Source organism: Salminus brasiliensis, chromosome 14 (assembly GCF_030463535.1).
Source record: "Salminus brasiliensis chromosome 14, fSalBra1.hap2, whole genome shotgun sequence".
NCBI lineage: Eukaryota > Metazoa > Chordata > Actinopteri > Characiformes > Bryconidae > Salminus > Salminus brasiliensis.
Window position 1 is genome coordinate 10,298,994 of NC_132891.1, and position 144,179 is coordinate 10,443,172.

General features: G+C 40.8%; 6 protein-coding genes across 11 annotated transcripts in view; 3 read left to right on the forward strand and 3 right to left on the reverse strand.

Moving 5' to 3' along the window:
• The window catches only part of plekhm2 (pleckstrin homology domain containing, family M (with RUN domain) member 2), a 19,433-nt gene extending 15,717 nt beyond the window's left edge, over positions 1-3,716 (forward strand). For both annotated transcript variants that reach the window (XM_072696995.1, XM_072696996.1), the window contains 2 exons: positions 227-343; positions 1,071-3,716. In XM_072696995.1, coding sequence (XP_072553096.1) covers positions 227-343; positions 1,071-1,208 — 255 coding nt within the window. In that variant the 3' untranslated portion in view covers positions 1,209-3,716. The remainder of the gene's footprint in view (positions 1-226; positions 344-1,070) is intronic.
• Positions 3,717-6,120: 2,404 nt separating this feature from the next.
• LOC140577448 (tripartite motif-containing protein 16-like) lies at positions 6,121-11,902 on the reverse strand. Its single transcript, XM_072697434.1, has 5 exons — positions 11,516-11,902; positions 10,888-10,983; positions 10,557-10,790; positions 8,792-8,948; positions 6,121-6,704 (listed from the first exon to the last, which is right to left on the reverse strand). Exons 1-5 carry the CDS (start codon positions 11,900-11,902, stop codon positions 6,121-6,123), a joined length of 1,458 nt encoding a protein of 485 aa, XP_072553535.1.
• A 3,686-nt stretch (positions 11,903-15,588) lies between these two features.
• On the forward strand, positions 15,589-37,073 carry ano11 (anoctamin 11). 5 transcript variants are annotated; one of them, XM_072697409.1, is made up of 23 exons: positions 15,589-16,002; positions 16,566-16,683; positions 18,329-18,525; positions 18,629-18,736; positions 18,906-19,042; positions 19,128-19,185; positions 19,561-19,671; positions 20,267-20,432; positions 20,619-20,709; positions 21,753-21,849; positions 21,986-22,129; positions 23,322-23,459; positions 23,559-23,657; positions 23,803-23,905; positions 25,169-25,280; positions 26,005-26,059; positions 28,544-28,641; positions 30,418-30,554; positions 31,114-31,319; positions 31,454-31,596; positions 32,420-32,510; positions 32,807-32,966; positions 35,395-37,073. In XM_072697409.1, exons 1-23 carry the CDS (start codon positions 15,871-15,873, stop codon positions 35,508-35,510), a joined length of 2,817 nt encoding a protein of 938 aa, XP_072553510.1. In that variant the 5' UTR covers positions 15,589-15,870; the 3' UTR covers positions 35,511-37,073. The 5 variants fall into 5 exon arrangements, with proteins under 5 accessions (XP_072553510.1, XP_072553512.1, XP_072553514.1 ...); XM_072697411.1 differs by having other exon boundaries at positions 16,569-16,683; XM_072697413.1 differs by having other exon boundaries at positions 32,807-32,938; positions 35,395-35,512.
• Positions 37,074-39,988: 2,915 nt separating this feature from the next.
• On the forward strand, positions 39,989-68,366 carry arhgef19 (Rho guanine nucleotide exchange factor (GEF) 19). Its single transcript, XM_072697272.1, has 16 exons — positions 39,989-40,613; positions 57,903-58,548; positions 59,452-59,991; positions 60,435-60,567; positions 60,680-60,759; positions 60,840-61,081; positions 62,114-62,274; positions 62,416-62,568; positions 62,750-62,879; positions 63,388-63,462; positions 63,542-63,631; positions 64,062-64,225; positions 64,498-64,656; positions 65,810-65,889; positions 65,984-66,088; positions 67,407-68,366. The coding sequence occupies exons 2-16, from the start codon at positions 57,924-57,926 to the stop codon at positions 67,562-67,564; spliced, it is 2,895 nt and encodes a 964-aa protein (XP_072553373.1). The 5' UTR covers positions 39,989-40,613; positions 57,903-57,923; the 3' UTR covers positions 67,565-68,366.
• Positions 68,367-69,211: 845 nt separating this feature from the next.
• LOC140577343 (probable pleckstrin homology domain-containing family N member 1) lies at positions 69,212-83,833 on the reverse strand. Its single transcript, XM_072697273.1, has 12 exons — positions 83,355-83,833; positions 79,710-79,809; positions 78,521-78,571; positions 78,163-78,306; positions 77,876-77,962; positions 77,675-77,756; positions 77,106-77,242; positions 75,853-75,999; positions 75,672-75,758; positions 74,423-74,498; positions 70,101-70,177; positions 69,212-69,946 (listed from the first exon to the last, which is right to left on the reverse strand). The coding sequence occupies exons 1-12, from the start codon at positions 83,441-83,443 to the stop codon at positions 69,875-69,877; spliced, it is 1,149 nt and encodes a 382-aa protein (XP_072553374.1). The 5' UTR covers positions 83,444-83,833; the 3' UTR covers positions 69,212-69,874.
• Positions 83,834-89,431: 5,598 nt separating this feature from the next.
• On the reverse strand, positions 89,432-101,265 carry ttll10 (tubulin tyrosine ligase-like family, member 10). The gene is made up of 11 exons (XM_072697435.1): positions 100,995-101,265; positions 100,202-100,379; positions 98,895-99,013; positions 98,686-98,803; positions 98,474-98,559; positions 97,861-98,044; positions 97,103-97,274; positions 96,884-97,024; positions 94,733-94,849; positions 91,088-91,181; positions 89,432-90,363 (listed from the first exon to the last, which is right to left on the reverse strand). Exons 1-11 carry the CDS (start codon positions 101,263-101,265, stop codon positions 89,432-89,434), a joined length of 2,412 nt encoding a protein of 803 aa, XP_072553536.1.
• Positions 101,266-144,179: the final 42,914 nt, after the last annotated feature.

Sequence of the window (144,179 nt, forward strand, 5' to 3'; positions counted from 1 at the left end):
GAAGAGAAGAATGATGCTAGACTACTTTGCTAAAATGTCTGCACTTTATTACTTTGTTTTTCATTTTGCATGTATAACCATCTGCAAATAAGTCTGCATTGATGGAGGTTTATCATGTATATATGAAAAATATCAGATTTCTGATTAAAATTCCCATGTCGATGCTAAACTCTTAACATTAAACGCTGTCTTGTGTCCTTTCACCCATCCACCTTTGTTTCCATAGGAGTTTGCAGCCGACCGGGCTCATTTCCTCCCTCCTTGGGTCATCTATTTTAGTGGTTGTGGGGAGAGGGATCGGCTCTTGGAGGAACTTGATATTGTGTGGACCGCTGTTTTCCAGGTAAGACCCAACAACCCAAACGTGTAAAGGACTTCTCATCAACTAATGCTGGCATCTTTAACTTCAGAATGGTCAATGTCAGCCTGACAATGACCCAAGTTTTAATACATGTAGAGGTTGAAGTTAGACCAATGTGAAGACAAAAATGCTTTTATCTCTGAGTCAATGTAAGTTTATTCCAAGTCATTTAGAGCATTTCTGTTGGTCTATTCATCCAGAATTACAGAGTGTACAGAGCAGCTACAGGGTTCAAACCATGGAGAAAACTAAAAATGGACAAAATGGAGATACATGTTCCTCATTGGACAGCAGCGTTATATTAGACATTTTATCATTAATACTGTACAGACTTCTGTTCACTGGTTATCTGTATAATGCAAAATTGATATTAAGATTCTATTGATGGTTTTTAAAGTGCTAAATTGCATCTCTCTGACCTACATCCAGACTTCCTGAGCCCATATTCAACCTCATGGTTTAAAATACTTGTCTGTTGCTGCTAGCCACTCAATTCAAATTTAAAGGTGTCCGCTCTTTCTCTGTAGCTGCCCCAGAACTGTGCGTACCATAGGTGATGTTTTTAAGTCCAACTTAAAAACTTATAGTTTTTAGTGTTATGTCCAGGTAATTATTTGTTTTAATCTAATTTTACTTCAATTTTACTAATGACCTGGTTGAACTAAATGCTTTATAATTAGGTTTTTTCTCTTTTTTTCTCATGACTCAGGTGTGTCTACCTCGTAAGACTGTGTCAGACGTGTCAGTACAAAAAAGGTGCAGGGAGGCGCTGGAGCTAATGAGGAGTGCCTGGCAGAGGAGTGACAGCCTGCACAGAGGCAGGTCCCAGAGAGAGCCCTGGTGCTGAGAGCCTGTCGCTCCCTCTGAAGAAGCAGAGGAAGCAAGGGCCTTCAGTAATTGTCCTGATATTAATGTAGGTACGAACCGCAGGCTGTGTGTTTGGGAGGAGCAGACTTTGCTCAACATATTGACAAATCCACAAGGAGGATTGAAATCAAATAGGAACGTTTGGGAGCATGGGGGAAAACCTTTATTACATTGTGCTAATTCTAAGGTGTAAATTTGTTTACACTTGCCTTGCCTTGTACAGACATTTAAGGACTTATGATACACTAAAACAGATGAAAAAAAAACAGAATAACACACACTGCACTGTCAACAATGTGCACAAAGTTACTGGCTCGAAAGAGAAAAATTCCAAAACCTCCATTACAAATGTACAGGATGTGTACAGTATAAATACACCCTTATTGAATGCCTAGATTGTTAATATTATTATTATTATTACTATTATGTACCTGTCTTTCTATTGATGAATACCTCACTAAAACCCTTATTGTGTATGCAGAGGCACTTGTTGCTGATGGACTTTAATGGAAGGTTTACTGTACTGACTGTTACTGCAACATTTTGACCCAATATGGCTCCTCTTCAGTTTTGTTTTAAGTTGTTTTCTGGCTGCTACAAGAAGATAACTGTTATTGAGGCTGAATGGATGAGTTAAGCTAGCTTGGAAAAATTATCCTGCACAGAGATAAAGAGCAGAGAGACAGAGCAGTTTATAGACTAAAGATGAGATTTGCAAGATTGCACAAAAACTTTTTGTTTGTTTTTTTTTTAAGTTAAGCTATACTGATTTCACTAATCTGACACATTTGATATCTATGGCAGAACGTCCATTATAATCAGACAGTTTGTAAGTTGTCTGACTGTCTGAATCTGTTGTTTTTAACACTATTTTTCAGCTGGTCATGGTATTCATCTGGATGCATACAACATAGTGCAAAAACATAAAATGTTCTGTATTTTAGAGTCCTTGGTCTTAAAACACTCCCCTTAAAGTCCCCTTAACTGATTTTAGTAATGCTGTAATCATTCACCCATCTTCAGTGTATTGGCATTAATGGAAAAACAACAATGTGAAGATTCTTTGCAGTAGTGCATACCTTTTTTATTTTTATTATAATGTTTTATTGTATTAAATTTTTATTTTACCTTCTTTTAGCCATTGCCATGTAGACACATCTTTTTGTTGTAAAGAGGAGCCAATCATATTATTTATATTTTTTTCTCGTTTCTGTTTCTGCCTTTGACACAACCAACAAATGGCATTCTAACAAACCCAGAACAATTCCTGTACTTAAGTCCAGCATTTTAGCATTAATCCCAAAATCAATGAACCTGCTTTTATGAACGGCGGATGTTCTTCTGCTATGAATGATGGTCATGTTGTGGAGGCCTTCTGTTTTATATATGTGGAATGAATGGCCTATGTTGGGCCACAGTGTACTGCTTGATTTTGCACTTGAAGACATGATGGTAAACTCTACACTACACAAGATAGAGGTGCTTCAAGGGATTGTTTGAGCATCGCCATAGAAGAACCACTGTTGGTTCCATAAATAACCATGTTTGGAATGGAGATGTGTGTGCGTATGAAGAGCATTTACATCAAGTGAAGGTTCATTGGACCTTTTAAAAGGGTCTTCACACACCCACATCTCTATTACAAACATGGCTCTTTATGGAACCCGAAGTGGTTCATCTATGGTGTCGCTAAATGAACCAGTTGCAGCCCCTTTATTTTTAAGAGTGTACATGCATACAGTATCTGTCTCAGCATTATCTCTTCATACTGATGGTATATCGATCTACTTGTTTTGTTGTTTTGATAGTTTTCAGCTTATCGTACCGTAAGAACAGTGTTTTGTTTTCCTTGAGTATGATGGTTTTTTTTTTTTTTTTTTTTTGAAAACATTGATTGTATTTTTTTAGCCTTTTCTTTTCTCCAAAGCGTAACCATTCCGTGATTCTAGCTAACGGTTAGAAGGGGTACACGCTGTAGTCAAAAGTTGAGTGGTATAAGAGCGAGTTTACTTGGGCACATGTTCTAGGATGTTTGCCAGGCTGTTATGACTCGATGTGATGGAAGCTGCAGAATCTCAGGTTTGTTAAAGTTTGTGAACCATGATGGGTCTGTGTATCTGGACATTGCTGGGCAATGGTGGATTGATTAACAATTGGCACATTTGAAAATTGTACGGAAGCATTTACGTGTGTGTGTGTGTGTGTGTGTGTGTGTGTGTGTGTGTGTGTGTGTGTGTGTGTGTGTGTGTGTGTGTGTGTGTGTGTGTGTGTGTGTGTGTGTGTGTGTGTGTGTTACATACAGTTGGTTTTGTATTTTAGTTGCTTTTTTTTTATTTCTCTCCTATAATGTCAAAATGTAAATAATGCAGTCTAATACCTTCTCCTCCCTGAATTACTGCATGTGCTGACTTTTTTTCTTTTTAATGTTTAATAAATTTTTTGTTGTTTGTTTTGTTTGTAAATAGGAAATAAACAAATCTCAAATATATCTACAGTCTTGTAATTGGAATTGACATGTTTAATATTTGTATTTTTGTCAGACACAGCCTTAATTATTTCCCTGCTGTGAGGTTTCTCAACTTAGTATCTGTTTGAGTCAAAGCCTGAACAAAGCCTGAAGAGAGACATTTTCTACTGCAACACTGAGCTACTTCTTAATAAGTGCAGAGAAAGCTTACCATCAGTGTTTCACAGCTACCAACCAGCTGAAACCTGTATTCAATCCTGAGCAAAGCCAGGTAAGTTTTTTTAAATGGCACATTCATACATTCACCCAATTCAATGTGTTTTATATTGAAATAAAAGCAGAATAAAAAGGAAACTTTAGACAGGTCACTTAAAAGACCTGTGAGGTCTAGACTGAACCAGCATGGGTGAATTGTCTTTAGTTTGCCCAGATATGTGGGATAGCTGGCAGCTTTGCCAAGACTAGCCGTAAGTATCCACTCTGTCATCTGAGAGGCCTGTAATATTTGTATTCCTTAAGTAGATCAGAGATGTATTTGGCTTATTTTTTGGACAAGCAAATGTGTAGCTGTAGCAGCCTGCGCTCAAACCTTCACCTGACCTTTCCTCAAAACATCTATAATTGAATGGTTAAGATGTGAATTAAAGTTCATTAGAGCTGTTTGATGTGAAATGCTCCATTCTTAAACATCAGTGTTACATCTGTACCCTCAGAAGACGTTTGATTGGATTGTGAATAGGATGTTGTAAATGCTGTGGTCGCTGGTTTCCATCACCCCCCCCCCCCCCAAACAAAACAAAGGGTTTGTATATTTGTGGTGCACCATTTCACATTAAACCTCACTGAATAACTCTCTATATCTGAAAGATGGAATAATGTTGATATTTTGATAAACTGGCAGAATTCCCTGTTTATTGGTTGGATAATATGGTTGTTGTTTATTTGCTGTAGCTGCTGTTGCTGTCTAATTGTCTTTTTGGGAAATTGACCAGTTTTAATCAGCTGCAATAAACTGACTTTCTGGGTAAGTTCAGAGTTCAGTATAGTTTAGATGCCATATTTCCATATCAAGGAACAGAGGAAGTAAGCAAACTTTTGAATGCGAATACTAGAAACCAACAGTTTATATGGATTCAATATAAAAAAAAACTTCAATAAGGTTTTTAAACATTTATTTATTTATTTATTTAACCCAATTTTAGCCAGATTCAATTAACCGCCTGAGCCACAATCTCTGCTCTAACTCCTGCCAATGCAGCCTCACTAAGATAAGATAAGAATCCTTTATTAGTCCCACAGTGGGGAAATTCTCAGTGTCACAGCAGAAAGGGATAGCAAGACACTCCGTTACAAAAAATGTAGATAAACAATTTACACTATATACACAATATAAATAAGAATTTAAAAAAGCAAAAACAATATTATTTACAGATTATTGCAAATGACTCTTAAAGACTCTTGAATCAAAGCGCCAATCAGCCAACAGACACCTGTGCCAGCCATTATTACAATGAGAATCATGAGGGGAGAGAGCATGGCCAATTGTGCTCTCCTGGGCTCCGGTTGCTGATGGTGAAGCAGCATTACCCGGGACTCCATTGCTCCTATGTAACCAAAAATGCTTCTTCTATGGCATTGCTCAAAGCACCTCTATTTATAAGAGCACATTGAAGCGCTGCATGAAGATGGTCACTAAGACCTCAGGTGTTCATCACCTTTTTGAAGAACGTTTTAGGATTACTTAGACATATGAGAGATGACCCCCCCCCCCCCCCCCAAAAAAAAAGCAAAAAAATAAAAAATAATAAAAACATGCTGTATGTCACAATATAATGCTGAGTCTGCAAGTAATTGTAGAGACAAATGCGGTTCATGCTTTAGGTAAGAGAGCACAGTGACTTGTCACTGTCTTTAACAACACTTGTTTATTTCGTAAAACAAAGGGAGTTAAGTTGGTGCACACTACATTAGGGGTGGGTCATCTGGCATATCACAAACATATCATGATCCGTAGACATGATGATATTATTATTATTATTATTATTATTATTATTATTATAGTAAAGAATCTTTACATCAAGAGCAAGCATTTAAAAGGTTATTCAAAGCAAAAGGCCTTTATTACTTTACAGAACGTTATCACAATAACTATTAAATGCCCACTCACATGCTCACATTACATTGCGCAACACTTAAGGTAAAAAGGCTTAATTAGCAGCTTTCTGTGTTTTCACATTGGCTGCGGGTCACAAGTAAGATAACATTAGGTAATACTTACAAAAGTAATACTTTGCTATATTAAGAAAAAAAAGGTCTACAGAAATCTTCATGCAATATAATTAACATGTTTAATTCAGGTCACAGTTTCAAATCACAGTTTATTTCCCCCTCATATTACCTGCTACGCTGTAGCAGATCTCCTGTTTTACCCAGTGTGTTGAAAGTATTTCTCATTTGCTTCTAACCTGCAGATTTTGATCCCTGACTGCAGCCCAAGGCTATTGCCAAGACCAAAACCGAAAGCTGGATACAACTGGCCAGAAATGTTTTCTAGGGTAAATCTGTGGAGGAAGGTCATTGTATGTGAGACGGTGTAGAATTCCAGACTACCTGCTTTGTAATCTAAATAGATTCCTAGTCTGGGTGAGAGGATGTTACCCGGAAGAATGGATGTGACACCGTTGTGCCAAGCAGAGTGAGTGGTACTGGAACAATGCAAGCACCAGGAGTTGACGTTATGTCCTAATCCACATTCCAGTCCCTTACCTTTCTTAGGAAAGTTTTCCAGAGCCACCCCAATGTAAACACCCTTTCCTGACCACTCAACCTCCCAGTAAAAACATCCTCCTTTGAGGCCTTCTTTGCACAGCACTTGTTCCCAGCTGTCAAATCTCTGAGGAGAAGATTTCTTTTTTATACGCTTGGTACAAATGGATACTTTTGCGTTGTCCTCCGAGATGCTCAGAATTGGATGTGCGGTGTCCGGATCCAGAGTCAGTGGACAGGTGTCTAGAAAGAAAAGGAAGATGGAATTTAAAGACCTAATTCTTTGGATTTAGGATACAGGTTGCGTGCTAGTCCTTGAACAGGACAGCAGAACTGTTATTTTTGCATTTTCCAATCAGAGCATAGGGTCAGTCATGCTGAAGGCCCATGACGTAAGGCCCTAACGGTGGCAGTTCAGCAGAAAACCCACTATTGAACCAGCAACCATGTGATCAAAAAGCCAGTGCTTTAACCCTGCACTAAAGCTTGTAATCGTCATCATTCAAGCCACTAACTTCAAAATATGATGTCAGTGAAAGGCAAGTAAAGACCTACATAAAAGGGGTTTTGTAGACAGTGGTGCCATATGGTAGGAAGAGTTAGGGTGAATCTAGGGTCCTGTGATTGACAGGAGCCCTAAAAATGCATTAATTGAGTATTTTGGCAGAATTGTTTGAAGAGTTGTGGGTCTCATGTTTGTAGTAAAAGCAGTGGTTAAAGTATGACAACTAATGGTCATACACAGAACTGCCTGGTTTTCTACAGTCCTCCAAAGACTTTTTCTAAAACCTACAGACTATTCCATTAGGTTGTATGTTGAATATGATGTTGACTAAAGGCTGGTACAGAAATGACTAAATTGCATTAAACCATTGGCACCCCAACTGACCATTGGATCCTAATTAGGACAAAATCCCTGGATTACTGTTTGTTTTTTTGTGTTCTGTGGAAGAACTTACGTTTCAGGAATTCGTGCCTTATCTTCTGTTTCTGATGCGCTAGTAATAGAGAAGAACAGTTAACAATAGTCTCTGCTCAAGTATTTTTTTATTATTATTTACAGGCCAAGTTTCTTCGAGTTATTCGATTACGCAAGTAATCTCATGGTTTGAGATCAGGTGACTGAGAAGGCCATAGCCATTTTCAATAGCTTCACACTCATCCTGGATGAGACTACATCCATTAGCATAGTAAAGTTTCATCATTGGGAAAAGGTGATCAGTCCGAATTACTCTTTATTCACTTGCAGCGACCCTTTGGCGTTTTTTTTTTTTTTTTTTTTTTTTTTTTTTTTTAAGACTGGTCATTGCAATGTTGACCTTCAGGACCAGTTTGGGAACCACTGTTCTAAAGAGACAAGCAGACCTAAAGCATGCCATCCTAGAGTCGCTGTAGGGACTGTAGCATTCAGGCCTGGACTGGTGAACGCCACATCAAAGTCAAATGCACCTGTTGAGGGCTAGCCCTATAATGGGGAGGTTGCAGGTTGCATCTATGGCCTGGGATCCCAGAAAACATAATTGGCTTCGCTCTGTTTGGGTAGGATGGTCCTCCCTCCCCCCTCATCACTGTGTTTGATGCTACTCATGGTAGGTGTATCTTTGTTGATGTAACAGAACTTCTCCTCCAAGCGTGTTCAGCTATCCAATGATGTTGCATTAGCAGCAGTTTGAAAGAATGTGGTGGCTGCCTCATGTGACTCGAAAATAAGCACATATTAACATTCCCCCTCACAGTGCTTGGTAGTGCTGTCCTAACTAGCGGTGAGAAATAAAAATTACGGCTAAATTTCAGAACTGATTTTTCCTTTAATTTGTCACCAGTTGATGTGTATAATACACAAGTCATATTTGGGGTTTTTTCTTTGTTTGGTGAAAAGCAGGTGATTTTATAAGGTGTTGTTGTTGTTGTTGTTGTTGTTGTCCTTTATCATTCAAAGTGATTAAACTCACATTCCATCAATGGTCTGACCCCAAAAGCAGAGGAACTTCGCTGCACTGCTAAAACAGAAAAACATGAATGATTTATGTTTCATTTATTCATTTATTCAACTCTCATTTATTTTCTTCACTGTTGCATCAGCAGAGGTTTACCTGGTGTAGGTGGCTTGACTGTAACCTTCTGCTTTTCCTCAGAAACTTCCTCAACAACCTTTACATTTCTTACTGCAAAAATAAAGTTGCTTTTGTTAGAAAACAAAAAACAGAGTGTGTTCATACTGCCTACTCAACAGGTCTAGCATGCTAGAAACATGTGGTCTTGCAGGTTTTGCAGCTTGCTTCCAGTAATCTAACACAAGAATTTTGGTTATTTGCGAAGTAGGAAGTTACCTTTTTTCTGAATGCTGTCAATTGCATCTTTGCAGCCATCCTCAACCATTAGTTTCACTTTACTTATAGCCATCTTCACAAAGTCAAAAGTCATATTTTCATTAGCGTAGCTTGTGACTGGATCGGCTTCCTGTTGACTTAATATTGCTTGAGATTTCTATGAAATTAGAAGAATGAAAGAGAAAGAAGAAAGCTTTACTGGTGTACCTTTGCATGAGTTTGGAGATCTTAACCCTTTGGCCTAAGTCCTAAGTGCTGTTTTCTGTTACCAATGAATAGCCCCACCAGTTTGTGCAGTCCCAGTAGTTAGTGAATAATACACTTTAGTTGAAGTCATTCAGTTAAAAAAAAGTCTTTTGATTATATACACCCTTCCTCAAGAGCTCTTTAGTAAAGCCAATATGTCTCTATAGCACCAAAAACTGTTTTCAAAGAACCCTTTCTTCAGTACTATATACTCTAATTCTTTCTATATATTATATACATTATACATACTATATATTTAATTCTTTCTAAAAGTGTAGAGTAGCCTTTAAAGATGCAAAAGAAAGCATTTCGTAAGTATTTACGTTGTTCTATGATGCATAAATAATAAATATGTGACTTTGGTTGGGGTGAAAAATGCTTAGATCAGGTGGACACGCCCATTTACTACCCTGTTAAATTACGCACTGATTTTCCTTTTACAGAGGGCTCATGGAAAAAGCTTTGATATTATTGGATGGTTTTTGACACCAACGATGGCTCACAGAACCCACATATTTCTAGCATAACAAAAACACTGTAATTATTCCCGAGTTTCTCAGCGTGATGTGGTGTTCGTAAGCTGAAGAGATTTTAGCCAAGTTAGCTTTCAGCCTTGCCCCCACTCGCTTCCCTGGCTTTATCTTTCTCAGATCTTGCAGATGGAAATAATAATTTAGAAGATTCTAATTTAAGTTTAGCTCGATTTGTTTGATGATGGAGAGGAGAGCGGATGAAAGCTAGAGTTAGCTTGTAGCCTAGCGCAGATCCCTGTTTGCTTTCCCCAGCTTTCGCTTTATCGCATGCTGAGTTTAAAAAATCCCTTTTGTGGACACTGGCACTGGAAAAGCGTCGGTCAGGAGGTCTGGTCTGTGTGGCAATCCATATTCCCAGAACTAGCAGAGTCGGTGGTGATGTGCTGCTTTCTAATTAACACGACACCACATTCTCCCGAAATCGAAATCACCATTGCGTTTTACCATTTCACCAGCTTGGACTATGGTGGACTGGGGGTTTTGCTAGTGGGCTGGGTGCATGTAAATGTATAAGTAGGTAAATAAGGTTACATAAATACAATCAGTCAAGACTGTTAGGGCTTAGGTTTGGGCTTTTGGTATTGGCCTGTTTTACAGCTCTGTTTTGGTTATGCTGGATTTTCTTTGGAAGGAGATTCATGGTATGTCAGCTCCATGTATCAAACTCCAGGACACAGGCTAGCTCATGAATTATATGGCACAGAAGTAAACTGTAAAAACCTATTTTGACCTAGTTGCCTTCAAATGAACATCACTGATATCTTCAACGGCATCTAATAATAAGTAATGTCATAGATAAAGTCATAAATCAGTCATATCAATAAGTATAAGTATAAAGTTATGGCTATAATAAGCACATTGTCTCAGACGTCATTTAACCCCATGATTCATTGTTCTTCAAAAACAAAGCCTTCATGTCTAAGTATAGCTTCATAATAGCACTGCCGCTAAAGCATGAGGAAGTGTGCTTAACTTTCCAACGTTACCTTGATGAAGGGAATGTCCTCCTTTACTTGCGAAAGTGCCTTCAGATCAGCCATCTTTGCTTGCAGTGACATTATGAACCCTCTCTGCTGTCTCTCCTCCAACTGCACTTGGCTCAACAAGGCCTTCTCTTGCTCTCGGATGGTTTTGTTCAGCTCTGACTTCATCGTCTCCAGGTTTGCAATCATCTCAGTGAACAATCTTTCATTGGCTTCCACTGCAGACTGGGAAGAGCTCTGTCCAGAAGTTTTTGGACAGTTCAATTATTACTCTTACAGTTTATTCTCAGGATGTAATCCCAGTGCCACACCGTTAGACTGGTATGTCACTTACCTTCACATACTCAAAGGTGTTCGATATCTTTTGCAAGTTAAACTCTTGCGCGTGTATTTCCCTTTTTGTCTTCAATAGCAATTCCTCAACCATTTGCTAGACACACACACACATGAAATTGCAGTCAGCAGCCAGGACTAAATAAAATGGTGATTAATGATGAATCTTCATTTTGCCTCCAATTGAGGGCTGCATAATAAGCATACATGTAATGTAATGTAAAATCAATAACTAATAATAATAAGGTTTAAATTGTGGTTTATGGTGATGTGCATTTGTATTGTGATAGTAACCAGTACAATGAGTACTTTCCTATGCTGAGTGGTGAAGCCATGTGCTCGTCAGACAAGACAGAAGGGTTAGAGCCCAACGCAGGGAAGCATGTTGGACTATAAAACATATACTTTTACATTTATAGCCTTTTCCCAGCACTCTTATTCTATATTGGCCCACCTTTTTTACTCGGATTTCAAAGGTGGGCCAAGGTAGTGTTAGGAGTCTTGCCCAAGGACTCGGTGTACTTATCGGTGTAGCACAGCATATTCACCCAGATGGGGAAACGAACCCTGGTCTCGTATAGAACCCTGGCAGCGTATAGAAGTAGGATTGCTGATTAAGACCACTTTACCTCTCTCTTTCTTCTTTCCTCTCCAGCTGGTATCGCGTCATGTTTCCTGTGCTCGAAAAGATTACACTCTTCACAGATGCACTTCTCATCTTCGAGGCAGTACTGGTTGAGTATTTTCTTGTGATGGACGCAGAGAATTTCCCTCAAACCTTCTTTTGCCATCGTTTTGTCTTTGACCTGTGGTGGAGGTTGTTGGAGCCTCAGTTTAAGTTCTGTGTGCATTGCGTTCAGGTCAGAGTCGTCCTTGATTCCATCTTTAAACTCCCTTTTGAATATTGTAGTTTTGTTAAAAGGAGAATCTTGCATGTGCCCACATGGTAAAGTTGTGGGCATTCTGAGGTATTCCTTACAAATCTTGCAATTGATCTTCCATGTGCCTGTATCCATCGTTCTCACGAACTGAGAGTGACTGTTCTCTTCTGTACGGAAGTAAAAAACACATTTAACCTTTCTTCTGTTCTGGATCAGGGCCAGGCATTCCAGATCTTAACAGGCGTCAGGCTGAGTAATGACTGTGGTATTTAGACTCTTTGCAGGTAGTTTCTGCTAAAGGGGTTTTCCTTTCTAGTACGGAAACTACTTTTTTTCCATTGATCCATCTAAAAATTAGAATCTTTGGCTGAGCTCGTCTGATCAGGTTTAAATGGGGCAGTGGTGACTCAGCGATAACAGGGTTGTGGGTTCGATTCCCGGGCTCGGCAAGCTGCCACTGTTGGGCCCTTGAGTAAGGCCCTTTACCCTCTCTGCTCCCCAGGCGCTGGAGTTGGCTGCCCACCGCTCTGGGTGTGTGTGTACTCACTGCCCATAGTTCACTGTGTGTGTGTGTGTGTTCACTACCACAGATGGGTTAAATGCGGAGGACACATTTCGCTGTGCAGTGTACATGTAAATGATTTAGTGGGCAGTGGAACGGCTGATTTCTGATTGTTCTGAGATCTTTTCAAGTCCCTTCCCAAACTCAATATCCATCTATAACCTTCTTTCTGAAGATTTCAGAAAGCTCTTTGGATCTGGCCATAGTGATCTTCACCACTTACTTCAACAAATCCAGAGCAAAGCTAACTAAATGTCTCAGGTTTAAATAAGACACCCTCCAACAGCCTCCTCCAGAATCCTCTCTAACCATGTTCTAATAATCTAAGCTGATGTGGAGCACCTGACTCAGATTTTACCCATTAGAAGCAAGTAATGAAAGCGCGGGGGGTGGGGTGGGGGTGGGGGGTCTTTTTCCTGTTGTTAAACTTGCATTTCTATTGATTCATTTAAAAATACATTTCTGTTTTATTAGTTTAATCCTTTATAGGTTTATTCTTAATCTCTCAACATTGTTTAAACACCAAATAAATGTCCATATATTTAAATATAACAATAAAATCCACATGACTGTATATTTAATCATCTGTTTCATAATATGAATATGAATGTGGTGCTAATAATCACCAGCTTTTGTCTATTCTTTTTTTTTTTAAGTGCAGGGGAAAGTCTCCCTCCTACACTTCTACCTCCTACCACCCAGCTTCCTGAACACCCACCCCCTGCTCTGCACTGCTGCAGTAAGATCACTGGAAAGTGTGAGATGTTAACACAGTGGAGTGAAAGATTGGTGGGAGAGTCTGGTGCATGCAGAGTGAAAATGACACAAACTGCAGGGCACAGTGTCTGCTTTCCTGGACAAAGGTTTGAAGCAGAACCACAAGCACACTAACAGTAGGACTGTAATGGAGTATCATGCACAAGATCAGACTTCAGTGTTTACATTGTAAAGCACACTAATGACACACTATACGGGCAAAAGTATTGGGACACCTGCCCATTTATTGTTTCTTCTGAAATCAAGGCTATTAAAAAGAGTTTATCCTGCTTTTGTGGGAGTAACTGTCTCTACTATCCAGGGAAGAAGGCTTTCCACTAGATTTTGAAGGAGCATTGCTGTGAAGATTTGATTGCATTCAGTGTCAAGAATGTTAGTGAGGTCAGGATGTTGGATGATCACCACCCCACCTCATCCCCAACTCCCCAGCTCATCCCAAAAGTACTGGATGAAGCACCACCATCACTCCAGAGAACACAGTTCCACTTTATACCCCTCTAGCCCACATCTGTTTTTTTTTAAGGTTTATGCTTCAGAAAGTCCTATTCTATTGGCAGCATGGCCCTCCAGGTACAAGGCAAGCAATGTATGTGGATGTGCACATCTATGTCAGCAAATACAAGTAATATTAACATATACACTTACTTATATGAACATATTAAGACAAGACCATTTTGTATCAGATGCAGATAGAATTTGACCTCTGCCCTTAAACCATTCATGCAATGAACACAGTGACCGTGAGCACACTTGCCCAGAGTGGTGGGCAGCCATCTCTGCAGAGTTTGGGAAGCAGGAAAGGTGAAGGGCCTTGCTCAATGGCCTCAACACTGGCAGCTTGCAGAGCCTGGGTATCAAACCCACAAGCTTGTCATCAGTAGCCTGTTGCTCTCGCCACTGAACCACCACTGCCATTGCTTACCACTGCACATTTTATTAATAAGCATAGTTTGTTAATATTATTGTTTCATTTAATGAAAGGGGAAAATATATACCCATGTGAAAAATTGATTGCCCCCTAATCCTAATAATTTTTGAAGATCTACTTTATTAACTGCAGTTCAGTCTTGAAGAAGCATTAGCCCCTGAATTGCTTAAATTCAGTTATACTGGAGGGCTTTTTGGTTCACGTCACAACATTGAGTTATTCACTCTGAATCACCCTAATTTTGTTTCTTTTGAGCTACTCAGAGATAGCCCTGCTCTTTCTCTTGGGATCCTTGTGTTGCTCAGCTGAGCTTCAGCATCTGATCACCGCACCCCTAATCTTCCTGCAGGATGTTCTGATAACGAGCAGATTATCCCCTCAATTATGACAAGTTACCAGTATCTGCAAATCATCACACTACCTCCACCATGTTTGACTGTTGGTTGGATGTTCTTATAGTGGAATATTGTATTATTGTGTTATCCAGATTTAATGAGACCCTGTTAAAAAGTCCTACCTTTGGTTCACGAGTCCACAAAATGCCTAAAGCTCTTAAAGGCTCTTCTAGATTAACAGTGTTCTTCATCTCACAACTTCATGCAGCTCTTGTAACCCATTGATACCACTTTGGCCAGACTTTTCCTAATGGTGGATTCCCTCGCTGAGTCATCGCTGAACTCTTATAGGAATGTTGGTAGGCCAGACACTTCTGGGAAGACTCAAACACTATGCTGCTTGTTGAGACCTTTTAGTCAACTTCCCATTGCTGGAATGCTGCTGGCAGTAGTCAAGCCTGTGTGTGGTTCAATGAGCGATGCCATAGAAGAACCACTTTTGGTTCCTTAAAGAGAACCCAGTTTGTACTAGAGATTTGTGAGTGGTGACTTGATGGGAAGGCTGTTTGCCAATTTAAAACTTCACATCTCTTTTACAAACATGTTGTTTTTTATAGAACCAAAAGAGTAAGTAATTTGGCTATACTAAATTGCCTCTAGATGTGTGTGTGATACTTTGCAATACACTGGCACTCTGTTCAAGGGGTATTCCTGCCTTGTGTATGTATATATGTATATATATATGGGATGTACGCTATATGGACAAAAATACTGGGACACCTGCTCATTCAAGTTCAACTACTAAAAATGTATTGGATGCAGCACCATCCACCATTCCAGAGAACATTTCACAGTTCACTGCTCCTCAGCTCAATGCTGGGGGCTTTATATCCCTCTAGCCCACTCCTGTCATTAGGCATGATGCCAATAGGTTCATGGTTATCTACTCTAGAGAGTACTGTTATATTGGCTTCTTCACAAGGACTCGGCAAGCTGTGCGTCTGTACGCCGACACATCTGTAGCTCAATAATTTCATTAGAAGGGGTGTCCACAAACATTTGGACATATGGTGTATCCTAAGTCACGTGCTGTGCACTGCACTAAAACAGGTAGAACAGCGTCTGCGACATTGAGAGGCTCCTCTTCTAGGAGAGTTACGGTAGCTCACTGCCCCCCTCTCTCCCTGTGGCGGGCTGGAGAGATAGAGGGTTGCGGTGAATGAGAGCAGCAGAGGGGCAGAACTTGCGGCAGATGCTCTCCCCTCCTTCTCCTCACCCCCCTGCGCTGAAGCACTTAGTGCATTTGATGTCCTCTGGACCACTTAGCCCTTCCTCTGAGGGACTGCATTAGCAGGGTTTCCCTCTCCTTTCAAATTCCTCTTAGAATTTATCCGAGGCTGCTTGGGCTTGTGTGTCTGCACTGGAATGTGGGACTGGCTCCAGAGGCTCGTTTAGAGGCTGTGTTTGCGGGATTGCAGTGTCTCCTGACCCGCTCAGCCTCATGCTGAGGAAGAAAGGCTCGGAGCTGCTGAAGGACCGTGAGGTTCTGCTGGACCTGGACCACACTGGAGAGACCCACGGAGCTGAGTGCTATGGCAGCCTGCAGAACGGAGGCTTCATCCCACCCAGATATGTAAGTGCCTTTCATCAATGTTTCATCTGCCTGAAACCTAATGGCTCTCTTTAGAGTGCCTATTACCTACAGCGTTGTGCTTTGACTTGTAGATTAATAGTTATGACCATTCCTGCTAATATGGGGTAATATGAAGTCCAGTCTTGGCAGAGAGCTGGATGTTCTGCTCTGCTGTGGGTGCAATCAGCCTGGGGTCATTCAACCCCTTGCAGAAGTCTCTGGACTAATTACTACAGTAGCCAGTGCAGTTCATTGGATTTCTTTAAGGCAGATACTGCACCGCACTTACCCTGCCATCTCCAGGCTCTGATGTGTTGTCACATGGTCTGATCAGTTACGGCATATGAGTGCTGCTGATATGAGTATATGAGTGCTACTTCAATGGAAAGTGCCTATTATACAAATATGATGTTATATCGGATAACGTCTGTCATTCGTCTATGTGTTCTCCTTGGATTCTTTGCAATCTTCCTTTTAAGGGCCTTCAGAAGTTTACTCTGATTATGTAATCATATTTAAGATGCTGCCCATGGGTCTGCTCTTTCTGCCCTTTTTTGTGACAGCAGCTGAATGCTGCAGCCGATGACGATGACGATCCTATCTACATTCACTGCGAGAAAACAGCCACGCCACCAGCTCCGCCACCGGGCAACTACTTCAGAGATGGACGAACTAAAATAGGTGACTATTCTGATCTTCACTCTGTTACTTTGTTTGTTTGTTTTTGTTGATTTACTAGTTATTAATAGCTGTTGCTTATTGCTTATTAATTGTTGTAGGGTGAAGCCTAGTACATGACTTATACATATGAAAACTGCCAAAGCACCGTTGCATGGTAAAATGCCTCCTGCTTGGATGCTTGGAGGAGGACCTTACTCAGTGCTCAGTTATACCATGAGAGCACAGTGATAACTAATCAGCTCACATACAGCATTGACAGTCTTTTAGACAGACCATGTTATCTTTGTCCTAGTGAGAAGCCATATATATAATAGCCATATGTATAATTTGTAATAATAGCCAATGTTAATGTTCTATGCTTTTTTTTAATTAGGCTAAACTCAGTAAAGTTCCTAATGATTCATTAAAATATCATGAATCATCTTATTTTGTTGCTAGTATTAAATTTGAGACTTTATTGCAACTTTATTGTGTATATTGAAATATCATGCCGGTATATCCAGTGTTACTGGAGGGGGGCAGAACTGACTAACGCACTAAAAAGACTATACAGGAATAGAGAGACTATCAAGCAAAGCTAGATACTCCAATTAAGAAGAGTGCTACAACATATGTATATTGTCTATGTCACACAATAACCCCATCATCTCCATTTTTGCTATTTTTCACTTTTTGACATAATGAGAACCTGGCAATTGTTCTGTATATTGTGTCAGAATTTTATGACAAATAGTCCAATAGAAATGCTCCCAAATGACTTGGAATACTTAAAAGTGGCAAGAATAATATATATATTATATTATATATAATATATAGTAATTTATAAAACTGAAATATTCAATTTTAAAAATAAAATTCATTTGAAAAAGTAATTTAGAATTGAACAAAAAATAATAATACCATGAAATAATAAGCATAAAGACATTGATAATACAACATTTGAGGTTAAATGCATTGTTATATGAGGAATTCATTTTTTTTTTTTAAAGGGCATTAAAAAGCATTGCATTTGAAATTGAATCAATTCTGGATTAAGCAGATTTATATTACAATGTACTGATTAATAAAGTAGAATAATTATTTTTAATTGTTTCAAACCCTTACATCAGTGTTTATAAAAACTTTTAATCAACAGTCAGCTGTCTAAACTGTTGTCTGCACTATTAAACTTACCCTTAGCATGAGGCTAATGCTATTATATTCTCTAACTATTTAGAGAACTGATGAAAAAAAAAGATCAAATAAGAGCTGATTATTCAAAGCCCATCAATCAAATATAGATTGATTCATTTCTACTGAAATATTTGACAATTTACAGTTGGGAACAGAATCATAACAGATTATTATATTATTATATGACAGATTATTTGATTATTAAAGTAACTGAGAAATCTACTGTTTATTTTTGCTGATTTATTAAGTAAACAGGGTTTTTAGGAAGAACAGTTATTAAAAATGTACTTCACGACCCAGCTGCTGTTTATCAATCAATATTGTCTGTTATTCACAATGAGCTTCTAGAAAATTGCTATGAATTACTAGCTTTTCATGTCAGTCAAGTCGTAGATCAGATATGAATTACGAAGCTTGCAGAACACCACACATGGATTTATTTCATTTCTTGCTACCTCTGGCTGTGTGTCAGACTTTGTTCTGGTGTGGGAGATAAAGTCGCGCAGGAAGCGAAGAGCCCGAGGGAAAGGCCGAGGGGAAGCTGAAGTCGAGGAGGAGGTGCAGGCTGCTCAAGAGGAGAGCAGATCCGAGAAGAGGAAAGCTCAGCTGGCCCGATGGAGGGACAGATTCATCCAGAATGTCCAGGCTGCCGGCCTGCTGCTGGAAAAGGTGCAGCCATCCATGCTGCTGTTCTTTTAGTTCTGTCTTCCTCTCTGTACTCCTCTGGGACATGAATGGAGAACTGTGTCTTTTTTCCTGTCTCTGTCACCAGGAGGAATCATCCAGCGCAAAAAAGACAATACACTATCTGAAGCTCAGCGCTCCCTGGGACGTGTTGGTGTACTACGCTGAAGAGTTGTGCCTCAGAGCACCGTTACAGGTCAGCCATTCCAGCCTGTTCGATTTCCCTTTCTTTTATAGAGCTATTATTACCAGGGACCAGTGCGAAATCTCTCGATGCAGCCTGGCAGTCACGGAGCTAATGGAGGTTTTATTGTGAACAGGTTTGAGGTGAGTACGACACACTGAAATTATTTGTTTACCCAAAGGCACAGCCACATCCAGACTTCAACACCTCGGCCCAGGTTCTCCAGAAGCTCTGGGTGCCAAACGTCATGGCGGACTCGGTGCCCAACAGGCCTGTGGACTTTTACACATGTGCCTTTCGCAAGTCTAAGATGGAAAAGTAAGCAAGATGGTGTGATTGAGCTAATCTTTTTTACGGTGTAAAGCTTTGGCCAATGCTGTTTCTTTTTTTCTCATGTTGGAAGGTTTCTGGGCTCTGAGGACCATGAGAATTATTTCACCAACACACAGAGACACCGCATCGTGAGTGCACTTTTGGGAGCGTCATTTGAGCAATGACTGGATATAGGAGTATGATAAGTGGATTAGGGCAGGCATTTTTGATTAATATTAGAACTGAGCAACCTACTGTTTATTTTGCTCAATCACAGGTTTTTTTTTAAGAAAGGGCAATCATTTAAAAAGTACATTACAGAATAACAAACCATACATAACTTTAAATAGATTATGAAATGCTTAAATGAAAAAAAACCCACTATTGCACATAAATAAATATCCATTAAACTCTGTTTCATGTAAGAGACTTGGAGGTAAATCCAACCCATCATGACTAAATGTGATGGTAAATTGAGAATCCATTACAGTCGTAATCTCACAATCACATTGTGCTCTGTCCAGGTGTATGAGATCCTAGCGAGGACTGTATATGGCAAACGAAAGCGTGCTGAAGTCGGAGTGGCTCGACTGTTGAATGAAGGGGCCTTTAAAGCAGCATTTCCCCTTCATGAGGTAAGAAGCTGGCCGTGGTCGTGTGGAGATGATTAGCCAAACTCATGCACTCATTCCTTATAACGTGATCATGTAGAATTCACAGTATTGTACAGTATAATAATAAAAGCTGTGCTGTTAATACGCAAAGAGGCTAAGGTGAAGTAAGGAACCTTGATTATCTTCTACAGTGGCATGTGTAAAGGGGTAGGAAATATTGGGCAGCAAGGGAACAGTCAGTTCTAGTGTTAAAATCTGAGCCACTTTAACAAGGACCAAATTGTGATTGCTAGACTGCTGTGTCACAACATCAGGCAGGTCTTGTGGAGTTTTTCTGGTTTGCGGTGGTCAGTACTGACCAAAGGTTGTCCAAGAAAGCATAACCTGTAAACCACTGACAAGACTCATTGAACCGATCTATGGGGGCCCCACTTTAGAACTTACAGGGCTTAAAAGATATGCTGCTATAATGTATATAACACCCAGATACTTCAGGGCAGTGTCTGATCAGTGGCTTGTGGCTGATCAGTTTTATATTTCTCAAAGATTGATTCGGTATAATTGTACAGTGATTCTACACCTTTAAATTGTGATTGTGACCCTTTTTGTTTCTTAGGGGCCATTTGAGATGCCAGGTTATGAGATCTCTCCTGACCAATTAAACAAGAGACAGGTTCTGTATCACTACTGGGCCCGCTGGTCAAAATGGTACAAGTACCAGCCACTGGATCACATCCGGGAGTACTTTGGGGAGAAGATTGCCCTTTATTTTGCATGGCTTGGTGAGTAAACACTTCTCCACAACATCTCATTTGGTGCAAGCTGAAGATACTGCCATTCAGTTAAGCTTGATGATAGCCTATGCTGAACAGCAATCAGGTAATACTGCAGTGGTGGTTATGCGGTGGTTATGGGGTTACATTAACTGACTGAAGTTTCACAGGCTATTTTCTGTCTAATCTTTACAGGCTTTTATACAGCGTGGCTCCTTCCTGCAGCGATAGTTGGAACGTTTGTGTTTGTGTCCGGCATCATGACCATGGGATCTAACACCCCAGCGTTAGTATCTCATTCTCTCTCTGTCACACATAGTCCCTGCTGGCCTGCTTTCCAATTAAGCTTGTGCTAAACTTGGTCACAGTGTATTTTCTTCAGCTCTGCCTCTCTCTAGTTGCCGCGGTTTAGCGAGCATGTTTGGTACTGTTCATCTGTTTCCATGGCAATTGTTGACTAAACCTGCTTTGAAACTGCTGATGGGATGGTGTTGCAATGCATGTGCTGCTCTATAGAGACAGGAAACAAAGCAGAGAGTGAAGTTGAAAGGCTTTGATACTGCTGCATAGCCTCTGATCCATGTCTTTATATGTTTGAGCTATTAGCCCTGCTACAGATGACACTGAGCCAAAGAAAACTGATATACTGAATGTCCCCTACCAGCTGAGAGGGATTAGTGTTGTTTTAATATGGCTTCTGTACTATATTATGTTAAGAATTGTAATAATGATGTAAAAAACGTACTTAAATAATTTAATAAACAAATTTATATAGCACCTTCATGCTTAAATATGCAGCTGAAATGTTTCAAATTCAATAAAATATTTAAAAAAATAGAATTAAAATGAGCATTGAATGGAAAGTATTTGTAATATAAAATATTGTGTTCCATTTAGCCATTTCTATTCCTCGAATCAATGTGAAAAACAGCTGCCAGATTCACATTATGTAAAATATATTATGTTATAAATTATAAAAAAATATATAAAATATTAAAAAATTTAAAAATATATATTATATAAATTTATGTACAGTTAAAATATATACTGTATATCTAAGTAGTGTTAAGTAGCTAGGTAGCTATTGCTGCAGTGCAATGAAAGTAATTCTGCACCTCATCCAAATAAAATACTTTATACATCATTGATCCTTACAATTCAACTCAGTCATTTTGCTGGGAGCAACACAGCACTACCCAGAGGCAATGAGGATTAAGTGCCTTGCCCCAAAACAACCAGGAACCCTGTGACCAGCTCCTGACACTAGTCTACCAGCTTCCTCAGCTGCCTGCTAATATTTCTGTTTATTTATGGTTCTATTGTCTACAGGAAAGAAATCTGTGAAAGCGGAGGCCACTATTTAATGTGCCCTCTTTGTGAAACCTGCAAACCTTGGAACATGTCTGACATTTGCCCCATGGCTCAGGTACTGTATGATGAATTACGTGACCCAGGCTCTGTCTAAAGTCACTGTAGATGCAGTAGACATTAAATTGTTAAATAGACAAAGGACATCATGATTGTGTTTTACTTTGTCTTGTGTTTGTCTTCTCCTGCTGTAGGTGGGCTACCTGTTTGACCACCCTGGTACAGTGTTCTTCAGCGTGTTCATGTCTTTCTGGGCCGTCACCTTCCTGGAGTACTGGAAACGCAAGAACGCCACACTGGCCCACCACTGGGACTGCATGGACTTTCATGAGGAGGAGGTGTGAAATAAATTCTAGTGCATGTTGATCAAGGTTGTAGGAGCGTAAACCTCTAACCCGTTCAATTGGATTCAGAACACTGAATATGCAAACATGACTAGAGGAATTACTTATGCAGTAGTTTAAGTAGAGCTGGGTGATATGGTCAAAACATCACAATATGTAAAGACATTTTTCACAATACATTATCATGATACATGTAATCACAAACATCAGTAGAGACAGACTCTTACAAACTACTATTCAGATACTCTCCCGTACTGAGTACAGAGATTTTTATTCAACATCTGCTGCGCTTCATATAATTATGTCTAATTACACTGTCTGAAACCTGCAGCTGATTAGTGTTTTTTTAAATATGTATTTATACATGCAAATAATCCACATACAATACAAAATAATACACATATACAATAAAGAATAAGACAATTGCCTAGTGTCTTGTTTTCAGTATAGTTGTTTGTGTTGGTTAGAAGAACACAGCTGGAAGAATACACCTTTAGTTACTGACTGCTCTGTGCACTCCAGAGACTGTATGGATTTGTTCAGTACCACCAGCAGCTCACCTGGTTTACTTTAAAGGAGAACTGATTAGAGAAACTAGGTATTGGATGGGAACTGTAAATACTGGCTTCTTCAACAATGCAGTAGTCAATACATACCAAAACTGCTCCAGGAAAACCTGTGAACTGGTCACAGAGTCATGGGTGCCCAATGCTCATTGATGCCCAAGAGCTGGCCACAGGGTTCCTGGTTGTGTTCCAGGGCAAGGCACTTAATCCTCCTTGCCTCTGGGTGGCGCTGTGTTGCTCCTATTTATTTGGATGAGGTGCAGAATTACTTTCATTGCACTGCAGCAGTAGCTACATAGCTACTTAGCACTACTTAGCTATACAGTATATATTCTAACTGTACATAAATATATATATTTTACATAATGTAAATTTTGGAGCATCTGATCAAATCCTGCAAAAGATCAATGGCTATGACTACCTTGAGTCCATGCCTCAATGATTTAGAGCTTGCCTCAAGAATGACCTATATAAGATTAGACAGGTGGTTTTATTGTTATGACTGAATGGTGTATGGATATTACACATGTGACGCCCGTTTTGAGATCAGTGCATTTTTATACCTAGGCCTCTACTAGGTAGCTTTTTTTTCTATATGAAAACCTCTTCTGGATTTCCAGGAGCCACCGCGTCCGGAATTTGCAGCCATGGCCCCTGCGATGGAGGAGAACCCTGTGACGGGGGTGAAGGAGCCCTATTTCCCTGAGAAGGCCCGGATCTCCCGCATGATGACCGGATCCATGGTCATTGTAATAATGGTATGAGTGAGCATTAATAGGAAGCAAGCTTCCTTTGAGACTCATCAGCAGTTTGATCATATCTGAGGTTTGGCTCGCTACTGCTTCTTCTTTTCTTAGCTGTGTGTGGTGATGATATTCCTGGTCACTGTGATCATCTACCGAAGCATAGTGAGCGTGATGATGTACGAGACGGGGAGCTCTGTGCTGCGCACTCAGGTAAAAATCAAACGAAAATCAATTAATTAAGTTGCTGCTGTCTGCACTCCATCTACACGACCACCTGCAGTGGCTTTTAAACTGTGCATTTGTGCTTCAGTTGTGTGTGTGCGCTTAGGTGTGTGTGTGTGTGTATGTTTCTTAGGCTGGGAACATTGCCAACATCTCCAGCAGTATGGTGAACCTGGCTCTAATATTGCTGATGGGGCAGGTGTATACAGCACTGGCTGAGCAGCTCACTAAATGGGGTAAGCGTTCTTCTGCTGGCACTCAGGCTCATAAAAACAGCACATTCTGCTCAATACGCAGTGACAGGGCATCCAGCCTCTCTACCTCTAAACCAATCCATTCTGGCACAGGGAGGCCAGTGCTGTCAGTTTGGAAATCTATAAACCAGTTTGACTGGGATATATTAGTGCTTTCAGCTATTATTGACGAACAGGTAAGAAAATTGAATGGGATTATATTGAGTAAGCTGTATCTGTAGTATAATGTAATGTTGTTTGTTTGGTCTGGTTTGAATAAGCTAGATATTAGTTATGTGCTCACTTAAAATGTATTCTGTCGACCCGTGTAGGTAAAAACCTCCAGAATGTCACATTTACATTTACAGGAGAAGGAAAAGACCTCCTTAACTTTCACAAGAAAACAATCTGTGTAAATATTTGTCTCTCATTTGCATGAAATGATGACACAATGTAAAGAACAACTGCTTAACAGCTGGTAAATTATGTCCAGTTAATTTATGGAAGTGAAAAACAGCTCTCCAAAAAATTGAGAGGCAATATTTAATGCTATAATGGCTTTCACTTGTGACAGTCTCAGCAGTTGTATATGTGATTATCACATGGTATTCATAAATACAGTATAACTTAATGCAGTGGTGAACCATGACTATTTCACCTAGGCCTTTAGTTTTGGCCAAAATGTCAAAAATATGGCAAGAAATTATAAAAAAAACATACCTCTATGATGATGTTTTTTTCTAGCCTCCCCATTGGATTCTAGTTGTGTGCTAATGCTAAGCTGAGCTAATGACAAAGCACAGGAACTTGGACATTCTAGATTGAACAAAAAAAATTGAAGCTTGTAACAGGCCTTAACAAACGACTGCCACTGAGTCCTGGTTAGGTTACTGCTCATATTCACAGTCAGTGACAAATCTAAGACTTGCAGAAGATCCTGAGTGATGTTTATTCTCCTGAAGTTGGTCTCACCCATTATACAATAAATTAAGATTCCTCTGTGACTTCCTAAAGATGATGGTCAGTTATGTTGATGCTTTAGGCCTTCAGTCCAGCTCCTGAAGTCCTAACCTATGGGAGAGCTTGCATGGTTGTATGTATTTATCAAGATATCACATAATTGGACAGTTTCCATTTAAGGTTTCAAAAATGTTACAGTTTGTTGCCACTCAAACCTGAAGGTGACCTGACTTCATTCCCCACTGACCTCATAATGTTACATCCATGCCTATGTTCAACTTTAATATTGAAGATTTGTTCTTTCAGAAATGCACAGGACACAGACGCAGTATGAGGATGCATTTACGTTCAAGGTATTCATCTTCCAGTTTGTCAACTTCTACTCCTCTCCTTTCTATGTGGCCTTCTTCAAGGGCAGGTAAGTTATAGCAATCAAACTCGAAAGAGGTTACATTACCAGTTCACAGATTATTTTGCTGTAATGCAACCTAGATCTGGGCTTTTTCAGGGCTATATGGACACATAATCTTTTCATGTCAGATTTGAACCACTATCACATGCGGTCCTAGATGGGATACATATCCGATTCCTAACCACGCAACCTTAATGACAGCGGTCACATGTGAATTCATATGGTTCATATGGAGTTTCACCATACTTCAGTTTTCATATTGCTCTAATATTAAGCAGCTTCAGCAATCAGTAGTAAATGATCTTTGTAAAGGCTTTTGTATTAAGACAGTGCCTTATATGTCAGCGAAGTACCATTTGAGATTCAGTCTGTGTGCACTGATTTCTACTGGACATATAGGGCACTATGTAGGTGTGGAAGCCATAGTTTAATGATTCACACATTTCTTCTTAAAGTAAAATAAGGAGTTAATAAAAATATCTGGCTGTTTTTAGCCAATATCCAAACAGTGGGCATGTGTATATCCTGGTACCTGGAATTCCATGTCAGTGATTACTGACCTCACACGTCAGTTATGCTAGTATAAATCACAGACTATATATAGTTTAGTTTATATCACAGATTTAACTGCATTTTAAAACATAGTGCACATCCCTCTATAATTCACTGTATTTGCCCTTACCTAACATACCCATCACACTACTAAGTAATGTTCTTCTTTCACTGGCAGATTTGTTGGCTACCCAGGTCACTATGGCACTTTGTTTGGGATGAGGAATGAGGATGTAAGTTTTATTTGCTGCTCTGATTCCTTGTGTTAGTTTAGTGTTTTATTTTGTCTGTCTGTTCCTGTTCTTTGATATTTTTATATACAATGGGGAAAAAAAGTATTTAGTCAGTCACCAATTGTGCAAGTTCTCCCACTTAAAAAGATGAGAGAGGCCTGTAATTGACATCATAGGTAGACCTCAACTATGAGAGACAAAATGAGAAAAAACAATTCTGAAAATCACATTGTCTGATTTTTAAAGAATTTATTTGCAAATAATGGTGGAAAATAAGTATTTGGTCACCTGCAAACAAGCAAGATTTCTGGCTGTCACAGACCTGTAACTTTTTCTTTAAGAGGCTTCTCTGTCCTCCACTCATTACCTGTATTAATGGCACCTGTTTGAACTCGTTAACAGTATATAAGACACCTGCCCACAACCTTAAACAGTCACACTCCAAACTCCACTATGGTGAAGACCAAAGAGCTGTCGAAGGACACCAGAAACAAAATTGTAGACCTGCACCAGGCTGGGAAGACTGAATCTGCAATAGGCAAGCAGCTTGGTGTGAAAAAATCTACTGTGGGAGCAATAATCAGAAAATGGGAGACCTACAAGACCACTGCTAATCTCCCTCGATCAGGGGCTCCACGCAAGATCTCAGCCCGTGGGGTCAAAATAATCACAAGAACGGTGAGCAAAAATCCCAGAACCACACGGGGGGACCTAGTGAATGACCTGCAGAAAGCTGGGACCAACGTTACAAAGGCTACCGTCAGTAACACACTACGCCGCCAGGGACTCAGATCTTGCAGTGCCAGTAATGTTCCCCTGCTTAAGCCAGTACATATCCGGGCTGAAGTTTGCTAGAGAGCATTTAGATGTTCCGGAAGAGTATTGGGAGAATGTCTTATGGTCAGATGAAACCAAAGTAGAACTGTTTGGTACAAACACAACTCGTAGTGAATGCTGAGTTGCATCCAAAGAACACCATACCAACTGTGAAGCATGGGGGTGGCAACATCATGCTTTGGGACTGTTTCTCTGCAAAGGGACTAGGACGACTGGTCCGTGTACATGAAAGAATGAATGGGGCCATGTATTGTGAGATTTTGAGTGCAAACCTCCTTCCATCAGCAAGGGCATTGAAGAAGAAACGTGGCTGGGTCTTTCAGCATGACAATGATCCCAAGCACACTGCCAGGGCAACAAAGGAGTGGCTTCGTAAGAAGCATTTCAAGTTCCTGGAGTGGCCTAGCCAGTCTCTAGATCTCAACCCCATAGAAAACCTTTGGAGGGAGTTGAAGGTCTGTGTTGCCCGCTGACAGCCCCAAAACATCACTGCTCTAGAGATCTGCATGGAGGAATGGGCCAACATACCAGCAACTGTGTGTGTCAACCTTGTGAAGACTTACAGAAAACGTTTGACCTCTGTCATTGCCAATAAAAGGATATATAACAAAGTATTGAGATGGACTTTTGTTATTGACCAAATACTTATTTTCCACCATTATTTGCAAATAAATTCTTTAAAAATCAGACAATGTGATTTTCAGAATTGTTTTTTCTCATTTTGTCTCTCATAGTTGAGGTCTACCTATGATGTCAATTACAGGCCTCTCTCATCTTTTTAAGTGGGAGAACTTGCACAATTGGTGACTGACTAAATACTTTTTCCCCCCACTGTATACACTATTTGGAGAAAAAGTATTGTTGTTTTTTTATCAGGGGTATTAAAGAGTTTATCCTACTTTGGTTGGACTTTGAAGCTTTCTACTTTTAAGCATTGCTTTTATTCAGTGTTAAGAGCATTAGTAAGGTCAGGATGTTGGATGATCACCACCCAACTTCCTTTCCAACTTCCCCAGCTCATGCCAAAAATATCTGATGCACCACCATCATTCCAGAGAACGTAGTTCCACTGCTTCACAGCTCAATACTGGGGGGGCTTTCTACCCCTCTAGACCACGCTTGGCATTAGGCCTGATGCCAGTACGTTCATGTTGATCTGCTCCAGAGAGTCCTGTTGTATTGGTAATACTTCTGTACAGGGACTAGACAAGGAGTGTGTGTGCATTTGCACCTGTGTTGTGTCAGCAGTGGGTGCACCTTAAAATAGCTGAATGCGTTCATTTGAAAGGGGTGTCCACAAACATTTGGACATATCTAAACCCGCAAAGTAGTTTTTGTATGTGCCTTTTCTTCAGATTGCTTTGCACATTGACCTTGTACATCTTTAAAGGCATTATGAATAAATTATAGCCAGACTTTGAAATTTGAATCCTCTTAGTGTTTTAGTTAAGAGAGACAAATACCTCTGTGTTTTTGTTTACAATACAGTTATATCATTTTAGAGTGCCTCCAAACAATGAGCAGACAGAGCACATCAACTGTAATATTTGTACTCCATATCTATACTCTATATATCATTGAATTTTATTGTATATGCATGGCTTTACATACGGTTTCCTCTTGTGTGTGTTTGTTTTTTTTTGACAGTGCGGTCCAGGAGGCTGTCTGATTGAGCTTGCTGAGCAACTTTTCATCATCATGATCGGGAAGCAGCTCATCAACAATGTACAGGAGTTTGTCATACCGTAGGTTCTTTACACTTAGTCTTTCTCTGAACCTCTTATCCACTCCATTCAGTTTCTCCATCTCTAGGGTATTAAAACTGTAAAGACATGCTGTTCTATCGCACTGTTGTACACTAGTGCGTATAGTCTTAATTACTGTATAATAAGTCTAGAGTACAGGAAGCACCCCAGACATTGAGCTGATGGTTGAAGTCAGTGAGTCAGCAGTGTAAGGGTAAAGCACAGTGTTGCATTATGGCTCTGGTGCTGCAGCATTGGCACTGCCTTCAGGCCAGCTGCAACAGACCTGCTAATGCTGAGGCTTGCAGTGTGAAAATGTGTGTGGAGTATGAAAGTTTGTGTGTGTACAAAAAATACTTACAGGAAATACATGAAATAGTTTTAGAAGTGACATTTAAACTAATTTTAGGGTAAGACTTTTATTCATATAAATAGGTACATATATGCAAAAAGTGATTAGGAAATAGTCTGATCTGCAAGAAAAAGATGAAACATCTGAAGGTTATGGTGTATTATTTTTGTTTTGCACGATTTTAGACGTTCCTTCAAAGGAACGTCTAAACGAGCCTGTGTATTTTGGAAATCCTGTCAACTGATTAAGTGCTTTAAAAAAAGCTAGATGAAAAGATGATGTCTTCTACAGCAGAATAATAATCCTAGACACAACTAAAAATCCACCGTGCACCAAGTTCGAATCCCAAGCCATGTTGCATTGACATCAGCAGCCAGAGTCACAGAGAGCACAATTTGCCATGCTCTCTCTGGGTGGGTGGATGGCGCTGTCTCTCCTCATCACATTTAAACAACAAGAGGTGTTAGTTGGTGTGGCGGAGCAGAGGACCCGGTGCTGGCGATGCAGGGTCATCGGGGCAGTTGGAAAAGAGGCAGTGGCTGGCTTTACATGTATTGTTAAGCGGACTACCTCAACCTGGCCCTGGCCCTCACAGTCTTGCCAATAGAATAGGAATAGAATGGAGCAGATGGAAATAAACCTGTTGGCACCATGACTAATGCAAGGCTTGGGCTGCAGGGGTATAAAGCCCCCCAGCATTGAGCTGTGGAGCAGTTGGAGCAGCTCTTTGGAATTATGGTGCTCCATCCAATTCACTTTTGGGATAGGTTGGGGAGTTGGGGCTGAGGTAGGTAGGGTGGTAATCACATTAGGATTGCTTGGAACTGTTTTCTATGGAATGATGATTGGTGCTCCAGTTCATATTCCTAAGGTGAGCTGGGGAGTTGGGGATGAGGTGGGGTGCTGATGATCCAGCATCCTGACCTCATTAATTCTCTTGTCACTGAATGTAATTAGATCCTCACAGCAATGCTTCAGAATCCTAGTGGAAACCCTTCCCTGTACAATAGAGACAGTTACTCCGAAACCAAAGTGGGATAGACTGTTTAATTTTAGACCCTTTTTAAATGGTAAAATAAAAGCAAACCTGTGTTTGTAGGAGATTGAATAAAAGCAGAAAGTGATTTCATGACAAACATGTTTCTAAAACTGTCTGCGCATGTGTGGGTGGTGTGCGTCCCACCAAACAGAACTGATTTCCTGCTCGGATAAAACAAGGTCTTGCACACGGCAGAGCTCTCAGCGCTCTCTTTAATAATGCATCCCTCGCTTCAAACTCCAGCTACCTCGTTTCCTCCAGAATTCTATTAGTGGATTTTATTTTAGCCCTACAAGTAATCTCTGCATATGAGGGTTGTCATATTCTCTCGTCCTCTGTTGTCTGTTGTGTGAACATGTGTGTGTGTGTGTGTGTGTGTGTGCAGTAAAGTGAAGGCATGGCGACAAAAGAAGGCCCTGGCCTCAGTGAAGAAGGCGCAGGGTGGTCTTGAGCCCCAGCGCTGGGAGCAGGACTATGAGCTGGTCGAGTGTGAGGGGCTGTTTGACGAATACCTGGAAATCGGTATGATCTGTTTAGATTTTATGTCCAAATATTTGTGGACACCTCTTCTAATGAATGCAATCAGCTACTTTACATTGTACCCATTGCTGGCACAGATGTGCAAATGCTCATACACACACAGACACAGCTTGTCTAGTTCCATTAGAGAAGTATTGCCAATAGAATAGGAATAGAATGGAGTAGATAGAAATAAACCTGCTGGCACCATGCCTAATGCCAGGCTTGGGCTGCAGGGATATAAAGCCCCCCAGTATCAAGCTGTGGAGCAGTTGAACTGTGTTCTCTGGAATCATGGTGCTCCATCCAATTCACTTTTGGTCTGAGTTTGGGAGTTGGGGCTGAGGTACGGTGGTGATCATCCGACATCCTGACCTTACTAACGCTCATGTCACTGAATGCAATCAAAACCTCATAGCAATGCTCCAAAATGCTGCGTAGTCTATCTGTTCTAGTTGGCTCTGTGGCTTGTGTTATCTGGTGCTGATTTGTTAAGGATTCATTGAGAGATCGTCTGTCTTCATTTTGTAAATGAAATCTAATGACTGCCTGCTGTTCACAGTGCTGCAGTTTGGCTTCATCACCATCTTTGTGGCCGCGTTCCCGCTGGCGCCCCTCTTTGCCCTGCTCAACAACTGGGCCGAGGTGAGGCTGGATGCGCACAAGTTTGTGTGTGAGTACCGGCGGCCCGTAGCCGAGCGAGCGCAGAACATTGGCGTGTGGTTCATCATCCTGGAGGCCCTTTCTCATGTTTCTGTGATTGTTAACGTGAGTCAGCAGAGCCTTTTAGTGTTACTTACATAATGGCTTTTTTGTTCCATGTAAAATATATGCTTTAGTGGGTGTGAAAACACTATTATAATCATGATTATGATTATGATTTTTGTTTCTTTGTTTTTTAGGCTTTCCTCATTGCATTTACGTCTGATTTCCTGCCTCGGCTGCTTTACCAGTATAAGTTTGATAATGATTTACATGGCTATGTCAACTTCACACTGGCCTATGCTCCACCCAGCTACAACTCCTCCAGCCATGGCATGTGCAGGTAACTGCTAATACCTTAAATTCAGTATTTACACTCATGTCCATAAGTATTTGGACATTTTTGTAATATGGTCTTTATACTCCACCACAATGGATTTTAACCTAATCAATCAAGATGTGATTCAAAGGGTTTAGGAATCACAGATGTTTTTTTTTTTTTACATAGTCCCTCCACTTTCATATATTCAAAAGTAATTGGACAATTAACTAATAAGTAGTTTTATGGTCAAGTGTGGCATTTGTCCTCCTGGTTTCATGACAAATTAAGGAAACAAAAGTGTTGAATTTGCATTCGGTAGCTGTTCATAGGAACATAGGACATTTAGTCTAATAATAATCCATATAATTATAATTAAGCAAGTTTGTACAATTATTTTTTTAATAACTGTGATAATGAGGGGACTGTGTTTGACCCCTAGAATTAAAGCAAAAAGTCTACCCTTTAATCACATCAGGATTGCTTCATTTTAATCCATTGATACAGAGGTAAAGCAAGTCCAAATACTTTTGGACCTGCCTGTAAATGCAGATTAAATTACAAATTAGGTTTACAGTCATTTAAAAATGTTAAAACTGTAAAGTTATCAACAGACCAATTATTAGCCCCTTGTGTCTTAAGACCTTTCAGTAAATAGTATGAATTATTTGGTGACTACTGTGATACTAATATGTTCAGTAGATGCTAGTTATGAGAGTAAGGAGGAGGCCCTAGTGACTGTAGCAGTTACACCAGTAGAGGGCAGAGTTGCTCCTTATTTGAGAGTAAGGTACCTGGATGTCAATCAGTAAATCTCGCTCTATACTGTGCTTATGCTTTGACTCAGGTACAAAGCTTTTCGTGATGAGAATGGGAACTACACTCTAGTGTACTGGGAACTTCTTGCCGTCAGACTTGGCTTTATCATTGCATTTGAGGTAAGCATTCTCCAGACTCCCTCTCAGACAGGAAAATCAATGAAAAACTGAAAATCTGAATTTAAAAGCTCCTTATCTGGGCAGTAAGTATTTATTTACTCAGTAAATGTGGTACCAGATACCACAAGGCACTTTCAGAGGTCTTGTAGAGGGAGCTGTTTCGGTGGCACACAGAGAACCAATGGCATATTAATCAGTGGTCATAATGTTTTAGCTCATTGCTGTGTATGTGTATGAAAGTCAGCAAACAGAACAGAAATAAAGTTTTGAATTCTTTAAATTCTGTCATTTTGTAGCATGTGGTGTTCTTCGTCCTTCGCGTAATTGACTGGATGGTTCCGGACGTGCCGGAGTCTCTGGAGCTGAAGGTCAAGCGGGAGCGCTATTTGGCCAAGCAGGCTCTGGCTGACAACCAGGAGGCTCTGTTGGTGAGTGGCAGGATGGCGCGCAGCCCAGGTCAGTGCACACAGCGACGTCCACACCCTCCGCAGCCCTCTGTATGAGGCCTGACCATAACCTCTCAGACATGCTCACCTCTAGCAGCCTGCAGACTGCTGTCCATCTGTCTGAGGACATACTCTGTGCTGCTAGTATCATCCCTACCACAGGAACCCAGTAACAATATCATTACCATATCAGGGTTACTCTGTCCAAACGGCCAGCTTTCATAGTGATGAGGATGTTTACATGCTGGCCTTTCTGGCAGGCTAGAGAGGCACTACAGATTCTAGTAGGCATGAAGTGAGTTTTCGTCTTGGACGTTCCCTTCCTCCTTTAGACTGGGACACTGAAGTGATGTCCTGAATTAGTCTCTAGTTATCAAACTGGGTCAGTTAATTACCACAGACCGTGACCTATTCATTTCAATTTATTTCATTGACATATTTTCTCAAACTTAGAAGAGAACCGATACGCTCATATGTTTGAGACTCATTCATATGAGTAGATCCTGACAAAATGTGCGTAAACATTGGAAAAATAATGCACATTCAAAACACTGTAACAACAAGGGTCTGAGGATGAATTTAGCATTAAAGAATGCACTATATGTCCAAATGTATGTGGACACCCCTCATATGCACACATACAGCTTGTCTAGTCCCTGTATAGAAGGATTGCCAATAGAATAGGACTCTCTGGAGCAGATAAACATGAACCTATTACTATAGGAAAACTATAGCATTGAGCTGTGAAGCAGTGAACCTGTGTACAGACAGTGGTTCATTTTGTATTGTGTTTAGGTGATCAGATCCCACTGTTCTGATTGGATAAAAAAGCAGCTTTTCTTTTACTCACAATTTTTGTATCGGGTGGTGTGTTTTTTTTTATAAAATGACTTTTCCTAAAATTTGATAAAAAAAAAAACCCTATTATTGCATTGCTCACCGTATTGTAACTCCTGTTTGTGATACATGTCATTCTTGCTAATATAAAGGCCTAATAAAGTTAAATTTGTAAATTGTTGGAGTAAGCCCTTAAACCTGAGCTCCATTTACTTTACTCCAATTACTACTAAAAATAAATCAGCCTGTTTACATTTACATGAACACTCATTAATACCGTCCTCTCCCTCTGTTTCTCATTCTTCCCAAATCCCTGCCGGATCAACAACAGACACTGCCAGTTCTCTTGATATTATACAGAAGCCTGCCGCTGTCTAAAATGTGATTAAAGCTCAGTGTGGAAATGGAGCAGTGGCTTCTTAGTTTTAGTTACTTATCTAGGCTCTGTTCTGAGCTCCTTCACTTCTTGGTACAAATGACCAAATTAACCTACATTGCGTTAAATATACATGTCTGGACAGCCCCTCTGGCAGTGGTTGAGGGGAAAAAATATATATATTTAGCCGTGCTTTTAGAGTTTTCTGGGACATTTCCTGTGACACTTTCACTAAATTAACCTAGTTACCCCCTTCCATTAGAAAAGTAGCTTCCCCAAAATGTGTCACACTGCATTATCCTAGCGTGCCCTGAGCCTGTGTGGCAGAGCAGTGTTTATTGTTGTGGTGGTGTGGTGTGGTGGGTGCGTCCCTGTGTCCTGACCATGCCCTTACGCGGTTGTTGAAGTGCATTTCTTTCTTGTCATGAGTAGTCATAGCAGTTCAGGTGAGTAGAAGGACTAGGTGAGTACAGCTGCAACTATGTTTGTTTATTTATTATTATATTTAGTGCTCATAACTTTAATACTTTAAGGGGATCATATCACGAAAAATTCACATTGCAAATATAAATATAGTGTGTAACACTGTATATATCATACTTATATATGATTATATTAGTTATATTATATTATGATTGTATTATGATTATAGCAGCACACTGGAGCAGAAGAACTTATGTTTTATGTGGTGATACAGTGTCTGTTTTATCAATCTTTCACTGGATTCCTGAATTGACATGAATTAAATATTGAAATATCAAATTCTCTCCCCAGGAACTGTAAAAACAGCTTATTTTGAATGCATTGTGTTTGCGATGAAACCAACATATGTACATATACAGTATCTGCTCATCCAGCCCTTGAGCTGGATGAGATCTGTAACTTAGTCACACTGAAGTTATAAAGAGTGTTTCAGCCAATATAATACAATACAGGGCAGCCAATCAGAACAGGTGTCATTTACATACATTACTCTTTTAAAGCCTGTTTGGATTCATACAACTGGAAGAATATAAGATGGGATCTTTTTAAAACATTCCCTTTAAAAAACTCTCATCTACACAACTGGTCACACTTTGGAAAAAAAACCAAAAGAAACATCTGATTAATATTAACTTTAGCACTTTTCTTCACCCTAAAAGATGTTCCTTCTCTTTTCCTGTTTTCCTTTCTCTCCTTTCTTTTTTTTTTTTGGTCCATCCTCCATCTGCTCTGGACGCTGAAGCAAGCAACACGTTTGGCAACCTGAGGCGGGCCCGCAGTGCCAGAGGGTCTTCAGGAGGGGGCGCACTCAAGGCAGGACTGGATACCTTCAGCACAGATTCAGAAGGCACACTTTAGCTTTTGAAGACTTAAAAAAATAATAATAATAATAAAAAAGGAAGAAAAGATTTGCACTTGGACTATGTGAACTTTCAGTGAGAGTGTGTGGCTGTGGGTGTATGTGTGTTTCCACTGGGTGGATGAGTATCTATGTGGTGTAGAGAGAGCATGCATATTTCTGGGTGTCCGTTTTAGAGGTCTGTAACTGGTGCACTTGTGATGCCAAGATCCAAGATTGTAATGCTTCCGAAACGAGGATGTTCATTCGCTGCACCTCTGGGTTATGAGTATAAACTTACTGTCAGCTACCGTCAACCATGTGCTCCATCAGACTGTGAGAAAGTCTCAGTAGAGAAGATAATAAATGAGGGACACCAAAAGTCTGAGATGACTAAAAAAACATGCATGATTTTTTTTTATTGAAAGGTTTTTTAGTACAAATGAAAAGTGAAAAGTGCCATTTTTGATATTTCACATGAACTTCAGATTCTTTTGAATTTGGTGGCATTTCCGTCTTTTGCTTTTGCTTGGCAACCTGCACTTGAGCTGCATGACGTTCTCTGACCAAGAGCCTCAATATAATAAATAAGGCTTATAAAATTGCAGTTTTATTGTACACAGATGTTGACTTTATCAAGGCCACACATTTGCTTAAAGAAATAGTTCAGTGAAAATTCCTATGTACATGATTTGCCACTTACTGAGGTTCACATATCTGAGATTTGCTTTTTTCATTTACTTCAGGAGATGCTAGGCCAAGGTTGCCAACAAACACTGGATTTCGACTATCAATTCAGTCAAGACATGTCAAAATCGTAATTTTTGGCTCACAAAGCTATGTAAACAATATGATTTTATGAAAAAAATAATAACAGCTAAAATAGGCATTATTCAAACATGTAAGCTAAAAAACCTTCTGCTAGTTTGTGCTACAACTACTTTCCAGTTGTGTGTTTTCCAACGTTTGTGGATGATACCATTCTTATTATTTTCTTCATAATTATTCTTAATGATATTTTAATATCCTCTGATCAAAATTTGCGCTGAGAGACATTTCGGGATACATTTATGGAGATATGACTGATAGTCTGTATCCAGTGTTTGTAAGCGACATTAGCATCGCATCACTGTTGTAAACCACAGAAGCATGCGCCGTAGCTAACAGACTGCATCTGGGGTAGTGCTAGATCATGTTAATTACATTTTTTTGGACAAATTGTTGCTTTAAATTTAAGAAATAATAAAATGTTATTGTCTTCTTTTTTACTTTACTGTCTTTCTATAAATTTTCTTTAGAGAAATCCTGTATTTCCAGTGTGATCTCAGACCTTTGGAGCTCACTGTACTGTATATGCGCTAAAGTCTAGAGCCTCAAGAGAATGTCTAGCTTTTCTATGGTATATATTTGTACTAATGACAGACTGTAACTTCTAAAGGTGGTGAATGTGTCTGAATCTACTGTGCGTCATGTGCTGGTGTATGCTGGTAAGTGGCTTCCTGTAATATAAACTTAAACCCACGTGCTCATGTTCATCCACACTGTGTCACTTTTTGAAATAAAGCTAGTCTGATGAATGTTAACCATGTGACTTTCTCAGTTCTGATGTTCAGTGTAGATGCTGGGGGGAAAGGATTCGGTTCAGGTTCGAGTGTGGGGTTGTGGGGTGGTTTTCTTTGGGGGGGGGGGTTAATTATGAAAGGGTGATCGGGAGGCATTATATGAAAAAATGAGTTTGAGCAAGTTGAATGAGATGAAGCTAATGCTAAGTCTTTTAAGCAGTGTGTTTCAGAGCTGGGATCATATGCCAGCTGGCAGTAGCGGTGGAACCTTAATCTCCTGTTAACACATCCCCAAGAGGAGCACATTTCTCCTGCCCCACTTTCCAGCCTTGTTCTCCTCCTTGATCTCTCGCTCTCAGGTTCCAGCTAATTAAATCAAACAATGGAGCGCAGCTTTGTTAGACAAACAGCACTATCACACCTGCACGGTGAGTCCCCTTTACCCGTCTTACCTTGAGAAATCCCTGCTGCAGAAGTCTCAAAAGGGAGGGCAGAGAATATGGGATGCAACTTTTCTGATTTATTAGAAGTCAGCAGCAGACAGGTGTTCTGTTAATGATTTCTCAACCCCCCCCCCCTACCTTTCCACTCTTTCCACCACCTCTATCTTCAAGTAAAAAGAATCTTTATAGCCTGAGGCTCTTTCACTCTCTCTCTCTCTCTCTCTCTCTCTCTCTCTCTCTCTCTCTCTCTCTCTCTCTCTCTCTCTCTCTCTCTCTCTCTCTCTCTCTCTTTCACGTTCACTCTCTCGCTCTATTCCTGCAGAGGCTTCATTTTTGATTGTTGTGATTGCTGCGCGTTCCTCAAGCTGCTCAGCCTCAAGGAAGAGTGCGTTAGTACATGTTGGAGCACTGAAGTATGCAAACGTGGACCGCGGCCATCACACTGTACCAGTAACTGTGTCCATGTGCTTCCTCCCACATGCAGATGCTTAAACCAAAACAAACACTAAAGAAACACTTTATTTTCGCTTTTGTTGCTTAATATGGAGCTTGTTGCTTTCTTGGAGTCTTCTTGGAGTTCTGTGGTTAAAAAAAGAAAAGAGGAAAGCACAGATTCAGGAGGCACACCTCAACTTCCAATAAAACCTCCAAAGGAAAAGAAAAAAAAATGCACTTTGGACTTGATAAAATTTCCTTGCACATGACTGTGACTGTGCTGGAGCCAAACAAGCCTCTTAGAGCCACTCACGTGTGATTTTAAAGAGCCAATATCCTGCATTTTGCTGATATTTAATTATTCATCTAAGATTTATTTGGATTTGATACCCCAAAACAGTCATTTTCATCTGATAAAACCTTTTTCCTTTTTTACATGACCATTCCCAAGCCTCTCTTTACTCCTTTATTATACTATTTTTGTTACTGTACCTTTAATATACACCCATTGACCATAACATTAAAACCACTGGCATGGTGAAGTAGATAACACTGACTCTGGCTGCAGTGGCACTTTTGAAATCGATGTGTTGGAAGCAGTAAAATCAGCAAAAGTAAGGATATGAGCCACTTTGACAAGAGCCAGATTGTGATGGCTAGACGACTGGGTCAGAGCAGCTCCAAAACATCAGACAGGTCCTGTGTTACGGGGTGTTCCTCGTATGCAGTGATCAGTACCGACCAAATGTGGTCAAAGGAAGGGCAACCGGTGACCTGCCAACAATATTATGGGCACCCAAGACTTAATGATCCGATCCATGGAGGCCCCACCTCACAACTTACTGGACTTAAAGGATCTGCTGCTAACGTGTTGGTGCCAGATACCACAGCACTCCTTTAGAGGACTCTGGTGGAGTCTAGATGCCTAGATGGGTCAGAGTTGTTTTGACGGCATAATCAAAGGTGACCTACATCAAATTAAGCAGGTGCCCTGATGCCCTGTATTGTTCATGCAGCAGAATAACTGCAGCAACACTGCTTAGAGTTTCAATATGAATAGGTGGGCTATACTGGCTTTACTGCTTCCAACACAACAACTGCAAAAGTGCCATTAAGATGAGGTAATCAGTGCTCGGTGGAACAGCCAATAGATTTGGAGAAAAGCGCCGGATCCCCAACTCAACCACACCAACTAACAGATACCTCTGCCAGCCAACATTGCTTTAAGAGTGATAAGAGAGAGCCCCAGCCTACTGTGCTCTCTCAGACTCCGGCCGCAGATGGCAAAACGGCATAGCCAGGGATTTGATCTTGCGACCTCTGGGTCATAGTGGCAGAGCATTAGACTGCTGTTTGCTTAGTTTTCTAATGTGACTACGGACAGGGAGTGTTTAAATACCTATCCCACTCTTTTATTTCAAACAAAGCAAGGGCAGTTCAGTTTCCCGTGATGTGAGGATTGCCAATCCTCATAAAGTGATGTGATTTGGCTGTAAAAACACAGAAAACTGAATTTACACAGATTCCTGACTCAAAAGGAAGCTCTCATGGTGTATACAAAACACACAGGCCTGTTCGTATAAGGAGTGAAGGACAGACTCTCAGTCTAGACTGCTGAGAGCAGCTGTGGCCAGATGTAACCCTTTATATCCTGTTTTTGGCTTTTTAATAATTGTATGGCTGCAGTGTGAGGAATGGAGGGAGTCAGTAGCAGCAGCTTTGAGTTGGAGCATGCCCTCTCAGCTACTTGCTTTCTCTTAAGTGATACTTACTTAATTACACACATGCACACACACTTACACACACACACACACACTTGAGTACACGCATGCAGTCTCATGCACCAGTCCAACCCCCTCTTCTATGTCTCTCTCTCTCTCTCTCTCTCTCTCTCTCTTGCTCTCTCTCTCTCTCTCTCTCTCTCTCTCTCTCTCTCTCTCTCTCTCTCTCTCTCTCTCTCTCCCTCCCTCCCTCCCTCCCTCCCTCCCTCCACACTACCTGCCTGCCTGCTATCCACTTGCAAAGCACTACTGTTGACACACAGGAATCCTGACTCTCTCTCTCTCTCTCTTTCTCTCTCTCTCTCTCTCTCTTCACACACACACACAGACACACACACCCTTAGACAGGAAAGATTCTCTGTTCCACCAGACAGCAACTTACGCCTCTCTCTCTCTCTCCCTCTCGCTCTCCTTCCCCTCCGCTGGCAGGTGTTAGAAATAAAACCATAAATAACTGAGACAAAGGAAGCAAGTATGGAGGGCAAATGTCTTTCACCATGAGTTGTTGGGCAGAGAGAGAGAGAGAGAGAGAAAGAGAGAGAAGGACCATGAGCTAAGGGAAGGGAGCTGAAAGAGGGATCTGCATTTTAAGTAGCTAGAACAGACAGTGATTGGTTTCTCTCTTTTCATGCTTTCTACGGTTTGCTTCTGGGGCGAGACTGAGCGGAGGATCAGACGGCAGCAGGACTTTGGACCCATCATCTTGACCAGCTTCCAGCGTCTGTGTGGTGTGTGCATGGAGGACTGTGGTAGCGTGTGGCAGAGCAGAGGAAAAGGAACAAGCTGAGAGGAACACAAGGCAATCATGGATAGCGCTGCGCCTCAGCCAGACGCTTGCACGGCCTGGATTTGCATGCTGATGCTGGCCCCTGTCCAGTGTAGGAGCTACTTAAACTTATGAGGTACTGCTGCTTGCCTGCCCTTGTGTCGGTGACTGTCCCATGTACGCTGTGTACATATGCCAGCATTATTTATATACATATACATCATTGCTGTCATGTTATAATGTTGTATATCCATTTTTTGACGTTTTTCACTTTGTGACATATTTTGAATGTGGCGGTTTGTCCAAATTCCATGAGGAATGGACCAATTGAAACCTCTCCAAAATGACTTGGAATTAAATGCTTTGACATTGACTTCCATTGAAAGCTAAGAAGGTTTTTTTCCCTTCTCGTGTAAAGTTGCCATGTTGGAGATACAAAGTTTGGAGATACAAGGTTTCTGGAATGTATTTTACACATTAGACTTAATACATATATTATAACCTGCTCTTGTTCTTAGTCGTGTATGGCATAATATATGCCTGGACTACAATCACTGTACTCTTAACAGTGTTCTTAGGACCATCTAAGGGCAAACCATGCACTATTAGCTGCCAATTAACTGCCAGGTTACTCTATTTTTAGTGTATTTTAGTCTATTCCTATTCATAGGTTATTATGTGCATCATACAGGCTTGAACTTGGTCCAGCGTTAGGCTATGAACAACCACTCGAATACTCGGATAGCAAGCACAGGCAGTGCCCTTCAGCCTTGCCAGCAAACACAATCAGACGCTGAACACGGACAGCTTGCAAGCTTGTTGTTTCTGCATAGCTAATAATGTTGTGGAGTGCTGCTCCGAGTTGGAGCTGCGAGTGTGCAGCTGGAGCTCCAAAAGGCAGGTGAGTGCATGTCTGGAACTCGCAGAGAGAAAGAAAGGGAGAGAGAGAGGAGAGAGGGAGAGAGAGAGAGAGACAGCTGTAAAGCTGTAAAAAGAACTGTACACAGCTGCTTGGCTACTGTCAAACTCGCTGGGCTTAAAAGTGCTTGTTAAGCGTTTAGATAGTAAAGGACAGAGAGCTGGGTACTTCTGGCTCTTTGTTTCCTGTGGCTGCTTGTGTGAAATGTCTTATGTTTAGTACTTAAAGGGTTAAACCTACCTTTAGGTAAGTTACCAAGCTTAGGAGAACGCCATTAAATGTCTTAACTGCTACTGTGAGTTAAGGGTTATTCAGCCCGGTAAAAAAAAAAAAACAGCAGGCCGACTTAAAGGAATACTCCTGTGTTTTTTTCCAGCTAATCCCTATCTGCTTCGTTTACAGCATGTGCTGGGACATCTTCCCACTGAGTTTTATTTGAAATGTGTTCTGAGTTTTCAGGAAACAACAGGGGAATGATTGCCTTGATAACAGTTCATATGTTACATATTTGCAGATAAGGATTATGTTGAGGAACGCTGGAGTTTTCCTTTGAATTTCATGGAAACTTCAGTTTTCCAAAATTACTGTTGTCCCACTGAAGTGGTTCTATGAAGCTCAACTAAGATAAATGGATGTTTAAGGAAAAACATTAGGCCAAAACTTTGCAAGCTCTGCTCATGTCCAGTTGTATTTGTTAAATGCTACATATTAGCTTCACTTTGGCAGCTTGGGGCTTCAATTACTCTCATTAGTGTCCCACTCAAATGGCAGTTTAAAGGGAGGCTTGTAGCATTAAGCACTGTCTGTCTGTCTGGTGAGTGATGATTAAGTGTGCTGTCACCAGACAGATCACAGTAGGTGTCTAGGACTTTGTGTGTATTTGTTTTACGGCACAAAGATAGCATAGATAACTCACAGAGAACTGCATTTTGATGGGTGATGTGTGTGGCGTGCATGTCTTCTTCTGTGGCCATATAGGACTCTGTTGTTTTGTCAGTGCGTTTTTAAAGGCGTGTGTGTCTGACTTTGCGTTAAGTAGGAGAGTGTGATGTCCTCTCCGTGACCTAGCGCTTGCCTGATGAAAAGCTTTAAGTGCTTCTTGCTGCTTCTGGAAGTTGAACAGCATTTAAAATACTGTGAGTCAAATGTGATTGCATGGTAAAAACCACAGCACTTAAACTCCTCCAGTTAGTAGTGAGCAAAGCTTAAAGCAGTGCTTCAGCGGAAAATCAGATTCGCACCATCTACCCCTTATTTCAGTTGTAATCGATTGGCTAAGACATGTTTGGTGTCTGAGCTTTGCTTCTTTAGTTTGGCTCTAAAGCTAGGTGGCTAATGTAGCTAAAATGTAATGGACGTCTATGTCACCCAAAATGTTGTCAGAGCAAGAGTAAAGAGTAAAGCAAATTCCAGACACCAAACACGTCTCGCTTGATCTGATAAACTGTGTACATTTGTTGTTGTTGTTGTTTTTTTTGATGAACCAATCCAATGTTAGCTGGAAAACGAGCTGTTTTGGGGCCTTAGGTGCATTTTGAAAAGAGGGTGTTTATGAAACGCAAAAGTATCAGATCGCACACATGTCTTAAATCCCTTATTCATCCTTATTCTTCTGCTTAGAGCAACTCGTCATTGTCTGTTGTGACTGCTTTGTCATATCTCTGGCACCACCAGGGCTATTTCAATGGCGAGAGTGGGCCGTATTGACGGCTAAAGCACCCATCCCTGTTGAATGGAAGCGAGATCAGGTGCCTTCCAGTCTCCCAGGCGAGATTGGCCATGTAAAACAGATGAATCGAGCAATGAACTAGTCTTTCACAGCACCCTATCATTAGATGACTGGAGACAGATAAAAAAAAACTCTATAAAGAGGTCATCTGAGATAGGCACCAATCTCATTGTGTCTTTATTGGGGGGTAAGGAACAGAAGTAAACTTTCGATGCTTGAGGGTGCGTTTAGAAACCCTGGACGGATCCTCCGTGGGGCGTGGGTCCCTTGCTGTAGTTTAAACTGCAGAAATATGAACATTACAGAGGTGGTGGGGGCGGCTAGACTGAAGGAATGTCTATCATAAAGTGTCGGCTGCTGCGTCTCTTGCCCAGCAGTGCCAGCACTGTGTGTAAATGTGTATGTGTGTGTGTGTGTGACTCAATGCAGTCTCAGACTCTTACAAGGCACATTCACTCTCTGATATGTCTGTCTGGCACATGGTAATGTCTCTTTTGAAAAGAAATCTCATTACATCTGCGTACCAGACAAGAGAAGACAACCATGCATAATCTACAGGTGTCTTCCCCTAAAACAAACAACACACTGGATGTTAAGTAATCATTTGTGGCATGGGGGCGTGAGCATGTGAGGTGTACACGTGTGGAGACCTCCCTTACTTTAATTTCATCTGACCTTTACACCTCCCGAGTCAGACACCTTGGTTATACTTGTCTAACTTATAGATGTATGGTTAAGGGGAATTAGCATTGCTACATAGACTTGCTTATGTGGTTTCTGACACAGTTTGATTGATTGTCCATTTTTAAAGATGGACAAATGTACGGTGCGTAGCTAAAAACAGCACAAGCCTTAGCATAGTGTCCGAAAATACAAACCGAGTCTGTTTCAGATTACTTAACACCTTTAAACAGTGTAGGACAAGTGTGAGATGGTGAGATAGGAGCTCTGTTCAAGTTGTTTTGGTAGAAAACAACTTAAATACCCTGGGAAAAATGCTTTCTTTGTTTACTTCTGTTTTTCTGTTGCCAAAAGAGAGCCAGTATATGTACAGTTACTGCAAATTAACCAAACAACCAAACAAACAAAGAGCAAAGTACGAGCATTAGGTGAGCGATATTTTTATCTGGTAAGAAGTATCAGTAGTATGTACTTATCAGTATTATGTCATTCATGTATTCAAACATTCATGTTTAGATAAAAGTAAACCATTAAAAATTAGACTTCAGGGTTTATATTGCTGCTAAATAACTAACACATATCCAATTTATACATTTTCAGCATTTTTATGTTATATATATATATATATTTTTATTTTTATGTCCCCAACTGGGCTCATTGAAAAATTAGTTCTCACTCATAAATATGATATTTCCTACATGTCCATAAAGCAGCATTAGCATGATGCTAATCGAGACCAGTGTTATCTTTTTCATTTAGTCCTTTTTATATAATTTATAATAATGTATAATGTTGACTGGACAGTTGGTACAATCTGGCTTGTCTCTTTGGACAAGTTATTGTTTGGGCCTACTAGTGTTTTATTGCAGAGGCCAGTTTAATACAGGAACATAAGAAATGTTACCCGGCTGTTATAAACCTCAGATGTATGTGTTTAAGCTAGAGATGCCATTAGTAAGTTAGCATTACATCCAAACTAAGCTTTAGATTCAGCTTTGGACAAAGATAAAACAATGATACTTTTGTTTTTGTGTTATTGTTTGTATGGTCAGGAAGGTAAAACTCTTTTAAACTCTTTGTTAACAATCATTTGCGTTATTAATTTTATGATTAATTTAATGACTTTTGGCTTCCATGACTTATTACCTACTTGTTATATTAGCCACAGCGCAAAACCAAATTCAAGATTCAAGACTTGAATTGTACACTGTACAATGAAATTCTTACTTTGCAGTTTTTCCATTTATCGTAAAAAGTGAGAAACAAAATAAGTATCAAAATAATATATATATATATAAAATTAAAATTGGGTATGTTAAAGAGTACAGTACAGTATGGTTGCACATGCAAGTTGGCAAGTTGGCACATGTAAAGTTGCCATTTTGGAGATACAAGGTTTATGGAATGTATTTTACACATTAGGCTTCATACATATATTATAAACTGCTCTTATATGGGACAATACATGCCTAGACTACTACCACTGTTCTGTTGACAGTGTTCTAATGACCATCTACACATGCAAATGGCTGCACCTGCTGTTTTTAGTTGTGCAACATTTTTTGGTCAGAAACCACAAATGAGTCTATTGGAGATTAGTTAACAAACTGATGCAATTAAATGCAAATGTGTGACGATTTAAGTATTAGTTCTGTTGAGACATAAGCTTCCATTATTTGTTAGCCACATTAGTCTTGTTACTCCAGTGTAAAACAAGATAAGTAACAAAGCTTTTTTATGATAACAGTATTTTATACACTGTCATTAAGCCATATAAGCTAGTTTATAGGAGTTTCAGACAATTCCATGATGCTTTAGGCATGATTGCTAATGCATGATGCTAAGTGGTTTGATAACTTCCACTATTTGTTAGCTACATTAGCCTTGTAAACTAGTGCAAAACTAGTGGCTTTTTTTCTTTGGTCTATTTTTTATGAAAACAGTATTTTCATATATTATTTATATGAGTTTTAGGCAATTCTTTGATGCTTTAGGCATGATGCTAAGTAGTTGGATATAAACTACTTAGCTACATTAGCCTTGTAATTTCAGTGCAAAATTTGATGGCTACAATTGCTATTTTTTCTATGGTCTCTTTTTATAATAACAGTATTTCATACGCTGTATATACCTTATAAGCCAATTTATTTGAGTTGCATGATGCTAAGTGATTGGATATAAACTTCCTCTCCTTGTTCGCTACATTATTCTGGTAGCTCCATCGCAAAAGTGACGTGCAAACAACCAGACATCAAACATGTCTTGACTGATCGACTCAGTTTGGGAAAAATGGAAAATTGTGCAAATGAGATTTTCAGTGAAGTGTCCTTTAATGCAGCATGCCTGTACTGAGAGTTCTGTCTGATTTACAGCTTAATTTATCCCGATGCACTCCCTCCCTCCTCCCCCATTCGCTCGGTTTAGAGCACCTGCCCCATCACCTGTCAGTCGGAGGAAGCGGCCCAGGATCTGCACCTACATGTACTTGGTGCTGCAGATCTGCTCGAGCCGACGCTACGCCACACCCAATTAACCTCCGCCCCCACGCTACATGCACCCCTCCCCTCACTGGCGCGCCACCATTCTGGGGTCATCAGGGCTACAGAGGGGTCCCCCCCCCTGGGGCTAGGGGCCCCAAGCTTGCTGCTAATGCCATTTCACTCAACTCGGTTTGCCTGGCTTATTGTTAATAGCTTCCACTGTGGTGCTCACCTGTAGAATGAGTAGATGGTGAAGGAAGAGGCGTAGCGGCCTAGAGTGGGAGGGCGGTGGATGGAGGGGGGGGGGGTTGACCTACCAAAGCCTCACCTGGGGGGAGTCGCTGTGGCTCCAGAGGCAAGGATACGGCCACACAAACGAGGCCTGTTCTTGTTGCGTGAGCTCAGGCACACAAGCCTCTGTGTTTGTCTCTCGCTGCAGCTTTTAGCGAGCAATTTGAGTGGAATGACAAGAGCCTAGTTATTTGGGGAATGCAGAGATTGTCTGCATGTGTCAGAGGGCTTTGTGTTGAGTGGGAGTCTGGGGTTTCAGGGGGTTGCTCATGGAAGTGAACTTACTTTACTTACTTTCTCTTTGCACATAGAAGACTTTACAGTCAACCATGTCTGTGTGAACCATGAATGGGCCAATGGAAATGCATTAGAATTGCAAGTGAGCAGCTATTCTGAGGACTGAAACGCCTTGTTGATGCAAAAGGTCAGCAGAGAATGGCCAGACTGGTTCAACCCGACAGAAAAGCTACTGTAACTCTGTACAGTAAACACTCTATACAACTGTATTGTGCAGAAACATATCCACCCCTGAGGAGGATGGGCTACAACATCAGAAGAACACCTCTGATTCTTCTTCTGTCAGCCAAGAACAGAAAGCTGACGCTGCAGTGAGCACAGGCTCACCAAAACTGGACAGCTGAGGACGGGAATAACGTCCAGACTGTTGGGTCAGAAAGGTGGCAACAGCATGAATGCATGGAGTATTGTTGCTGACCATGTGCATCCCTTCATGGCCCCATTTCACCCATCTTCTAATGGCTACGTCCAGCATAATAATGCACCATGTCACAAAGCAAACGCCCTCTTAAACTGGTTTCAAGAACATGACCATGAGCTCAGTGTTCTTCAGTGGCCTTCCTAGTCACCGGATCTGAATCCAGTTGAACCATCTGGGATGTGGTAGAGTGGGAAATTCACAGCATGAAAGTGCTCCTGAAAAATCGGCAGAAATTGCAGGATGTGATCATGGTAGTATGGACCAGAAATCCATACCACAAAGGACTGAGGCTGTTTTGAGAGCAAATGAAGGCCCTACCAAGTATTAGCATAGTCCTCCTAATAAATTGCTTGGTTAGTGGAACAAACGTTTAGACGCTCCTGGTATTGGTTTATTTGCTAATTAACCATGCTTAGATTCCGTCTGAGCCTTGGTTGCGCATGTCTAACCCCACTTTTAGCTTCACTAAAAACACGCTATTAAACTATAAGCGTGAGTAATAAGTCTGGAGCTGCAGGCTAACCACATGCAACCGATGTTTTGCTCTAGTGCTGCAAATGGTGTTACTAATACTCACACATGCGCACACACACACACACAGACAAGCAGGTCGAATGCAGATCACATTTTCGGCTGTGTCTTCGACTGACTATATGTTGTTGTCTTCGTTTGTGCGAGTATGTGTGTAAGAAAGAATGTGTGTGTTTGTGTATGAAAAGGGATCCTGATAAAGCCAAGCCCAGAAGGTATGTGTAAAAGGCCCACACCTGTCTAGCTGTGCAGCCTGCAGGGTGTTTCTGCTGCTCATTTGGCCAAGTCCCATCTCATCTAATATGATACCGTGCAAACCTCTCCCAGCCACTTATCTCAGGACTGACACTGCACAGAGGACACCTACCTCTGCACACTCAGCACTGTACAGTCAGTGTTCAGGACAGTCACACAGCAGTCTGTGTTACGAGGTTTTATTTTTAGTTTTATTTCATCATGTAACATTAATCATACACTCGTCTGTGTGTGAAAAAGCCTAGTCATGGACTGTATTGTTGCCTTTTAATGGAACATTGTGTAGTCCAGGACGGGTATTTCCCAAAGCAGGATTTCTCAGTTTAGACAGATAACTTGAGCCTAAAGTCAAAGAAGAGCTCAGGAACATTCCTTTTGAATAGTCCTAAACTGTGGTCTTAACTTATCATTCATAGTCATTTGGCTTAAGGGAATTAGCGTCTCCACGTAGATGTGGTTTCTGATACCACAGATTTGTTTTTCTGTTATCCTGCCATCTTATGTAAAAGTTTGAGCACCCCTGTTTAAATGATTTACTTCATGTTTAGTTGAATCTCTGTGGGGATATAAGGGAGCACATCTAATACAGGACAATATCTTAAATATGGCTTTTTTTTTTGCACATTTTGGCTACAGCTCCCATACATCTTCTGAATTCAACATATCAAACACCAGATTGAATGTTTTATTTTTGTTTGCAATATGTTAAGTTAAACTACTAAACAGTAATTATGTCTTGGGATTTCTAATAATGACTAATATAATATTAAATTTAGAATAATAATAGCTTTTAATTATTTTTACTTCAAAAATCAACAAAACATGTAATTTGCCCAGGGGTGCGCAAACGTTAACTTGAGCCTAAGTGAAGCCTGTTCAATAGCAAATGAATAAAGGATTATGGTGTCCATAACTTTGGACTTAAGTTATCATTTATTGTTATCTATCTTAAGGCAATAAAAGCCACCACATAGGCATCATTTCTGATACTGTTTGATTTCCGGTTACGTCCAGTTTAAAGCAAAAGTTTGCGCACCTCTGTTCAAATCATTTGCATATTTAATGTACTATTAATTTCTCTTAACTATCTGCCACTACTAATATTGCCACTATTAACTATAATTAATCTTATTACTCTGGTATAGTCATACTATACCATGATTATTGTGATTATCATATTATGATCAGTAGAACAGTCTTATGCTGTGGTTCTGTGACTTTTATCAATAATTTATATATCATTTATACCAGAGGAGGATGGTTCTTGGTTCCTCCCAAGGTTTCTTCCTCCAGCTCTGAGGGAGTTTTTCCTTGCCACTGTTGACTTTGGCTTGCTCCTGGGGGATCTGTTGTTTTCATGTCTTCTTATGTTGTTGATTTTTTGTCTTTTTACTCATCACTGATTCTGTAAAGCTGCTTTGTGACAACACCGGTTGTAAAGAGCACTATACAAATAAATTTGATTTGATGATTATTACTTTTGCACATGCAATGTTTAATGTTTAAATTTTTTTTGCAGTATGTTAAAATGAAGGATTTAGGAATTACACTAGTGTGCCTCTGTAGAAAATCAATTTTCACTTTAAATAAATATTTAATTAAAAAAAAATTCTCTGTTTAGCCAGTTAACCTGAGCCTAAATTTAGACCTGTTTAATAGAAAATATGCTGAGCAAAATTAGGCTTAATAGACTTAATTCTTGAAAATCTGGAAAACTGTCCCAAAAAGTAAAACATTGGAGAATTGGAAATCTGTTTCAGTTTTTTTTTTTATCTTTTACAAGCGTAAACTGTACAACTGCAAAGATTGTGAAAGCACAAGATTATGTTTTTTTTTATTCAGTTTCATCATTTAATATTAATCACTTCCATCTGCATTGGAACATGAAATTTTGGAGGACTGTAAAAAAAAGACTAGCTTTTCTTCCACCTCCAAAAAGGTTAAGATAAACTGTAAAACTATATGAATTGAATAATTATCACACAGTCACCTGTTTTTGAACTAGAAGCCTTAAGGATTAGGAAAGACCTGCGGATTTGCTTTCAAACACAAAATCATATTACAAGCCAAAATGTAAAGAACAAGCTTTTGTTTGCTAATTATTGTACATTTAATGATGCAGTACACACTGGTATTCTACCGTCATCATCCTTTACTGATTCTCAGATAAGCTCCTGCTTTTCCACTGATGAGGCCAAACACTAAGAACAGCCTGTGGGATGGTCAATCTCAAGGTGTTATCAGCAAGCTGATCACATTTCAAAACAAATGGCCCTGTGCGGCTTGTCCTTACCTGTCCGGATAATAAACGTTGGGGTGGGGGTGGGATTCTGGCTCAGTTCACCACCAAAGCAGTTAGTTAGAAAGCGCTAGAAAACAGGAAGCTGAGTGTGAATGAAAACAGCAGACGCATCAGCAGATTGTCAAAAGTAGGTCATCATCTCACTGTGGCACAACTTCACGTTCGAATCAAAGATGTGATTGTGCTGCGTGAATCCACCGAGCGTCAGTGAGAGGATGGGAAGTCTCTAACCCATAGTAAGAATGCCAACAGTGCCATTAGTGGATATGTGGTCTGCTTTGAACAAGAAATGTTGGAAACAGAAAGCTCTGCTTTATTCATGTCTGTTATGTTGAGGTGAGTGGATTTTCAGTGGATCCACTTCTGAGAACTACTCTTGAATTCTAAATCTCCAGCACACTTAGGCAAAGTCGGAAGCGCCGTTTGTCTGCTTTGCCTTGTTGGATGAAAAGATGATCTGAAAGAAGGCAGTATGCCCGCCGCCTGTGAGTGCTGGGGCTAAGGGTTCCATTCTGCAGGTGTCCAGCTCCCACCTCTGATGAACTTCACTAATGCAAAGAACTGAGAGCTGTGGTGGATAAAACAGTGTCTCCGGCCTCCACAGGTGGGAAGTAATGAATCACTGATTGACATGAATGAATGAACTTCACTGCATTTATTCTTGTATTTGTACTTTTATTTGAAAAATTAGATAAGAATTGAATGATATTTTAATTAATATGGTGCATCACAAAGAAACTCATGGCTGATTTTTAAACAAGGGTGGTAGTAGGAACTAGGGGGTGCGATGTGTACGACCTGTGTGAGTGTGTTCATGTAATGTTGATGTTGGTTAACTAGGGATGAATTTTTAAATAAATAAGTAAAGAACTATTACACTATTTTTTTTAGATGTGGCCTTTAAAAACAGTGAATGGGTGAATGATTTAAGAAAATAATCAATATCGCAGGAATCCATTCATAACAATTTTACGTAGTATTTAAACCCTATAGTACGTAGAATTAAACCCTTTAGACCCTTGTTAAATTCTGTTCCCTATAATAGAGCTCTGTGTAGCGATCTGGATTTTAGCATTGTAGGGGCTAGTGCACAGTTAACAGTCAAGTCAAGTCAGATTTATTTGTATAGCTTTTTACAACTGTTGTCGTCACAAAGCAGCTTTACATAAATAGTGATTAATAAAAGACAGAGACAAAGAAGAAAGAAGAAAATAACGTAAGACATGATTGATCAGAGACCCCCAGTGAGCAAGCCAACGGCGACAGTGGCAAGGAAAACCTCCCTCAGAGCTGGAGGAAGAAACCTTGGGAGGAACCAAGACCCACAAGGGGGGCCCGACCCATCCTCCTCTGGTCAGAACTATTTAAACATTAATGATAAAAAAAAGCATTCATTTAGTCTGTTGTGCTCCCCGGAGATGCCACAGCCATCCGTGGCTGGGAGTCCCAGAGAGATGATGAGTAGGAGGTGTCCATTGGCATTGCGACTTGGCTTACATGGCCTAGAGAGAGCACATGCTAGCCTTCTCCCTGGCTCCCATTGGAGAAGACCTAGCTTGCAAGTGAGACTTGGCAGTGACCAGACTCTGGAGAAAACTGGAAACAGCCTAAAGTTGTTAGCTTAGGTAGCAAATAAGCAACTTATGTACTCTTACTCGCTCAAGATGCTTTGTTTATTGATGCTTTGTTGATACTTGTGTTCACATGAACTATCGCCAATGTTACAGTAGCAGCAGCAGCAGCAGCCTGCTTTTCCCGGAGTAGTGATTTTCAGGACTCCTTCCTGTTTCAAATGAGTTGGACTCTCACTCAGCTGTTTATGTGCCACTTATCAAGTCTGTTTTGTTTCCAAACTGTGCTAGACTGTGTACACAGCCACGTTCTGTTTAACAGGGAGTGCCTGGGACAGGAAAGGTCGATGCCATTTTAAAAGGAAGTAACCTAGAGCAGTGTTAGTGTTTAAGCGCTAAAGCGGGTAGAAGGACAAGGTTTGAGGTAAATTCTATATTTTTGGGCAGTCTCTCTTTCTTGCCTAACCCTCCGATCCAAATCTTGAGGGGTAATGAGAGGGGAATGCTTTAGCAAAGCATTAAGCTGGGAATTCTCTTTTTTGACTGTCATGCTTGAGTACAAGGAGGAAGGCCCCAGGCGCTGTGGGAGATTATGACCCCCTCCAAATGTAAACACAGGGAGCTTTACTCCCAGCTGCTCCTGCTAACCCTGCTCCAGGTTAAATCCTTACCTGCCACGATTAAAATCAATTCCTCTGCCTCTATTATAGATAAGGGCGGTTTCACCTTTGGAATTCTGCCATCCTCACGAGATCCATTACCTATAATTAAAGATACATTAGACACGTTAGGACAACCCACAACAGAGTTGCCCTGTTAGGTTGAAGCTGTAGAAGAGTTTGAAGACATTTAACATCAAACGATTGGTATTAACTTGTGCAGAAGGAGGATTTCAGGGCTTTTTCTGTCGTGGAGCTCGCCCCATGAAGTGAATCCAAGCCTGGGATATATTAACATTCATTCTTTGGAAAAAGAGCTGATAGTCACCAGTTGGAGGGCTATTTGGGCTCTGGTTTATCGTCACAGGTCAATTAGAGTGGCCTTGTCACTGTGACACTGTGCAATATAGCAGACACACAGAAGCCTGTGTCACCACACTGCTAGGCTGTCTTACTCAAACACACCCGCAAGATGAGGGAAAATCCCAGAAATGGAGTAGAACAGTAGGCAGGAAGTTTGGAGTTTTTCCCAAGGATTAAAGTCCTGGAAGTTGAGGTCTGTCTGTCTGCCTTGAACAACAGTGTTTGTAATAGAGATGAGTGTGAGTGTGAAGAACCTTTTAAAGGTTTAAAGAACATCTGTTACAAAAATGGTTCTCTATGGAACCAAAACTGGTTCTTCTATTGCATTGCTCAAGGAACCATTTGTACCACCCTTGTTTTTAAGACGTTTTTAAGATGCTCTCTAGAGGTTAGAAAGAATTTGCTTCATATTTTCTTTTATCCAAAAGTTCAATATTTTTATATCTGCCATATACACTAGATGGTCAAAAGTATTGGGACACCGTCTAATTCATTGTTTCTTTTGAAATCAAGGGTATTAAAAAAGATTTTCTCCTGCTTTTGTTGGACTTGATTGCATTCAGCAGATATTGGATGATCACCACCCCACCTCATCCCTTACTCCCCATCTCATCCTAAAACTATTGTATGGGGCTCCCATATTCCAAAGAACTCAGTTTTACTGCACCACAACTCAATGCTGGGGGGGCTTTATACACCCCTAGCTCACGCTTGGCATAAGGCATGGTGCCAATAGGTTCAATATGTTTGTTCCAGAAAGTCCTATTTTATTGGTTGCACCTCTCTACAGGGATTTGACAAACTGTGTGTGTGTGTGTTTATGTGCATTCGCACACACGTGGCAGCAAAGGCCACAACTTGAAGTAGCTGAATGCAAACTGTAGTGTACCTGCATTTAACTTCTCCCAAAAATATATTGTTTCAGGTAATCTCTAACGCCGCAGTAAGCATTCATTGTTTTCCTGAAAATTGCATAGAAACATGCAGTATCTCATTGCTAGGAGATCATGTCAGCCTTAACTGTCTGTATTGTGCTTTCGCATCGTGTCAGAGAGAAGAATCCTCTTCTTTAATCACAGCTGCCATAAAAGAGCTGCCAGGTCTCTATTCATTTACCATGCAGACACGCTGACTTAAAGGAGCCTAGTGAAATTACAGGGAAAATAGAAGCGCCAAAGTAAGAAACAACGCAAATAACACCTTCAGAGAGAGGCAAATTATATGTTGGTTTGCACTGAAAACTGTAAACGACACGAGAAATGAAACTGATTGTATGGGAAGGGACAAGCTAATGGGCTGTAATGCTGTATGTAATGGAATTCATTTTTGTGGGGGTGGTCATGGACGTAAAACTGTACTGCAAGAATGGGTGGATGGGTGGATTTGGGTGGGGATCTCTTTGTGTACCAAGTTAGATAGACCTTTTACATCAAAGAGGTTCAGCATGTTCAATAATAAGAGAATAGGAGAACAGGCCGCACCATACTACAGTAAAGTGTTTGCTCTGGCGTAATGAACATGATCTATTGCACAAACAGTATCTGTACCCTTCGCACTCCGCTAAACTCTATAGCTGAATGGCTTTCGGACTTTAATGGTTTAGTCTACAGATCCAAATCTCTGCTCATTTTGAATTGCACTTTAATTTCATTGTGTGTGTGTCATTGTGTGTGTGTGTGTGTGTGTGTGTGTATCGTTGTGTGTGTGAAGAATCCCAATCCGTTCCCACACCCTCTCAAATCTCCTGTGCACCTAACAGCCTTCTGCATCTGCGAGGATAAAGAGATCCTTTGTTTGGAGTAGGGAACAGGTAACCATTTGTGCGGTGTATGTGTGTGCTTGTGTGGATTTTGTGTGTGAGTATAGTGTGTGTGTGTGTGTGTGTGTGTGTGTGTGTGCTGTAGTGGTTGGCTTGGCTGTTTAATTGTTGAAGATACACATGTGGTCTGTATTTTGTACTGCTAGTTCTGTGCAGCAGAACAAACAAAGAACCGAAGGCAGGGAGTAGAGAAGAGAGTGGCTGTAGTTCCTTTGTCTAGATGAATGTGGAGGTGAGCATTTGTTTGAGGAGATGGATTTACATTTTCTTGTTGTGCCGTGATGTGTCTTCAAGGCCACATTCACAACATCTGCTCTATTTCTGCATGTAGGAATGAGACTGTTTCTTTAAGGGCCCTAAAGTCTTGCATATCAGTCATGAGCCCAGTTTGATCAGGCTGGAGAGATGTCTTCATCGTCTCCAGGTTTGGAGAACATCACAGCGTGTTTTGTGGGTCAGTAGTGAATCAGATTTGGGTCAGTGGCACTGACAGTGTCCTGCAGCATTGCTGCTGTAAAAACCCAGGAGATGTCATGACCTGGGTTATCTGCGGCCTACCTCTCCCCGAGGCAAGGACACAGGACACTAATAAGCCCTGATGCTTCATTGACCCAGTTTGCTTGTCCGAATAGGAGGGTGTTTTTCAGACATAGGAAATGGGTAGGAGAAAGGTGGTGGGGGCGGGAGCTAGTGAAAATGAGCTGATTTTGACATGCCCTTCGTTTTGATGTGTGGGGTTTGACGAGAAGGCTCCGTTCATCGTCAAGTTGAGTTATGGAGGACGTTTCCTGGCTGCGAGCTGGTGCTGCAGTGGTCATGCGGCATTAGCGGCGTCTGGGGCGAATGTGGCAGCTGCAAAGGGGTGGGATAAGTACAGAGGCAGGAGCTGAAGTGCCGCACTCTTTAATTAAAGCAGGAAGACAGCGCAGAAGCTACGACACAACCCAGCCAGGCATAGGGGGGTGGGGGTGGGGAGCAGCTGACTATTAGATTTACCAAGCAACACTAGGAAGTGCTAGGAACTGATACATGGGTGAGATTGGCGTTGCTGTGCTTAAATGCTTGGTGTACTTATTGTTTTGCTTTTTAAGACTGCACACCTTTAAAAAAAGGTTCTTTAAGGGTTCTTCAGTAAAGGATATAGAACCTACACTTTATGCCAGATATTTGTGGACATCGCTTCTAATGCGAACCCATTGCTGACAAAGTGCAGATGCACACATACACAAGTCAAGTCAAGTCAAATTTATTTGTATAGCGCTTTTTACAACTGTTGTCGTCACAAAGCAGCTTTACATAATTAGTACTTAATAAAGAACAGAGACAGAGAAGAAAGAAGAAATAACATGAAGCGTTATTTTGTCTAGTCTTGTCTAGTCTCTGTAGATTAGTATTGCCAATATAATATGATTCTCTGATTAACTTAAACCTATTCTAATGACAGGCATGGGCTATAAGCGTAAAAAGCCCCCAACATTGAGCTGTGGAGCAGTGGAACAGGGTTGTCTGGAAAGATGGCTGGTGCTCCATCCCAACCTTTTGGGATCAGTTGGGGAGTTGGGGATGAACTGAGGTGGAGATCTTCCAACATCCTGACCTCACTAGCACTCTTGTCGCTAAATGCATTAAATCCTCACAGCAATGCATCCTCTACAATTTTAGTAGAAATCCTTCCCTGCACAGTAGAGACAGTTACTTCAACAAAAGCAGGATAAACTCTCTTTAAGAAAAAGAAACAGTGAATGAGTAGATGTCCCAATACTTTTGCATATATAGTGTACATAGAACAATGACAACTCAAAGGACCCTTTGTATGTTTGAATGGTTCTTTTTAATGATAAAGAGATGCAATCAATAGTGGGAAACCGATTGTAAATGGTTCTGCATGGGAAAATAAGGGTTCTATCTAGTACCTAAAAGGGTTTCACTATTGTTTTCAGACCTTTTTGCTTAGATTGAACTACACTGTCTTGTTTAATTGCACTTTAAGTAGTCACGCTCTTGGTCTCTCATGCTGTGTGGTCCATGAAACCCTAGCCCTATTTGTACTAACACCTGGGGTCTGGAGGTACTTTGTTCCACTGTGTACTTGCGCATGGTTGGGAAGACAAAGTTCACTCTTGACTCTTGATTGGCTGTGTATGAGAGAGCGTGCGGAAGGTCCACCTACTTTTACATTACATTTTCTTAGTGCTATTTAGCTACTATTGAAAATGTATTTCCCTTAGGTATTGGTCCTGAAATGCAGTTGAGTTCAAATTACAATAATTAATTACAATCAAAATTAAAATAATCACCTCACATGTTTAAGGTAGTAGTAACTTCAGGCTCCTGGCGTTGCACAAGGATGATCTGGCTATAAATACATGTAGGGTATGCGATGGGATTCATAGATTTAGAAGAGGTGGTACAGTGCCTGTGGTTGCCTCATCAGATGTGTGGAAAATGGGTCGCAAAGCAGATGTTAATGATTGGCTAAGATGTGTGATTGCATTTAGGTGTGAGACGACAGCGTGAAGGAATTAGCTGAATTTGTTGTTCCCGTCATTTTTGAGCAGAAGTGACTAAAGGCCTCCTGCTCCACACTGTTAATGATATGCAGTTCCCTGCGGAGTCTTCTTCGGAAGTTGGTGGTAAAGGACCTGCATTGACTTCTAGAAGCAATTCTTGCCCGATTTTTTCACATTTTTTCAAATCGATTTTTCGTCTGTCTGAGAATTTTCTGCAGAATGGGATTTTTGCTACTGCTGGTAGACCCGTATGACCGTACCCTTTGATACACCTGCAAATTTAGCTACATCTTTCATACTATGGCTACGAAAAAGACATTCACTGCACTGTAACACCTCTTCTCAATCTATAAATCCTGTCGCTCACCCCCAGGTGTTTATAGCCTGATCATCCTTGTACAATGCCATCTGCAGGAGCCTGAAGTTACAACTACCTTGAACATGCAAGGTGACCATTTCTTGTCCAGGGAGCTTATTTCTGTTATCATCCATCTTGTATGATCTCACAGCCAAAACAGAGGTTTGTACTGCAGCCTTGATGTGTGCATAACAGATACTAGGATTTGATATCCTTTGTCTTCTCTAAATTTTCCTCAGCTCCCATGTGCTGTCTGAGCCATGCTCCCTGGCTATGGATTCTCCCCTCTCCCTGACTTCCAGCCTCACCTCCACGCCTTCCGTTGCCGAGGGGAGAGCTCTGCCATGTGGATCCCTGGCTCGCCTGAAGCCCAGGTTGCTCTGAGCAACTCCTGCGAGAGCAGGCCTCTCCTACCCCAGCACATTGCCGTGTGCCAGCAAGAGACGCTAGCCTTCATTGACCTCCAGCAGCCCAATACAAATGGCTTTCGCGCCTCGTCTTCGCTGGGGAGGCGCAGTTCCTCGCCCTGTTTTCCGGGCCCTCCTCAAAATGAGCCCTTGATTGACTGTTTCCAGAACGGAGGCACGGTTGAAGACACAGACCTGAACACAAATCTGAATCACGAAAGCCACCAAGACGTGGAGGACGTTCAGAATAATGCCAGGGAACTTTGCATGGACTCACTTAAGACAGACTCTGAGAATCTCTTGTCCCAGACTCGGGTTGTCAGCCCCAGAGACTTGTTCCTTCCCTTGTCCCCCATGTTTGTGGACTCTCAGCAGCCCAGCTCTCCTTCCTCCCCTGTAGGTTCAGATCTTCAGAGCCCTGATCTCTTTCGTTTACAGAGACGAACCTCACAGGGACCTTCGAAGGAGAAGTCTATACGTAAGTGCCACCTTCTCTTAGCTGCTATGTGCCACATTCTTTCCTAGATTATAGCATCATAAGAGCAAACAGCAGTTACACTAATGTCACATTTAAGGTCTAGTGCAGTGGTTCCCAACCCTGGTTATGTTACCCTCCATATGTACGTTTTCCATGCTTGATCACGTCTGGAGCAACTAATCAGCTAAGTAACAAGCCCCTCCAGATGAGTTAAAGTGGATGTGTTAGGCCCCCCTCCACACGTATGTGGATACGTCTGTGCTTTAATAACTCCTTACTCTCTATATAGTCAACCTCATAAAACTACAACGCCTACACTCAGATAGCGCTGGATTTCAGATTTTGACATATGAATAAATGTAAATACTGTTCTATTATAAATATATAACACTGTTTAAATGTAGAATTTATTTATTATTTGTGGTGTTTTAATGTCTTTCCTTATGAGGAACCTGGAATCTGCCCATATAGGGCTAGCATGCTCATGCAGGCATTTTTGCCACTGTGTGGTTGGAAATATTTGTGTGGCTGTAACCTTAGACTATGTGAAAGGTATTCCAAGAACAGATTTGGGAACCTCTGGTCTAATGAAGGGTTTTTTTTACCAGCCTTGGTGACCCACGTTTCAGCATCTGCCCCAGCATCCTTTTAGAGCAGGGACTAGACTTGGGCAGGGAGACTGTGACTAGACTGTGTACATTGCTAGAACTTAGAACCCCTGCTCCTCATGCATGCAATTAACATGAGCTTAAGGCATGTAAACAAGTAGACAAAACAAAGCTTTAGTTTAGATGTTTCCTACCGTGCATATTATATATTCCAAATGACTGTACTAAACTGAAGGACTTGATGAAGGATATAATTGTCAGTCACCAATGCTGCACCTTGTGTGTCTCTTGACAGGTCGCAAAATGAGGGTGTACTCACCCGACAGTCCGAGTGACGAGTCTCTGAGCAGCCCGGGACTGGACTGTGACTGCCTGTTCCCTGGATCCTTTGAGTCCTTTGTAGAAGGGGAGCTGGGCATGGTGGGCTCTACCATCCCCACATCCCAGAGCTCTAGCCCCCTCCTAGATTTAGATGAGGACCTTGTACTTACCTCCATCCCTACACCTCCACCACCTTCCACTTTCCCCCCTCAGGGACTCACAGGCATGGAAGAGACAAATGAGGGAGAGAGAGTGGAGGTGAACCCGGGGGGCAGTGGGGCTCCAGAAGGCTCGGCCTTGCTGGCTGGGACCTCCCTGCCACTAGCAAACCCCCTCCCCCTGCCTCGGTCCCGCTCGGCAGACCATGAGCGCCGGCGCTTCTCTGCCTCCGAGCTCATCTCTCGTCTGCAGCTCTCACAGAGGAAGAACTCTTTCACCCTCAGGCTGGGCAAGTCACTGTCCGCCCGTGTGGCCTCCCGAGACCGCCAGCCATCTGGGAACCTCACTGTTGACTGTGAGTTCTTTACCTGCACCTCTGCTGTTAAACTCACTTTAGAATTTGGCCAACTCTGGTCCTGGAGATCTACCACTCTGGAGGGTTTGATTCCAACATACCTTTGTCTAATAGTCAGATGCTCATGAAGACTTCTGATTAGCTGGACGCCCCTGACCTAATGGAAGGCCCTCACTTGCTGTTTTAACACGAATTGCCCAGTACAATTTTTTTGCTGTATCCCATCTCCGAGCACACGTATGCCAGGCATTCAGTTCTTGAGTAGTTTAAGTGTGTTAGGGCCGCAAAAATGTAGACTGTCAGGGGGTCCCTGAGGACTAGCTTGAAAAACTCACTTATCACTTGTCTTTGGGTGCACTGAGCTTGCCTCAGTGCTTGTCATTCTGACACACAGATGCTACATTTTTAGGCTAACCCTTCTTGCCCTGCTTATCTGTTTGTAGACAAACCCAGCACCAGACAGCGCCTTTCGGGGGGATCCAGCGACAGTGCGCCACACAGCCCGGTGGGAATTGCACCACCGCTGCCCTCTGCTGACAGCACTTTGCCACTGCACAGGAGAAGCTCCAAGCTCAGGTGATGACAAAGACCCTTTGTTGACAGCAAATACTACCTCAAACAGCAGTTTGGGAACCATAATACCACTTAACATTTCATTCTTTTAAATGCTGTTTTTCCTTTTCCACAGCATGAGGAAAGATTCCATTGATGAGGATGGAGACGTTCCTCCCAGAAGTTCCAAGCGCTTGTCACGCTTTCTGCCCAGCTGTAAGTGTGACTTGCAAACCACATTTCTGGATGCATATACACATTTCCTTCATTGGCTTGTTCTTTCCTCTGTCTGTCAGTGGTCCTGTATCAAGAGTACAGCGATGTGGCCATTAACAGAGAAATCCAGAGGCAGCAAGGGGCGGAACCTGGAACTGATGAGGACAGGGGAGGAGACTACGCCTCCCCCAGCAACCTCTCCCCCTCCAGCTCTTTCCGCTCCTCGCGGGGTTCAGCCTTCTCCCTCTGGCAGGATATTCCTGATGTGCGAAGCAGTGGGGAGCTGGACAACTTCAGTAATGAGGAACGCAAACTACAGGAGGTGACACTACAGCTATACTCCTGTTCGATTTGTCACATGCACTGCTCATCAAAAGTTTTCAAATATGTTTCAAATATGTTTTAATCACTTAAAGCAGTATTATGTGAGAATTGGTATTTTTTGCTTCTGGGCTCCCCCTACAGATAGGGAGGGTAATGGGGGAGAGAGCCCCATTAGAGGCATGCGTAGACATGTAAGCAGCTTACACTAAACTTACACATGCAATTCAGGACAGGCTGAGATATTTTACATAAATATTACAGTACTTCTCCACCAAAGTTACATAGTGCAGTAGCAGAGATGCCATTCTCCCCGTTACTAAGTTATTATTAAGTCAGTTAACCAATAGCAACAATGAATGGAAACAGCATAAATTCCATAAATTATTTGTGACAGAATGTGACCGTCTGTACCTTAGGAATAGCCCTCACCACTGTACACTCAAACCTTTTTAGATGTTTAGACCATTTAAACACTATGTAGCATTTTTCTATGTAGCATGTAGCTCCACTGACTTGTGATAAGGAGAATAGCATTGCTATCATTGCTACCCCGGGCTCGACACGCCAGAAACTGCACTTTGTAACTCTTGTAACAACTTTGAACTCTGCTGTGCATCAGTCCACAGACTTCTGCCACTTTTAGTACTGGTTCTGTATTCCTTAGCCTGTCCCAAAATGCAAGTCCTTCTTGCTCAAAGCATGAATTCCACTTCCCAACTGTAGAGGGAGCCAGAAACAAGAAATGCCAATTCTTGCATAATGCTGCTTTAACAATAATATGTAATTTGTAATATACAAAACAATGTTAAAGCTTATTTTTAATGAAGAAATTAAGTTGTGCAAAACATGGATGGCTGTTCTGCGTTAGCAGTGCCTTTTAAGGTATTTATTCTAAATGTATTGAAAAGTAACAGTGAGGAAATTCAAAATATCACAGGTCTCCAAACCTTTGATTGCCAGTGTCTGTACCTGTTGATGTCTGTTTGCTTCCCATGCTAAGAAAATGTATTTATTGTATCTTGCCCTTTAGGCTAAGTTTGAGTTGGTGACATCTGAGGCCTCGTACATTCGCAGCTTGACCATTGCAGTGGACCACTTTATGATGTCTGCGGAGCTGACGGAGTGCCTGGGGGCTCAGGAGAGACAGTGGCTTTTCTCTAAACTGCCTGATGTCAAGGACGTCAGTGAGAAGTATGAAGCAAGGGAAAATAGAGTAACTTCTTTAGTGGTTCTAAAATGTCCATTTCCTTTTCTATCCGTTTTGGTCACTTGTTGCCTCCTTCTCCTTTCTCTCGGGTCTGTTTCCCTTTGGGCTCTGCCTTTGTTCTCAAGGTTTCTGCAGGATCTGGAGCACCGGTTAGAGGCAGACATCTTGCGCTTTGACGTGTGTGACATTGTCCTGGAACACTGTCCAGCACTGCGGAGGGTCTACCTTCCTTACGTTACCAACCAGGCTTACCAGGAGCAGACCTACCAGCGGCTCCTGTGAGCACTCTTTCTCTGTGTGTAGATTTTGTTTTTAACCATTATGCACAGTGTCATTCGGCAGAAGAAGGACACTTTAACTTAGAGACATCCAGTACTAGGCCAACATCACTGGTGCCTGCCCATGTATCCACATTGTGTTCCATCTTTTCTTTTTTTTTTTTCTTTTTTTTTGCTTCAGGCAGGAGAATCCCCGCTTCCCTGGAATCCTGGCCCGTCTGGAAGAGGACCCCATTTGCCAGCGGCTCCCTCTAACCTCATTTCTTATCCTGCCTTTTCAGAGGATCACGCGGCTCAAAATGTTGGTGGAGGTGGGCACCATATCCCCTAATACCTACAATCATCCCTCAGTTCTAAATCCAGGATATTATACAGGAATGCTGGAGATCCAGGCTGTAGATTTACCAAATACTTTAAAAAATAAAAAAACAGAACTGAGAGAATTTCCTTTATCAGACATAAAAAAGAATAATTATTACTGACTGGTTAATAAAACTAAAGGAGTTGATAAAAAATATATTTAGTGAATGATTTTAAATAAATTGGCATGCATAGGTCTGTAGTTTGCATGACAATGTAAATTTTTAATATTTAGTTGTTACAATATAGTTTATTCTGCCAGTATCTCTTATAGTTAGTTAGTAGACATCATTTATATGCATTTACAAAAATACATATTTTAGATACAAGTCTTATTTTTATTTTTTTTATTTTTTTAATCCCTGAATTATTTTAAAGTTGTTTTAACCTTTTTAAAATAAAATTATATATAAATACATATAAAATATATATACACATTTTTTAAATGACTTGTTACAGAACATCCTCAAGAGGACAACTCCTGGTTCACGAGACGAGGACACTGCCACCAAAGCTTTTAATGAGCTGAAAAAGGTAAAAAAATCTACAAAAATGGAAGTTGAAAATTGAGTGAATATTTAGTGAATAAACCTCTTCGTATGTCCTGGAACAGATTATAAAAGAATGTAACTCCAGTGTACAGTCCATGAAGAGGATGGAGGAGCTAATTCATCTCAACAAGAAAATACACTTTGAGGGCAAGGTAATATGGAATATATGCTTGGTTTGTACCAAACCGGACTGAACAGTTATTTGCACTCTGCCTATTTTGCACTATGACTATTTGCACACCTGTACAGATGTCCTTTTCTTTTCTGTAAATATATTTTTCAGCTCTTTATTACCTTTATTACCTTTAGTACTTTCTACTTTTTTTAATTTATCCCCTACCCTATTTATTGTTTAGTGTCATTTTCCTTTAGTTTAAGACTGTGTTCTGTGTTTCTTTGTTACTTGTCATGCGTGTTGCTCTCACCAAGACAAATTCCTTGTATGGGTAACATACTTGGTGAAATAAAGAGATTCTGATTCTGATTCTGATTCTGATTCTGATTTGTTTCAGATTCAAATAAATAAACAACCTTATCATGGACATATCTGTCGTTTTCTCACACCATTTCTTTTTTTTCTAGATTTTCCCTCTCATCTCTCAATCTCGCTGGCTGGTGAAGCACGGCGAGCTGTTGGAGGTGGACACGCAAACCATGAGCATATCCGGGTCAAAACTGAAACTGCCTACGCGGCCAGTGTATCTGCACCTGTTTAATGACTGCCTCCTGCTCTCCAGGAGAAAGGAGTGAGTGTATAATGAAAACGAGGGAGCGGGAGCAGGGGCAGAGCATGGGAAAGTTACTGGAGGAGAAGAGTAATTTATGTTTGGTTCTGCCTGAACCTGCGGTGTTGTTTTTTCTTCACACTGCTGGAGGGTTAGTAAAAGGCTGAGGCATTAAATGCTAATTGCAAACCTGCTTACACGGTCTGAGTCCTGACAGCAGCCGTGATAACAGGGCACAGTATATAAATCAAGCTGGCTGCTAACAAAGTGCTGTTGTTTCTGTCTCACTGCAGCACGTGGAAGTTCATGGTGTTTGTGCATGCAAAGATTGGTGAGCTGAAGGTGAAGGACTTGAGTCAGAAGCTTCAGGGCATCTCAGGCTTCATCTTTCATCTGCAGCTGTGTGAAGGCCAGCAGCTCAAGCATCAGATCCTGCTCAAGTCACAGACAGAGTGAGGCCTATGTTCCATCAAACTCACAGCCAAGCTATGGTTCCTTGAGTCCTGGGGTTTTGGGAGCTAATAATGTGATGATTCACCGTGTGCCACAACACAGGTTCTCTTAAAATAGCATTAATTAAATACTTCTATTGTTTGTGTCTAAATCATCCATGAGCTAGTTGGTAAATCAAGCTTCTGCTGAACCCAGCTGGGAGAACGTCAAAAATGTCTTGTCTGTCAAGAAAGTACTTCAAAAGAACATGATTATAGTGTACCTCCCAGTCTAGCTTCAGCTAATCACACAATGGTACAAACGGAGTCTCTGTTTTTGATGTTCATGGTGACTTTCTTTAGGTTCCCCGCCGCTCTATATTTCCATCCAAAGGATTTTCTATGGCCAATCTATTAACGCTTAATAGCCCTGGTAGATCACCAGACCTAAAATGGAAACAAATTTCATTAGATCACATTGTGGACATTAAAATATTACAATTTAATCTGGCCAAAGTATATCAAGATACAATTCAGCAAAAAACATGTGAAACCTGTCTAAAGCCACATGCACTGTTGGAACAGCTGCTCATTCATTGTTTTTCCTGGAATCAGGGGCATCAAAAAAGAGTTTTTCCTCTTTTTGTTGGAGTAACTGTCTCTGCTGTCCAGGGAAGGCTTTCTAATATATTTTGTAACACTGCTGTGAGAATCCGATTGCATTTGGTAACGAGAACATTAGTGAGATCAGGACGTTGGAGGATCACCACCCCATCTCATCCCCAACTCCCCAGCTCATGCCGAAAGTATTGATGGAGCACCACCCTCATTCCAGAGAACACCTCTCTACCCATGCCTGGCATTAGGCATGATGCAAATAGTCATGTTTGTCTGCTCCAGAAGCCCTATTCTTTTGCCAGTACTTCACCACAGGGACTAGACAAGCTGTGTGTGTGTATTTGCACATTTGGGTGCAACTTAAAGTAGCTGAATGCATTCATTAGAAGGGGTGTCCACAAACATTTGGACATAGTGTACAAATGTGATTTGAATCCAGTTGGAAAATGTAGGATTTCATGTGACTTTTTGCCTTCCTGTCCAAATCCTGTCCAAATATTAAACTACCTGTACAAACAAAGCCAAATGTAAACCTTGTAACATTTTTTCTGAACAGGAGTGGCAAACAGAGATGGATCACAGCCATGTTTCCTCCTGACCCAAAGACAACCATTGAACAGACCAGCGAGAACGAAGGTGAGGCCATTTTCTGGATGTGGGTTGTCTTTACTGGCGAATGAAGACTGTGAGTGTGAGGTTAACATCTTGGGGCTGTGTTGTGTTCATGCAGATCTGTCTCAGGTTCAGTGCATTAAGAGCTATCAGGCCCAGGAGCATGATGAACTCACGCTGGAGAAGGCTGACATACTTCAGGCTAAAACCATTACAAGTGATGGTAAGCCACAGTGGATCAAACTCTTTGTGGTTATTCAAGTGTACTTACCTTACCATTCAAACAGCAGTGTTTTAAATGTATGTTATGTATGAGAGAGGACAATTCCTCCCAGTGAAAGCCAGTAGAGAGGACATTAGCCTCTCGGCCAAGCAGTCAAAGCCAGTAGTAAAGACGATAGCTTCCCAGCCAAGCAGTGGAAGCCAGTAGCAAGGACGTGAGCCTCCCACCCAAGCAGTGAAAGCCAGTAGTAAGGACAATAGCTTCCCTCCCAAGCAGTGAAAGCCAGTAGTAAGGACGATAGCTTCCCGCCAAAGCAGTGGAAGCCAGTAGCGAGGACCTTAGCCTTCCATCCCAGCAGTGGAAGCCAGAAGCAAGGATGTTAGCTTCCCGCCAAAGCAGTGGAAGCCAATATTAAGGACGATAGGTTTCCAGCCAAACAGTGGAAGCCAGTAGCAAGGACGTGAGCCGCCCACCCAAGCAGTGGAAGCCAGTAGTGAGGACGTGAGCCTCCCACCCAAGCAGTGGAAGCCAGTAGTAAGGATGATAGCTTCCCAGCCAAGCAGTGGAAGCCAGTAGCAAGGACGTGAGCCTCCCACCCAAGCAGTGGAAGCCAGTAGTGAGGATGATAGCTTCCCAGCCAAGCAGTGGAAGCCAGTAGTGAGGACATGAACCTCCCACCCAAGCAGTGGAAGCCAGTAGTAAGGATGATAGCTTCCCAGCCAAGCAGTGGAAGCCAGTAGTGAGGACGTTTGCTTCCTGGCCAAGCAGTGGAAACCAGTAGAGAGGATGCTAGCCTTCTGCCTGAGCAGTGGAAGCCAGTAGAGAGGACATTGGCCTCCTGAATAAGCAAGGAAAGCCAGTACGGAGGACACTAGCCTCCCAGCCACAAAACGAGAGTCACCAAAGAGACTTCTCCTAGTGACTCTAAACTTGAGAAGCAGAGCTTTGGATGTAATTGGTGCACTTATGTGTAAAGAAAACATGTTTGGCTTGACTTGCGTCAGTCAGTCATGCATCTGATACCAGTGTGTGGGGAATATTTTAAAAGATTTACAGAAGTTGATGTCAAGATTCTTCACATTCGCATCTCTTTTACAAAAATAGATCTTTATGAAATCAAAAATGCTTCTTCTATGGCATCACCACCCTGTGTAGCACCTTTATTATAAAGACTGTAGATGTTTTGTAACAACAGCATCAATATATTACATTAAAAATATAGTTTAAAAACGTTCTGCATGCTTATTGTAGGATTTTACACTAAATTCAGAAAGCCACGCCTCACATGAAAATAACACTGTTGTTGCTTGACCCTCAGGATGGGTGGAGGGAATCCGGTTGTCTGACGGAGAGAGGGGCTGGTTCCCCAAAACGTACGTGGAGGAAATCACAAGCCGCAGCGCTCGCTTGCGCAACCTCCGTGAGAACATTCGCATCAAGTGTGTCACCCAGAAACTAGAGGGCGAGTCTCAGTGAGGGCGTGTCCTGCCATATGGTGCGCCCTTTTATTTAAGATCTTGCTTTATTAAAAAAAGAGAGAATTTATTTGATGTTAGAGTTATAGTCACCATCTCAACATCTGTTTAAGAAGACAAAAGGTGCGGCGTGGATTTCCACAGTGGTGGTCAGGTATGTGCAATACTGTAGGTGCACTTTGAAACTGATGGAAAATGGGTAGCATTACAGCAACAGCACCGTTAAGTTTGCTTTCTCCTTTATTTGTTATTAGAATATGTAGATATGTAGCATTTTAGCTGGAGCACTACTGTCTTACAATCAGAAAAGGGACTTTACAAAACAGAACGGCTTAAAAAAACTGGGCTAAAGCAGGTAACAATGAGGGAAATGGCTTATAAGCAGAGCTTGTATTTAGTTTGTGTGTTTGAGTATTACACAATGTTTAAATTTGGGTCCTTTGCACTTCATTATAAAGGAGTACTAAGTAACCAACTCATTTCAATGGTTGTACCTGTTGTAAATATTCAGCATTTCAGTGGTAGATTCAACTTCATGTTGAATTATACTAAAATTTAAGCGGCCGCTGTTGCAACCGATTCGTCTGTTGTCCACTCCTACTTTTACATAAAGTATAGCTACATTTCAATGCCCATTATTTATGATAGTAGGATGTGGATATTTTTGTAACTTCTGTTTGGAGGAAATACACTATATAATTATGCTGAGCATGGTCTATAAAAGCACAATAGAGATATATTCCTTTGTGTTGCATTCTTGTAAATGTTTTATCTCTAAAAATAAATGCAGATATCGGAAATAACCGCCTCCATTTTTGACTGAAAAAAAAGAGACCACCTTAACTTTCAATGGAAGTCATTTTAAAGAGTCATTTTTTTCCAGTTCAGTTTGGAGCTTTTCTATTGTGCCATTCATCATGAAATTGTGAACACAATGTAAAGAACAACTGCCAGACTTACACTACATGTCCAAAGGTTTGTGGACACCCCTTCTAACAAATGCATTCAGCTTCTTTATGTTGCACCCACTGCTGATGCCGATGTGCAAATAAACACACATACAGCTTGCCTAGTCCATGTAGAGAAGTACTGCCAGTAGAATAGGGGCAGATAAACATAACCCTATGGGCACCATGCCTAATGCCTAGGCATGGGCTAGAGGGGTATAAAGCCCCCTAGCATTGAGCTGTGGAGCAGTGGAATGTGTTTTCTGTAATGATGGATGGAGCTCCGTCCACTACTGTTGGGATGAGTTAAGGAGTTGAAGATGATGGGGGGTGGGGGGAATCCTCCAACATCCTAAAACTCTTGCTGCTGAATGCAGTCGAATCCTCACAGCAATGCTTAAAAGTTTAGTAGAACACTCCTCACTGGACAGTAGAGACAGTTACTCCAACAAAAGCAGAATTGGCTCTTTTTAACTCTTTCAAAAGGAAACAATTGAGCAGGTGTCCCAATACTTTGGTCCATATAGTGTCAATGTCAAAAATTGGAAAAGACAAAAATGAAGATTTGTGAGGGGCAGTAACGAAAAAACAACAACAACCTATTAATCAAGTTAAAAACCAAAAGCTCCTTCTGCTTTTGTATTTGTGTATTTTTCTGAAGGGGGCACACTCCATCCATAGAACAGGGTTCATTTTCTCTGCTTGTATACAGGCGCCCCAGCTGTGCTTGCTCTCAGCAACAATGCCTGCCTCATAAAGACTGCTTTCACTCAAGGCTACCCTAGTCTAGCTCACCTCGTATCTTTGGCCTGGAGGCAAGAGCGAGACTGGGTATGAGGTAAATTGAATAGCTTTATTGTGACAGCTATACCAAGGGCTTCGAGTGGTTTCACTGACTTTCCAACTGTTCTAAATCAGAGCGGTGACGGCTGCAGAATAGGAGCTGCGGTTAATAAGATAAGAGAGACCTGCTGAGGTGGCTCAGGAATGTGCCTCTAATTAAAGTAATTTATTACATCTCAGAGAAGCATTATGTACTTGTTTGAGACAACAAAGCTTCGTAGAAGGCATGCAGACCGCTGGCTTAGCTTAATATAAAAACACATACATGCATTCCAGTAGACATCTGCACTAATGCACATCCTACTCCAATCTAAACATCACATTTAGAAGTTCAACTACACCTTAGGACCAAACGTTTTCTGTACAATAAACTGTACATACACATCAGACCAAGCTTTTTCTACATCATGGCAGCCAGGATACGCTCACTGTAAAACACTTAAAGGTTTGCAGCAACATCATGTTGTCCTTTCCTCTGTAGCTTCTTATTCCAAGACACTGGTCCGGCTTTCTTCTCCTTTTCAGCTCCGGCGCTTCTTGGGTATGAGAGGTGGAGGTGTGTGGTTGGAAATCGTATGAGGCACCTTCTCAGGCTTGGAGAATACAAAAAGAACAATGAGTAACAGGTGGTTTCTACACTAGAAAGATGATAGTAGGGAGAGTTTGGAGGTTATTCGTCTTTGTTCTATTGTATTTTCAAGGCCTTTTCAGTTTTGTGGTGGAAATGAGGACGGTGAGAAACCATACCTGCTGTAACTGGAAGATCCAGTTTTGATAATCCTCTGGATAAGTACACGAGACCAGTAAGGGTTCCATTAAATCCCCTAAAATAAAGAAAACACAAATCAGTTAATCAGTGTAGGAAATCATTTCCACTGTAGCAGTGGCCATCAACCCTCAACCTCCCTGTAGGTTTCAGTTCACAAAGCAGAGGCTTGAGCCTCTTGAGTAAGCCAGGGGCGACTGCGACAAGAAAAAACTCCCTCAGAACCTTAAGAGGAACCAAGACACGAAAGGTGAACCCATCCTCCTCTGGTTGACGTTGGATAGCACAACACATAACAGAACTGGAATAACTGGACACAAATAGTGAGAAAGTGTAGGGGAATCCGAGAGAGCACAGGACACATGCTCAGTGGTAATGTGAAAGTCCATGCAGGGGAAACATTGTCATATGCAGCTTTGCAGTGAGGCAATAATAAACCAATGCTAAGATCCAGAGCAAGACAGTATTCGCAGTGGGCAGCAGGGGAGTGGAGAGCCAGGTCGGGTAACCCCAGGCAGAACAGTAGAAACAGGGCATCTTGATACATGGTTAGATTAGATTAAGGGTGTCCAATATTATGGACAAAGGCTGAGTGCAGAAGCAGGTTTTCATTCTTATCGATGAGGCCCACCTCACCCCTGATGGCAAGAGGATATCGGACCACTATTGGCAAAGCTGGCTGTCCAGTGGACTGCCAAAGGTTAAGCAAAGTATTAGACAAAATAACAAAAACAGTCCAATTTACTTATTTTGGCATTTTTTCTGGTTAACTGTTAGTTTAGTAAATCATTTTCACTCACAGCAACATTTTCAATTAAATTATTTTGTATATCAGACTTAATTTTCTTGTTAATAATGTGTCTTGGCTTATATTCTAAAATAAAAATAGAAAAATTGTCTGTGCATTTAAAATGAATTTGTGAAGATGAACAACTACTTAGATCTTGTGCAAACCCCAATTATCTGGGTGGGCTGACCCAGCAGTGGCAACTGGGCTGTGGGGTGCTGACCTTATGAAGCCAGCGGACCGATAAATGCTCGCTATCTGAGCCTGATCAGCTGTTTGAAGACTGAGACCAACTAATTAAACAAGTGGAGGCAGGTGTCCTTCTGCTTGATTGCAATGAATACCTGCAGCCACACTCACACTCCTTTGTGGATAGCTTGGACATCCCCAAATTAGGCCCCATCCAGATGGTTCAGGTAGAATCAATTAGGGTTGAAGCCAAAGTCTGCAGGGAGGTCTCCTGGAGCAGAGGAGATGACCATGGCACTACTGAACTTTCCAGGTTATTAATCCCAATCCTAGAATCTCCATACTGCAGCTTATATAGCATATATATGTTCTTGATTTAACTCATCTGATAAGTGACTTAATGAAAGGTGTCCAACATGTAGGGCATTGGGGTCTCTGAAGCTTTCTGAGCTGCGTTCACTTCTAATCAAAGAAAAATCTGAGAATAGTGTTCATTAGAGAGGCACTTGACCATAACCTACTCTAGATACCCAACCATACCTTCAGTACAATATCCAAAGCATACTGTTCAATCTACACCCTTAAAAGAGGGGTTCTTTAAGGGTTACTTAGTAAGTGCTAAGTAAGTTGTCCTACATGGAATCAGAAATCATATGAATTTATATATGGTTCTTAGCCTGATAAAATTATCCTTATGTTCATATTTGTTTAAAGAACCTTCAACAGATGCCTCTACAGAGCACCACTAAGTGTTTTACTATTGTTACAAGTCAAAGAACCCTCTGTATACAAGGCTGGGTTAGCTAAAAGGATCTTATCACAATGACAATTGTTAAAGAGTCAAGCAAGCATCCCACTGCACACTTTCTCTACCAGGTATGACCTTAACACTCTGCCATCAAACAAGTGGTTTAGACCAGTTGTCCCAATCCTAGCCTGGAGGCCACTCTACCTTGCACATTTTGGAGCTTTCTTTGCTCCTCATCCATCTTACACCTGATCCACCTAATCAGCTTGTTAACACCCCCTAACTGATGAAGTGGAAGGCTTATCCAGTAGTAACTGGCCACTCCTCCAATTACAGCTTAACTTTAGGCAACAGGTGCACTGAATGAATCAAGTGTGGCAGCAAAACTGAAGAGTTTTCTTCCTAAAGTGGAGCTATTTCTGCAGTTAGCGTCACCTCATGGTAGCTAATGTTTCTCAGAAACACAGTATGCCTCGGCCTCAAATTGTCACCTGGCTTGAAAGAATGCGGCAGGCTGGGAAGGGTGACCTTCTCTTAACGTCAGTGTATCAGAAGAGTCGATCTTACCTAGGACTGCTGGCATGCCTCCTTCTGGACTCTCCCAGCAAGAGGCTCTCAAATTCTGAAGTAATATGAGCTTTGTTTTATGTGTGTGTGTGTGTGTGTGTGTGTGTGTGTGTGTGTGTGAGTGTGTGTGAGAGAGAGAGAGAGCAAGCATATTGGTCCTCTTTGATACTTCTGTCTCAGACACCTCTCAGTAACGTTCATTTACTGCTTGTGTCTGTAGCTACTAGATAAAATGACGGCCTTTGTAGCAGCTGACAGGAAAAAGATTGAGAAGCCTGTAAAAGCTTGCTTATCCTCTTATACGTGTTTTGTAAAGGTGAGTCTTCATAAATCTTCTAGGACAACATCTAGTCACCTGATTGTGCCACTGATTCACCCAGTGTAGAAGCTGGAGTGCTAAATTTCATCTTTTCATCCACCATCTAGATTCCCAAAACCCCACAGTTTCCTAGCTGTACTGATCTCTGGATGCTGGATAAGAGAAAAATGACCACAGATGTGAGAAATCATGTTAAAGCGACGCTTGAACTGTTTCCTGGGTTCTCCTCTAAAGTTAAGGTGAGAACGAACAAAGCACGGCGACATGGCTTCATTAACCCAGCACAGACATGCTTTACCTCTGTGGCTAAGGAACAAGCTCCCTCAGAACTTAAGCTCTTCCTCAAAAGATGCTCCACCACTGAATGGCAAACTGTACCCCAGCCTCTCCAGGCCTGTTCTGATCCTGCACTGAGGCCTTCAGTTCAGTACAGCGACAGTTTCTCCACTGACTCCTTAAGAAAGAAAGCTGGACCTCAACTCTGTTCCGCTTCCGGCACTGGGGCTTTCCCTCTGGGAAGTACACACTCAGCAGTTGTGCTAACATTGTGTTTAAAGAGTAAAGATGTGGAAGGGCTGGGGCTGAGATGTAGTAGCACGTTATAGTGGTCTGTAAACATGGCAGCAACAGCAGTATGAGAGGCAAAAGATTTGAGAAGCTGCACTGTTAATAAAGTGGTTGTTAATCTTATGTGCTAAACTTCAGCGGTTGTAATGTTCTTTTGTGTGTAGTCTGTATATTTTGGTGTGGTGTTTGCTGTGATTTATACTCACGACTGTGCAACAGTAAACTGGGTGCTTGGGTTGCGTTTGTGTACCTTTTGTAAATGTGTGGTTTTTTTTTATATATATATATATATATATATATATATATATATATATATATATATATATATAAATAAATAAATTGACTATTGAAAAGCAGTCTTCACACTTATAGGTTTGTCACTTAAATAATTCCATGCCCTGTCCACATACTTTCTAATGGGCAGTGGTGGCTCAGCAGTTAGAGTTCTGGGCTATTGATGACAGGCTCGATACCCAGGCACTGCAAGCTGCCACTTTTGGGCCCTTCACCTATTCTGCTCCACAGGTGCTGCAGCAATAGCTGCCCATTGCTCCGGGCACCTGTGTTTATGGTCACGGAGTGTGTTTTTGTATGTATGTTTACTGCATGGACGCGTTAAAGGTGGAGGCCAAGTTCCATCTGTGTCCGAAACAAATGGTGAATGTGGTTTCCCTCCCTCCCTTTTTCAAAATATTTCCAAGACAAAACTCTGCCATGTGCATGCTAGCCCTGATTGGGGAGACAATACCTCATAAGCAAGACTGCAGAATATCATGGAGGAGGAAGGGGGTAATCTCATTACGCACCATTCCCTATGTAGTAAACTATGGAAGTCATTGAATTATGGATTTTTAAATGTAAAATTATTATAAAGTATTTACATTTATTCATATCTTGAAATGTAGTCATTTCTGTGTGTATTCATTGTAGTTTATGACTTGGGTAGCTCACTAAAAAGCAGAATAGGAATGCACTAAAAGACTAAAGTTTTAAAAAATCTGTACCTTGGAGAGCGTTTTTGAAAAGCTCTGCTCTCGATGACCAAAAATTGTGCCTTCCTGTAGAGGCCAAAACGCAGATCAAACCCCCTGTATGTGTATGGGAGTGTATTTTAAAAAAAACATACCTGTGAGTTCAAATTCAAGTCTTCCAGGGAGGGCAGATTTCTCCAAAGCTCTGATACCTTTCCGTGGCAGACGACCCTGTAATTTGTTGAAAAGATGGTATTTCTCAGGTCGATAGCATTACAGAGCAAGCAGACCTTCAGCTCAGTGGGTCACAGTATATTACAAATCTCCGAGTGCACCTGCATAACTGACTGGACAGACAACACCTAGACAGTCTATGGAAAAATACTACTCTATTTACTCCTTCAGTGAATGCTACATACTGTATTCCGCTGGCTGTACATTAGCATGTATCTTTTTCTATTCAATAGCGTGTCAGAGTAACATGAATTACACCTAAAGAGTGAATGAACCTGGATTTTCCTGGAACTGATTGTTTAGGAGAGGACAGTGTCCCTCAGCTCATCTCTTAGACTACTACAGTGTCTTTTTGGCTGCTGCCATCAAACTAATCTGCTGTGACGATGCAGAGGACTCATCATATTCTTACTTAAGATCTGCATACTTATCAGTGCCTACTGCACCTTATTAATGTCCAGGCAAACTTTTGCTTCATTAAATATTTAGTACTTGAAAGCTATGGGCATTGTACAGCTTGTACATATGTATGCTGTTTGTGGACACCCCGTCTCACTGATGCATTCAGCTTCTATAAGTTTGTGTAGAGAAGTACTGCCAATAGAATAGGGCTCTGGGGCAAATAAACATGAATCTGCTGGCACCATGCTTAGTAGCAGGCATGGGCTAAAGGGGTATACAGCCCCCAGCTTTGAGCTGTAGAGCGGTTTAACTGTGTTTTTGGATAAGGTAGGTGGTGAGCATTCAAACTCCTGATCTCACTACCGCTCTTGTCGCTGAATGCAATCAAATAATCACAGCAATGCTTCAAAATCTCCAAAATCGAAAGCCTTCCCTAAACAATAGAGACAGTTACTCCAACAAAAGCAGGATAAACGCTTTTTAATACCCTTTATTTGGGATGAAACAATAAATGAGCAGGTGTCCCAGTACTTTTGTCCATATTGTGTACCTTGTAAGAATGCTGCCTTCTAGGATCAATGCAGTAAAATCTAATCTGAACTAAGCACTTATCAGAGAATGAAAGTGGCCCAGTGTTTCACACAGGGCAGGCCTGATTTTTTTGGTGCTTGTCATCTGGTAGAATGAGAGTGCTAGGTCTGATTGACCGTACCGACACAAATATTACCCAGATGCAGTTTCTAAAGTTCATCATTCAGATTCTCTTACCTCATACTTCACATGAACCCGCTGACCGTCCACAGACAGGATGAGGACGTCCAAAGGAAAGAGCATAAGGAGACGCTCCTGGGATGCCTGCAAAGAGTCAACCCAATCAATTTGATAAAGGTCTTGACTCTTTTTTCCTGTGAACAGATGCATGTGTAATGGTCCGATTCCTCAAACTCACGTTTTTCTGCATGTTGCTGATGTGTACCAGTGACAGGTAGACAGGCTGGCCCATGTGTTGAATAGGCGTTCCCTCCCATTGCCAGATTGGAGACCTCAGTAAGTACCTCTTCAGTTCTTCCTTCTTCCAGCTCTCATCACATGGCAACTGGAACAATGGAAATACATTGTTTTCTTACAGTTTTGACCTAATTGTGATTTCCTTTAGCTCTGGGCTTTTCAGCTCCGGTCCTTGAGGGCCTGGAGTCCAGCTTGGCAATTTCCCTGCTCAAACACTTGATTCAACTTATACATTGTCATTCGAACTCACCAAACTGTGAGACACTAGATATTGGCTTTCTAAGACTGGAATCAAAGACAAATTGTTTAAACTACACTATATGGACAAAAGTATTGGGACACTGTTAAAATATGTATTGTTTCTTCTGAAATTAAGGGTATTATCCAGCTTTTGTTGAAGTAACTGCCTCTAGTGTCTAGGAAAGTATTTTCTACTAGATTTTGGAGCACTGCTGCAAGGATTTGATTGCATTCAGAGACAAGAGCGCTGGTAAGGTCAGAATATTGGATGATCACCACCCAAACTCATCCCCAACTCTTCAACTCAGAACACAGTTCCACTGCTCAATGCTGGGGGGTTTACACCCCTCTGCCTATACCTGGTATTAGGCATGGTGCCAACAGGTTCATAGTCATCTGCCAAAGAGAATTATTCAATTGGCAATACTTCTGTACAGGGACTAGACAAGCTGTGTGTATGCTTTTGCACATCTGTGTCAGCAGTGGGTACAGCCTAAAGTAGCTGAATGCATTCGTTAGAAGGGGTGTCCACAAACATATGGACAAATGGATTTTGGTTAAGATAAAGCTGATGCTTTGCTTTAAGTTAGGAAATGATTAGATGTGTATGTTTTAACAGATATTTAGTTTTGTTCTCTCAAATATTTTAATTTTTGACTTATTTCAGCAGATATAACCAGGAAAAAGCACAGCTGTCAAGGAGCTCATGCAGTAGGTACAGTGGTAGTGCATATTGTCTCTTGATGTTCACCATTTGTCCTCATGGTGGTGCATTTTAGCTACGTTATATTTTTGTCCAACAGACGCCTATATACACTCATTGGTAGACATATGCACATTCACAGTAGTTTTAGTAGTAAGGGAGTTCAGATGCTCTGTTTAGATCCATTTTGCTAGAAGGCCAAGTGACAATGAGTTAGAAAGGTGTGTTTGTGATGTGTGCATGTGCTGTACCAGGTAGGAGAGGGCGCTGTGAGAGGGACTTAGTTGCTGTCTGAGTGATTTGTATCTCCTGTCCTCTATACTTTCTATCCAGCACTTTCTGTCAGCAGCATTAGCACAGATGAAGATTTTTGAGTCCACCATGGGCCCTGCATAGGTAAGACAGCAGCAATAAGTGATCCCAAACTGCATAACTTGTAATATCAAGTAAAGTTATATAAGTCATCAGTTCACCCAAACACTGGCTGCTATACACATAAGATCCGGCAGGTCACGTCATTAATTTTCCCAGAGAAACAAATTCAAGCTTTTAAACTTGAGCTTAAATTTAATAAAAAATGCAACATTTAATTGAAAACTAAGCTACTAAAACTAGCTTAATATGAAGTTTTTTGCTTTTTTAGTATTGAAAATGCTTCAGAAATGGGCTTGGTTCCTTCATTTAAACTGATGAGGAGTTTACATGACTTTTATAATGGAACTCTAGGACATGACCTGCCTTTTTTCCTTTACGTCCTAAGTTATTATGCTATTTTCCCCCCAAATGAAGCAATATTGACTGCTTAAAAAGACCTACTCACCACTAATCTCAAACATGTGTGTCGCACTTGAGTCCTGTTGCGAAGTCACTCGCACCTCAATTGCTGAAAGAGGAAGAATGCCCTGCAAAGCCACATCACACACACACACACACATGGTTGACTGGGCAAAGTCTGAAATAGAAACACAGAAATCTATTTAGAAAGCTTTATTTCACGACTTTTACCACAGCATACATTTACCTCGTAGATAAAGTCCTGGTTTGAGTTGTCCAGAGCGAGGATTAATAAATGAAAAGAAAAGAGAACCAGATATCTTTCACTCATCACCTGTATGGAACAAGAGGTTAAAATGTGGGTCACACACATATTCAGGTCAGGGAAACAGGGCTGCAATATCAGTGAAACCTATCAAGCTCACACAGAATGTGAAATACTCAGCATGGCTATACTGGTGTGTTTGAAGTGTTTAATAAATAAGTGTTTATTAAGAACATTATTTATTCATTTAGTCTTGGATTTGTTCGTACCCTTGTGTAGCCACTGTGTAAAGATACAAGTGAGGAGTGTATGATGTCTCCGAAAGTGTGTAGCCCTCGGCCTTCCCAGTCTCTAATGGGATGAGTATAGAGTCTGTGGTGAAGCTCATCTTTGGTCCACCCCCACAGTACCACCTTGCAAACAAAACACAGCCAATCAGACACACATACGTGTCTTCCTGCAAAAGCTCATGCCATGGTCACACACAATGATACAGTACATGCACTCCACTTTACCCATAATAATCCATATGTATTCTGAATGACTGGGGTGAAGCAGAGTCAGCTCAGGTATCAGACACTGTAATACTAGTTGTGCTGCTTTAAAGTATTAAAATCAGAGTCATACTTGTGAGTTCCTTTTCTGAGTAAACTCTTGTGAAGAGATGGGATCTGGGACCTTAAATGAGAAATGCAAAGGAATTAAGTCAGATTGTTCTATTCATTTAATAATATATACAACAACACCACCACATAGTGGACAACCATATGGACAACCATAAGTAATACTATAAAAAGTATTTTCATAAGAATCTGTAAAACAGTGTCTCTGTGTAATGTTTATTTAGTACTCTTTTATAGTAATCTATATATGTATATTTCTCCAAATTTACTTTACATGATTTTTTTTTATAAGAATCCTTAATGAGCTCTTAAGGTACCAAGGACAACTAACAAGTAAGAGATGTTCTCTCAGTTCTCTCAAATTGTTCCCCCAGTTTAACAATCTGTTCCCCCAATTTAATAAATCGTTCCCTCAGTTTAACAATCTGTTCCCCCAATTTAATAAAATGTTCCCCCAATTTAATAAATAATTCCCTCATTTTAACAAATCATTTATCTGTTTTCTCTATTTAATAAATTGTTCTCACAATTTAATAAAGCATTCATTGAGTTTAACAATCGGTTCCCCCAATTTAATAAATAATTCCCTCATTTTAACAAATCATTTATCTGTTTTCGCTGTTTTTGCTGTTCTCTCAATTTAATAAATCGTTCTCTCAGTTTAATAAATTATTTAATAAATTGTACCCTCAGTTTAATAAATTGTACCTTCAGTTTAATACATTATACCCTACATTTAATAAATTATTCCCTCAATGGAATAAATTGTTCCCTCAGTTTAATTAGCTAACTGTTCCACCCTGTCTAACAATCTGTTCTCTGAGTTTAATAAAACATTCCTCAGTTTAGAGGGAACACTTTAGTTCATTTTAGTTAACATTTTATTAATTGCTTAAGCAAAATCTTATTAGTATCATAACAGCATTCAACAGCTAAATTCAACATAAAGAAAATACATGAGTCTTGACTATCTATAATTTAGGGTAGCATATGATACTGAACATTAGCACAGAAAATCCTACATTTTGACAGCTTGTCATGTTAAATGTTAGACAAAATAGGTCATTTACACTACGACTGAGAGGTAGATTTCCAAAAGAGGTTAAAATCTGCCTTTCTCTCATGACTGACCATAAGCAGAGACATGATAAATGGGCCTATAAGGACTACATGTCTGTAGGCCTGACATTTACCTCCTCTTTGAATTGCCTCACAGAGGGACAACGATGAGGAAGGTCATTTGTCTCAGTCCTGGCAGAAACCTGTAGCCTGCTCTCCCCCAGAGTCCACACCCTGCAAATATCAGGTAACACTGAAAATGCTGGTACACAGCTTTAGGGCTAATGGTGCAACAGTGAACGAAACTGCACGGTCATCAGTTAGAATTATGCAAGCTAGCTAGCATGTTTACTCCTCTACACAGCTCCACAGCAGATGTTGCCAGTATTACATTTGTCCTCAATAATAAGAGTTAAAAGTCCCTCCAAAGTAACATAATATATGGTCATTTACAGTAAAGGCTCTTATATTTTTGGTTCTTATTAGCTAACCATGTAAATGTGGTCAGTTTAACGTTGGTTTGCGTGTCATTGCAATTCTCAGTTAGTGATGGGTGATACCACATCCACCACAATAACCTTCTAAATATACATTGTGATAAAAGGAGGTGTTAATGACTATTTAAAGCACTTTTTAGTGAGTTTACAGGAACACAGCATATTTCTGGCACAGACTATAACGCACCTTCGTGTTGAAAATGGAAATCTATTGCCTGAGTAAGATGCAGGCCTAGTGAGTACGATGCAGGGCTAGTGAGTATGATGCAGGGCTAGTGAGTAAGATGCAGGCCTAGTGAGTACGATGCAGGCCTAGTAAGTAAGATGCAGGGCTAGTAAGTAAGATGCAGGCCTAGTGAGTAAGATGCAGGCCTAGTGAGTACGATGCAGGCCTAGTAAGTAAGATGCAGGGCTAGTGAGTAAGATGCAGGGCTAGTAAGTACGATGCAGGCCTAGTAAGTAAGATGCAGGGCTAGTGAGTATGATGCAGGCCTAGTAAGTAAGATGCAGGCCTAGTAAGTATGATGCAGGGCTAGTAAGTAAGATGCAGGGCTAGTGAGTACGATGCAGGCCTAGTAAGTAAGATGCAGGCCTAGTAAGTATGATGCAGGGCTAGTAAGTAAGATGCAGGGCTAGTGAGTACGATGCAGGCCTAGTAAGTAAGATGCAGGCCTAGTGAGTACGATGCAGGCCTAGTGAGTACGATGCAGGCCTAGTGAGTACGATGCAGGCCTAGTAAGTAAGATGCAGGCCTAGTGAGTACGATGCAGGCCTAGTGAGTACGATGCAGGCCTAGTAAGTAAGATGCAGGCCTAGTGAGTACGATGCAGGCCTAGTGAGTACGATGCAGGGCTAGTGAGTAAGATGCAGGGCTAGTGAGTAAGATGCAGGCCTAGTGAGTAAGATGCAGGGCTAGTAAGTAAAATGCAGACCTATTAAGTAAGATGCAGGGCTAGTGAGTATGATGCATGGCTAGTGAGTAAGATGCAGGGCTAGTGAATAAGATGCAGACCTAGTGAGTATGATGCAGGGCTTGTAAGTAAGATGCAGGGCTAGTGAGTATGATGCAGGGCTAGTGAGTAAGATGCAGGGCTAGTGAATAAGATGCAGACCTAGTGAGTAAGATGCAGGGCTAGTAAGTAAAATGCAGACCTATTAAGTAAGATGCAGGGCTAGTGAGTATGATGCATGGCTAGTGAATAAGATGCAGGGCTAGTGAGTATGATGCATGGCTAGTGAGTAAGATGCAGGCCTAGTAAGTACGATGCAGGGCTAGTAAGTAAAATGCAGGCCTATTAAGTCTGTTGCATGGCTAGTGAGTAAGATGCAGGGCTAGTGAGTAAGATGCAGGCCTAGTAAGTACGATGCAGGCATAGTGAGTAAGATGCAGGCCTAGTGAGTATGATGCAGGCATAGTGAGTAAGATGCGGGCCTAGTAAGTACGATGCAGGCATAGTGAGTAAGATGCAGGGCTAGTAAGTAAGCTGCATGGCTAATGAGTAAGATGCAGGCCTAGTAAGTACGATGCAGGCCTAGTGAGTACGATGCAGGCATAGTGAGTAAGATGCAGACCTAGTACGTAAGATGCAGGCATAGTGAGTAAGATGCAGGCCTAGTAAGTACGATGCAGGCCTAGTGAGTAAATAAAGGTAAATAAGATACACACTGGCTGAGTTAAACGTACACTACATATGTTGCTCAAAAGCTAAAGAATCAACCTTAAATGTGCTCTATGTGGTACCTAGCAGTTTAAGTAGTTGTATTCAAATCTAGAAGGGCATATGCATTGCATATTATATAGCTACTCATATATATATATATATGTATATATATATATTATTTGTTTCCATGTTTTCCTTAAAACTCTGCAAATCAGTCTCAGTTTTTTTTACAGTGGGTTTTCATGAAGTGCCATTTGCCAATTTGCTGTCTCATCCTCAGTAACTCCCTTCCCCCCCTGCCCTCCTCGACAGCAGCCTGGTTAGACCCGCCAGGCGAGCGTCCAGACATAAGCAGATTACCGTGGGAGGTGAGTTGGGGGCAGACACTGTCCATCTGACCCTCTATAATCTCCATATTCCCTTCACACTACTCTAAAAAATAAAACAATGTTTCATAATTTCCTACATTTTTACAATGTGTAAACGATGTCCCTGCACTTCATTAGTTTAAGCAGACTATTAAAATCATTGCTGTGTGTTGTTACACTAACTACCCTTTACTTTTTATAATATAAAAAAACGACAAACAGAACTGGTCCAGAATCACTTGTGATGAAATCCTAGTTCAATTCAACACATTGGAATGTTTTTTTTTCCCTTGTAAAGTTAGCAAACAATACCACTTTGTATATCCGATTGTAAGGGGTGTGGGCTTTTTGGAGAGATGCTGTGGCAGTTTGGACACATGCGGTGGTGTATGAGCCTCTGATTACCTCTCTCCCTAATCCCTGCAGTTTCCTAATGAGAGGATTGAGCCCAGCCCTGTGCAAGACACCAGACTGCTCAAACATGCTTTACTCTTTCAATTAGACTTACTGTATTAGTGCTACTTCATTTATTGCGCAAGGGGCTCTAATTAGATCTTTAACAGCACGACTCCTACCCATCTGAAGGAAACGCACGAAATTTTAGGAAGGGTAAAACAGCTCAAACACGCTGTTGCTAACGCTTGCGTAAGAAATAAACAGTCTAAATGAAATGAGCAGTCGTGTGGCAGCAGTAGTAGCTTTGTTTTTGGGTCTTAAATGGGCTTATTTGATCTCTTTAGATTACATTTATTGCTTACTGCAAAACATGACTAAACTGCATCTGGAAATGAACTTATCGGCCCAACATTTAACAGGTTTAATCTTGCTTGAGATACTTTCCACCAGTAATGTCAGGGTCTTTTTCAAAAATGAACCAAAACCACCTGTTCAGCACAGAATGTACCATGTTCAGAAGATTTACAGTTGTTGTTTTAAAAAAAGGAAACCTCTACAGTAGATCGATTTATGTTCACTTAAGCCAGTTTTAGCACTTTTTCTCATTTTCATATGACATCGCTTTAGCCATGTACACCTCTGTAGCTTTCGCTTTAGCCATGCACACCTCACTAAATCTGAATAAATCTGGACACTGTTGGTTCTTCTATAAAAAACCTCAAAGGTGACCAAACATTTTCCAAACAGCTCTGAAAGCAGGAAGTCCTTGTGTGAGAGTCAAACTGTTTCACAAGCCTGGGCAAACAAAACCAGTGTTATTAAAGTAGAGAAAACTGACCCAAAAGCATCATCCTTACCCTGCTGCATCGATGTCTAGGAGTTCAATCTCGTCCGGACCCACCTCGTCGATGCCTGTGGCCTTCGGAGTCACGCTACAGCATCCCATGTCTGCCGAGCCCACTGTCTCCTCTGTTCTCCTCTGTCTTTTTCCACACTGTGGCCCAGTGGTCCCTCCCTGTGGCTACACACTGAGGGCCATCTGCCCCTCTGCCCCGCTCACCCCAACAACCTGCCCTGCACCCTGACCTAAACAGAGCCACGCGCTCTGACTTTAGGGGGTGGGGGGCTGCAGGGAGGCAACAACAACACTTGCGGCAATAGAGAAAGACAGCTTCTAAAGCCAAGATGTGGAATGAGGGTTTGGGTCACGCCTTGCCTCGATGCCGATCTGTGCTCCAGCTAAAACGAACAAGAGGAAAGTGTCAAGAAGCTTTGAGAAACGCACTACAAGCTACGAGTAGACCTGCTGTATATAGAAAGACACATGTGCTGCACTCTTTCTTCCTGTCAGTTTGAGCCGTGACGCAGCTGTGGCCTAGCCAACTTCCTCACTCAGTCCTCAGCAGTTTCGACCTGAGCCATCTAACTGCTGCCTCTCTGCCCTGGCAATATAAATGAAACTATTAATTAGAGCAAGCGTGACACACGGAGGAGATCTAGAAGCCACACTGCTGGAATAATACCCAGATAAGATGATTACATGTCGAGGAGCCCGTGTACAAACAATGGTAGTCACAACAGCAAACCACAAGCTGAATGTGAGGTGTGAGGTGTGTGTTTATAGGGAGGGATGGTACACAAAGTTCAGCTGAATTTGGGGTTAGTACTTTGTACGTTGTTTGCTTGGTTGATATGTTTGTACCACAGTGTGGAGCACTGCTATGGCACTCATGACATACTTTATTGACCTCTCTTGGCCTTGTTGGTTATTTTTTCTGTTACAGTCACAGTTCTGGTTTTGGTCATTGTACCTGGGAGAGAACCTCATAATCGCTTTTGTTTACACTTGTAGTTGATACAGCAGGAAACTATCCAGGCTGTCCATATTCTCAGTGTTCACTGGTGAATTCTGCTATTAGTAGCCACCAGGTTGGGTTTGGCACTATGACTTTTTAATATTGTGATATTCTACCTGGTCAAATTGCCCACCCTTAACACCACAGGTGCCAAAAGCTTAAGTAATTGTACTTCATACGTGTAGTACATACCTGCACTTTACTCTGGTGTCATTCCAAGTATATATTTTTGAAACTGAGTACTTGTATTTTTACATTTCTAAGATCCAAAACACGTTTTGACCTCCAATGTACTCAATTATAATTACTATTAAAAATCTCAAGGCCCATTCTTTTCTCTTGCAGAGATTCTGTGCAGTTCATCCATCCATCCATCCATCCATCTTCCTGGTCAGGGTTGCTGTGGGTCCGGAGCCTACCTGGAATCATTGGATGCGAGGCAGGAATACCCCCTGGACAGGCTGCCAGTCCTTTGCAGGGTCTGTGAGTTTAAATTTCTTGGTTTTATTAAAGCAACACTGTGTAGTAGGGCTATGCAATTAATGGGAAATTAATCAAAAACAACTTTTAGAGCATTTAGCCCATGCCAATTATTTAGATTTCTTTTAGTTTGTTAGTATTTTCCCCTCTGTGCGTGTTCTGTCCCTTTAAACATTTTCTACCATGTGTGTAGTCACATGACTATGCCCGGTCTAGTCTGCGACATGGAAACATCATGGAAGAGAACTCCAACACCGAGCCAACCGAGCAGCTCGAGCAGCTTACGTAATCGTTCATTGATTGTAATCGAGGTAGAAATCCCAGCACTACTATGTAGCATTTTTTAATCTTAAAATGTATCTGCTTCAGAAAATAGATAGCAGCTTCAAAATCATTGTAACTTACCAGTAATAGGGGGAATAGCCTTGCTGCCATTGACACACTGCTAACTGCAGCATGTAACTTTGGAGGAGCAGGCTAGATAACGCTCGTGAGAATTGTACAATGCCACCTAACCCTGGTCATATTCATGTCCATGGATCGTTCGATATTACTCAGCCCGTCCAGAAAAACATGTCCTTTAGTAGTGGCTCAAAGCGCAAGTTACACTTCCTGACTGTAGGGGGGCCCAGGAACAAGAAATGCCAATTTTCCATAGAGTTGCTTTAAAACATCCAGCTAAAAATGTATCAGTGTAAAATGATACTGCCCACAACTCTGCTAAACTGTCTTTGTGAAAATTTTTTTTTTACTTATATATATAGTTAAATATGTTTAAATATTTAGGTTTATTTACTTTTGCTTGAATATTTTTGACACCATACTTTTAATTGAGTAAGATTGTAACAAGGACTCATACTTTCACTTTAGTAGTACACTTTCTCTGTACTTTTTCCACCCCTAGTTTCCACACACAACACAAAACCACAACGTGAATGCGATGTGTGTGTGTGTGTGTGTGTGTGTGTGTGTGTTAATAGCCCAAAACCTTTAGGTTGAATCAAAAATGTCCAGCTGACAGTGCAGCTGTGGTCAGACACTGACTACTACTAATGGATTAGATGGCACAAAACAGAGAACACTCTGAAACAGACTTGTGTAATGTGCATATCTCAAAGTCTAGTATAGTCATAATTGTACAGCAACTCAGAGGAAGTGTTTGTACTTGGGTTTTCACCTGAATTTTTACTTGTGCTGCCATGTATGTTGTTTGGTGGAACAGGAAAAAGTGATGTTAGATCTGGTTGTTCACTGTTACTTTCAGTTCACACTGGTGACCTTTACAGACATTTCTGGGCCTTTTAGACAAGAAACAGTGCAGCAGCTAACCGTGCATAATTATTCGAATTATTAGCATTATTATCTTATAGTCGTATATAAACCCCACATTTTAGAATTTAGAAAAAAAGAGGACCTGCGTCTATGGTTGAAGATGCTAAATCTAAAACATCTAACCAAACATCCAAACGCCTGCTTATACCATTTTGTGGAGGAGAAACCAACACCAGAACATTCTTACCGAGAGAAATGACTTGGTTATGCAGCTCCAGTGAGGTGGACACAGTGGTTCTTAGCTAAATTAGCTCAAACACCCAACGCGTCTGTTCACCAAAACCTCATTACCAAGTTTCTCCTCCACAAACGCATGGACATTATTTTCCTCTTTTTTGCGTCTTATACTTGGGGGAGCACCTAGTTCCTAGCACTTAGTTCATGCATATTTCTGTTATCCTGCAGCATGTTATATCCTGTACGTCCATTCTTACTCCAGTGAAAGAGAAGGTTCTTGCATTTTTAGCACTATTTGTGCTATTTGTGCTGTTAATCAAATGTTTTCTGGATTCCTGCCCATGGCCTAAAGTTTAGGGGAGCAGGCTTGGGACCAGATGGTTGCTGGTTCAATCCTCTGGACTGGCAGTAAGGGGAATCGGTGAAAGTGAAGTAACGGCACATTCTTATCCTCAGCCTAACCCATGCATCTAACCCTCAATACCCTTCCAGATTCTGAGGTGGCTGCCCACTGCTCCTGTAGTGTGTTCACACTGCCCTTTTTAATAGTGTGAGTGGGTATGTTTGCTGCCACAGATGGGGTAAATGCAAAAGTTGAATTCCGTGCTGTGCAATAGGTGTGAATTGTGTTTCTTATTTCTGATTTGTGTTTTAATTTCTTTGTTCATAGTCACAGCTCACATTCACACCCTTTTTCTGTCGGATGTGACTTTCTTTATGCACATGTCTCTTCACTTCATCCTTCATAATGTTTGTCTGTTTTTAATCTTAGCGAAAGAGGAAATGCAGTCACTGGCCATTTGATCGATAAGGTTGTACCACAAGGTTGCTCTGTTCTTGCACCCTAATCTATTAAAAGTAGATTTTATCACCTCCATTGGCCTTTCTAGTCCAAGACATGGTAGAACTTAGCAACAAGACTTGTTTTTGTGCAAATTCTTTAACATTTTAAACATAGTCACATCTTAGGTGTATACTTTCTTGTACTGGGGAGTTTACTACAGTGTGTGCAGAATTATTAGGCAAGTTGTATTTGAGAGGATTATTTTTTATTATTGAACAACTATGTTCTCAATCAACCCAAAAGAATCATAAATATCAAAGCTTAATATTTTTGGAAGTTGGAGTGTTTTTTTTTATTTGGCTATCTTAGGAGGATATCTGTTTGTGCAGGTAACTATTACTGTGCAGAATTATTAGGCAACTAAATAAAAAACAAATATATACCCATCTCACTTGTTTATTTTCACCAGGTAAACCAATAGAACACAACATTCAGAAATAAACATTTCTGACATTCAAAAACAAAACCAAAAACAAATCAGTGACCAATATAGCCACCTTTCTTTACGATGACACTCAAAAGCCTTCCATCCATAGTTGTCAGTTGCTTGATCGGTTTATGATCAACATTGCGTGCAGCAGACACCACAGCCTCCCAGACACTGTTCAGAGAGGTGTACTCTCACAGGTTCTCTATGGGGTTCAGATCAGGTTAACAAGGGGGCCATGTCATCATTTTTTCTTCTTTTAGACCCTTACTGGCCAGCCACGCTGTGGAGTACTTGGATGCATGTGATGGAGTATTGTCCTGCATGAAATCATGTTTTTCTTGAACGATACCGACTTCTTTCTGTACCACTGCTTGAAGAAGGTGTCTTCCAGAAACTGGCAGTAGGTCTGGGAGTTGAGCTTCACTCCATCCTCAACCCGAAAAGGTCCCACAAGTTCATCTAGATGATACCAGCCCATACCAGTACCCCACCTCCACCTTGCTGGCGTCTCACGTTTCTTGCGACCCTGTTGGCTATTTGCCATGAAACGCTTGATTGTTCGGTGATCATGCTTCAAAAGTTTGGCAATTTCAAGACTGCTGCATCCCTCTGCAAGACATCTCACAATTTTTGACTTTTCAGAGTCCGTCAAATCTCTCTTCTGACCCATTTTGCCAAAGGAAAGGAAGTTGCCTAATAATTAAGCACACCTTATATAGGGTGTTGATGTCATTAGACCACACCCCTTCTCATTACAGAGATGCACATCACCTGATTTACTTAATTGGTAGTACCTTCATTCTCACCACATGACAAGAGAGAAGAAGGCACTGTCCATATCCACCTTATTTTTAATGAAACAATAAGGGTGGCCATCTTTATTTACTTTGTGTTAGAACTCGGGTGCGACAGCAGATCTACTGATTGAGTACAAGCACAGTGCTCTTAAACATACAGCATGAGTAGTTTGTCATAATCATTTAGAGAAAAGGGAAATGAACAGAAGTGTTGTCATAGAATTATATGATGCCCTTTAAAGGACAGGACCTGTGTCTATGGTTGAAGGCGCTAAATCTAAAACTTCCCCCAAAACGTCACATGTCTTACCATTTTGTGGAGGAAAAATGGTAAGAGCAGACGTGTGGAGGTTTGGGTGGATGTAATAAATTTAGCACCTTCAACCACAGTCGCAGATCCTCTTTTTTTCTTTGGATGTGGTGCCTCACAACACAACAAGATTTTCTGTGTTGTGTGGGAAAGCTAGTAAGGCCTGGAGGGCACCTTGCCCTGCACATTTTAGTGCTTTGCCTGCTCCCAACCCACCTGATGAAAATAATCAGCTCTTTAACAAGCCCTTTCAGAGTTGCAGGGGTGTGTTAAGGCAGGGAATCCACTAAAATGTGCAGGGCAGTGTGCCTCCAAGACCAGGGTTGAGAAACACTGCTCTAAATAGCTCTAAATATGTTAAAAATAACCTCTTTGAATGTTGGGTTAGCATAGGTAGCCACTTTATGGTCATTTATGCTCAGTGTCCACATCAGTAGCCTAGTGCAGACTGCATTCACTTTTAATATGATATGACCATAAATCAATAGAAACGAAAGGACCAAAAATTCAAACCCGGAATAAGGTGGATACTAGCCAATTTGACCTTTCTAGGTCTCAAAGACTTGAAAGAATATAAAATAAGGCATCTGAAATTGCTTTATTCAAATCTTTGAGTCTTTCATTCACAGTCATTCATTGCATATTCTAATAGCGAGAGCACCTCATAGTTACTTTTGACATCACCTGACTCAAAACAGCAGCATGATGTCATTTATGTCCACCTTTAGTCTTTACTGGTGAGCTCTTCTCTGTGGACAGAGAAGGGGACAGTTCTGACTTCTCTGAGCGTAAAGGCTGGCAAGAGAGTGTCTGGGTCAAGTCAAACTCATCTGGCCTGAGGTAAGCGCTCCATCCATCCTGGCCTGATCGAGTCTTGAGCCCACGGCTTAGGGTTGAACTTTCGCTCAGAGCAGGAGTGGATAGAGACACGATGGTACTCTTAGACCTTGCTGGCCCAGGTGGCGTTCTGTGGTCAGAGGTCATTCCAGACTGCTGCCAAGTGCACTTGTTGAGCTGCAGTTCCACACGACTGGCTTTGCTAGGGCGCGGGCGACTGTGGGTCATCTCTGCAGGTTTAGCGCTGAGATTCTTTTGGGTCATGGCTGTTTTTCCTGAGAGCTGCTTAGACTGAGGCTCAGCAAGCTGTTGTGAACATGAAATGGCACTGATACCAGGTGGGGTGGAGCCTGAGGAGGTGATGTGGGAGGGGCATACTGAGAAAGGCACATTATGGTTGACTTGGGTTTCTGAGGTATTTGTGACAGATTTCTCATTGACTGAAGGCTGTTTTGGCTCGACTGGCTCCTCAGAAGTTGAAGCCCATGAACTGGAAGAGGAAGTATTGGCTAATGGGGAAGATACAAAATGACTGGTTGTGATTTCAGAGCAACGTGTGGACCCAGTGCTCTGATTGGCTAAATGATTTCCATTTGCTGCCATAGTAGTTTTATCTGTTTTCTTTGAAGCAGCCCTGCTCTTGGTGTGGGCCGTCCTGAGGCAGCCTGCTGTTCTGCTCCTTTGCTTCGAGGGAGGTATGCCTGCACTCTCACCACAGTACAGCAGTACAAAGTCTTTCTGGCTGCTCAGAGGCAACAGCTTCAGCCCACAGCGGGATTTACTGAAGATCTCGAAGGCAAGGTCTAAGAAAAGAACAAAGAAATGCTGTTATGCTGTGAAGCCCATAGCGGCAAGACTTGGGTGTGGTCAAGTTGCAAAGAATGATAAAAACCACAAGTGCAATTTCACATATACATGGTATACATGCATCACATCTGCTCACACACATTTGCACCCTCTCACACTCACTCTATTAACTGTGTGCTGCCTTATATTAGCCTTACCTCCCTCACCCTTCTTGACTTCTTAACTTGGACGTATGATGTTAAGAATAAAGGCATTTAAACGATTCTAGGCTTAAAGGTTCCTATATGATTTTTGTCTGGGATGTACACTTCTAGGAAAACCTCCTAATTGGTATACAACCCTAACATCAAGGCTCTTCAACTCATGTCCTGTTAGGCCAGTATCTAATTTCTGCCAAATTCCTGCTTCAACACACCTGGTTTAACACATCTGTTACTTAACAGGTTTAGTAGGTGTGTTTGAGCAAGGAAATCCTCAAACCGTGCTGCAGTCCTCCAGGTTTAGAGTTGAAGGGACATATTTATTTCATTGCATAGCATACAAGGACAGACATTTGTGCATTGAAATGCTTATGGCATTAAAAAGGTTCTTCTTCGTGTGTCATGTACAACACTGGTTCTTTAAAGAACCATCCATTAAAAGGTTCTCCTCTTCCGACCCCTCCAAACAACCCCTTTTGAGCCTTTCTTTTTAAATAATAGAGTGTGGGTTTGGCCTTACCCAGGGTTTCAGTGACTGTCCTTGGGATGACGTCCTTTAGCACTTCACAGTTAGTATGAAGGGCGGGGTTGCAGTTCATTTCAAGCAGCCAGACCTGCACACAACAGAGTGCTAAGAATTTAATAGGCCTACAAGCAAGCTTTCTCTAGAAACCAAGTAAGCGGGTAGCATGATTTCACACAGTAGGGCAAAAGGCATGCTGTTTCTGTTATTGTTCTGCATTATTCAGTACATAATAAGATATGGTTGATCATTCGATTGTTTATTAATCAGGTTCTAACCATTAGATGGCATCCTTACCTTACTATTCTGATATAAAATGCCATTTTGTAAATCTGTAAATTATGATTTACAGATTTATGATCCTCCTGCTCGCATTCTGATTTCATTAAGGTCTAGAAGCATCATCTGCACAAATATTACCTTTACATTAGAATCATCAGAAGAAAGCATTTCATGTGTCCTCATCACAACATCTAAACAAGTCTGATGCATTTTGGACTGAGGAGGTTAAAATTGATCTTTTTGGCTCCAATTAGCCAAATAAAAAGTGAATTTCAGAATTGCAGAATTTCATGAAAAAAACACTCTCCAGCATTAAGCACCGGGGTGGATCGATCATGCAACATCCAGCAAATTCTGGAAGCAAACATCACACTGTCTACTAAAAAGTTGATGTCCCATCGCAGAATGCTCGCATTCTGATTTCGTTAACAATTAGAAACATGAGGTAATTGGTGAAGTAGGCAAACTTACTGCGCTGAATGTACTGCCTAACTTCTCTATCCATTGTATTAATCATGCATTTATGTCATATAGTGATGCATCATGAATTAGTTCACAGACAGATGTGTTTACCTCTGGTTATGACATTATGTATGTATTTCTATAATTTTGCTTTTCCTTTCTGCACACAGATAAAGACCTCTGTTTAAGCCCTGTGCATCCCAGCACTGTATGGGTTAATTCCAGTTCCAGAATGTTTAGGATTTCTGCATAATTTAGTGGTTAATGATTCAAGACATTAAGAATGTCATTCAGAGTGAAATGCTCTGTACTGTAGAAACTTACAACGTCAGAATTGTTTACAATGGTAGTGACGGGAGCCAGACCTTCAAAGCAATTCATATCTCTAAATAGAGATGGACAAATCAGTGGTTTTAGGGGGCTGATATCAATCTCCATTCAATTTCCAGTACGTTCAGCCAATCGCAGATGGGCCCCATGTTAACCATTTCAGGCAAACTTGGAAATACATCACCGTGCATGGCTTTTGTAATGTGTGCACTATCCCTTCTATTTGGAATCAACCACATTTAATACGCTGTATAAAATGCTGTAACTCCGAGCACTAGCTGCTGTGGATTCCTGTGCAGAACTCTGCAGCTAAAAGTGGTTGGGTGTCTGTGCTAGCTCTGCTATGTCTGATACTCACTGTACTGGGCTGAGTTATGGGCTCTCTTGAGCAGTATCCGGTTAGTGGTGTTAAAAGGAGTTAGTTTTACACACTCTACAAATATTTAAGTTTGGGTCAGATACAGTTAAACACCGCCAGACTGGTGACATTCTATCCACACACAGATTTCAACACTGGCTTTAGGGGTTTCTGCAGCTGTATGTGCAGTACATGTTTTAGGGCTGAAAACAGCAACGGGAAGCTTGTCTGAAATATTTGTGTGCAATATTATTCAACAATAGTCATGGAAGATTCAGAGTAAACATGGCCTTAGGACACTGAATGGCAAATCAGTATCCAAAGACAACAAATTGCATATCAACATTTCATAATTTTATATGAAACTCAGACATGTGTAGGTTCACTTGTGGTTTTGGAAAGTGAATAAAATGGCTATATTTGTGTTGTGGATATCATGACTCGTGGGTACTATCACCATCAGTTTTTTTGTATAGCAGCAAATGAATTAGACAGCAGCTGTTGGAATTACCTGTTAAAGAAATAGTTTACCCCTCATCAAAATGCTTATACTGTAAATACTGATCTTCAAAGGGCATAAAGTTAAATAAATGTCAGTTCATAGAAACAGTGGAGGTCTAGTTGAGGTCTAGAAGCATCATCTGCACAAGTATTACCTTTACATTAGAATCATCAGAAGAAAGCATTTCCTGTGTCCTCACCACAACATCACAACATCTAAACAAGTCTGATGCATTTTGGACTGAGGAGGTTAAAATTGATCTTTTTGGCTCCAATTAGCCAAATAAAAAGTGAATTTCAGAATTGCAAAATTTCATGAAAAAAACACTCTCCAGCGTTAAGCACCGGGGTGGATCGATCATGCAACATCCAGCAAATTCTGGAAGCAAACATCACACTGTCTACTAAAAAGTTGATGTCCCATGCCTACAGCGGGATAATAATTTTGAACATGACCGTGACCATCGACCTCACTGTCCTCTGACCTAAACATCGTCAGAAATCTGTGGATAGACCTCAAAAGAGCAGTGCCTGACAGACAGCCCAAGAATCTTACAGAACTAGAAGCCTGTAGAAAAGATGACTAGGGGAAAATACCCCAAACAAGAATAGAAAGACTACTAAGATGCTTAGTATACTATTAAAGCGGCTGTCAGTGACCATAATACAGGGTGCCCAAACTTTTGCTTTGAGCTTTTTTTTTTTTTTTTTTTTTTTTTTTTGAAACTGTAAAAATAATAAAATAATAAAAAAATAATACTCCTTAAAACATAAGTTTATGCCTTTTGGAAATCAGGTCATCATTTATTTTTCATAAATTTTCACCAGGGGTGCCCAAACCTTTGTGTGCCACTGTATGCCCAGTTGCTCCCATGCCCCAAATATATTTGATTAGCCAAGACATGCTTGGTGTCGGACTGCCTCTTCTTTAGATTCTTTAATCATACTTGAGCTACCGCTAATCTGATTATCAATACAACGGGTCAATAAATTCCAGTTAGCATTGTCCACACCACATGCTTAAATCATCGCACACTTGCTTAAAACCACCTCAACCAGTTAAGTCATCTATAATAGGCCTGCTAATGTGTTTTCTGACACTGGATGACATGCTGTCATCTGCAAAAAATGAGCTTCTTCACCATCCTGTTCCTTTAAAATGGTCAGAATACAGATTCATCAGGCCACCTGCTGTGTTTCAATGGCTGAAGCTCTCTGCTCAGACAGTAATTTGTTGATTGGAACACACATGAATGCATAATGAGCCAGTAAGCTGTTATCTTCAGCCTGGGGACCGCATGTTTACTGCTGCAAGTACGCGGGTTGCCTGGCAACTGCTTGACAGGGTAAACTTTAGGATGCACCGTAGGGAGGAGTTGTGGTTCAGAACATGAGGTTTCTGTGAGAATTATTCAGATATCTGCAGAACCTAACTGACTTGAAGGAACGGAGATTACGATATAAGAAAACAACAGTTGTTACAGAGAGACATTTGTAACACTTCATATTCCAGTTTAATGATCATTTTGACTAATCCCCTCTGTCTCGCTAAAGCCTGCTGGCAAACCCCCAGTGAGGTTAACACAGAAAACACACACTGGCGTGCAGGCTGCCTTGCGTATTCACACTTTCCCTCTCACACACACATTCACACACACACTTACAGAAATGATTAGCCTGTGCGGTGTTGTTTAAATATAGTTTCCCACCTTGAAGTCCTCATCAATCAAGAAGTCGCAGCCAATCAGATCAAAGTAACCCAGTTTACACTGCAGCTTAGCTTTGACAGCCAGAAAGCACTGTGTCATAATCTGCTGCATTCGCTTCTGTGAAAGCAAACACACAAACACACACACACACACACAATTCATTTAATATTTACCAGTGTTGCTTGGACCTTAGCCTATAGTCTTTTTAACTGGAAGCTTATTTTAAAAGAAACATTTTTTATATAAAAATATTTTCAACATTCATAGATATATTTATGTCCCCTTAAACTGTACTGCTAAGACCTTATATACAGTGAAATATTATGCTCTATCTTCCTAACTGAATGGAAGTCAATGTAAAATGTTTTTAAATATTGAGCTATTTTATTCCAAGTCATTTTTGAGCATTTCTATTGGTTAAGTAATCACAAAATGATAAAGAATACACAATATGGACAATATGAAGAACAACTTCCAGATTTATAATATGTTAAAATATGGAAATACAAGGTTGTTGCCTGATAACATTGTGATATATTGTGACATCTACTGAAGTGAATTAGTGAGGAAATATTTTGCATTTATTCATTTTTAGACAACATTTTAGGCCGTAATGTTTAGTTAATAATAATAAAAAAATAAAAGCCCAGGAAAGGATAAAATGGGAATATTAGGAACTAACACCCTGTGCTGACATTGGATCCTGGATTTACTAAGAAGTTCCTCTGTAAATTATTCTAATATAACTTTTAATTGCTTATTTTACAAACATAGCAGGACTTGAATATGGGGTTTAGGCTGCTATAGCTATCTCTAGTTATACCAGCATGCACAGGCAGGACATTGGCAGGATGTAGAGTTATTAATGTATACCAAGATCAAATATCAATGTTTTCTACATTTGTTGTGAATGATTTACCTTGTACAAAGGTTGTACCATACAGGTCCACTGGCAGGTATGTCACACAGTTGAGTACATCAAAAACGTAAGCCTAAGCTATTTTTCTGTAACTAAAGCTATTTTACATGCTATTTAACACTCTCCACCCCGCATTTAAGTGAAATTATTTTTTTTTTCTTATATCAAGAGTACACTACACTAAATAGTTTCCACTGCAAAATGAGAAAAAAAGTCTTTTTAAGATTTGGTAATTAGAATTTTAACATACTGTTAAGTGGACTATGTAGACTACTCCCAGTTTGCAGTCTAGCTGAACATGTTCCACTGATGTTGCTGTTTAGTGCAGCTAAAACAGGCTAAACTAAACGGAAGGAAATGACAAGTTCACTTTAAAGGTGACCTAGTTTGTGCCAGAATTCACAATAGCATTAAAAACAAAACTGAAACTAAATGAAAGCTGAAGTAAAGCTCTTCCCTTTCAGAGCAGAAACAACTCTAAATCAAAACTGTGAATAGTCTTTACAGCTGTCTGAAACTAAACTGAAACTGAAAACCAAAATGTAAAAAACTAAGTCAAGATAACAACAAAAAGGTTGGGGCCGCTGTTGCTTGCTATATTTAGTCTCTAAGCCCATGTATTGATCTAAGGTCTAAGGATATTAAAGCCTTTCTAAATGTGCTAAACAAAACCTGAAACAAAAACATGAAGTAAAATTGTTAATTGTTTAAAACAGCTGTTGTGAATGTGATTATGTACTAACTAAACCCGCTCAACCTCTGGTGATTTTATTGTTAATCCAATCCTAATAGGGCCTAATTGTCATTTGAGTATTAATGAAAGCAGCTATCTAGCTGCTGTGCTCAATATGTGCTCAAATGTAACATTCTACACACTGGTGTATGCACATAATGTCGCTGTTCAATGAAAACCATGTACCTCCAAAATGGTGACATTACAGGAGAGGGCAAAACTGTCCTTAACTTTGAATAGTCAATGTCAATGCAAAATAAGAGTTTATTCCAAATAATTTAGAGCATTTCTATTGGTCCATTCATCTAGAATTATCTACACAGTGAACAAAGCAGCTACAGGCTTTAAAACCATGTAGAAAACAAAAAATGGAGATACATGGTTTTTATTAGACAGCAGCAATATACACACTACCTGGTTGAGGATTAGGCATTGTAGCTAAACAGAAACCTGATTTAACTGCTTTCCAAACATTACTAGTGTACAGAATAAAACTCACTGCAAAAACACCCAAAACCCAGTCTCTCGGTAGACCCTTGGTCTCCATGAACTTCTCATTAACGTAGTCATTGAAGCGCTCCATGGACCAGACTGTTTCTTCCTTCAGCACGCTGTACAGTGGGTTCTTCTTCTGCATGTACTGCATTAAGAAATGTCTCAGTGAGTGAGGATGTCTCAGTGGCACAGAATATATCATGTTAAAAAAGGAAAGACTTACTTGGTTGGTCAAGTGTGCAGTGAGGTTGTAGGAGTTGAGGTCGTAAAGGTCACATGTCAGTCGAACGTAACCATGGCGAAAGAACACCACGTATGGTGTGGTGCAGGCGATAAGTAGGTATGATCTTACATCAAATTTTTTGCCTTTGAGGAGCAAGGGGTTCTGGATGTACCTAAAAAATAATAAAAACAAGGATCTAATATGTCAGATCTAAAAGCTAGAAAGGCTGAAAGTGCATTTGGCATTTTTAATAAAACCTGACTGCGTCTACCTTTGAAAAGAGACATTCTTAGCTTGCTAATAAAGAATTACATGTCATTAGCACACATGGACAGTGTCCGTGTTCAGGGATTGTTTTGACCCTGCAGATTTACACAGTGCTCTAACTGTGCTAACGGACATATCTGAAGAACACCACGTCCTGTAATACCTTGTGAGTATAAAAAAAACAACAACACTGTGACTGACATTTAATACATTTCCCACTGTCCCACCTCTCCCAAAATGCTGATTTTAATAGCTCTTCTGTAGTCTCTGAGTTAAAATACAGCCTCTGATAGGTTGTGGATTTCTTTAAGTAAGCGGATGACCTTAAATTAAAAAAATTAGAGTCAAAATTTATTTGGCAAGCTGGGTTTGATCCCTTTTTTGGACTGGTCCCAGTACCCTGGGAAAGCTGAAACTTCAATTTATATATGAACATATAAACTGAATATAGCAAGACAGTTCTTCAAGTAGAGGTTCTTCACTGTACGAACCGTTGAGCAATCTGAGCTTGTGGCATACGAAAAGGACTCTTCCCGTTCATTAGGATGTTTTTTTTCTCCATCCTGTCTCTGAAAGCTGTGATGTCTTCCAAGGTCCGTAGAAGGAAAATACCTCGCCCCTGGTTCAGGCCTGTTGGCTTGCAGATCCACATGTTCTCTCTGGCGGCATGTAGTTCTAAAAACCAGGGACAGAATGCATGATACAAACAAAGGAACACTGGCCTGATTTGACTTAACAAAGTCACTGTCTGATATTTTAGAGAGAGACCACCAGGACGTTCTTTGACCTGTCATAAAATGTTGTATTATTGGTTAATTTACAGAAAAAGGAAGAAGAGAGGGAGAACTCGATTCGGATGGCCTTTTCTTTGTGTTAGAAAGCCCCCCCCTCCATGTGTGTAGCCATGAATGATAGATGACAGGGTTAAAGGGGGGGGGGGGTGATGGGGTGGTGGAGGGTTGTACAGACTTGTCATAGACACGTGAGCAAGGTAGAGATGGAATTTAAAGGACGTTAGATTAGGAAGAAGTGGCTTCAGGCATGTTCCTCCTCCCAAAATTCAGTTATTTCATAACTCCACATAACAGCAAAATTCCCATTTACCTTCTTGCTGAGCAAAGAAAGCTTCCCTCTCATCTTTCACATCCATGCGGAATGTCTCTGGGAAAAACTCGTCCATCTTCATCCTCCTACAAAACACATACCAGTTCCTTTCAGAATTTGTCCAAGTTCAAAAAGCTCAAAATTTAACATCTCTCCGATATGAATGTTATAAAGCTATTATTAATAAAATATCTATGGTGTGTGGTGTTGACCTGAAGGGTCTGGGATTGGTCTTGCTGCTGACCCTCTCGTACTCTCGTAGACTGTTGAGGAGGCCTATTTTAGTGGTCAGGACTTTGTTGTTTGGGATCTGGTACACCAGCTGTTCTCCTTGAATAACAAAAAGAGGTTTTTGAAACAGCCGAAATAAAACACAAGTGGAGTAAGTGTGCTGTTAAATTCAGTGTTTCTGTAGAATCACCTGCTCTGAAGCTGTAGTAAGTGCATGGAGCTTTAAGTTCACACCACTTTAGTTTGTAGTCCTCTCGAGTCTTGTTATGAATACGCTGCCAGCCTCTGCTTTCGCAGTATGGAATGACTCTGAACATATAAAAAAATTAATATTGCACTTGAATATTGTGGACACGTTTCTTGACCTCTTGAAGAGCCCAAAATTGTTCTTGTAATGAATTTTTATAAAATTCTTTTTTAAATGTCGCAGTCACGCAAAAACCTCATGTCTCCAAATAGGCAACTTTACAGGGGTAGAAAAAAACTCATTAACTTTTAATGGAAACCAATATAAAAAAGTAATTGTAGAGCATTTCTGTTGGTCCATTCACCATGTTTTTTTTCTGTCTTTCCTCATAGTTTATTACCGCCATCCATAACCAACCTGCGTGAAATTCCTCCCAGCACTAGCAATGCCCCAGACACTAGGAGTGTAAGACCTTAATACATGTCCTCCAATAAATGTGAAGATGCTGATACGATATTGCCAGGCAGCCGACACACTTGAAGGACAGCAGAGAGTCCGCCTTCAACTAACAGATGCCTTTGCGGCCAATATCGCTTTAAGAGTGATGATGGGCGAGAGCACCATGTACCCACTTAAGGAGAGCACGGCAATTGTGCCCACTCCAGCCACGGGTGGCAAAGCGGCATGGCTTTTAAATTAAATAAACAATTAAATGGTAATTAAATAAACCTGTTATTAATTAAACATTTATTTTGATGCTGTTTTGATGCTTAGCGACTGGTATATGTAAATGAGCTAGGTTCTGATTGGCTGCCCTATATTGTGCCAGACTGAGGCACTCCTAATAACCTTAGTGTGAATAGGTGGAGCTGAACTGCTGCAAACGGAATAGGCGGATATTGTTGATGTGACATCACTAAAGTAATATATTAATAATGAGCTATTTTTGACCTATAGTTCTCATTTATGGATTGTATGAGCTTAAACAATGTTTAATCATACATCAAACAAAAAAAAAGAAAACTTTAAACTCGACATGCCTTTGTGTGGGACCACACGAGATGGCAGAAGCCTGTGATTGTAATAACAAGAGTAATCGCATACAGCTGGGGTATGATCCAAAGCACTTAGATATATGCCAATTGAAACAGAAAGCCTCTAAAATGCTTCGTTTCCTTTCCTTAACAATCCTTTAAGGATACATTTGTGCACCTGTGTGGCAAAGCTTACATCAGATGACCTCTGTGAAGTGTGGAATTTTAGAAATAATCACCCTCGTGAGCCAGGGCTGGTCAGTCTCAACCACTCACATGGAGGCCCCGTTTCCACCTCCAAAAAAGAAGAAGGGTCCAGGTCCCCGTGGCTCTTCTGGACACTTCTGGTCTCCATCCCTGTTCCTCTGAGGATGGTGCACCTGCACTGTCCCTTTCTGCTGCTTTGTACTTGACCTCTTGTTCACGACCAGGTTATGCTGGACCACACAGACGTCTGACCGGTCATACATGCAAAAAGATAAAGCACGGTTGTGTTTTCATTAAAGTGTTATTAAAGCATTTAACTTCTGAGTTCAATTAAATGGAGTCTTCAAGCAAGGGAAACGCTAAAAGCATTCTCTGACACTAGACCATAGCTATAGGGCACCAGACCTGTAGGAATTGTTGAATATTATCCTATAAGAGTGGATTAGATCATGGCAGAGGGGATTAACAGTGTCAAAGAGGACCTTGATCCAACAAGGTGTTTAATTAATCTCAGCAGTCCTCTGTAGCCAGTCAAACTCATGCACACTTGGGGTCGATTCAGAGCTAACCCTTTAATCAGGTTTTACATTATTAAGGACAGACACAGAGCTGGGTGTTATTCACAAAGAAGGCCTCCTCTCATTAAAGCACAACATTGGCCATATCCCCTCTGCTACTGGCTCCATTAAATGCCCCCCAATTGTAAACCCATTCTCAGCAAGTCCAGTGTGTATCTCAGGAGATTAATTAACATATGGCCTGGGCAGTCTGCTGTAATGAATAGTGTAGATCTAGAGCCAGAGTTAATGAAAGTCTTTCCCCTCACCCGTACACACGCATATACATATACACATATACACACCTGGTGCAGCTCCATCTGCCTGGGTCACATGTTCTCCATTCATCCCTTGAGCATTCCGCCTTCTCCTGTGTGTCTCGTTCCTGTTCTGCTGTTTATCTTCACCTACACCCTCCACCTCCACCTCCTTCCCCCCTTGCATTTCAGCCTCAACCTCCTCCCGCTTCTTCATACTGTCTTTAGCATCTCCACCGACACGCTCTTCACCCTGCAGCTGTCCCGCAAGAAACTCCTCACTCCTCCGAGCGGGCTCTCCCCAGCTGGATGATGACATCACTGCCGCTGACCTAGATTGCTGGAGTGTAACGAGGATTTTCCATCCACCGTGTCATCAGGGCCTGCCCACCTGTGACTGACCTGCGCGGAGGCCGGCAACACAGCAAGCTGCATGAGTGCAGAAGTCTACACATCTTTGCTGTGATTACTGGGGTGTTAAACTAGAGGCGTGCTTTCACCAAAATAGGCCAAAGTATCAGGAACTGTTTACCGCAGAGACTTAATTTCTAATCTTGAAGGGCCGTTAACATGGAAAACTGAATTTTCTGACTTCTCTGAAGGAGTTTAAAGACATTGGAGGTTTAAAATGCACCATCCGTTCCCCTACCCCAAGTCATTTGCATGTGTTTTAGCTGGGAAAGCTTTTAGAATGGGGAACAGTGCATCTGTGCAGGACAACCATTCAGAATGGAGGTTATTTACATATGTGTTAAAGGCACAGTAGCTCCAATTTGTGTGTTTTTTCACTTTTTTACCTAATTTGAATGGCAGTTGTCCTGTACACTGTACTTTACATTGAGTGGCATTGAAGGTTAAGAATTTTTTTTTTCCCCTTGCCTGTAAAGTTACCATTTTAGAGATGCAAGGTTTTGTGTGACAGCAAAAAAATATACACAGTGTATAAAATAGAACAAAACAGAAGATTAACTGCAAATGCTTGTAGAATAAGTAACCTTTTTAATTGGATTGATTGGATTGATGTGTTGAGTAACTATGTTAAAAAGGGTCTTGGGGCTGCCCAAGCTTTTAACATGAAATATGAAAAATAAATAAAAAATCATTCCCATAAAGTGGACTGTTCTAAAAATGCTCTAAGGTTGTCCTCTTTATCTAGTGTAAACTCTTCATAATCAGTCTTGGACCAGCCAAACCAAGGTAGAGAAGGTACAGTGCAGATTCTCAGCTGATATCTAATCTGAACAATAAAGAAAAGGTGTTTTTTTTTTACCTCAGTGAAAGAATCAGTGCATCTAAACTGGCTGTTGAGGAACGATAGGCTGCCAGCTTGCTGTTGTGCAGTCAGCCCATACGCCGAAGGCACTGAGGCAGAGTTACAAACAGTATGAACAAACTAACCAGAGCAAAGTAAACAGCTCCCCGTTGCCTGGAAACTCGGTGTCCTGGTAACAGTTTCTCATTGTGAACAGAACCTCAGAACAATAGAAGTTAAGGAAATGATTCCACGCCTTCTCCAAAGCAAGCTCTGGGTTTTAAAGTCATTCAATATTAATAGTCACCAAGCTCATTGTTTTGGCACAGAAGTAATATGAGAACAGAGTGAGTGTCAATCGTAATGGATTTGTGTGGTGGGGGGTTTCATCCCATTGTGTGTGATTAGGTGTAAAATAACAATTGCCACGGGGCAACGGGGTCTGGCGTCAAATATAACAAAAACACATCCCAGCTCTGTTCTCCCCAACCATTGTACTGTTAAATAAAAAACCCACTTCAGGCTGCTTTTTATAGACTGTAAATATGAATTTGATATAATATTTAAGTATTGTTATATGTAGTGGAGTGATTCAATAATTGTGGGTGAGTTATTATTAGAATATAGGTTTTACCAAATAACATTTGAACAAATTCAGGAAAAGAGAGGGTATAGCTTTTCATTCACTCTTACTTCTGTACATACACTATTATCTCCTGTACTGCATAACAGCTGCTTTTTGTAACCTTTTGGGCCTACATTATAGTCTAAAGCCTAGAAGTAGCTTCCATACTGTATTAAAAAAAAGTAAACTTCTGAAAATCAAGGTTTTAAGTGAGATCTAAACGTTACGGACTAAAGTATTAGGACACCTGCCCAATTCATTTGTTTCAAGGGTATTACTACAGAGTTTATCCTGCTTTTGTTGGAGTAACTGTCTTTACTGTGGATTATCAGCGCCCTACCTCACCCCCAACGCCTAGCTCAGTGCTGGAGGCCGTTATACCCCTCAAGCCCTAGTCTAGGCATCAGGCATAATGCCATTAGGTTCATGTTTATCTGCTTTAGAGAGTCCTATTCTATTGACAGGGCCTCTCTACAGCTGCCAGACAAGCTGTGTGTGTGCACAGCTTGTGTGTGTGTCCACATCTGTGTCAGCAGTAGGGGCAACTTAAAGTAGCTAAAAGCAGTCAAGGAATGCAGTTTTTCAAACATTTGGACGTATAGCGTAGCTTTAAGTTTCAGTATACAGTCATGTTGGTTTCGAGATAGGAAGAGCAGCCTAAACACAGAGTTGTTACTTTGGTGAAATTATGTTTTTAGGATGATGTAAACAGAGGTGGCTAGAATACAATATTATCAAGATATGAGTGAAAATCAGAACAAAACAGATGTAAAGTAGTTGTAAAGTAGTTCAGGTGCTATGACCAGTGTAACATGATTCAATTAAACACTAAATATGTTGTTCTAAAATGTAGATTAATATAATATTACTCAAATAAAAGGTTAGTCAAAAATAGTAAACCCATAAAAAAGTAGATCACTTTCCTCACACATGCATTAAGTAATGCTAAATAATAATAATAATAATAATAATAATAATAAATAAATAAGTAAAAATCTATGAAAATGTCACTTAAGTACATGTGACTGAATAAATATAGCTAATTACTACCTACCTATGGTAAATAAATTTTACAGTCCAAATGGCGATAATCTTGTTCATGCTCTGGGACTGAAGCCTCCTGGGCTTAGGTTTGAATCCGTGTTCCAGAATCTGCTCTCTGAATCGTTCAAATGTTGTCAGTAGGTTTATAATAATGCTTAACTTTTTAATAACTTCAACTCCAACTTTAAAACCTGTGAAATGCTCACTGTGCAATACAGTAAAATCCTTTAATCCATATTGAACTCATCATCTTATTCATTATTCCATTAAAGGAAAATTATTTGACTATTTTTTTCAGGCATGTGGGCAAATGTACCCCCAAAATCCACAATTTACAGCTGTCTGCCTGTCAGTGTGAAATCCAGTAATTACTGCTCATTGTAGCAGTTGACTCAGAAGGCCACACCCAGACACAACTGACAGTTACTGTAATCCCATTCTTCTGCCTCTCTTTAGGCACCCACACAGCCATGCCAGTTTCTGTGTGCTTGTTTGTAATGAAAGGCTGGGTCTTAGAGAATACACAGGTCTACAGGTCGAGATATGGATATATCATTTAAAACATGCTGCTTCATTTAGATGTGTGTAATATGCAGATGATTACTTTGACTGAGAATTTGTATTTTTATTTAATGCTGGAACATTTTGAGCACAGTAATGGTTTTCAAAGCGAGTGAAAGAAATATTTCCGTTACATCGATTCAAACATGAAAAACACTTTAACCCCTTAAAAAGCCTACGGACCACTGTTGGGCCGAAAGTTCCCAGAGAAAAGCCCCACCAGTTATAATGTACAGAAGTCCTTACAGAAGGCCTTAGTGAGTAATAAGCATTGCAGTTTTTACAGTGTGGTTTTGATAGAATTTGTCTGAGTTTCCGAATGGAAATGTAAAGGATGTTGTTTGTTTGGCCGGTGCAGAGGATGTGTGGCAGACACCTGCTGGCTGACGGAAGGAAACAGGCGGTTCACACAGCAGAACATGTGATTCAGGAATTCAAATTCAGGTGGCAGTATCTTAAGAAACCTTTAACACAGTGACTTCCTATAAGACACACTTTTAATCTTAATAAAATTAACTCCTTAACCCAGAAAAGCACAGCTGTATTACTCAGAAGCTTGTAATAACACTTTCAGACCTTTAAAGAGGTTAAAGCTACATTTATGCAACAATTTAAATTAATTTTATTTATTTACCATGCTTGTCCGGTCATTTTGGACCATTTGCATTGGTCCATTGTCACACGATGTAAAGGGCAGACTGTCAAAAGTGTTTCAGACGTTTTTATGAGGTTTTAATCTAACTTCATCATTTTGCTTTGGGCTGGGTTTATTGGTGTTGAATTAAGCTGGTTAATCTTCTGCTTATCACATGTCATTTTTAGGTTGCTCTCAGGTTTTGTTTAGTAAATAAATAAGTGAAATAAGAAAGAAATGAGGTTTTCACATGGCAATAGAACATCAGCCATAACATCTGCCTGCCAAATATTAAGTAGGTCCACCCATCCTGTGGTATCTGGCACCAAGATGTTAGCAGCAGATCCTTTAAGTCCTGTTGTGAGGTGAGTATTAACGAGCCTTAGGTGCCCATGACCCTGTTGCTGGTTCAGGGTCTTTCACAGCTGTTCTTTTTTGGACTATGTTTGTTAGGTACTGACCACTGCATGCCTGCAAAAACCCTGCAGGACCTGCCTGATGTTTTGGAGATGTTCTGACCCAGTTGTCTAGCCATCACAGTTTGGCCCTCATCAAAGTGGCTCTGATCCTTACACTTGTCCATGTTTGCTTTTAATAACATCACCTTCAAGAACTGACTGTTAACATGCTGCCAAATATATCCCACCCCTTAAGATGCCACCGTAGATGAAGATGATCAGTGCTTTTCACTGTCCTAGTGGTACTAATGTTATGGCTGATTGATGATATAGCCAACTTTAGATATAACTTCAGAAACGGCTCTGAGTTCTGAGGTGTCTAACTGGGTTTTGCCACACCTTGCTAGTGAGCTGGAATCTGATAGACATTGTGTGCTGAGTGGAGGTGCACAAAGAAAACAGGCTTGTTTTACAGCCATCCAGCTATCCTGGCTCACCATCTGTTTGGAAAGTGTGGGTGTACGTGTGTGAATGAACCAGATGAAGGTGAATTTCTGGACATTCTCCCATGGTTCTTTCTCAACACCAGAACATACCAGGAAGTAACCAACTGTCTATGTGCGTAGTAGCCCGAAAGGCCTTGTTCATAAGGTGCCTGTGGAAAGAAAGCGTACTTAAACAGAAATGGAAACAGGATGCCAGAACTAGTTTTGGGATTTTTTGGGAAATCCCAGTGCACAAAAACAACAGCTCTTGCTATCAAATGTTGACAATAAGTGTTAAATAATTAATAAGACAAGATAAGATAAACAAGCTACTTATAATTTAAAACTTCTTTACCCTCTAAAGCATTTAGTGAGAATTCTGTACCCTTTTTGGCACTAAGCTAAAAAAAAACCCCTCTTAACCAATTACGGGAGTTCCCCTGCACATAGTCGTACAAATAGGAATGTCACAACCGTTAAACACAGCCCACGTTTTGATCTTGGCGGCCTGTTCCACTTCATTAGCGAACCTGGTTTAACCTCAGCCCGCTCCGGCTGGAATCTAGTCGAACTGCACCTGAGCGTGCACAGACCGGCGCTGGAATCCATCACGGCTTTCCGCCACTCAGGAATTCTTGGGTGATGTCACGCAATGGTAGATTATTTTTGCATACCCATATCGTTTACACTTAGCTATAATGAGTTCTGGCCTTACGACATTATTAAGACGTGGAAGCATGTAATCAGTGACCTTTATGTTGCTCTTAATTAGGATTCAGGAACAAAGTAAGCCTGGAATTCTGGTCATTAGTTTACAGTTGGAATAATCTCATCATTTGATAAAAGGTCAGAGTAAATTCTTTTGATGTGTCAAAGGAGACATTACGTTGGATTTACTGGCTGTTCTGGTTTGGGCTGCTGCTTGTGTTTCAGAAGTCTCCGCAACTATTTAGTAAATTTGCAGAATGTCAGCTGCAGATTTTTGCAATTGGTAATTCTTCAACCCAGGTCCCCTTGTCACTTGTATATGCATATATGTATATATTGTCACTATTGTGGCACAAAAACCTTGTATCTCCATTTTTGCTATTTTTTGACATTATTTGAATTTGACAGCTGTTCTTTACCTTGTTTGAACATGCACAAATGGCACAATGGATGGACCAATGGAAATGCTTCAAAATGATTTAGAATAAATTATTTTATTTAGACATCTGTTGAAAGTTAAGAAGGTTTTTGTTTACTCCTAAAGAAGTTTTTGAGTGGCAGTAAAAAGACTTTACTAATTAAAAAAACACTAATTATGATAATATTAATGTGGCTAGTTGTGATTCCCCAGTATCATTGTCAATTATCATCCAATATCTGGTTTGTTTGTTCAGTGTTTCGGTTAAATAATGAATTAAAATAGTTAAAGGGCAGGTCAGTTGAGTTCAGTGCTGCTGTTGGTGGACTTTTTTGTAATTCAAATATTTCTTGCTTCCCAAGCTAACAAAAATAAAAATCCATGGTTCTTCAACTCACATGCATAACAATTCGCATACAATAAACATACAGTACGAACAGTGAGTACAGAGCATCCTTCTGAAGGCTAACAAGAACAATATGGCATTCTCTCATTGAGAGTTACAAGTAGAATATAGTCCACTGTACCTATCCCATTCCTATTTTAACTAATGGATTGTGGATGGACTGTATTAAAGAAAGGGTCCCTCTTCCAGTGTATTAGGATTATTCCAGCAGCTGTGGTGATGCCTATGATGATAAGAGTGAGTTTATCACATGAGACATTTGTTTGTTGGGGGATAAAAGGGGCTAAACTACCAAAGTCTAGGCAATCATTGGATATTACAGCTAGCCCATTGACCTATTTTTTTTTTTTAGAATCTGCTCAAAACAGATTGAGCAGCTTCAGAAGAGGGCAGCTTCAAAGTGCATGTACAAATGTACCCTTCTGTGTGCAGCTCTTATCAGCCAGCATTTATCACTCTTACTCAAACCCATTCTGCACAGCTTAAAAGTAGGGGGTATGGTAAAACCTATGTATCTTATACTAAGTAAATTTACTGTAGGTGGATTTGAACAAGTACATGCGATGGCTGGGGCATCAAGAAGAAGTCTGAAAGCAAAAAATATATATATATTCCTATTGCTTTAGTCTGGCTTATGTCCCGAAGACTTTGGCACAGTCCTGTAGTTACTAGAATGTCATACTTGCTTACTCAATATTACTAATTATTTAAGAAATATATAAACTTTAATACAGTAAATATGCAATAATTAAATTATTGTATAATTAAAAGAAGGGAAACACTTGTGCGTCTTAACTATGCATACAGGAACTGAAAGCACTTGGAATTTGCCCAAAGATAAAATGCCGGTTTTGGTAATCACTCCTGAAATGGGTAATATGGCGAGTGATTTCATTATCAGTAAGTCCCTATGACCAATTATTGTCTAATTTTCAGCCAGAGGACATTCTTGGAATCAAGGTTTTTTTTTTGTCATTGTTAAATCGATGACAAATCATGACCAGGGGTCATTTTGCATCATCGCTCAAAATAGTCCTGTGGTTTAGGGCAACATTTTGTGTGGCCTGGTCTGGGCATCAACATGACGACAGCACAACAAGACAACAAAAGTCCCTCTGTGGTGTGTCATTCATATTACAATAAATGAGTGCATGGTCTCTGAATATATATTATGACTTAAAAATGCATCCATTGTTGTGAACCTCTGGGTTAAAGGGGTGAGTTCACACACATATCTGCAGTGAAAGTGCTTTCCATACCTTTTAAAGCCACATGCACATTTTTAAGTGAAAATGGCGCCCTGATATCCTTTCATCTAAGTCAGGTAGATAGGGGCATCGCGGGCAGGATGGTTGGGGGAGCAGCACAATGAGATTTTGGCCGAGTGGGAGAGCTCATGGGTAAATTGAGGTGCTTAAAAAGGAGCTCTGTTCACATGTAACCAGATACGCTCTCCACTGGGGCCAGACATTCCACTCTACACACTGAGGAGTCTCATGAACACAGCGACCAGGAGATCAGCAGGGCCAGGCCCAGATTAATCAACACCTCTTGAACGCACGCCTTACCATACCATACAGAACATTAACCTGGTGTAGCTGGACTGAATATAAAGAAACAGCGTAGGCATGGTCAGTTGAATTTGTGAACGTGTGCTTTATTGTACAGATTAACATTGCAGCAGTACAGGAAGCAGCAGCTGACAGTTGAAAAAACCTAAACCCGCCATCTAAATACCATGTTTTGTGAATGTACTAGAAGCCGTGGAGGACGCAGTTGGAAGGCAGCCAGTCTAAATAGCATTCGGTGGTGAATACTGTGGATTTGGCTTCCGTGTGGAATTCAGTTACCATGACAACACGGAGAGAACATTCTGCTGGGTAATCTTCAAGCGGCAAAAATGCTTCTGTCATATCCACTGTTCACATGTTGTGAAGCTGAATTATTACATGCATACTCTTAAGGGGGGAAAGAAAGGTGCTACGAACGGCTCTTTAAGTTATGTCATAGAAAACCCACGATTGCCTCCCCAAGAAACATGTCTGGAGAAGAAACAAGGTTTGAGGAACCTCCTAGAATGTCTGCACTGTGTGGAAGTTCTTTAACACTAAAATTGTTCTCAAAGGGAACCATATGTTTAAAATATATATATAATGGAACCATTTGTGACCCATTTTGGTACCTTTTAAGCCACTGATTTGCTGATTTGGCAATGCTGAAGGGGTTCTTTGCAGGGATGCTATACAACAACTTTTACTTCTTTATATATACTTTTAATGAATGATTCTTAAAATAAAAAATGTCCAATAAAAAAAACATGTATCTTCATTTTTGTCTGTTTTTAGTTTTCTCCATCTGTTGAACCCTGTAGCTGCTACACTGTGTCAACCCTGTACACTGTGTCAATAATCCAGGATGAATGGACAAATAGAAATGCTCTAAAGGAATTGGAATGAACTCTTATGTCACATTGACTTCCATTCAAAGTTAAGCACAGTTTTGTCTTCTTCTGTGAAGTCAACATTTTGGAAATACATGTTTTTCATTGGACAGCGAGGATATGGCACATATATAGAACCCATTAACAACCTATTAACATTTATTTGTTTTTTTTATGTCACACAAGCCAATCCATTTACATATCTGCCTATTCAGCCTACACCAGTTTAGCTCCCACATTCACACAGTGTTTCAGAATTTAGGCAGCCAATCAAAAATCTTTCAGTCTGATTAATTGTTTAAAAGCATAAATGCAAAAACAGACTGGAAATAATGTCCATAATTAAATTCTGACTATTTTATTAAATTTAATTTGAATTGAATAATTTTTTTGTGCTCAAACCAATAAACATCAAAACTGGGACCTTGATGGAAATACAAATACAAAAACGAACTATAAGATATGTAAGCTCTATACCTTGCAGATGTCTCTCCTAACACTGTGCATCCAACTCAAGAAGCAGTTCGCATTTAGAAAGATTTAGGAATCTTTATTTTTTCTTTTTTAAAGCAGGCTGCACACACTGTCCAAAAACCAAGCTCAATTCCTCTTCACAAAAATATGACCAGGGCATGATGGATGACAAGCATGACTTCGGTGTGGAGGAGAGAAACTCTGACTCATGACACATGGAAGAGCATTGTAAATGGCAGCAGTCTTCCAGTGTGGGGTTCATAGTTCCTCATACAGGCCTGAGCCAGAACCTTACTGTGTTCCATTTCGATCGCTGGCTGAATAACCGCGATGATTCAGGACTTACTGTATATTTGTGCTTCCCAATAGGCCTCTAAAGTCTTTCATACGTAGACAGAAAACACACTGATAGGGTAGTTTGCTTGATAAGCAGGCATGAAAATGACTTCCAGGGTACGATCTTTCCTGTTGTAGGCAGTAACAGTTGGGCACAAGTTGCGCACTGACCGACGCTTGTGCCATGTAATGGACGGCATTACCAGACAGTATTAGACACAAATAGTTAGATCTAACCGTGTCTGGTAAGACGCCAATCAGCAGGCCTTGCTTCTTGACCCAACGCCCAAAATACGTGAATATCTGCCAAGTTTCAGGCTCTAGAAAAAAGGAAAGAAGTGAAGTGCAGTAAAATATGGAACAAACTGTGACTGAAAAGTAATGAACGCTTCTTGCATCAACTCTGAAACGGGAAGAATCCAGAGTACGTTTACACAGAGGCTCGAGAGAGAGAGGAGAAAAAATAGCAGAACAAAAGAGAAGCTGCAAAGCCTTACGCTCTCTGCTTGCTTTGTGTTGGTAAATGATGTGACTTTGTAAAGCTGGCTAATAAAAATCCAAAAGGGACATGAATAACAAGCATGACTCAATTTCATACATCTGTGACACAGATAAAGAAAAAGTACCCCAGACGGGCAAACATGGGCGCGGTTCAATATTTATGAGTCAGTTCTTCCACCTTAAACAAACACTGGGTTGTAAAGACCATGTTTGACATTTGCTTAGATCTGTACATTCTGTTATTTTTTCTTTTTTCGTGACAAAAAGGAGGATTTTCAGCTGTGAAAAGCTGTAAAATAGGAGCTTTAATCTCTTCTCCTTCACGTAACCTTTGGGAAAGTTCCAGAGCCTGGGTCATAGGGTTTGTAGTGCTGTTTCTGTGAAATATTTATGTTTCCATTATGTTATCGTTATTTTAAGGTAACAGATATGCAGATTCTACTCTGTTTAACTGTGGAAATGTGTGGCATTCTTAAATAAATGCTTTTTTAAACATGCATTAACCATAAAAATTCTCTACACACTATTTAGGAATACATATATACGAGCTGGGACGGGCGCATGGTGGTGGGAACGGGAAGAGGAGGAGTCCTGGGTATCGTTAAAGTCTATTTTTTGCCGCGAACGTTCAGGTGAGCTCATGTGTCGGTTGCAGGATGTGCCACGCAAGTAAGATGAGATGAGCCAATCACAGCTCGCCTACAGTCACAAAAGCCACACAGAGCGCAGGGAGGGGGAGGGGATGAGGAAACGTCTTTCGGCAGGCCGGTTCAACAGGCAACGGACTGGTATTCTTTAACTAAAGCTGGGTGGGGTCAGCCCGGTAAAAGACAAGGAGAGAGAGAGAGAGGGAAGTGAATACAACAAAGTGGAGAACATTTAGACACTCCCCGTCTTTTCCCTCTCTTTCCCCCCCTCAAGTAATTTCTCATGACCTGTCCCATTATTTCCTGCTAACGCCTCTGAGCAGTCACAAAAGCAGTCTGCCAGTCATTCTGACGCACACGAAACCCTACAACACACTCCTTCCCCCGGTTTCACCTGCCTGGCCTTGGAATTATTAACGTAATGGTACACCATATAAAAAGGGGGTTCTTTAAAAAGTATCTTGGGATACTTATATGTCATGGTTCTTTGAAGAACCTTTCTAAAAATCATTCTATATAGCACCAAAAAGGGTTCTAGTATTGTTAGGAGTCAAGAAATCTTTACTCTGTACTATAAAAAAACTTTTTTTTTGCTAGGAGTGTACACTAAAAATAAAGGCTTAACATTTTTTGGCTTAAATAACCAATATGGCTTGGTTATGTGGAGTTTCTTTAGACAGTAAAAATTATCCTCATACTTGCACATCACATTGAGTTAAGCATTAAGTTTTTTTTTTTTTTAAAAACCATCCACTGAAAAGTTTTCCATAGCTTTTCTACAGCGTTCTGTAGCTTGGCTTCAAAAAACCCTTCCTTGGCACCTTTTTTTGCTGATGGTGCTAAAATGGTGCATAAATCACACAAACCCCATTTGTCTTTGGGATTTTTCAAATTATGAAGATCCTTAGAGTCCTTAAAACTAATGATCCATATGTGGGCTCACTACACTATTTACTTATTAGTTACAAAGTATTTACTGCATTTTAAAAAGTTAAAAGATTATTTGGGATCATCAATGTATGTTAAAATAAAATGCTGACACCAAGAAGATTCATCCGAAGAATAACACCCTCCCATGTTCCAGGGAAACCTGTGTGTGTATTGCAAACTGTGCATTAAACACCTGCCCTGTCCCGGTATTTTCATACCAACAGTGAGAATCAAGACAAAACAAGTGCCGTCGAGCACAATGTGGGCGATTAGGACAGTTACTGTGACAACAACTGTGATGATGTGACCCTTTCTTCTTTGGTTGCCTTGCTGACAACACTAACAAATGCTGGCTTTTGGCACAGCATTAATCCTGGAGACCAGCTCGAGTAAATGCTAGTGAAGATTACACCAAAAGAAAAAGAGAGAGAGGATTCAACATGTCAGAGGTTACCTGTTGTCCAACGTGGACATGCTAATCGCAAGACCTAAGACAAAGTGCAGAAAATCCTTCGGAGTATTTGGGCCACCCAACAAACATCGTTACCAGACAGTGTTAGAAAACAGATACACAGTCCAGCACTGTCCGGTAAGATGGGTGCTAAGTGCCACTGGTCCAAGTAAAGTTGGCTTTGCATTGGCAAAACTGGTTCGGAAGGCCTCGCGGAAACAGGCCCAACTTTTGTGGAGGGGAAACTAGGCCACGGTGTGCCGTGGCTTCTTCTGAAGTCGACAGTAGACAGCCATCATCATCATTACCAGGCAGTATTAGAGAGAGAGAAGATATCCAATGCTGCCTCGTAAGATGGAGAAGACTATCCAAACAGTTCGTGGAATGAGAGCGAAAACTACAGCTCCTTCTTATAGATCATTATTTCTAGATAGTGCAACGTCTCACTGTCACATGCCAAAACCTCACCATTTGAAACTGTGGACTTTAATGGAGGACAGGCCGATAAAATAGTGCAGATTCACAAAAATGCTTTTTGCTTCTGCTGTAAAGTTGTTGTTTTTTTTTGTCCACCATTTTGGAAAGGTTTTGTTATGACAGCGGAGGTCTGAAAGCCTGAAGGAGTCAGTTGAGATCCTGTTTAATGTGTTCCCCCAGTGTTGCATCAGACCCGATACTAACCACCATAAAACAGTAAAAGAGTAGCTATGATGAGCTGGGGCTGATAACAGAGCTCTAGCACAGTGAACCACCTGCCCTGAGGAAGTGGAGAGGCATAAAGGAGGATATACAGCAACAACAACAGACATACACACACACACACACACAAAAAAAAACGACTGGCTCCAAAAACTGGTATAGCTGGAATTGTGAACACGTAGTTGATGGCTTTGTTCTTTCTGTTAGCTGCAGCTTAGCCAAGCAACCGAGGCTGGGAGAGAGTGGGCCACTGAGGCAGTTAATAATTGTCCAAACCTGTTCTGACTGGTCTGATTTGACATCATGGGCTGCAGAGCTGCTCTATCTTACAATAGAACCCTGGCTTTAGACGGCATCGGGCTACGGCACACCCCACCCACCGACCCCCAACCCGAGGACTGCGATGTCGAAAGCTACAAAGGCCTGGACTGGGTGGTGCTGATTTTTGCTCATCTTCTGGGGGACATTGGAGAGACAGGCCCCGCATTGTTACTAAGCGATGAGAACGCAGCACAAATGCTACCGGATGTCGCTAAGGCATAGACTTTCTGTATTACTGTGTGCAGTGATAACAGCACAGAGGAATGCTGGGCAGACTGGACTGAACTGCGACCGAGCTCTGTGTGCGGAAGGTCATTCTCCACACCTTTCGTTTACTGAATAACGCCTGCCGTTTACAGCCATGCCGTGAGGCGTTTTGCAGTTTTTTTTCTTTGGAAAAATGCACACATATGAGAACAGAATCCTGGAGTAGTAGGATCACAGTGCTTCATTTAGGTTATTATATAAGAGTATTATTACATCTGGTACTTTCCTATTTTTACCTACTTTACCTATTTTACCATTGTTCTTCAAGCTTTTCAACCACACTGTTGTAGCATTTACGTACAAGTATTTTAGCTCAAACATGAGTAATTACTGGTCATCGTCAACCTAAAGTCCATAGTCCAACCTAAAGCAGTCAGATTAATGCACTAAAGTGAAAAGGTTTTCAATCAAATGAATTAAAATGAATAATTGAAATAAGATGTAGATGATGAAGAAGAAGCTGCAGGAGAAGAGCACGACTTAAAAAATAAGACTAAGTTAGTGAGTGAGTGAGAAAGTCCAGAAGAAAAGGTGGTTAAAAAAGAGTGAGCATATAAATGAGAGTGAGAGAAAGAGAGAGTACCTGTAACCTTACCGTGGTGAAAGGGGCTCAGATAAAGAATGTGACAAAAAAAAAGTGAGTAAGGGGGAAAGAAAAGAAAGAAAAAAAAAATCTCAGATTTCCACCAAGTTGCCTGAGAAGGCTGCGGCTTCCTCTTGCTCAGTCAGGACCCATGAAATGAAAACCCCAAGCAGACCTGCTCTCCCAGACTGCAGCCTCTATTTAGTTAATCATCAGCATTATAAACCAGTGCTGCAGGCCTTCTGAGAAAGAAAAGAGAGAGAGAGAGGGGAGAAAGAGGGAGAAACAGGAAAGAGAATAAGCGTTAAAGACAGCAGAGTGAGGCAGGAAACACGACACAAGTGCATACCCTTAACCATCGGTCTGAAAGAGCCTGGTCCACCTTAGTCCCTAAGTCCCATTCTTTTCTTCCTCTCTCTCTCTCTCTCTCTTTCTCTTTTTTCAACCAAATTACTGCAGGTCATCTCCTGGTTCATCGGCGGTCAGGTGTGCTTTAACCTCGTTCCCACTCTGCCTAGAGTGAAGTGTGCTCAGGTGACCAGGCCCTCCTCGCTGGAATGTGACTCCACAGTGAAATGACCAATCCGAAGGCTAAACTAGGGTGAACCTTAATCAATAGTTGGTGTCTGTGTGAAGAACAAAGCCAGGGGAAACCGTAAACCTTAGTTAAAGGCGGGCCTTGTGCTGCCAGCTCTAATTGCGTTTCAGCTTTTAATGGGTGTGTTGCTGTTGCGTCGTGTCACTGTGGGCATCGCTGGCCCACTATGCTGAACTCTAACATTTAGCGAACGTTTAACTTCATTAAACCGTGGCGGCCTTTCTTCTTCCAGTTGGTTAATGGTTGAAGGGTAATCAGCCTTTTTGCTGCGGTGTATTTTGAATATCTCTTCCACATTTAAATTCCTGCGACCGTCTTCCTCAGCCTTTCACTTTCTGTTCCGACTGGTGGTAGAAATGGATCTAATGTATTTGCATTATGTAAACTCGTCTGTCAAGACACGTTGCAAAGGCCTACTGAAAGGTGGAATGTGCAGGGGTTAAAAAAAGGTGCTATTCAGAGGCTTGTCAACAAGCTATTGTCTGTATGTTATGTACATGGCTCCAAATTGTCTGTATGTTATGTAGCTATCTAGCTGCATTCTTAAAAATAAGGGTGCCAAAAAGGTGTTCTTTGGGGAGAAACCCTGGGCCCCATGAAAAGATATTACACTAGGCCCCACGACTCACAATTCTGCCAAAACACTAAATAATTAATAAATGTTTTAGGCCCCCTGTCAGTTGTCTTAACCACCAACCCTTGTAGGATCCCTAAAAACCTTTCAGGGAACCTTTCTTCAGGGAAACGGATGTAGGAGGAACTCTTAAGTTGTCATAGAGCCATGATGTGAAGGTTCTTCATGCTCGACCTTAGTTCTTTATGGAATCTAAAGTTTTTTCTAAGGCATTTCCTAAAAATCTCCTTGTGGCACCTTGGATTTAAGAGTGTATGTTCAAGGTAACTTCATATTCCTATACTTTATATCGTAATAATACAAAGTAATATTACGTAAGCTTAAAGAAAGGCAGCGATCTATCCGCATATGGCTGAAGAAAGGATGAATATCTAGCAGGAACAGATACTCAGAGCCTGAATTTAACATGAACAGCAGCACACTGCTCGGTCGCAGTCGCACTGATTAAAATGGCTGTTCTTTAGCAAACAAACCCAGTGTGCTGAACTTCTCTGACCTCTCACCTGTGCATGATAATTAACACTCCATTTTCCTCCTTCTGGCCTCATGAAGGAACAAACACACACACACACACACACACACACACACACACACTGCCAAGCTGCTACCTAGGTCCTGAATTTGCTTTGCACTCTGCATCTAGAATAATCTCAATCTAAACCGCCATCGGGTTTTATCACCTTCCAGCGAGGGCTTGTGTTACCCAGCCATATTCTCCTGCAAGGGAGCATGATTCAGATAATGCTTTGGCCATGGTTATAAAACTGGACAAATGAGTCATTCAGATGAGGGAAAGAAACAGACTCATTTTTCCTCCTCCCACCAATCAAAATCCTCCACCTCACTGTGCATCCATTGTACTGCCCGGCCGACATTTTCTCCCTGCTAAAGACCACCTCAGCTGAATGCAGAATGCAGCTTACCACATCAGTGAAGAAACTCAGTAATGTTCTCCATAGCTTATTTTAAAAAAATAGCGTCATGAGAGTGTCCTGCAACAGCAACCACTGCCGTAATAAGTGACGATCAAATTTTAAAGCCCAGCCTCCATTACCTACCCAAGCTCGTCTCACTAGCCTCAAAAGCCAGCAAAACCAGTAATGTTTGTCGTTATTCTTCCAAATCATGCCAGCGAGGCACGTAAGGACAAGTCTAACTCGCAGCTGTTAGGGTCGCCACAGAAAAGCCGGAGCTAAACTCGAAGCTGAGGTGCTCAGGATCAACAGATTAGGTAGACGAGCCAGTCTATAAATCTAAAACCTTAAAACAATGTTAAAATCATGTGTAGTTTTCCTAAAAAACACTGTTAATACTGTTAAAAATGTTTCACATCGCTCACTAGAGTATTTCCACATAAAGCAAATAACTTTTATGTAGTCGTTAATGAATCCAAGCGACAATTTTAGCTAAGTTACTATGCTTTACCAATATCCCGGTGTGTTCCTCCAAGGGTGCGCTATCAAGAGTTGAGGGGGAGGCAGTTAAACCCCTCTCTTTATCCCCTTTGACAAGTTTGGCGGTTTGCCTCTACCTGCCCAAACTGGTCTATCCAGTCAAGGAATGAGAGTTTGCCTCTATTGTGTTCTCTTTTTCTTTCCATTCATATAGATTGGAATCTGATACAGATTATGATATGACTCTATTCAAACGAGAACACCCTCTTCAACAAGCTAGCAAACAGCTCTTCTGCCAGTTCTGTAAAACCTATTTTTTTTTTTTTACATTTCCGACATACTAACTATATTCCAGCTAAGCAAAGAAGCAGACAGAACTGAGGCGAGCCAGAGCGAATGACTAAAAATGAGCAGAACGTCAAGGAAAGGACTTATTTCAAGTTAAAAAGTTACCCTTTTCTTCCTCAGAGTGGTCCACTGGCTCAGAAACCAGATATGAGAGACACCATTGCAAGTTGGCCAGTCTGGTCTTCCTCTTCCCTCTTCTTGTTGATCGACGCCCAGTTCGCTGCAGAATACCTCGCTTTCAGCCGGAAGGAGACCATCTTGAGTTGGGGACTGGATTCCCGACTAGGACGTAGACGCATACCTCTCGCAAGGTGGATATCAATGGGTAAGCCTTTGTCCCTACGAAGACGCTGACGGTTGCTTGAGGCGATGCGACCTGTTTAAGCTCTTTGAGGAGAGAGACAGAATTTGTAAAGGGCTTGCCTTACATGTAGCAGGTCTCCCCCCGCCCCCACAGGTGTAATTTTCATGCCGCAGCCAATCTCCTTGGCCTCTGGCGCTTGCAGGTGTGTCCCTCGCTCTGTGATAGGCCTGTCCCGCCCCGGAGGACACCCTCCACCTGCACCCCCCAGTCCCCCCCTTCCTGCTCAAGGTGCTCTATGAATGTTTATGATGTCAGCTTTAGCTTTGTGTGTGTAACTCAGGTGGGATTCAGAAGCTGGCTTTTGTAGTCCAGTGAGACCACTGCACACAAGCCAAAACCCACACCCCATTTCGAACAGACAGTAGGACTGAAGGAAGAAAATTGCAAATGGAAGTTCTAAGTAAATGGTTCTGGACTCTGGCCTGCCCTGTGAGAGGCCACTGAACAACTGCCCTTTGCCCAGTTTCATCTAAACATTTTCATATATTCTTATGTGCAGTTAGCCAGACATAACTTACGCCGTCATGCCTAGCTGGCAAACTCCAAAGTGTCCATATGTAGAGTGCTGTGGGCCATTTGGTCCAAGTTATTCATTTTCAGAGGATAGTTTTGAGGAGATTAGATAAACAAGAAGCTTCTTGTACGAGGAAAGGGAAAGTCAAAGGGCAATAAGTGAGAAGAACATAAGACCTGGTAGACGGCCGAAACTCTTCTGATCAGATAAACAGTATTTAAGGCCTTCATCTTTGAGAGAGGAGGAAATCAAGCTCCTCTATTAAGCTCTAAAAAAAATAGACAGGTGTTTCTGTGCATCCTTCCATTCTTGTAAGAGGACAATGCAATGCTCTGGACCTGAAAGGATGTGGAGCTGCCCTAGAAAGCAAGTCTCTGACTATTATATTTAGTTGTTGAGCCTTCTGTGTAATTCTATGTCAAAATAAAACTGACCTTGCCTTGCACAAGGTGCCAAAAAGGGTTTCTTGGAGTTTTTCTGTAGGATAATCACTGTTGATTCCCTTTCAGAACCTTTTAGTAGACATATTTTTCATTACACATAGGTGTGAAGTGTGAAGAACCTTTTTAAAATCCAAAGAACCTCCAAGAACAAAATGTATAGTCATATGTTCAAACCCAAGACCCATTCACAAACCTTACTTTTTTAGTGTGTACACTGTGTGTTTGTCATCTTTTGGGTGTAGCAGGGCCTGGAGGCATCTCCTCTAATCCCTGTCTGCTGCAGGCTGCTGGGCCTGGCTGTACTCTGAGGGCTTGCTGTAATTGTCTGAAGTAGTTAAAATAATGCAGATAAGCCTTTAAACTGATGCTGTGTTTTAAAGGTGTCGTCAGAGAGAGGGGAGCAAGACGACGTGCTGAACATCTTAAAACACCAGAAAAGGAATAATGCAGCACCGTAGCTGCCAGTGGGTCATATGCTAACACAGAGCAGAGTAATCCTGCTGTTCACGTTGTGTTTAGTGGGTGTGGTCATACTGTGCTGGTGTTATTCAAGGTCTTTTGTCATTGCAGTGACCGGTAGTGTCTTTCATGTCACTGCTGATTATGGTTTTAATGATGCTCCTCGAAATGGTGATGGCTTGGTGACATCTTAGCCATCTTTTACTGTGTGTGAGCATCAAGTCTGAACAAAAGGCTGAGGTTTTTCCCATGACTACCTGATACTCGGAGGTGTAGGACACAATGACCGACCTCACCTCTGCTCTGCAATGAATCTCTCCCACACCGATCTGAACTAAAAATAATATAGAGTCGCCAAGGGCTTGCCTTTGAGAAAAATCCACTTGGCTCGAGTGAGGTGTTAGGCAAAACTGGTATGATCCAGAAAAAAGATGAACACTAGTACAAGTACAAATAATTAGAACAAAATTAAAGTATTCGGCAAGCTATAGACACGTACACTTTTTTATTTCTCAGAATTGCATTTAAAAACTGCCTCCAGCAAACAGCCAAAAAAAAAAGTAAGTACAGGCCAAGTTTATCATTTCCAGTAACAAGCCTGCTGAAAAGAACTAGAACTAATAAAACTGTGTCCTGACTCCAAACACTGTGAGCAAACAGCATAAAACTAGAGCGACAGCATTATTATCCACAAAACTGTCTCTGTCATATGCTGCTGTTCCACCTCAACAAATGCTACGATTAAGCTAACTTGCTTATGCCTCAAAGAAGGTTATAATCATCATTGGAAATGAATCTATAAGGTAGAGAACGGAGAGCTGTATGACCCTTCCTCAGGAATTGAATACAGCAGCGCTTACATGTACAACTATTCTCCATGCAATTTGGAATTAATTCCAATCTCAAAATGAGTATATGTCAGTAATAAAACTAGTACAATCAATTTTGGCCTTAGCAGCACACCAATACCAATATCTCTTGTCTAATTTTTTTCCTCCAATGCAAATTCTTAACACTGGATTGCAACACAGTATATATATATATGGTTTTAAATATTGTAGCTAAACAAAAGGTATAACTTCTACAACTAAAGGTTATTGGTGCACACAATAATCAATCAAAAATATTTAAACCTCAAGAAGTAGATAAAGCTTATTTTAATGTTTTTGAGTAATTTTCCATTGGGCTGCATAGACATTGCAATATATAATTTTCAGTAATATATACATAATATATAAAACAATACAGGACTTTTCACCTGATTTACTAGAAGTCCAACATGACATGATATTAACAATGATACTGGGCAGATATAAACTGCCTCTGCTAGATATAGCATGCAAAATAAGAACTGTGGGAATTTTCCTTTTGTGTGAAGCAGCATGACATATTTGCTATGATTTGAAGTTGTGCCTATGAAGTTGATTATTGCACATGTGCACATGGTGATGCTGAAATATGAAATATATTGTGGCACCCTAATTGGGGAAGAGCAACAAACCTCTACGCTGTTAATCAGTCCTTGGCATACCCATGCTATCTTTTTTTTTTCAATGTACTCAAGTCATTTCCAGTACCCTAAGTGACCTCACAGTTACCACCTTCAGTAACTGTGAAAATGCATTTCCAGCAACACGGTTACCACTTTCACTTGTTGAACAGCAGCCATGACTGACTAAAATCTTACTTTCAGGTAATACCAACTTCAATGCTGTTAGGCAGTCCTTGGGATATCTGTGCTAGCAGACTTTTTAAAACCTCCCAGTAATAGATAAAGCTTAGGACAACAAAAGAAAAATACAGCTGCTTAAAATGCAGTAAAACTCATTTTGACTCTTTGGCTCTTCGTCTGGCCCGTTTGCACTCAACACTTTGTATTAGCAAGTGAAACTGGTTCTGATTCTGATGTGTCACTTAGCATTCAAAACAATTGCACTCCAGCTTGCTTAGCTCAAGTGGGGTCTACGTAATCTGGCTCCTAGTTAGTTATTGGCTCTTGGGACTGGTGAGGCCTAGCAAGCCGTGCATCCTGATCACCGGAGCAGGGTAATGTTCATCTGAGGCACCGCTGTGGACAAAGAGCCGTTTCAATTAGCTGGACGACTGGATGAAGCTCTTCTCTCCGGCTGTCCAGGAGTGGAGGCCCCCACTGTGACTGCCCCTGAGAGAGGCCAGGAAATTGGCCTGTCTGAAAGGTGCGCTTTGTTTAGCATTAGCTCATTTGCATTCCAAATGAGGCCTAGAGTGAAGCGGTGGAGCACAACCAAAGCTCATTTGGGTAGAGATAGGTATCAGCCATGGCTGTCACGCAAGACCAGTGCGGAGGGACATTCATCACCAGCAGGCTGCTTTTCCAACAGGTGAGGGCCTTAGAGCTGACCAAGAACAGCGCAATCACGTCCACGTAGTGCTCTCATCCACATCTACATGCTCTGCATTGAACATATAGGTTTGAACAGGTTAAATATTCACACCCCTGCCGTGGCGGTCACACTGATTCTCTTTGACCTTTTTCAAAGAGGCTGACGCCAGACCAGTGAGTATAAGCAATGTAAATGCTCTGTGACATGCTGTTTTTCATAGTGGTTTGCATTTATTACCTAAATGCTGTCTACACAGACCGGGCACAGCACAATGATCTGCCTCTTCTTCAATGACAAACAAATGATTCCACGAACTTATGAGCTTGGGCAGAAATACGACTGGGTCATTTCTTAGGGAAATGAAAATGAATTAAAGTGGATTTCTAAATGATTCTAAATGATGAAATGATCGCAAACTGCCGCCCTGTAATGAGGGTATTCCTGCTTTGCGCCCAGTAAATAAATATGCATATACACTGAATATGTGTATGTGTGATCAAGACTACAGTCATGAAAAAAATAGGACACCTTATGTCTTTTTAAACATATTTAAACATCTCGACATTTGATTTTCATTTGAACAACATTGAGGGATGGAGGTAATATAACTAAGCACATACAACTGAAGAAATGATTCATGTAAACTGTAATTATTAGGAATGCAGTTGTCTTGTGAGGTAAAACTTAGAACATCCCACATTTATTACTACTTAAGTGTCTAAAATCAGAATCAGGTGCAGCACATCAACTGCAGGCAGTTGTAACATCATTAGAGAGGATTTTGGAGGAACATGTCTTATTTAAACCCTAGACATGTAGTTTGGTTTACTTATGATTGATAAAGTGATTGGTATCACCATAGCCAGATCCAAAGCGCTTGTAGATGCAGATGAGTCTGGGAAGATGTCTAACGAGAGCGCAGAACATTTAGAAATCAGCCGTTCCAAGTGAAACAGCTCCCAACATGGCCAGATCAGGACATCCTAGCACGTTCGGCCCACAAGCAGACCCCAAGATGCATAAAGAAGTCTCCAACAATCCTAAAATGTCATTATGGACCTACAGGTAGCTCTTGCCACAGTTTATGGCAACGTACTATTCTCATGGTGGTGCAAACACAGCAAACTGCAAACTGCATGCTTACATTCGGCCTCTGAATCTTCCCTCATCTGTTTGATTACCTGAAACCACGATAACCTCTTTGACCTGCTAACGGTCTCTTAATAATGAAAAATACGGCCTTTGAGATCTTCACATATGTCTCCCCACATCTGTTTTCTATTTCCACAGGTGTCTTTCATTCCACCTGCTTTGCTTTTGTGTCTTGATTGAGGTGTCTCCTGGCTAATTACAGAGATTTGCATTGTCCTTGCAGGAAATGAGGGCTTAGCACAGGTGGGATGATAAAAGCGCCCTCGGCGAGATCTAAATGCATTTTGGCTTCTTTTGCCATTACGTCTGTTTTTAAGTGGGGTTTCTTAAAATATGCTAGAACCTTAAATAAACTATAGCTACGTACTACCTGCCGATCTCTCAGTCATCTCTAATCAGACACTGCTAAAAGCCTGAAAATGACTAAAATGAATCTTGTAACTGGAACAGAAGCTTTTGCATCTAATGTAGACATGTTAAATAAAAATTGCTAAGCCACATTTCTGTGTTTAATTTCTAAACCCTGCCTTTGTCATGAAAGGATGTTCTCCGCCAGCAGGATAATCACCGGAGACTGGAGAGTTTTTGGTGCTGCACAAGCGTACCTGCAACCACAGCCCTGCTCCAACTTGCCATCATCAGGTAATTGGCCCCTAGAGACAGGCAGGGTAGCGTGCATCCATGTATGTGTGTGTGTGTGTGTGTGTATGAGCCTACTTGAAGGTCCACATGGAACATGGTTGCCATAGAACAGAGAGAAGGAGTCAGACATAGCAATTACTGAAGCTCATTTTCTCCACAACATGTCAGCTAACAAATGGCAGCTGTATTCACATATATGATTTAATGCATTTTTAGAAGCCATTCTTAATTAGGTATATATATATATATATATATATATATATATATATATATATATATATATATATATATAGTTCAAACTAGCCCAAGATATTATGACTGTATGCACTCTAAAAATGCAGCTATAAGCAAACTGCTTGTGAAAAACTAGCTTGTGTTTTACTACATCAGCAGAGCTTATAAAGTCAGAGGACTAATTGTAACTGCTAAGCGTGCTGGGAAAAATTCTAATTAGAGAAACAGAGAAATTGATAACTTGTGGAACCGTAGGTAAAGATGAGTATTTCTGTATTCATTCCTAGCATTACAGTCATTTTAAAATGCTGGCTCACTCACTCGCTCTCTCACTCACTCATAGTCAGCCTGTGGTCACACTTTATTATCAAGTCACTGTGGTCAACAGGTCACTGTGATGTTTCTTTACAGTCACATGGCCACAGTAATGTCATCTACAGCCATATATGAAAGCAGATCAGATCACATTTCTAAAAGATCAGATATCTGTGTTCACACAACTCAGATTTGTACCATTCAGGCAAAGTCCCCAAAGAAAATGTTTCAAATGTAAGAGAAGACCAGTGCATGGAGCCATCTACAGTCTGCAGAAGATTTGGACTTCAGCAGACAGACATGGTTCATATCAAACCCCCTTCAGCTCCACTACTTCACTACATGTCTTAACATAGTACCCTGTCACAAGTTCACTGTGTTTTTTCCAGGACCACTTTTTGTAGTTACTGACCACCTCATACCAGAAACCCCCCACAAGACCTGCCTGATGGTTTGGAGATGTTCTGACCCGGTCATCCAGCCATCATATCTTGGTTCTTGTCAAAGTAGCTGAGATTCTTATGCTTGCCCCATTTGTCCTTTTTTTTAACAGACATCACCTTCAAGAACTGACTGTTCACTTTCTACCTATACATCCCACCCCCTCATCAGATGCCACTGTAGATGCCACATCACCTGTCAGTGGTGCTAAGGTTACGACTGATCGGTGTATGGCAGTAATGCCAAGGTTTATTTGTGTTTTAATGGAGTAGCTTAAGCCTCGTAAACCTTCTAAATGAATAGACTGTTGCCCAAAGTTTGTACAAGGATGGTATTGCTGATATAACCTGCTACAAGCTGAAGAACCTGCAGATGACTTTCCGTCTAATGCAGCTGGCTCATCTGGCTTATCAGCTTAGCTGCCAATGACATAACTCTCATGTCATACTGATGGAGACAGTGCCACAGTGGAGATCATACTGAAAGATCTCCACTGTGGCATATTAACAATCACTGGTACAGTAGGGCTTTATAGATAAGGGAACATCCTGACCAGCCCCACAAGCTAAGTAATTCAGAAGAGAGTTAAAAAAAACTTCATTGTCATTTGCATCACATGTATTACATGGGGTGGAACAAATTCAAGGTCCCAGTTACACCCAAAGAGCAGTTATTGAATAAATAAAATAGTTATAATTCATTCTAGAATATAGGAAGGGTAGACATAAATAGGAAAAGTGGGAAAGCAGAGAAATTAAAAAAGCAATCCCATTATAAAGTATCCAAGTGTGGGTAATGTGTCTAAGTGTCCTCAAAAAGTGCCAGTGCAGTGTGATTGGCTAGGTTAAAAAAGTGTGAGTTCAGTGTGTAAATGCAATGTTTTATGTAAAAATGTAAATATATTTTAATGTATGTTCAGTTTTGGATATTTCGTTCTTGTCTTTTTCATGCTTGCAAAGATAAGGCATTACTTTACTATTTACTCACAATATAATGCCCCCTGAAGTAGAGCCACCCTCTACAAACCATTAACAACACACCTGTGCTGGCCCGGTTTTCTGTCACGCACAAATACTGAAAGAGAAATCAAGTGCTATAGAGTTTATTTAGATAACAGGGCAGAGTGTTGACCCAGTGGCCTCTTCTCTTATTGTTCTCCCCTTAATGCCATGTCTGCATGGTTGGGTTACAGAGCATATGTGGTATTGTTAAGCTGTGTGCTTTTTCCCCAGACAACATAACCTTGTATTGCATGAACACACCTGCTTTCTCTGCAGTTTAATGAAAACACTTGATTGGTTGGTAATCTTATGATTAAAGAAAAAGCTGCAGTGCTGTGCACAAGTATTTGGCAGCATGATATTTTATAGCATAGTATGTACTTTAGAAATTTAGAAATAAATACATTGGGTTTATTAGCAATTTATGGTGCATATCCTACAGCCCTTATTTTGCCACAGTGATCATTGGTACAACTCTCGTCCTGATCTTGACCTAAAGCTATTTTATAACTGCAAGACTTAAGCAATTAAACACACCTGAGTAACCACAGACACCTGTGGAGCCCAAAAATGATGGTGCTTTCAAATTTGACATCCACAAATATCCTTAAATTGAAATATTATACAGTGTGTGCAGAATTATTAGAATTATTATAAGTTGTATTTGAGAGGATTATTTTTATTATTGAACAACTATGTTCTCAATCAACCCAAAATAATCATAAATATCAAAGCTTAATATTTGTTGGAGTTGGAGTGGGTTTTTTTTTTAAGGTTTGGCTATCTTAGGAGGATATCTGTTTGTGCAGGTAACTATTACTGTGCAGAATTATTAGGCAACTAAATAAAAAACAAATATATACCCATCTCACTTGTTTATTTTCACCAGGTAAACCAATAGAACAAAATTTAGAAATAAACATTTCTGACATTCAAAAAAAACAAAACCAAAAACAAATCAGTGACCAATATAGCCACCTTTCTTTACGATGACACTCAAAAGCCTTCCATCCATAGATTCTGTCAGTTGCTTGATCTGTTTACGATCAACATTGCGTACAGCAGACACCACAGCCTCCCAGACACTGTTCAGAGAGGTGTACTGTTTTCCCTCCCTGTAGATCTCACATTTTATGAGGAACCACAGGTTCTCTATAGGGTTCAGATCAGGTGAACAAGGGGGCCATGTCATCATTTTTTCTTCTTTTAGACCCTTACTGGCCAGCCACGCTGTGGAGTATTTGGATGCATGTGATGGAGCATTGTCCTGCATGAAAATCATGTTTTTCTTGAACGATACCGACTTCTTTCTGTACCACTGCTTGAAGAAGGTTTCTTCCAGAAACTGGCGGTAGGTCTGGGAGTTGAGCTTCACTCCATCCTCAACCCGAAAAGGTCCCACAAGTTTATCTTAGATGATACCAGCCCATACCAGTACCCCACCTCCACCTTGCTGGTGTCTGAGTCAGAGTGGAGCTCTCTGCCCTTTACTGATCCAGCCTCGGGCCCATCCATCTGGCCCATCAAGAGTCACTCGCATTTCATCAGTCCATAAAACCAAATTTCTTGGCCCAGTCTTGACGTTTCATCTTATGTTTCTTGTTCAAAGGTGGTCGTTTTTCAGCCTTCGTTACCTTGGCCATGTCCCTGAGTATCGCACACCTTGTGCTTTTTGATACTCCAGTAACGTTGCAGCTCTGAAATATGGCAAAACTGGTGGCAAATGGCATCTTGGCAGCTTCACGCTTGATTTTCCTCAATTCATGGGCAGTTATTTTGCGCCTTTTTTTTTACACGTTTCTTACGACCCTGTTGGCTATTTGCCATGAAACGCTTGATTGTTCGGTGATGACACTTCAAAAGTCTGGCACTTTCAAGACTGCTGCATCCCTCTGCAAGACATCTCACAATTTTTGACTTTTCAGAGTCCGTCAAATCTCTCTTCTGACCCATTTTGCCAAAGAAAAGGAAGTTGCCTAATAATTAAGTACACCTTATATAGGGTGTTGATGTCATTAGACCACACCCCTTCTCAATATAGAGATGCACATAACCTGACTTACTTGATTGGTAGTTGGCTTTCAAGCCTATAGAGCTTGGAGTAGGACAACATGTATAAAAAGGATGATGTGATCAAAATACTCATTTGCCTAATAATTCTGCACACAGTGTAATGTAACCATAAACATGTGCATTGTTTGGAAGGCACATTTGTACAGTATAAATAATATAGTGTAAATTTAGTGTCAAAAATATAGGATGAAGATGAATAGTGGTAAATATTACTTATTAAAAGTTACTTCAGTAAATACATTTGAAAATTCTAACAAGATGTCAAGCCTTATAGAGAGATGCCATGAAGTATTTATTACATACCTTTTTCTTATAGTATTTCATTTCTTATGAATTAGTAGGTTTATTAGGCTCTATTACTACAGTATTACTAGTGTAATACTGTAGTAATAGAACTACTACTGTAAAATTAAAGGTTATTATTGTACATACAGGGCAGCTTATTACACAGCACTGCACTTGCTGTACCTTTTTGTGGAACATAGCCATCAAAGCTCCTGTTATATACTGAAATGTTCTCTTTAATATGATGGACACAGGAGTGCAGAGTCCACACTACCTATCCTTGGGCTCTGAAATGCCAAGTTTTCACCTATTCAACTGGGAGTAAAAGTACAATGTGTGGCATTTGTAAGATTATGTATTATTATGTGCCTTTAATTAAATACTGAGTACTTATTATGCCACAAAAATAAAGCACTACCAAGTATTATATCTCCATGTAATATATAAGTGTACATACTGGAAACAATACTTGACAACATACAGATGTTTCCAAATGTGAAACCAGTTCTAATCTTGACTTTTCTAATCGTTTTTAATGTAATAATAATTAATCTAATTTCATGTAGTTTTTCATTAGAAATGATATTACTAGTGTAACAATCTGAGTGAAATATATAGAGTTTGCTTTAATGGCTGCCTTGACTCGAGCCACATGGACTCCACATGGAGTTTGTGCAAAAAATCTCTGATGAGCAGATGAAATCCACCTTAGTCGTCTGAACATGACTAGACACTGACATGGCCAATTTTACAAATTTCCTTTAATATCCTTTAATCCTTCCTTTAATTTTTCTAAAACAAATATGACGTCTGGACCCACTGTATATGTTTAATAATGCAATGCTGCAACAGTATCTTTAAGTGCCAATAGAGGTTATTCCTCAATAGATATTTTAACTGTATATACTAGGCACTGTATATATACTGTACAACACAGTAGCACACAATACTGTACTAAATAGTATTAGGTTTTATTAAAATGAAGATTCTCATAAATAATAAAATGAAGTCAGTGGTTAGATACAGTACACAGTATGATATATATGCATATAAACAGCTTCACAATAATAGGGTATTATTCTTCCTCTAAGCGGTCCATGAGAACATGAGGGCACAGATGGACGAGCAGCAGCGAGCTGGGGTAATGATGCAAGATGTGTGTGATGCAATTGGCCCACTGGGAGCTGTGATCATGGGGAGACAGACTCATCCACCAGCCCCTCTGGGCCTGTTACCATGGATGGTAGCGACAATGTAGGGCTTGTTCAGTGCCCTGTAAGTTGTCCTAGTTTGAGCAGAGGGTTCTGTATGAAATGTCAAGCTGTATTTTTGGACAACAACCAAAAATAACATAAAAAAAACACTGCACCAAAAATAACATACTACTCAATCAATACGATCACTTTATCAGTAATCAGACTGTATTTTGAGAATCAGTTAAGCTCAGATGACAACAGATGATGTCATAATGATTTCATCCATAGTCATAGTCCATCTGATCATCAGTGCTTTTCAGGCAGTTTCTAAGTATGTTTTGGATCATTTTTACTGTAGCAGAAGCCAAACTCTTTTCAGCTTCAGTTATTTAACAGATGATTTGCCATTTGCATCCAGGATTTGCTGGTATTTTGTGGAATATATTCTTCCATTGAGCAGTAACATCAATGCCACTGGCAGCAACACAAACCCAAACCATGATGGATCCACCCCTATGCTTCACAGTTGGCAAGGTATTCTTTTCATGAAAGCAGATTTTTTTTTTTCTTTAAACGTACCATTGCTAGCCAGTACGTTCTATACTTCAAATGCTGAATTTGACTCTTTCATGAAGATGTTTGAGCAAGCAACGCTGCACAGTAGAACAGTGCCCCGCCCTTTTTACCAAGCTAAACCTTCATGCAGGTTCTTGACAATCTGGGGGATTTGATTTGCCTGTCTTACCAGCATATGAGCAGTTCTCTCTGAGAACTTTCTTGGCCTTCCAGATCTCATCTGTTTGTTCATATTTCAACTTTGCAGACCACGTTCTGGTCCATAACCCCTTTTCCAGTTCCTTTTAGTAGATCCATGTATATCCATTGATCTGACTACAGAGAAACGGCAGTGTATCCCAAATGCTCATCAGTGGTAGCATCATCCTCATTTTGACTGGCACCGGACTAATTAGGGCAGACTATGAGATCACACATTGCCTCAATCAACACTCAGACTTCACAAAGCTGAAGAGTCTCAAGAGGCGGAGCTGTTTTTCTCTAGGTAATATATTTTGCATGATAGACTGAGCATCGGATGTATGGATTGTAAATATATCCAGATGGTGCATGTCAACTACCACCCCTTTCAGCACAGCCTGATGGCTAATGTTGCAAAGTGTAATGTGTGCTTCAACCAGTGTAGGGTCATCTACTGTGTATGTGAACACTGCGACTTTAAAAACTGTAAGCAAATATTATATATACTATATATATTTATATATATAATATATTTTCTTAAATAAAATATCAGTCATAAAATGTTCTCACTAAACACAATCCATATTTATTTCTGTACAAACACCATTTTTAAAGATATTGTCTGTCCCCGTCAGTAAATCGAGGTAATATGCCACCAAACACTAATCAGCCATAACATTAGCACAACCTGCCTATTTAGTAGGTCCCCTTTGTGCTGCCACAACAGATCTGACCATTTGAGACAGTCCACAAGACTCCTCAAGACATCTGAAGGTGTGCTGTGGTATCTGGCACCAAGGCATTAGCAGCAGATCCTAAGTTCTGTAAGTCGTGTGGTGGGGCCTCCATGGATCGCATCAATGGGCCTTAGGTAATCCTGTTGCCTTGTCACCCATTGTCCTTTCTTGGACCACTTTTGGAAGGTAATGACCACTGCATACCAGAAACACCCCACAAGACCTGCCTGATGTTGAGGAGATGTTCTAACGCTCACAATTCAGTTCCTGTTAAAGTGGATCAGATTCTAATACTTGCCCATGTTTCCTGCTTTTAACATATCACCCTCAAAACTGACTTTTCACTTGCTGCCTAATATACAGTATCCCACCACTTAACAGCTGCCACTGTAGATGAAGATAACCAATGTTTTTGACTTCATCTGTCAGTACTAATGCTATGGATGATGGGTTCATAGTCTTAATAAAATCTAGCACTATACAGGATCAAATACATTAGCCAAAATATAAAAATGTATCGCTATATGCTCAAAGATTCACTATAGGTCTGCAGTGATACATATATATTCAGGTTAGATCTGCTTTTTGATTCTACCTTGATTGTTAATAAATAAATAAATAATTTTTTTTAGAGAATGTTAATGGTTTATCTATGACAACTTTAATTTTAGGAGTGTAATTTTAAAAAGTATCATAGAATAGTGCATTATGGAACTATAGGTCAACGTATTTGTTTTACATGGCTGGTTTACACTCCTACACTATTTAGTGTGCTGAGAAATGGGAACTCTGGTAACAATGAGATCTGCTGAAACGTAGATGATGCCAGTTTCATAGAGCAGGCTCTAGAACCTTCTCAAATTCAGTGACTTTTATTACTTCTTAAGGATTATTATATTTGGACTGGTGCACAAGTGAGGAGTTCAAGTCTGGAATCATTGATTATTTTGTATACTTTAAATAATAAAAAATACACACATGGTTCTTGTCTGGGAAGTATGAAGGCTGTGGTTGGTAAATAACCTTTGTGTCATATGGAGGTTCTTCAGACTTTCAAAATGTTCTTCCCACTCACATATCTTGATTAGAAAACTGGATATTTCAAAAAATAAAAAAACGTCCATTCAAAGGTTCTTTAGGTAACCCAAAGCAGTTCCTACATGTCATCACTTTGCTTCCAATTTAAAGGTTTGGTAGAACAAAAGGATGACACATTGTCTAAAATAAATCTTACATAAATATTTCCCCAATATCCCCATAACTCACGCTTCACTGGTGATGACCGTTTCACTCTAAATAAAAAACCTGCAGATTTCATGCATTGTCAGACATTCAGGAACAACCAAAGTCCAAAAACCGCCATCATTCTCAAAAGAGAACATCTGCCATAGTCCTCCAAACACATTTCCCAGAGAGACAGCCATACATTAACATGTCTGATGATGTTAATAAAACGGCACTGTCATAGTGCTGGTTGGGTTTTATGGCTCTACAAACACGGCATGGAGAGTGACTCTTCAATAAAGAGGCCCTGAGGTCAGGAACAATATAGCATGAAATGAACTCCTCATGCAAAACCCCAGTGTGCACAGTACACATGTACACCGAGCATTCAGGCAAACTATAAATGTGGACCTGCCTGTAGCATCTCTTTGAACTGCACTTTTGTGTTTTGTGTTATACTCACAATGGACTGTAACTGCCCAGTCTGGTTGCCATTCAGTATGTACACTGAACGTACACTAAAAAAAATCCCAATTTACCTGATTGAGGTAATGAAGGAAGGCCGTCAGGGCGTTTGAATATTAGAGCCAGGTGTGTTGGAACTGAACTCTCTAGGGTGGTAGATCTTCAGGAGCAGTATTGGGCACATCTGGCCTAAATAACCTGTTCTACGAAAAACCTATAATTTGCATTTACATTATGTGGATGTTCTTTATTAAATTATCTATTAAATATTTGATCATACACTTCATACACTTTGACACAACTGGGCATTCTGGCAGGACAGTGCCCCAAACACACATCAAAGTGGTTGTGGAAAGGATAAAACAGGCTAACATTAAGCTTTTGCAAGACCTTTCCAAAGTCTTACCTCAACAATATATAGACTGTGCTTAAAAGTCAGGTCTGTGCCAGGGTAAAAATAAATTGTATTGAAATCTGCCAATTCTGCCAAGCAGAGTGGTGAAATATCCAACCAGACATCTGCCAGAAGCTTACCAAAAGCATCTGTTCGGGTTGAACTTGCTAAGGGACACCTAGCAACCAAATATTAGTGTATGGATTTTTTGGCCCTGTATGTATTCTGACCCTGTGTTACTTTCAGACTTGTATGTAAAATTCTTGTTTGTTTGTTTTTTATTAAAGATGTGTGCTGTCACTCATTCTGCCACAGAAAATGAACAGGAAAATCATTGAAAGGACAATATTGCCATTACTTTGTATGTAATGTCCATGCTGAGTGTATGTAAACTGCTGACCACAACTGCACACCTTTATCACCTATTATTTTTCAATAATTTATTTTAAGGGTGTGCAACTCAAGGTTACCCATCAAAACATAATATACAGTGACAATGTGAAGCTAACCCAGTGCCGTGAAGTATGCCAAAATAAGGCATAGCAAGAAAAACCTGGCGGAATGTACTAGAAGCTGCAACGCTACAAAAGACAAAAAAAAAGAGCACAACTAACCCCAGGTGACCTACCTCAGGATTAGCCCTCAAAGCTCCAGACCCTGCTCAACTGGACTTCACCTGCCGTAAAAGAACAATGGAAAGATCCAGCCACTGGTCCAGCTCTTAATATCGAAGATGGCCACTTATCCAAGCAGTCTTTCTTCAGCCACAATAAGATACCCTGCCACGTTCAGTTGATAACAGGTTTCCATGTGTGCTAACCTTTCCGTCTATGTAAGACAACGCGCTCTGTGTGTGTGTGTGAGAGAGTGAAGTTAAGATGGGGGGAGACGTTGGCCTGCCTGTGATAGCTGGTTTGAAGAATGCATGAGCGTTATCAACAAGGGTTATGCAAGAATAGTTTGGTGGAAACCTTTGCCTGGTACAGTACTGGGCCCCTGCCTGCGTGCACGGCCAAGGAATCCTGCCCTAAAGAATTCTTAATTGCCCTGACTGAATGGGAGTCTATCAGGCTCCTGCAGGGAGTCCCGCCTGGGTTATCACACTTGCTCTACACTTGCACTATTTTATAGATGTGCGCTATTTTTAGCTTTGAAATTCTTTCCCGCTGCTTCTGAGGTCATCGCTTTAACTACAAATGGAAAAAAGAAGGCCTTCATAGCTCTGTTGCTCAATTAAAAATAAAGGTTCCTCAATGGTTCTTGACTTGACCAAATGTTTTAGGGAATAAGAAACATAATTTCTATATTACATGGAGGCTCTTAAACCTGTAAAACGGTTCTTGCATCTTTCCAATAAACCAATCAAACAAGAACATTTAAAATAGCCCACACTTTTAATGATGACTGCAGTCTCAGAATTATTCAACTCCTTCATGACAAGTGTCTTTAGTACTTAGTAGAGCATCATTTTGCTGTTATGTCCTGCTACAAAAATGATGCCTAACTAGACACCAGCTTTTAGCAGCGTTCTGATAAATCTTACCCTATTCCTCAAGGGCAGTGGCCACTAGTCCACTAATATACTTGGGTTTGCTGCTCCAACCACCTTTTTCAAATCCCTCCATTGATTTTCTATGGACTTCAGGTCACTCAACTGGGCAGCCACTACAGAATCTTCCAGGACTTCTTCTGAAACCAGTGGGTCATTGTCCTGTTGGAGGGTCTACTAAGGCCCAAGCTTCAGCTTCCTCACAGAAGGCATGACATTTTGTCCTAAGATTTCCTGATGCTTGATTAAATTCATCTTGATCATTACTCTGCAGGTTTCAGTCTTTTGCAGTAAAAAGGGTTTTAACTACCAGGTATTTGATGTTTTTTTCTCAAGCACACCTGACGCAACTAATGAAGCCCTTGATTTGTCAGCTGATTCTATGTTGAATTTGGACAAAGATTCTAATGACCATTTGTTATATTAGTTGTGCTATTTCAATTGTTCTTGTTTAATTGGTTTATTGCAAGCAGTTGAACGCCTATACATTTTACTAGTAAACCTTTTAGTGGAGGTAATTTGCAGTGAAGGGTGAGTAATTTGGATAGCAACTGTATCAAAAAAAAAAATCTTTAAAGAACCTTCCGTTAAGACGTTTGTTAGGGTAGAAGTTTTCAACACCCTTTTGTTTGTCAAATTAATTCTACAGACCCCCACAGATTTATTTTATGAATACATATCAGCTGTCCAAAGTTACACCATGATCTTTTCCAGAGATGTCCAGCTTTTAGCTTTCATCAGTCCACTGAGCTAGAGACATCTACTCACCCGGAGAGAACAAGGCCAGTTGTGCTCTCTCAGGCTCCGGCCGCTGATGGCAGGCAGTATGACCCGGGATTAAATGGGATCGGACAATGAAAGCTTTTTGAGGCCCTGAGGTGCTTTACACTTGGAAAGACATCTTCATACTTTTATATCACAGTTAAACAATAACCATTCCAAAGAACCAAGCATCAACCAACCAAGATTTTAAGAATCTTGAAGAACAAATGTCCTAAATACACTAAATGTACAGTCAAGACAAGAACTATAGTGAGATCAGAACGTTTGATGATCACCCCCCACCTCATATCCAACTACCCAACTCATCCCAACAGTATTGGATGAAGCACCATCCAATACTGCTACCATGTATCTTCATAAATACAATATGCTTCCAGACTCTTCATCCATGCTTTCCATTTCATTTTAAAATATGGATCTTTGGAGATCTTTTCTGAGGTTCTTCAGCAGAAGTGGTTCTGTCCAAACAATTAGTTTTGATGTCATCATTTTTAAGTATGTCAATCAATTGATTGAGCAGTACACCAAGAGAAGCTCTAATAATAGAAATAATGAGATTTACATACATGAAAGCAATCATTTATTTTCTCTGCCTTTTTTTACCTCATTATTTTTTTTCTTGCTTAGAAATGTAAGCCACTTTCAAAAGGTGTCAAGATATTTTGCATCAGCTTTGAAGAGGAAATCCTGTGAAATTTTGTGGTCTTGTGTTCACAACACAACCCCATAATGCCAGGGTACCAGTTTTTCTGTTTTAATGTTTGGAGCTCACATTCGTATTAGAAAATCAGTCCAAGAAGAGGCAGAGACATGCTCCAACTGAACACCTCCCGTGCACCAGGTCTGCTCACAATGGGAGCAAAGTGAGGAAGACAGGTATCAAATGCACAGATGAAAGAGGGCCTGCAGATTTAGGGTCCTTTTTGTCTTTGTGTGTTCAAAGGAAGCAGCTGCTGACTGCACAGGGCTTAGGGCCTATTCAACTTGAAGGGGGGGGGTGCGAGACAGAATGGTTATCCCAAGGCACAGAAAAACTGCACACACCGATACACCAGTGCACACACGCACAGGCAATCACTTCAAAGGCTAGAGTGAGGTGCTGTGGTCGACTCCGCTCTATAACTCTGTCATTAGTTTCATAAACAGGATTTGTCTGCTCAGACGCAGCCAAGTCTCCAAGTCTGTTGTGTAATTAATATCAAACAGCCGCTGGTCGAGATCCTGCACCATATTTTGGCCTGAGGAAAGATGCAATATCCAACATGCTTCGTTTTCTATTGTCTCCCAAACTTAGTGGATATATTAATGAATACTGCAGTAGTTAGATCAGTGTGCATTTGATATACAAAGCTCTTTGTAAACAGCAATTAGCCTTGCAAAGGTGGTGTATTTGCTGTCTGCCTTGAAAAACCAATGCAGACAAAGCAAACTGAAAGGTCAGATGTCAGCAGGTGACATCCTATTCCAGTACTCGTTCTTCCCCCCTGCAGCAGGTAAATCAGGTGTGTTTCTCTCTCACCTGTTGAAATTCAAATGTGTGTATGTGTGTCATGCTTCCTGCTGCATTAGTCTCGTCATTGCTTCAGTTAATATTTGCATCACAAGCAAATCACTATTGTACGATCCTTTAGTTGAAAGAGAAAGGATCATTACCTTTTTTTTTGCCCGATTGCTATAGACCCTCAGTCCAATTCAAGGCTAGAGGTAAATATTGATGAAGGGAAAAACTGCTAAGACTAGATGTTAATGCTGTTCTGTCCATATATATATATATGATTTTCTGTCTAGATTTCTTAGGGATGGTGGTGTAATATGTCTTCATATATATAGATATATATTTGTGCTTAAAGGCGCCCTAGAATGGAAACCTGTATATACCCTGTCATTACTTACCAATGAGAGTTTGGTACATGGAAGTGACAAAGCATGAAGCTCAAACACAATTAGCTCTTTAAAGTAAAGAAAATCCAGCCATTGAGCCAATTCTAAAACCCCCAAACTCCAGTAAGCAAGTAAAGCCTAGGCAAAAAGGCTAACCCTACCAGACCCTGCTACAATCTCCTCAGCTAGCTAACCTTACACCATGCTGACTGGACACAGAGAGGACCCAAAGAGGACAGCAACAATGTCCAGTATGACTCTGTTATATTACAAAAAGTTATTGTTACAGTGTTGTTACAGGCTAGGCTAGCCCCCCATCATAGCCCCATCATAGATCAAAATCAGTGAGTTTCATTCTGAGGCAAAATAACAGGGAGAACATGGAAGGCTAAATGTTAAAAAGGCTAAAGGCTAATGCCAGGCTGACCAGAGTAGCAAGAAGGACTGTCTGGAGGAAACTCACTGCATGTGACTGTGTGGGAAGGCTAGGAGGCCCTTTAAAAGGTTAAAAACTAATGTTAAGGTGACCGAATGAGGAAAATGGGCCTTATGGAAAAGACCATTGGACCACTGTGTGAGAGCTGGTGAAGCGAGTGGCTATCTGTGCCAGGCTAAAAACTTATCCAGCCATAATCTCTTCAATTGGCTAACCGAGAGGAGAACACCACCAACCATCTAAGTGCTAAGCTAAGCTACACTAGGCTATGCTATGCTTAGTTATGTAGCTTTTGTTATACATTATGATGCTATAAACCAGCCTGTAAAACCAGAGGAAACTCACACAAGTGCTAGTTATACATCAAAACACTACTAAATAAATGGCATCTCTAATGTTCATTTTGGTCAATTAATTTAATAATGAAATTTATTTTATATCTTGGGAATGATTTTGCCTTAAAACACCATGTTTGCACCTCTCCAACATCCATGTATTGTAAAACTATGTTTAAGGGCAAATCCTTGTCTTACAACAGTCGTAAAACAATATCTGGAACCCTATTTGTAATCCCTTTGTGTAATACCTTTCTTTAACCTCTTAACATCTGGTTCCAACATTGCTCTGAACAATTCTGAAAAACGTTTTTCTACATTGGAGCATTTTATTGAATGACATTGTTTACATCCTATCCAGAAATATTAACCCCTTAATGCAGAAAGGCTTATTACACACTAAGGTGTATTACACAGTAACTGCAGAGACTTCTGTACAAACTGGTGGGGCTATTATTATTAGGTAGTAGAAGTTTGTGAGGACACTTTCAGAACCCCAGCGGACCATAGCCTGTTTTAGGGGTAAAATTATTGAATTCGGCTCTACAAATAAAGTGGTTGTTGGCTTGGCAGGCTTTCACCTTTAATTCAGGGGGTTGGCTTCTCTCTGAGGTTTGTTCTGTGTTTGTCTTTAAGCATAAACTTGCATCATCACCTGTTTGGGTCGCATATCGAGAGCTTTAATGAACGGTTACTGAAGACAGAGCCAACACTTAAGATTAACTCAAGTTTGTGTTCTTTAATTCATCATGAAATATTAAGGGAACAGGCCTCACCGGTGCTTTGTCCAAAGGGCTTTTTGTGTAAACATAAATGTAATTCTGAAACGGATAGTGTAGCATTTTAGTTAAAGCCCTTGAATTAAAGCTGAAAGTCTACACTTTAATCACACCCAATCGTTTCTTTATTTCAGATCCATTGTGGTGTTGTACAGAGGTGTACAAAACCTGTGCCACCGTCCGAACACTCATGGACCCGACTGAAAGGTGAGAGGTTGATGCAAAGGGGTTGAGCAGAATGAAAGTTCTCATTTTCATTTTTCTATTCAAATAGATTTGCATTGGCTGCCAAAGTGCTGGGCTGTGTGCAGTCTGAGACAAGGGCTCTCTGTGCCTGTCTGCTGCTTCTCTCTGTCTCTGGGTGCAACCAAACCAACATGCAAAGCGACACTCAGCACACAGAACACAGCACCATCCCCCAATGAGAGAAAAAGTGCATGCACACAGTCTCAGAGCCAGGTTTCTGTGTCAGGATATTTTTTCTGCCTAAATAACTTCTTAAACTCTTCCAATCCTAACCATCGGAAACATGAACATGAACTTATACGTGGCTCAAAGCTCCCTTAAAGGCATGTACTATGTCTCTTTATTAATCATGGTTGTTTTCTGGGCGTAATATGCAATAAACCAATCAGCTTGTTACTTGCCATAACCCTTAAAGAGCCAGGTGCAGTCTGACTTCGGCGGATTGCTATTTCAGTGGTGCAAGGCGGGGGTGTACATGCGTTGGGCATGTGCCTGTGGTGACAATTCACTGCCACGATAGCTATGAACGTTCGACTGTTCACGTCTGTCTAGATTGTTTTCAGTCAGTGACGCACCTGTGTTGCCAAGATAGCAATACACCAGAAATGTACCTGAACACACCTCATTTCGAGACCACCACGCCCATCTGTGCAGATATATTTGCAAGCAGTGTTGCTTTTTAAATGATGCAAGAGGAAGGCGTGAAAATAGACTGTTGGTGGGGTGTAACATATAGCAATGAGCATCGCAGTGCGTCTTGCACAGGGTGTATCCTATGGCTTATTTTAGCCTTACATTAACATACAATGTTCAGTGTTTTATGTACACTCAACAATCCTCAACTCAACTTAAATGTTTCCACTTGTTCAACATAGCTTAATTTATTAAATTGGGTGAATTAATCCGGGTGTACAGTGTAAAGAATGATATATTTGGGTTTATATATATTTATAAGATACTTGGACAACATCTTATATAACTATATGTACAAACACTAGAACACTTTAGAACAGTAAACATAAATACAGTCAAAAGTACCAAGAATTTCATAGAAAGTAATTGATTTCATTTTGTAGAAAATAATTGAAAGTGTATCTTGTGAGTTTGTGGTGTCTTCAACTTCATCACCAGCTCACCTAATTTAACATCATTAAGTATTCATTTATTTTATTATTCAAGTATTTCATTGGTGTTGGTTGATAATTAGAAATCATACCAGACTCCTATGAAGAGAACTGAGAAGAGTGACGTAAAATCACTTTTTTTTGTTTTCATTCCAGTTGTATTTATACAAGATACGTTTTTGTCTGAGTACATTAAAACATACTTTCCAGATAAGTCTATTTTTATTGTTCACAGGTGGCTAAATATTTTCCACAGCACTGTATATATTGGGTGCCCAAGCGTTTGCATACAACGTTGCATATACTGTAGGTGGGTGTATATGAGATAAGGAGGCCAGTAAAACCGGTAGGCTGTTGTACTTCCTCCAGCTTACAAAAGAGCCAGAAGCCTCAGCCTGGCACAGATTGCCCTGAGCCTCTCTGTTTCCCCCAAAGGCTCCTCATGCACAGGCTCATTTAGAGGGTGATGATTAGTGGACTGAGTTAACGAGGCCCATCTGCATCTGCACAACAGGACAGATGGCCCTTACTAGGACAGCTCAATTATAGCGTCCACACAGGGTATAGAGTACACCTTGCTGGATTTACCTTAATGCAGTGGATTCCCACTGTAAGCCTTTGGGACCCCCACATAAAGGCATATTTCTGTATTTGTTCCACCTTAACACACCTGAATTGACTCTTCATCTGATCAGCAAGGCCTTGAGGAGTTGAGTCAGGTGGTGGGGGGAAAAAAGGGAAAAGGTTCAAATGTGTCCTGGGTTTGGGAACCACTGCTTTAATGTACAGTATATTTAGTATATAATGTATATTGCTTGGCCATGTAAAAACCTTGTATCTCCATGTTTGCATTTTGCTTTTTGCTGTGATGTTCTTTACATTGTGTCAGGATTACATGAAAATTGGACCAATAGAAGTGCTACAAAGTGACTTGGAATCACTTTTTTTTTTTACATTGACTTCCATTGAAAGTTAAAATACTTTTTTACTTCTCCTGTAAAGTTGCTGTTTTGGACAGAGGGTTTTGAGTGACAGTAATGGTATGGTGGCAGGTATGTTATTAATCAGTAGAAAACACAAAACAAACTATCAGAATACCAAAAGAACATTTTATTTTAGTGATTTCAGTCATTCTGTATCTTGTGAGCTTGTGTGGCCTTCAACATCGCCATCAACTCGCCTAATTTAACACGATTAAGCAATGATTTACCAAACCAGGTGTTGGATGATAACTATAAACAAGACTCCCATTTTGTGAGCTTTGGAGATGTGACGTAAAACCATTAGTTTTTGTATTAAATAAACACTTTTTCAACAATTTCCAGATAATTCTATTTCCAATGTAGACATGTGGTTAAATCTTTTGCACACATAGCAAATAAGTGGGTGTGTATGTGATAAGGAGGCCAGTATGCCCTCCATTCCATAGAAGTACCCTATTGGTCCCCTAAGAAGCATTTCAGTTGAGTGGATTCAGTCACACTGAAAGGATCCTTAGTGAACCCAAAATGCTTACTGTATGATATCTCTCCAAAATACCCTTTACAAGTGCTGGACATCTCTATTCTATCCAGCTCACTCAGATGGATAACGTAATGTTGTCTCTGTCTAGACAGGCAAGCAACTGTTGCACCAATAAGGGTTTTTGAGTAGTTTTTGAGAACATTTTTTGAGTGTTTTACATTCACCTTTCATTGTACGCTAATTGCACATGGCTGACACTCTTATCCAGAGCAGCTCACATTTGATCATGTGATAACAGGTAGGCGAATGTAGCGTTAGGAGTCTTGCCCAAGGACTCCTATAGTAGCATGGTGTGCTTGCCCATGGTTGAAGTGTTGAACCATAGTCTGCCATGGGGAAACTTGGGTGGGTGGGTGCTGTTACCCACTACATTACAGCTACTGCCACTAAGAGCCGGTTTACACCTGGTATTCGTATCTGGATAGTATCAGGGTCTACTTAGTTCAGAATGCGTCCCCAGTGTGACCAGATGAGATCCGATTTAATTTTCCAGTGTAAAAAGCACACTAACATTTCCGTCCTACTTCCTTCTCATCAAAATGGTCCTGCTCCAGGAGACTGTGTTGACCAGGCCTTACGCTAGGAGGAAACCGCAGGCACAGCTCATCACCTATGGCTAATGCCATTCCTACAGTGATGCATGGTGTTGGCAGCATCATGAGGTGGGGATAGGGGGAAAGATGAATGCAGCTAAGTGAACTGAGAGGCCTCTGGGCCTCAGACTGGGGGGAAGGTTTACCTTCCCACATGACAACGACCCGAAGCCCACAGTCAAGAGAACAATGGAGTGGCTTCAGAGAAAGTATGTGAATGTCCTTGAGTGGCCCAGCCAGAGCCCGGACCTGAATCCAACTGAACATCTGTACAGATATGTCACCCCTAAATAATTTAGATTTTTTGTCAGTAAAATAAGCCTGTTTTCACTTCGTAATTATTGTGTGTAGATTGTGTGAAGAGGTTTGAGACAAAAGATGAACTCAATCTGCTGTAGAATACGTCTGTGACCTAATAAGACATGGAGAAGGGGAAAGGGGTGTGCAAACTTTCGGGCTCAACTGTATTTTGCACATATTCTAGTCTTATGTGACTAAAGAGCAGAGCCATGATTCATTAATAAACAATAAGCTCAACTTCAGGCTAACGTTTGTATATAACGCATAACGCACCGATTTAACGATGTTCAGAACAGAAAAAAAAGCAAGTCTGGCACCACGTTCAGACACACCCCAAAAATACAGATTATGTACTGAACCATCTGGAGTGCAGCAGACTGGAACAACACAAAAATGGGATAATCCTTTAATTAATGTGACAATGAGATACGAATATCACTATCTACGTTAATATGTCCAAAAGTTTGCAGACGCCTTGCATTTGCTGCAGTGTTGCAGTGTTTACACTAGGTGCTGGAACATCGCTGTGAGGATTTGATTGCATCCAGCCATTTGAGCAGTGAGTGACGCCACATATCGATCTTGGATAATTAGTTCTGGGTCACAAACTCCACTCGAACTCATCCAAAAGGTGTCAGATGGAGCTCCATCAGCCCAGAGAACACAGTTTCACTGCTCCACAGTTCAATACTGGTGTAGAGCGTCCTATTTTCAACAGAACCCTTTAACCTTTTTAACCCTTAATGCCTGGATGTGGGCACATCTTTCAATCGGCAAGGTAGTTTCACAGCAGATTCTGAATAATTAGTACTTATTGAATAATAAGTAGACACTGAATAGCCATTACATACTGATTAACCAACACATATTACATAATTAGCATAATTAGTATGGAGTAATTAGTGATTATTGAATAAATACAATTTATAGAATAATTCCTAGGTAATAAATTATTAGTAGGTACTGAATTAGCAGGTACCAAAAACTTACTACTTGAGTAATTAGACAGTACTAATTTATTAGATACTAAATTAGTTGGTACTGAACAATTACTACTTATTAAATAATTAGACAGTACTGAATATTTACTAGGTACTACATTAGTTGGTACTGAACAATTACTACTTATTAAATAATTAGACAGTACTGAATATTTACTAGGTACTAAATTAGTTGGTACTGAATAATTACTACATATGTAATAATTAGTAGATACTAAATAATTAATATATGCTGAAGAGAAGGTGTTAAAACTGGGGTTCAAGGGGTTAATCTAGCTGAATCCACTCGTTATAAGAGGTGTCCAGATACTTTTTGGACTTAAAGTGTATGTGTTGAAGTGTGCACTGGAACGGACCATCAGGCAAGGCCAAAAGAAGGTGAGTGTTTCTCCAGGGAGGCCAGCCCACAAGGCTTCTCCAGCAGTGAGAGTCGGTTTACCATAGCAACAGCGCCGGAGGAGCAAAGCACA

What these genes read in the sequence shown, in the direction of transcription:
- LOC140577448 (XM_072697434.1), bottom strand. Translation starts at nt 11,902, where the DNA reads ATGGATACAGGCACATGGAAGATCAATTGCAAGATTTGTAAGGAATAC. An exon ending in AGGACATTCCCTTCATCAAG is followed by an intron (nt 8,949 to 10,556) that starts GTAACGTTGGAA and finishes CTAATTTCATAG; the next exon opens with AAATCTCAAGCAATATTAAG. An exon ending in TGACAGCATTCAGAAAAAAG is followed by an intron (nt 6,705 to 8,791) that starts GTAACTTCCTAC and finishes TTTTCTTTCTAG; the next exon opens with ACACCTGTCCACTGACTCTG.
- ano11 (XM_072697409.1), top strand. Translation starts at nt 15,871, where the DNA reads ATGCTGAGGAAGAAAGGCTCGGAGCTGCTGAAGGACCGTGAGGTTCTG. An exon ending in GCTTCATCCCACCCAGATAT is followed by an intron (nt 16,003 to 16,565) that starts GTAAGTGCCTTT and finishes TTTTTGTGACAG; the next exon opens with CAGCTGAATGCTGCAGCCGA. An exon ending in TGGACTTTCATGAGGAGGAG is followed by an intron (nt 22,130 to 23,321) that starts GTGTGAAATAAA and finishes CTGGATTTCCAG; the next exon opens with GAGCCACCGCGTCCGGAATT.
- arhgef19 (XM_072697272.1), top strand. Translation starts at nt 57,924, where the DNA reads ATGCTCCCTGGCTATGGATTCTCCCCTCTCCCTGACTTCCAGCCTCAC. An exon ending in TGGGAACCTCACTGTTGACT is followed by an intron (nt 59,992 to 60,434) that starts GTGAGTTCTTTA and finishes ATCTGTTTGTAG; the next exon opens with ACAAACCCAGCACCAGACAG. An exon ending in GTCAAGGACGTCAGTGAGAA is followed by an intron (nt 62,275 to 62,415) that starts GTATGAAGCAAG and finishes TTTGTTCTCAAG; the next exon opens with GTTTCTGCAGGATCTGGAGC.
- LOC140577343 (XM_072697273.1), bottom strand. Translation starts at nt 83,443, where the DNA reads ATGGGATGCTGTAGCGTGACTCCGAAGGCCACAGGCATCGACGAGGTG. An exon ending in TGAGGCAATTCAAAGAGGAG is followed by an intron (nt 78,572 to 79,709) that starts GTAAATGTCAGG and finishes TTCTCATTTAAG; the next exon opens with GTCCCAGATCCCATCTCTTC. An exon ending in ACACATGTTTGAGATTAGTG is followed by an intron (nt 77,243 to 77,674) that starts GTGAGTAGGTCT and finishes TTACCTATGCAG; the next exon opens with GGCCCATGGTGGACTCAAAA.
- ttll10 (XM_072697435.1), bottom strand. Translation starts at nt 101,265, where the DNA reads ATGTCATCATCCAGCTGGGGAGAGCCCGCTCGGAGGAGTGAGGAGTTT. An exon ending in TTACTACAGCTTCAGAGCAG is followed by an intron (nt 98,804 to 98,894) that starts GTGATTCTACAG and finishes TTGTTATTCAAG; the next exon opens with GAGAACAGCTGGTGTACCAG. An exon ending in CTGCACACTTGACCAACCAA is followed by an intron (nt 97,025 to 97,102) that starts GTAAGTCTTTCC and finishes TTCTTAATGCAG; the next exon opens with TACATGCAGAAGAAGAACCC.